Source organism: Meriones unguiculatus, chromosome 14 (assembly GCF_030254825.1).
Source record: "Meriones unguiculatus strain TT.TT164.6M chromosome 14, Bangor_MerUng_6.1, whole genome shotgun sequence".
Classification (NCBI taxonomy): domain Eukaryota; kingdom Metazoa; phylum Chordata; class Mammalia; order Rodentia; family Muridae; genus Meriones; species Meriones unguiculatus.
In genome coordinates, this window is record NC_083361.1 from 88,879,322 (window position 1) to 89,020,946 (window position 141,625).

The following is a 141,625-nucleotide window of genomic DNA, read 5'->3' on the forward strand; positions in this document are numbered from 1 at the left end:
ACTCCCACTTTTTGGCATTTATTAATTTTAATTACAGTCATTTAAAATTTTTCTTCCACAAATATTTATATTTCTGTTTTTTTTCTTTTTAATTATTATTATTATTATTTTTATTAATTACAATTTATTCACCTTGTATCCCACCAGTAGCTTCCTTCCTCCTCCTCTCCCAATCCTACCTTCCTCTCTCTTCTCCACCCATGCCCCTTCCCCAGTCCACTGATAGGGGAGGCCCTCCTCCCCTTCCCTCTGATCCTAGTCTATCAGATCTCATCAGGAGTGGCTGCATTGTCTTCCTCTGTGGCCTGGTAAGGCTACTCCCGCCCTCAGAGGGAGATGATCAATGAGCAGGCCAATCAGTCCATGTCAGAGACAGTCTCTGTTGCCACCACTATGGAACCCATTTGGACACTGAACTGCCATGGGCTACATCTGTGCAGGGGTTTTAGGTTATCTCCATGCATGGTCCTTGGTTGGAGTATCAGCCTCTTTGCCTTTCTGAATGAGGATTGAGCATCTTACCCAGAGTCCTCTTTCTTGATTAGTTTCTTTAGGTGTACAGATTTAGAATTCTCAATAGAGGAATTTCAAATGGCAGAGAAACACTTAAAGAAATGCTCAATGTCCTTAATCATCAGGGAAATGCAAATCAAAACGACCCTGAGATTTTATCTTACACCCATCAGAATGGTTAAGATCAAAAACATGACAACACATGCTAGAGAGGATCTGAAGAAAGGAGAACTCACCTCCATTGCTGATGGGAATGTAAACTTGTACAACCACTCTGGAAATCAATCTGGCGCTTTCTCAGACAACTAGGAATAGCGCTTCCTCAAGATCCAGCTATACCACTCCTAGGCATATATTCAAAAGATGCTCAAGTACACAACAAGGACATTTGCTCAACCATGTTTGTAGCAGCTTTATCTGTAATAGCCAGAAGCTGGAAAACACTCAGATGCCCCTCAGTTGAGGAATAGATACAAAAATTGTGGTACATTTACACAATGGAATACTACTCAGGAATTAAAAACAAGGAAATCATGAAATTTGTAGGCAAATGGTGAGAACTGGAAAGGATCATCCTGAGTGAGGTAACCCAGAAGCAGAAAGACACACAGGGTATATACTCACTCATAAGTGGATATTAGACATTATATAGGCTAAACTTACTGACTCTCACTTTTGTCTCTTTATGTACTTTCCATGCTACAGACAGACTGTGCTGTCTAGAGAGAGAGAGATCTGACTCTGCCATAACCTAACTGAAATCTCTCTTTTACTCCCATCTCAGAGTCCAGCTATCTGCTATCTATCTTCCTTTAAACATTACATCCACACCCTTATATCATTGCCATATTTTCACTGTGCATTCATTTAGTCATTCATTCATTACTCATTTATATTGAAGAGGCTCTTATTGGCCAATTCTAATGGCCATGTTAAGTTCTTTAAGTGTGGTGAACCTAGTTCCAATAGCTATGTTATGTCTGAAAATATATTCAACATAACTGCAAATTTGTTTTCCTTCAGTACTTTCTCTTTGTTTTACGTGTGCAGTTGTGCGTGCCTGTTTCCATGCGTGTGGCACATGACTGTGGAAGCCTAAGGTGATGTCAGGAATCATCCGCCATTACTCTTCCATTTTATTTGTTGGCAAGAGCTCTCACATTCAAACACAGAACTCACAGATACGGTTAGTATCACTAGCCAGCTTTTTCTGAAGATCCTGTCTCTACCTCACGAAGCTGGAACTGCAAGCAAGCCACGCACGCACGCACACACACACACGCATGCACACACACGCACACACACACCAACATTTACATTGGTTGCGGGATCCAAAGTCAGGTCATCACACCTGTGCACCAAAACCCTTAGCCACTGAACCATCTCCTGGGCACACTTTTTTTTTAACTTTAGTTGGGTCTCCTTCTGGCTAGAATACACAGAATATTACCAATAATTACATATTAAAGGGTGTTTTTCAGTATCCAACATTGTAAGACTAATTATTTAAATGTCAGTTTAATATACAGTAATACTCTTTAAAAATACACTACAGCCAATTTTCCCTGGGTCATTATTTTGTATGACTAGTAAGGTTGGCTTAAGACTCAGACATATGTAATTCTTCTCTTTGACTTCTCTATGCCTTCATAAAATAGCCAACATTCTTTCCTCCCCTCTTTTACTCCTGGTTACATCCGGGACACACAGAAGTCAGAGCCCAATTTTGTCATTAGAACCTGAGCCAGTATAAACAAGGTCCTGGCATATCTAAGCGGTTTTCACTGGACTAAAATAGGCTAACCCTGCTCTATGTATTTGTAATTCACATCTTCAAAATGCGCCATCTGATATTTCCTAATCAAGGAGCATTAGGAAGCTATTCTTTTCCAGCTGACGGTCATTCCCTTAGCAGGATCAAGGAACGGCACACCAGCAGGAAGCTGGCCCTGCTCTTTCTTTGCCTTGGAGAAATTCAAAAGAAGTAAAATAACTTAAGACAAAAGGCTCCACAATACAGTTCCATGTATTGTATTAAGCAATTTGTTTACTTTGAAACCTTGTCACTATTTCTGATGTCTAGGCACCTAAAGGACTAAAATGGCAATTTCCTTATGTCTGATTTAATCCTCATGTTTTAATTACAGTCCTCAGCCAACTACTTGAGCTCTAATTTAGTTTCGCTTTGTTTTTACCATATGGAAGTAAACTCCCTTGGTTCCATGGTCCTACGGAACGGTATTCTAATCTTTTATTCCTTTATCTTTTTCTTTTCTTTCTTTAAAGGTTTTTTTTTTTAATGTTTATGAGAGTTTTATGTGAATGCACCATGTGCATGCCTGGTGCACTCAAGAGCCTGAAGGGGATGTCAGATGCCGCAGAACTGATGTTCCAGACAGCTGTGAGCTGGCCCGTGTGTGCTAAGAATCAAACCCAGGTCCTCTAGAAGAGAAGCCAGCATTCCTAACTGCTGCGCCATCTCGCCAGCATCTTTTCTTTTCTTTTTCCTTTTTTTAAATTTGACATTGCCCTATTCCTATCCTAAAAAATAACATGTACAATACTGATTTAATAATTCCTCTAAGATTTTCTGCTCATTTATCTGGTAAATGCTGCCCGTGCACCTGGTAGATGACAAGACACATAACTGATGTTAGCTAGAAATCAATAACACACCGTGTTCAGCAAGTAGAGGTGCTCCCACGTCAGAAACCGCATTTCCTCCCAGAATCTACAGAGTGGAAAGGGAGGACTACTTCCCAACAACTTCAATTCTGGCCACGAGAAAGCTGTGGCATGCATGTGCCCATAAACACACACATACACACGCATGCATGTGCACACACAAATAAACTGAATTTTCTAAATCTAGTAACATACAGAATGAGCAGTAGATCCCTACCTTACTGTAATGTATGAATACACAGTTAAGGTAAAATAACTACAATCCCTCAGAAAAAAAATTTAACTAAGTGCTGAATTGTATCTTTTTTTTTTTTTTGATACAGTGTTTCTCTGTGTAGCCTTGGCTGGCTTGGAACCTACTCTGATGACCAAGCTGGCCTTGAACTCACAGAGATCCCCCTGCCTCTGCCTCCTGAGTGTTAGGATTAAAGACTTGTGCAACCACTGACTGGCTCCCTCAGAAATATTTTAAGTGAAAGTAGGATAGCAATCATTTTATTGTTTTAAATAAATATTTATTACCTTAGCACAACCAAAAAGAATTGCAGCATAATTATTTAAGATAAGTTATTTATTTTCAGAAGTGAAAGAAATATCTTTTATCTTATAAACTTTTTATCTTTTATCTTCTAAACTGAGCTTCTTTTCTTAAAATTAAAATGGATGAGCAGACTTCTGCATAAAATAACTAAGAAAGCAAACCCCCCACTTCTGGTTAGGAAGAAATAGTTCCATGTGTCCACTCTTGGAGGTCAGTGGTTGCAGATTCAGCCTTTTGCCTACTGTACTTTATGAACTGGCCTCCAGACATGAGACCTCAGACATCTGTCATTGGGACCGTTGGGGAAAGAGCAGAAGAATGGCTTTGTCCCGTATCTGTTTGGTCTTCACTCCATAGACAATAGGGTTGAGCGCAGGTGGGATAATTACATACAGATTGGCGAACATTATGTGAAAGGTACGAGGAACGTTGTGCCCAAAGCGGTGAGCGAGAATGGAAAAGAATGCTGGTATGTAGAACATGAGGATGACACAGACATGAGAACCGCAGGTGCTCAGGGCCTTCTGGCGTGCGTCTCGGGAGGGAAGGCGGAACACGGCACGTAGGATGAGAGTGTAGGAGATGGCTATGAGGACCACATCTGTAATCACTGTCATGATGGGGACACAAAATCCATACCAGATGTTGATGGAGATATCCGCGCAGGCCAGCCGGGCCACACCAATGTGTTCACAGTAGGTGTGGGTGATGATGCGTGTCCTGCAGAAGGGCAGGCGGTTCACAAGAAAAACACATGGGACGAAAACACAGAAGCTTCGGAAAGAGATTCCCACAGCAACTTTGACAATGGCTTTGGGTGTCAGAACAGTGGCGTATCTCAAGGGGGAGCAGATAGCCACATAGCGGTCAAACGCCATGGCCAGCAGGATCGCCGAGTCCAGGACGAAGCTGTAGTGCAGAAAGAATAACTGCGTCAGACAGCCAGGAAAACTGATCTCCTGAGGACCAAACCAGAAGATGCTGAGGGTCTTGGGGACACAGGTTGTGGACAGTATCAGGTCAGTCACGGCCAACATGGAAAGGAAGAAGAACATGGGGGAATGGAGACTGTGCTCCACCGCAATGAGGTAGAGAAGGGTGCCGTTGCCCACAACGGCCACCAGATAGATAAAGCAGAACGGGATACTGATCCAGACGTGGAACTGCTCAAGTCCAGGGATGCCTGACAGGGTGAAGGCGCCGGTGTTGTAGCCACTCATGTTGTGCATGACCACTGCGATCCGAAGGGTAGTTCTGTCCTAAAGCAAGTGAGTGCGGCGAGCACAAGGAACTGCGTGGTAACCAGTTCTCCTGGCCACCAGTTCTCTTTCCTATGTTTGAAAAAAGAAAATCAGATTGCTATTAAAAGCGATACTCATGAGCAGGAGAGAGGGCTCAGGGGTTAAGAGCACAGGCTGCTCTTCCAGAAGACCCAAGTTCAATTTCTGACACCCATTGTCATGGGTGTGGTAACCCACTGCCCTGTGCCAAATCCAGTTCTTCTGACCAATGTGGGCACCACACATACACATAAATCACATGTACGCATGCAATCAAAACACTCACAAAAATTAATGAAGTAAACACCTCCCTCCCCAAGAGATTGCTCACGACTTTGAGAAAGAACATCAGACGCCTGGTGCTAATTCCCAAGTATCTCTAGAAACCGAATCAGTTTATAAAACGCTAATACTATTTAAGTGGCCGAGTTTTCCCTGACTCTATGTAATTCATTACTGCATGGGTGTGTAGTGAAAAATAGGGGAAAGTATTCTAACTGCATCCAGAAAGAGGAATACACTAAAGAGAATGTCTCACTATTGGGAGCATGAGGTAATTGGATGCCTATTACACTCCAGCAGCTCTTATGTGTTATGTCATTTAGAAGCTTCTCATTAAAAATGAATTTTGTCTCCAGGTGGTGGTGGTACAAGCCCTCAGTCCCAGCACTTTGGAGGCAGAGGTAGGTAGATCTCTGATATTTTGAGGACAGCGTGGTCTACAGAGTGAGTTCCAGAACAGCCAAGGAAGGATACACAGTAAAGCCCCGTCTCAGAGAGAGAGAGAGAGAGAGAGAGAGAGAGAGAGAGAGAGAGAGAGAGAGTTTTGCTTTTGTTTGGGGAAACTGAAGTCATGTATCTGGCCAAGAACGATTTCAGCTTTAGTAACTGGCAGAGCCAAATCGTTAGATTCTGTGACCAGCACTCTTTCACAGTGCCACCCTTTACCAGGTGGTGCCCACAGATGTTGTGAAATGCCAAGGATCTTAAGATAGTGAAAAGCAGAATAGTAAAAAAAGAATAGTAATAAGCAGAAATAAGCAAGACCAAATGTGTCCAAACACCAACCCCAGCCCAGTTTCAGCCACTGTCCCCTGAACTTGCAGACCCGAGCGCTCTCTGAGACAGGCATACCTGATGCCTCCTCACGAAGAACAAAACCTGAAGCTGGGCCTCCAGTCTGCTTTAAAGATGCAGGAGGAAAATCTCCTGTAAGTAGTGGAGACTGAGTCAACTGTACTTCTTAAAAATAATGCTGGGCCGACCTCTAGTGGAAGAATGCAGAATTTATTGATTCTAAATGAGTTAAAAGTAATAACAAAGAAACAAAACTTAGATTTGTTTGAGCAACAGAACCAGAAAATTTGAACACAGGAAACTTCCCAGAGACTCATACTCCAACCAAGGACTATTCATGGAGATAACCTCGAACCCCTGCACAGATGTAGCCCAAGACAGTTCAGTATCCAAGTGGGTTCCATAGTAATGGGAACAGGGACTGTCTCTGATATAATCTGATTGGCCTGCTCTTTGATCACCTCCCCCTGAGGGGGGAGCAGCCTTACCAGGCCACAGAAGATGACAATGCAGCCACTCCTGATGAGATCAGTCTGATAGACTAAGATCATAAGGAAGGAGGACCTTCCCTATCAGTGGACTTGGGGAGGGGCATGCATGAGGAAGGGGAAGGGAGGGTGGGATCGTGAGGGGAGGAGACAGGGGCTTATGGGGGAATACAAAATGAATAAAGTGTAATTAATAGTAAAAAAAATTTTAAAAAACTTTAAAAAAATTTGTTTGGAGAATTTTCAGTGTTTGACAGCAACTGAATGATCTTAGCATGGAACCACCTTCATAGCTTTCCTAAACATCCTCTCAGAAAGGAGCTGAAGTCGGGTGGGACAGCGCTCGTCCTGCCTGCAGGAAGCCGTGGGTTTCATCCCCAGCTCTGCATGCACACTGGGTGCCATCGCATGCCTGTAACCCAGCGCAGGGAGAATCAGAAGTTAAGGTCATCCTGGGCTAAATGACAAGTTTAAGAACAGCCTGGGACCTGAGACCCACTCTTAAAAAAACTATGAGATAACAGAACATTATCCCTGCTTTTCAAATGAAGAAACTGAAGCAGAGAGGAACAACGTTCCAAAAGCTAAACAATAAAGAAATATAACTCTAAGATTCAAATACCAAACACCAAGGGTTTCCCAAAACTCCTATGTTCATTCACTATGGAGCTAAGAAGGTCTGTGGAAGCTAGAAAACACATGATTTAAGCACAGCAACAGACAGAGCATGACACAGAGAACACACAGCAAACTGGAAGCTCGGAACAGGTCCACAGTGACACCAAACACATCACTGTGGCTGCAAACGTACATTGTTTGAATGCTTCTATTATGAAATTATAAAATCCGAGTTTTCAGTAGAGCTTTTCTTAAATAAAATCCAATTATAGGTTGCTGATATGTGAAACACTTTTACACAAAGGATAAAATAAGGGGATAAATAAATGGATTTCGGACAAATTTAAATGTCACTAAATAAAAAGCTGAGCAGCATGAAAAACAGAAAAAGCAAATTTGAGGGTCAGTGAGATGGATCGGCAGGTAAAGGCACTTACCTCATGACCAGCAATTGAGTTTGATGCATGGACCCACATAGCAGAAGGAGAAATTGATTCTTGCAAACTCCACACAACACACACACACACACACACACACACACACACACCACAAGCACACTAACTAAATAAAGCTACTTAAAAGTATCTTAAGGAAATTAGTATGTAATCATTAAATAGAAGTTAGAGAACTGTGTACTGTTTAAGGAAACACTCCATAATGAAAATGTAAGCCATGTCACTCACAGGCGTGTCCTAGAATTTAATTGTGCTTGTTCATTGTGTGTGGGCAAGCTACTGCACTCACGTGGAGGTCAGAGGGCGACTGTGTGGAACTGGTCTGTCCTTCCACCTTTCTGCGGGTTTTCGGATCCAATTCAGGTCACTGGCTTGTTCAGCAAGCACTTGTACCCTCTCAGCCATCTTGCCAGCCTTTCTGGATCTTTGTTTTTCATGTAATTATCTGAACTTACTGTCCTCTTGTGACACACTATTCGGGCAGCCATTTTTCCTGGGTTGTTTGTTTGTTTGTTTGTTTGTTTGTTTGTTTTATCATCCAAGCAAGTCTTCCCAATTCTTTGGTATCTATTTATTAACTGCAGATGTTTGCACTCGTGTGACCCTCTAAAATCCTTTTTCTTAAAGTCTTTCCTCATGCTGGAAAGTATGCGGCACACGCCTTTAATCCCAGCACTCAGGAGACAGAGGCCAGCCTCATCTACAGAGTGAGTTCCAGAACAACCAAGGCTAACAGAGGAAATCCAACCTCGAAAAAACAAAACAAAAGAACAACAAAAAAAAGTCTTTCTTCACAGATTCTAGGAACCAAAGGGACAGAGGGTCAAGGACACCATGAGCACACAACCTACAGAATCAACCAAGCAGGGCTCACAGCACTACAGAGACTAAACTGTAATCACTGACCCTGTATGGGTCTGAGCTAGGTCTTCCACATATATGTTTTGGTTGCGTGGCTTGCCGTTCTTGGGGGACCCCCAACAGTGAAGGTGGAGGGGCTGTCTTTCACTCTTTAGCCTGTGACTGAGACCCTTTTCTTCCTACTGGGATGCCTTGTCCAGCCTTGACATGAGGGTTTGTGATTTGTTATGCCCTGTTCAGTTGGCATTCCTGGGAGGCCTACTGTTTTTTTTCCAAGGACACAAAGAAGAAATGGCTCAGGGGACAGGAGAGATGGGGGTAGCTGGGAGGGGAGAAGCGGAGGTAGGGAAAATTGCTATCAGAATGCAACATATGTAAAGAATAAAAATTTTAAAGTAAAAAAAAAAAAAAAAAAAGACTTTTTAAAATGCCTTTCTTCATCCCGTGGCTGGAGTGGCGCACTGTGAGCCGCTCCAGAGCCACAGTCTGACGCACGGTAGCTCAGGCCTGAGCGGCGCATGAAGAGAAGCGCTGGGCACAGATGACCGCTGGGCCCACGCCGCCGGGCACACTTCCCGCCATGCCCACGCCCAGCGGGTCTGAACGCACAGGTCTCCCTGGCTTCACGCACTCCTCCAGGTCCTCCTACCTCCAGCAAAGTCATGCTCGGTTCATCACTGCTGCCTCAGACAAGCCCAGTCCGCTCCGTGCGCTTAAGTAAGACGTCCGTGGAAACAGCGTCCAGATTTCCCTGTATCGGAAAATTATATTTCTCCTACTACGAGAGTCAAAAACATATACTACTTATTGAAAATTCCTCTTCCTTACTAGACAAGCTATGTAACGACAAAATCGTGTAAATTTTGCTCATTTTTCATAATGTCCTCATTCCTACACAATGGTGCCACTCAAGGACACTTATAAACTGATTATCAATAAATAAGCCCAATAAAAATGAATATTCTCACAGTCTCAGTGTCTCTGGCTACAAATTATAATATATAATTATATATAACTTATATAATTATATGCTTATATATAATACAATAATTTACATATTAATATATTAGTTAAGTATGTTAACATGTTAATTATTAATGCATAATTATAAAATAATCCATTTTATTTTTGTTGATTTTCTTTCTATAGAAATAACATAATTAATTAATATAATTATTAATGTATTTAACAGATAAATTTAATATTTGATGTATATTTATTGTATTTAATAATATATATTTTATATAAAATACTTTCTATGTAAAGCAAGATAAGTCTATGCAAATTGGAAGCCAGCATGTCCCAAGCCACATAAAAACACTAAAATTATGTTTATTGAGGATATAAGCAAGGTCACACTGCCATTTTTAATCGACCCTTCCCAAGCAGTTCTCACCAACAGCATAACACACTTCAGGACAGACTGGCCTGGCCCACTCCCTTCATTTTGGCTTGGCTGAAAGTCTTTCCGAAACGTTTCAGTGGCCGAGACTGGGCGAAGGGTCCCACCATGTGTGGTGGCACTCAGCGCGGCTTGGCTCACTGATTTCAGTCTTCCACCTTGCCTAAGGTTGAGATACTCCACAGTCACAGCCTGACTGCCTCACTTAACGTTCAGTTGCTATAAAATACTAATTACTACACTGATCATATACGTAAAGCACTGACCTTTGCCGACAGGGAACACACCCACCTCCTCACACCAGTTTCCACGCCACCTCCACTCTATGCTCCACTGTAACTAACGCACGCCTAAAACGAGGGGGAGAACACAGAACGGAGTGGAATACACAGTATAAGGTCACATACGCCCGGGTACACGCAGACTCGCAAATTCCACAGTCACAGTACAGTCCTGAGAACAGCTTAAGAACCAACACGACTGGATGACACGATGACTAACTCCCATAACCTGAGTACGTGGAAAGTCTCCATGGGTTAACGGTCAGACTAGATCAAACAGTGAGTTCCAGACCAGCCTCGAGTGTGGAGTGAGGCACTGTCTCACAAACCAAATAAAGTAAAATAAGTGAAAATCTAAGCAAAAAATATCCTTTAGAGCTAAGTCGTATACGAGTTTTATCTGTGTCCTACTTGTGCAATAGGGAACACATACTTTTATATCCCCAAAATGCTTTTTTATTGACAGAAGTAGAGAGCTTACAAGCTCTTCATAAGTGGCAGAGCTTGGGTCCAGTGAATGTCTCAGTGGGTGGAGCTACCCAGCCCCTGAGTGCAGTCCCAGCATCCCCACAGAAGGTGGAAAAGAACTGACTCCACAAGCTGCCTCCATACGCATGCTGTGACACACAACACCCACCACCTCTCTCCGTCTCTGTCTCTCTCTCACATACATACATACACAGGTACACACACAGAATAAATAATTTTTTTAATTTTAATAAGAAGCAAACTCATTGTAATATTTTCATCATCCCAGACATATCCTACTGTGGATGGATGTTAGAAACCCTTAAAATAGGTAAAATCCTCAGAGCCAAACTCTGTCCTGTCTCACTGTTCCTTTTTCCCACTTATCCACAGTCATTCCATTCTCTAACCCCAGTCTTGAAGACTTACTTACAGAAACTAGTCTAAGCCCATCCCGTGTCTCTGGCACCAATTCCACTCACAGCTTAGCCTGCAGGACTTCACTCCAGTCTTGGCTTGCCAATCTTGCCTGCCTTGTCCAAACCCAACACTTCCCAAACCCCAGGCCCTTGATGGGGAGTGAAGAACAGAGAGAAACAGCACTGTTTAGAGGAAATCCTCATATTCTTCTTCCTAGACCTTCACAGAGGCCCGCCCTGAGCATGCAGGTCCCCGAGGGACCATGCACACAACCGCATCAGTGAATTGGGGATTGAGCAGACACCCATCCCAAGGGTTTAGCTGGTGAGGACCCGGGGTCCCAAAGGCTGAGGTGCACTGAGGCCCCACGGCAGCTTCAGCTCTTCCAGGACAGCTGGTATCCTGAGAGAAGAAAGCCCCAGGAGGATGTCAAAACCAGCAAGTGCCCTCTCCACCGCCACTGCAACAGCCTCCATGGCCTCTGTGTGTGCCACAGACTTTGGGTTTGAGACTGTGCTTCTGTGCCTACCTTTTCATACATGACGTGGCTGTCGTTCTGTGGAGTTATAAAATAAGACAGAAAAGGGAAAAAAAGAAAATTTTGGTCCTCTGATTCTTTTTTGTTTTGGTTTGGGTTTTATGTTGTTTCATTTTTTGTTGTTTTGTTTGTTTGAGAAAAGGTTTTTGTGGGTAGCCTAAGCTGTCCTGGATGCTCTTTGTAGACCAGGCTGGCCTCAAACTCACAGAGCTTCCCCTGCCTCTGTCTCCTTGGGTGCTGGGATTACGGGCGTGCATCACCATGCCCAGCTAGTTTTCTGATTCTTCAACACTTAACTTTTGGTGACATCAAAAGCTCAGAGTAAGACAGAATAAACAGATCAAAATTTATCCTAGTTAAAACTCTTTCTAGTTGAAACAGGAGACATGGCTCAGTGGATCAGAGCACTGGCTGCTCTTCCAGAGGTCCTGAGTTCAAATCCCAGGAACCACATGGTGGCTCACAACCATCTATACTGGAATCGGGTGCCCTCCTTCTGGTATGCAGGCGTACATACAGATAGAGCACTCATAGACATAAAATAAGTAAATAAAAATCTTAAAAATAAAAAGCAAAAACCAAAAACCTCTTTCTTGCCTGGTGGTGGTGGCACAAGCCTTTAATCCCAGCACTCAGGAAGGCAGCATAGACCGGAGGATCTCTGTAAGTTTGAGGCCAGCCTGGTCTACAGAGTGAGTTCCACGACAGCCAAGGCTACCCAGAGAAACTTAGTCTTGAAAAAGCCAAAACAAAGAAAAAAGTAGTAGTTCTTTAATAAAATATTCAAAACTGACTTCTAAATAAAATCTTTGATTAACTACCAAAATTAGATAAAAATCAACATCAATGAAAAAAAAACTTTTTTTCAGTCAAGTCATCATCATGTGTGCAGCTTCAAATCAGAGGAGTAGGAATGTGTCCACCCTGGGACTTAGAAACCCTACAGACCAACCCGAAAGCTGAAGACAAACATGTACCAGCCTGGCCTTTGCCTCATCCTCTTGAAACCTGACTCAGTCTGAGCTTCACATATGCAACCAGCTCTGTTCTGGGCTGTTTTTTCATGTCCCTTGGTCACATATTTTACCACCAACACTCAAATTTCTACCGTGCCAGTGCCGCTGGAGTATGATGGCTGCAGGGACTAAAGAAGGAAGGGCTGACATGTAAGATGGGCATGGGTGCAGCTAGTAAGAAGCACAGGGTTGAGGGCGTATTTGCTCCATAAACCTGAGTTGCAGAGTTCAGCATCCACACACCAAGCCAAGCAGCCTGCACAGGCTGATAACCCCAGCTCCATGGGGAACAGCGGCAGGAGGACTATTGCAATTTGTTGGCTCCTAGCCTAGCTGAGAAAATGCAAGTCTCAGATCCAGGGGGAGACCCAGCCTCAAAGAAATAGGGAAAAGGGGATTGACTAAGACATTCAACCAAGTCTCTGTGTACATAAACACGCTCACATACACTCACACACGGACACATCTGCACATAAGCATCTTTAAGAATAAAGGAAAATTATAGAGTTGAATTTTATGGAAATAGAACCAATACACTGATAATTTAGGTTGGGCTGCTCTGGGTTTTAAATATTCACCTGACCAATTTTCCCATAAGTGTGCCCTAGACAAAAGAAACATTTTCATTGTTGAATTTAAAAGTAAATAAAATTGCATGGTGCTAGTTGGGGTATTGTCTTTCCCATTATGGTGGCTCCATTTAATTTCTTTTATATATGTATACATTTTAGAAGGCTTCTAGAGCATTAGGTTTTTATATCATTTTTTAAAAGGCCTTGAGTGTTAGCTGTCTCTCCTCATTCCCTCTCTACCCCACACTCCCTTCTCCCTCTTAATCCCACTCTTTGAATTTCTCCATTGTCCCTTTATAACACTATATTGTACATATATCCTTGGAACATCCTTGCCCCCTTCTGTGGCTATTCTAAACGAACACACACATGTAAAGCATGAAAACTAGCATCTGTGAATAAGAGAAAATATGTTTGTCCTCTGGGTTTAAGTTGTTTCTGTCACTCTGGGTTTAAGTTGTTTCTAGCTCCATCCATTACCTGCAAATTTCCTGAGCCCATTTCTTTTAACAGCTGAATAATATTCTGTTGTGTAAATGTGTCACATTTTCATTATCTATTCTTCAGTTGATAGACATTGACTGCTTACAAATTCTATTATGAACAGAGCAGCAATGCACATGGATGAGCAAGTTTCTTTTTGTTAAGATGTAGAGCCCTGCTGGAAAGATGGCTCAGGGGTTAAGAGCACTGGCTGCTTTTCCAGAGGTCCTGAGTTCAATTCCCAGCAACCACATGGTGGCTCACAACCATCTATAATGAGATCTGTTGCCCTCTTCTGGAGTGGAGGCATGCATGCAGACAGAACATTTATATATAATAAATAAATCTTTTTAAAAAATTGTAGAGCCCATTGGGTGTATGCCTAAAAGTGGTATGGCTTGATTTTGTTGGAAAAAAAGTAATAATCAACCTCACCCAGCTACAAATCCTGCAAGCAAGAATAATAAATTACCTGCAAGATATTCCCGCCCGGGCAATAGTGGCACAAGTGTTATGACTAAGCAACTATTTTATGTGAAGCCTACCCCGCGAGATGAAAGCCATACCTGATATTGCTAATAAGGCTAAGATCTGAGAATAGGCCTGGAAGAAAACCTACTACTATTATTCTACTAAGTGAACATAACCATGAAATGACTCCTGATGATGAACTGCTAGACTCCCAGGTGAGGTCATCACCCAGCCCTCAGCACGGAAGCCTCTGCTCGACTCACAACTGGGCAAACGAAAGACCCTGAAACAGCCTGAAAGTGGAGCAAAACCACAATGGGACATTTATCTAGCAGAATATATATATGTATAAATATATGTGTATATACACATGTCTATATAGACACATATTCATATATGTTCTAATCGATATATATACACATATATATTCTGCTAGATAAATGTCTCATTGTGGGTTGATTTATTTTTCCCTCTGGAAATTTTTAATTATCATTATCATTTATTACAATTTATTCCATTTGTATCCCGTCTCTGGCTCCCTCCCTTGTCTCCTCCCAATCCCACCCTCCCTCCCTCTTCTCCCTCTATGCCGCTCCTCTCGTACTCTGATCCTACCACAGACTGCCTCTGAAAGATTCTGCTGATCTAAGTATCGAGGCAGAGGCTGAGACTCACAGCCAAACTTAGGGCAGAGTGCAGGGAATCTTATGAATAAAGGGGAAGATAGATAGAGCTCGAGGTGACAGGAGCTCCAAAAGGAGACAACAGAGCCATAAAACTGAGGCCTGCAGACTCTGAAGAGAATGATAACCCAACCAAGGACAATGCATGGAGAGGACCTAAAACCCCCGCTCAGAGGTAGCCCACAGACTCAACTCCAAGTGGGGTTCCTTGTTAGAGGAACAGGGACTGTCTCTGACATGAACTCAGTGGCCTGCTCTTTGACCACCTCCCGCTGAGTGGAGAGCAGCCTTACCAGGCCACAGAGGAAGACAATGCAGCTACTCCTGATGAGACCTGATAGGCTCGGGTCAGATGGAAGGGGAGGAGGTCCTCCCCTATCAGAAAGTGGATGTTTCAACAGCAGGAGCTGATGCACACAAGACCTGCCCAAGCTCAAGCTAGACAAAAATTCCAAAACAAAGGAGGCAATGTGAGCACGAAATCCCTCCCTAGTCCAGAAACTATAAACGTTAGGCCTGGGAGAGAAAAATCGGTGTTCTTCCGAGAAGTGAGAGTGTTTATACCAACTGCTCCCGGGTAGGCAGTGCTCAGGAGCGGATGTCCAACACAGATAGCCTCCGGGCTTCAGTGACTTTCCTTTTCCTTTTTCTTTTCTAAGGGAAAGAAGGTGACCTTTGGGATGGGGACCCGGGAGAAGGTGGCGAACAGGAAAGAATCTGCAAACGAGTCTAAAATATTTAAAGTAAATAAATAACATGCACAGTTCCCCACATCTGAGTGTAAATCCTGGACAAAATGCACAGAAGGCCAAACAAGTCGATGCCCTCCTTGCACCTTTTCTTTCATAGACGTTGGGGAAAAAAGAGAGAGAGGGAAGGAGGCTTCATCTTCTTCCTCTGTATATTTCCCTTCCTGAGAAATTTTCCTTGGAAGCTTGCCCTTAGAGGATTGCGAGCATCTTTTTGTTTTTTGTTTTTTAAGTTTTCAAGACAGGATTTCTTGGCTGTCCTGGACTTGCTTGGTAGACCAGGCTGGCCTTGAATTCACAATAATCCTCCTGCCTCTGCCTCCCTGAGCGCTGGGATTAGAGCCGTGTGCCACCATGCTAGGCTGATTGTGAGCATCTTTACATGTCAGTTATACCTCCATACTTCTAACACCTGGTAAATCTCTCTGGAATTCTCTCAATATCCATATAATTATAAATCCTCAAGCTTTTCTCATAGTCCAGTATCCCCAACTTCTGGTGAAATAAAAATTACTCCAGGCCAGGACAACTGTAAAAACACTTTCTTTGCATCACACACTGTGCCAGGAACCTAAGCCTTCATCTGGGAAGAAGCAGTGTCCATGATTAGGGATCAAGGAAAGATTGCCACCACGATCACACAGGACTTCCGAAGGCTGGGAGCAGCCCAGCAGCGACTGACAGGTGACAGGTGCGCCCAGTCGGTGCTGCCAATGTCCACCCAAAGCAGTGGTGCACACCTGAGAAGCAATGTCTTGGACAGGCCCTTCACTGTAGCCTGGTGGAGGCAGGAAAAAGGAGAGAGGTCGACTCCCGCTGCAGGTAAGGGAGAACTCACTTTGCTTCGCTTTGACTGCTGACCACAAGGAAAGAAAAACTCATACCAGAAAACATGGTGACATTAAAAGAAACAACATTGACTAGGAATGTATCTCAGTTGGTAGAACCCCTGCCTGGCATACACAAGGCCCCAGGTTCAACCCCCAATACCGCATTAACTAGGGATGGTGTCATACCCCTGTAACTTCCTCTTGGAAGGTGGAGGCAGGGGGATGGATGAAAATTTTAAGGTAATCTTCAACTATATAGATGATTTCAAAGGCAGCCTGGGTTAAATGAGACCCTGTTTCCAACAAGGAAACAAACAAACAAAACTGCCAAATACTTGAATGACCAGAACATCAGTCCTTATGCATTCATACAGTATTTGTCTAAAACACTGTATTAGTTGCCTCGCTAATGCAACAAAGTACCAAAGCAACTTAAAAAGAGTGGGTTTATTCTGGCTCTGGCAGGAGCTCAAGGCAGCTGCTCACAATATATCTATGGTCAAGAAGCAGAGGGAGATGAACATTGTGCTCAGCTCACTTTCTTGCCTCTTTATCTGATCTGTCAGGAAGGTCCTTGTCTAGCAAACCCTCACAAACAAGCCCAGAGATCTGTCCCCAAGATCCCAAGATCATGGTGTAGAGAATCAGTGCACACCATGTAAAAGTAAGGGACTCTTTGGGTCAGGGAGGGGCGAAGAGAGCAGTAACTTGGGGAGTCGTTGGCAGAGGGGCAGGGGTCCCCACTCAGGTGAAGACGGATTCTTGACTTCACCACAGAAAAGGATGTCAGGACCAATCAGTAAGAAGCAGAGTTTATTAGTAAGGCATTTTAACATAGATTTGGGCACAAGGGTTAACAGAGAGGCACTCAGCAAGCATCAGTATGGGCTTCCTTTAAAAACAAAGAAGTGCAAGTGTGTGAGCGTGTGTGCAAGTGTGTGCACAGGTGACTTCTGGTCCTTTGGAGCTGGAGTTACAGGTGTCTGAGAGCCACCCAGTGTGGGTGCTGGAATTTCTTTCACTCTCAACTGCTGAGCCACCATGGGCTTCTGCTTTTAAAGTGTGTGTGTGTGTGTGTGTGTGTGTGTGTGTGTGTGTACATACATACATAGACACACGTGCACATACATGTTCTTCTTAAAGATTTATTTATTATGTATACAGTGTTCTGCCTGCATGTGCACCAGCACGCCAGAAGAGGGCACCAGATCACATTATAGATGGTCCTGAGCCACCATGAACTCAGAACTCAGGACCTCTGGAAGAGCAGCCAGTACTCTTTAACTCTGAGCCATCTCTTCAGCCCCTCCCCCTTAAGATTTAGTATTTATTATTTATACAATAGTCTGTCTGCATGTGTGCCTGCACACCAAAAGGGGGCACCAGATAGTGGTTTCTGGGAATCAAACTCAGGAACTTTGGAAGAACAGCCAGGGCTCTTAACCTCTAAGCCATCTTTCCCATCCTATCCAGGACTCTTAAGAGTCATCTTTAGTTGTTTCCACAACAGCTGTGTGTGTGTGTGTGTGTGTGTGTGTGTATGAGAGAGAGAGAGACAGAGACAGAGACAGAGACAGAGACAGAGAGATTTGGGTGGGTTCTGAAGCTGTACCTTCAAAAGGTGGCTAAAAGATTTAAGTGAGATCCTAAAGTACCTCCTGGGGTGAGCTGAACAAGGTCATAGTTGTTAAGGTAATTATCTCTAGGGTAGATCACCTTCATGGGAAATTTTGTTAATTGTACTGGAATTCTTGACTCTTCAACTTGACCTTGGAATTAGGGGTTCCTTTTTCTCCCCATGGCACTCTTAACTTTTCCTGGCTTCCTATCCTGCCTCAAAAGATGAACTTGGGCTTGCTAAGCCACAAGGAAAGTGACTGAGAAAAGCTCTGGAAGAAAATGCTTCAGGACGGACAATTGAGAGGAAGAACGAAGAAAGTGGCGGTCAGTCAAAGACTGAAGTCAGGAAAGAGTAACGTTGAAACAGGAAGAGCAAGCAAAGCTTTACAAAACAAACAAGAACACTGGGGCCAAGAGCCTGAGTTCTGACCAGGTCTCCTTCCACTCAGCATGTTTGGCATGTCCATCAAAAACCTTCTGTTCCATTAGGCTCTATGCTAAAGCTATACTTGTGGGTGTTTGTTAGATACCCGTGTTGAGGGGTGTGGCCCCAATTGTCCCAAGTGATTGGAGAGGCGGATAAAGCTGAGGAAGGGAGGCATATACAAACTCAGGAAAATTACTTCTCCCACAGGTCATGAGAGGATAAACACTGTGTGAGGTAAGCCTGAGCTGCAGATGAAGTGTGGGACTGAGAAACTGAATACAGTGGGAGGTAACTCTTGAAGAGGTTTCTGGGGTGGAGGGGAGCGTTAAGATAGAGGAAAGGGTAAAAAGAACACTGCATAAATGCCCAGGTCTGTGGTGCTCTTCAGTGAGAGTTGTTTGGGGAGTCACATTCCAAGTGAGGATTGGTCGGTGTGCAGCTGATCCTTAGCACCTGTGAAAAACCGTAACTGTCATACAGGATTACCATTAGCCATGGAGGAAGAGCAGAGGGAATGGGGAAGGTGCTGTTCAGAAGAGACACAGTTAGGAGGGACGCCTGGTCAGGTACAGGACAGAAGAGTAGAAGGGGATTTTTTCCAGCTGAAAGAAGAGAAATCCAGGATGGAGAAGGGAGCAGTGAGATGGGGTAAGGGTGATTGCGGTTAGCCCTGAAGAACCGAACTAATCATGAGGACCCACATGGTAGAGGGAGAGACGCAACTCCTGCCTGCTGTCCTCTGACTCCACATGTGCATTTGTGCCTTCACATTCATATGCAAAAAATCATATTTTTTGTTCAGGATGGAGGAGGAGACCCAATAGAGAAAACAAATCAGGCTATGCCCATTCATCTGAATTTCTACAAGGAGGAGCCCAGGGGCCGTACTGCAGCTTAGAAAAGAGGAGAGAGGAAAGCTTTACTTGCATTGGTTAAGAAATCAATAAGGAATAAAAGTATGACAGAGAGGTTCCAGGAACTGCTGACATTTGTAATAGATGAGACATATACAGTTATCAAATGGAACTCTACAGCCTACAAGAGGAAAAGAGATAAGAAGCCAGCATGAGGATTCGCTGGGGTCTGGAAACGTGTGAGATCAGGAGCATGCACATCACGTACACCGGGTAAGTGTGAGTGGCAGAGCAGAACCCCGGAGCTAAGAGAATATAATCTGTTGTCTGAAGAGTTTCTCATTCTACTCTGAGCGAAATGTTTAGGGAGAGGAGACACACGGCAAGGGAGGGGTGGTTCCGATGTTACAGAAGGAGGGATCAGAACACAGAAGGGTTGGGCATATGAAGAGAGGGGCCTGGAAGAAAGGATGGCTTGATGGACATTTAAAGTGGGGGTGCTGGATTTGCTGGGCAGTTGTGAGGTGTGGTCAGTGGGTGCCTGAGCTGGAATGCAGAAATCACTAGACTAGAGAGGGAGATGCAGGGAGCTCAGGGTGTTCAGCAGGAAGAGCCAGCACCACGGTGGAGAACAAGATTGGCACAGGCACTGATGTCACCCTCAAGGTGGGCGCCAGCAGTGGAGGGAAGGACCTGTGCCCTGTGGGAAGAGCAAGTCAAGTCAGATGACGTCAGACTAGAACAGAACGGACTGTGAACACAAACCCCCAGTCCTATGGTGGCCATGGGCATCCTCCTCACCGTGGACGTGGGCGGGTGAGGCGGAGGCGCCAGTCCTCTTGTGCTCTCAGTATATAGAAATTCTAAGGCGGGCATCAGTGACGATGACATGGCTCTGACTTGGGAGCATACCATACAGGAGAGCTGAAAACTTACCAATGTGTTAAGAGGAGAGAAAAGAAGGGAGGAGGGGTGGCAGACGGTTGGGAGGGAAGATGAATGCAGAAGTATCAGGGACTACCTAATTCAGTAAATCTGGGGATGAGGAAAATATTTCTGCATGAGAAGTCTAGACTTTCCTAAATAAGACAATGAAAGTAGAGGGAACAGGAGACACGGGTGCTACCCAGGAGGACCACAGCAGATTCACAGAGAGAAATTAGCATGAGTGTGTGTGTGCACCAACTAGTACATACTACATGTAAAAGATTGTAGAGGAGGGCTGGAGAAAAGGCTCAGCAATTAAGAGTGCATGCTGCTCTCTCAGAGGGCCTGAGTTCATTTTTTTTTTCCTAGACAACACTGTCCTGGAACTCACTCTGTGCGTGGCCTCCAACCCACAGAGATCCTGACTCTGCCTCCAGTGTGCTGGGATTAAAGGCGCCACCATCGCCAAGCAGAACTTTTCTTTTTACAAATAACATCCAATTATAAAGGAAAAATTATTGGAAACAAAACAGGCACAAAACAGGCACAAGTTAGACAATGTTGTTTTTTTTTCATAACACATATTTTCAAAATAATGAAGCTTCTCAGTCAATATAAGAATTAGAAATATACTATTTTTTGTACGTATGAATGCTTCATTGCACGTATGTTTAAAGTACACCATGTGTGTGCCAGTGCCAGCACAGGCCACGAGAGCAAGGAGTGTGCTAAGCCACTGAGCTATCTCTCAGGCCTGTTCAGTGGTTTTGGTTTTTTGCCATTTATGTAGAAGTTGATGTTCTATGTCTACCTCAACTACTGTGCAGCTCTGGAGGCCGCTCTCGGCGTTCTAGGTGTTGGTGGCCTCAGAACCCACTCGACCTCTCTTAACTCGGTGGTCTCCTGCATTTCTGACAGCTGGACAGAGCTTCTGAATAAGCACGCAGAGCTCCTCTGTGAGAAAGGCCTGCTGCCATGGTGCGCTCCGGGCAGAACCTGCGTGCTTTTCTGTGTGGAGCATGTGCTTACATGCTGAGCCCTTCATTGTTGGAGGGACGTGAGCGTGAGCAGGTCTGTATCTGTTTACAGGCCTGCCTACACGACGTGTGGTCAAACTGATTATGTTTCCTCCCATGACACAGGCTCTGCGGAAGGTCATGGCTGTGAGTGCTAGCAGTGCGGCTGCTGTGAACAGCTCTGACACGCGCCTGCTCACTGGCATCCCGGGGCTGCAGCACCTCCAGTGTGGCTGTCCATCCCCTTCTGTACTGTGTACTAACTGCCCTGGTGGGCAATGGCATTGCGGTCTGCGTCACCCTCGCCCAGCCAGGCCTCCGTGAGCCCATGTACCTATTCCCATCTATGTGGGCCAGTGCTGATGTCCTCCTGTCTGCCTCCACCATGCCCAAGACCCCGGCCAACTTCTGGCCAGGTTCTAGCCACATCTCCTTTGATGGCTGCTGACTCAGATGTTCTTCATCCACTTCCTCTTCGTGGCTGGCTCTGCTGTCCTACTGGCGATGGCTTTTGACCGCTGTGTGGCAATATGCTCTCCTCTACGCTACGCCGCCATCCTGACGAGGCAGGTCACGGCAAAGATGGCCGCTGCTACCCTGACCCGCAGTGTCGTGATCATGTTCCCGTCCATCTTCCTCCTCAAGCGGTTGCACTACTGCCGGGTCAACATCCTCGAACACACGTTTTGTGAGCACATGGGTATCGCCCGTTTGGCCTGTTCCGACATTTCCATCAATGTCTGGTATGGGCTGGCAGCTGCTCTTCTCTCCACAGGCCTGGACACCATTCTCATTGCTACTTCCCACATCCACATCCTTCAGGCCGTATTCCTTCCGCCTCTCTTCCCAAGAAGCCCGGTCCAAGGCCCTGAGCACCTGCGGGTCCCATGTCTGTGTCATCCTGCTGTTCTATATCCCGGCCCTCTTCTCTGTCTCTGCCTACAGGTTTGGGGGGAGACAGATCCCATGCTATGTCCACATCCTGCTGGCCAACCTCTGTGTGGTCATCCCACCATGCTCAACCCTGTGATTTATGGAGTGAGGACAAGGCAGATATTGGAAGGTGCTAAGCAGATGTTTGCAAATATCACCAAGGAACTCCTTCCCTGTACTTATCAAATGCTTTGTGTTCACTGCATCCTTGCTCATACACTTTCTAGTTATCCCTGTATCCAAAACTGTCATCTAGTCACACCAACCTCTGACTGAACCCAGATGCACTACTTAGTTAATGGAACTGTAAGTTTGTCAATGGACTTAATTTTCTATCATCTGTAAAGAAAATGAGAATGATGCAGACACACTACACTATAGCATAACAAACAGTGAATATATGTTGCCCACCAGCTCAGGAGGACAGGAGGGGGAGAAGGCGAAGCACAGGGCTCGAAGGCTGAGAGCAGAGCAGAAAAGAGCTCTGGGAGCCACTTCAGGGAGATAAATCCAAGAGCGAAAGCTGTATACCCCTTGGGGACTGGGTGGGGGCTCTTCCTGAGCAGAAACCTGATGCCCAACCCTGCAAATATGGCCTTATCAGACTCAGCAAACTTAACAATAAATTCCTTTCTGTATGTATATATGTTACTGTCTAGGTGGCTCAATCAAGTTTGGTTTCTCTGCCACTTAATGAGTTAACTGCAACAGGTATCAGTGAAGAAATCAAGAATACAGCAAACAGCAGAGGCAGAATCAGAGCTAAAGAGAGGCTTTTATTAGAGGTGAGAAACCACACAGAAGATAAAGACCCTCCACAAAGCAGAGGGCAGGAAGCTAAAAACCCATCTTCCTGAGAGCTAGTTTTTAAAGTGTCTAAAGGGTTTTCCTCTCCTCATTTGGATTTGGTCAATTTGAAGAGAGACAGGGTGGCTGACTGGCCCACATCTTGACTTCAGTGAGCCAGCACGTCATCGGCGGCCATCTTGGAAGTTCACCATCTTTATCACCTATTCATGGCCTCTCCCCTTGTCTGCCTATCAGGAAGTCTAACTATTGACTATTATATGCACATTCATTCTCTGAAGATCTTTAATTAACAAAATCACATCAGAAAAAGTCCCACCTTGATCTTTTGGCTAAGATCAATAGTGAAAGTCCCAACTTCACACATTAATGTTTCTTGTGCTTTCATTTGCATGTCAGCTCTACTTAGTTAACACAAGCTTTGTGATACTGTAGAGATGCAGACCCCTGAAAACACAGTCAAGGTCAAAAAGTTAGGGAAGGACTGAGAATGTATGTGCTCAGGTGGTAAAGGAAGGGAGGGAAGAAGGTTGAAGAGGAGGAAAGGAGAAAAAGAGAAATGGAGGAAGGAAGGAAGGAAGGAAGGAAGGAAGGAAGGAAGGAAGGAAGGAAAAATGCTAACAACAACAAAATTCTTTTTAAAGTTTTTTCTTTAAAGTTTGGATTAAACTTCTATGTTAAAATTTATCATAATTCAATAATTAACTTGTCCATATTTTAATTGATAAAATATTCTAGTAACTAAATCTTGTCTATCTTTCTGCTTTTTTGTTTTGTACATTCAGTGCTCAATACAAGGAATATCCCCATCTACCCCCTCTCCCCTCTTAATTCATAGACGCGCATACACTGCCCTATTTTCAAGGTTTAATATTTCAAATCCAACTAGATCTTCAGCTGCACCTCCATGGATATACTTCATAAATAGGCACTCATTTTTAAAATTACTTCTGATTTTTTCCAGATTTCTGTGACTGTAGCAGATTCAGTTTTCAAAGCTTAAATCTAAAGTTTGATTTCATTAAACATTCCTCCAATGATTTCCCATTCTTAAATGTCAAGGTAACACTATTAAGACCTCTTTGATACCACATGGATGGTCTATTTCTGATATATCATGCACTAACCCTTTCCAAATGCCCTGCATTTCAGGTAGAGCCATCCCATCTCAGACAAAGAAAAGACTTGTTTCTACTCCAGCCAAACGTAGCCGGCAGACTCTTCCCAGGCCTTAGGTGAAGCCAGAATTCTCACCACACAGAAAAGTTCAGGACAGATCATGGTGAAGCTATTTTATTACAGATATAAGAACAGGTGCACACACACACACACACACACACACACACACACACACACACACGAGAGGGAGAGAGGGGAAGGAAGAGAGAGATCTCATTTAAATATCTTAACAGTAGCTGCATATAAAATCTGTTTGGTTGTTGGAGCTACACTGATTTAGTGATCTGAAGGGGCAGTAAAATGCTTCAGCCAGGGCAACAACAGGATATTTGAGGGAGAAGTCCTGAGATGATCCAGTATTGAGAGGTAGCAGAGCCCAGAGGCCTCGAGACAGACCACTGACTCACTGCAGCGAGCATCTGCCAGTGCAGGGTGTGGACAAAGGGGCACTATGGGACACACTAACAGCTTCCACAATGAAGTTTTTCTTTTGACAGGGGGTGAGGGAGCAGAGGTAGGAGATGAGTGAGATTGGGGTGCATGATATCAAATTCACGAAGAGATTTATATAGATTTATATAAAACAAGACAAAAAATACTAACAATAGCTGGTTGTGCTAAAATCCTTTAATCTCAACACCAAAGCAGTCAGGTTCAGCCTGGGATGCATCGTGAGACTGTCTCAAACAAACAACGAAACCCACGGAGACCTTGGGTCTAGACAGGTGGTTCCGTGAGAAAAAAGGATCTTTTCATTGCAAGCTGGCTTGGGCTCACACAGCCTCCCCAACAGAGCGAAGACAGCAAAGAGCCTCGTGCTCGGGTTAGGTGGTTGATTTATGTCGGGGGGCCTTCTGGCGTCTTGCTGACCCCTGAGTTTTGGCGTCTTGCTGACCCCTGAGTTTTGGCGTCTGGCTTGACCCGCCTACTGCCCGGATACAACAGTGCATTCCTGGCTGACCTGGGGCTTTCGATAAGATCATCTTCCGGAAATACCTTAAATCCTTCTCTCCCTCAGGGCTTCCTAAGTAACTCTTCGGAGGAACTTTCCAAAAAAACCATTATTAGCACATCTTGGTGGGTCATCCTGTGATTTCTAGTCACTTAGTAACCCTGCCAAAGGCAATTACATTCCTTTCGCCCTGACTATATAAAGTATATACTAAAAATAATAAACGGAGACTTTGATCAGAGATACTGTCTTGGTCTTCATTTCTCATGCCTTTGTCCCCTTTTTTATTCCCACTCCCCCATTCAGGATCTCCAGTGACAGACCTGCAGGACGGGTCAGATTTAAAGATTCCAGGCCCTCTCCATACCCAAAGCAGGGGGATTCCTGACTGGCAAGCATCTATTGGTTGATACACAAAAGGAGATGTTACATTTGAATTGATTGGCTATAGGAAGGCCCTCCAAATCATTAATGGTCTGATGTCCCTTGTTTGGCTGCCCTAGGGGAGAGGGGCCGGTTTCCTTGCAACTGTATCTCTAGTGGGTAGGAAAAGATTGCGATTGCAAAGAGAGCAACAGAATCAAAATATCTGGGCACAGGGGTCTTTTCTGAGACTGATACTCCTATCAAGGACCATGCATGGAGATAACCTAGAACCCAGATATACAGATGTAGCCCATGGCAGTTCAGTGTCCAAGTGGGTTCCATAGTAATGGGAACAGGGACTGTCTCTGACATGAACTCAGTGGCTGGCTCTCTGATCACCTTCCCCTGAGGATGGAGCAGCCTTGCCAGGCCACAGAGGAAGACAATGCAGCCAGTCCTGATGAGACCTGATAGACTAGGATCAGAAGGAAGGGGAGGAGGCCCTCCCCTATCAGTGGACTGGAGGAGGGGCATGGGTGGAGAAGGGGGAGGAAGGGTGGGATTGGGAGGGGAGGTGGGGTTGGGAGGGGAGGATGGCAGGAGCTACAGAGGAGATACAAAGTGAATAAACTATAATTAATAAAAATTTAAAAAAAAAGATTGCAGTAAGGCTAGTTCTTCCCCTCAGGTGGCTGGACATGTCTCCACCTGTCTGACCTTTGTTCAGTCTGTGCTTTAAACTTTGAACCAATACCTCAAAAAACTTGAGTTTGGATCCCCAATACCTATGTTTTAAAAAGCAAAGTGTGTGTGGACAGGTGTGTACTTGTAATTCTAGATCTGAGAAGGGAGGACAGTTGGGACTCACTAGCCAGCCAATCTAGTCACTGAGCTCAGGTTCAGTAAGAAACATTCTATCAAAAAATAAGGCAGAGATAGCCGAGAGGTGGTAGACACGCCTTTAATTCCAGCACTCAGAAGACAGAGGCAGATGGATCTCTAAGTTGAAGGCCAGCCTGGTCTACGGAACTTGTCCCAGGACAGGCAGGGCTATACAGAGAAACACTGTCTGAAAAACCAAAATAATAATAACAATAACAATATAGAGAAGAAACTGAAGATGATACCTAATATCAACCTATGGCTTACACAACACACACACACACAAATATTAACATAAAAAATAATTGTAGATTTCTTAGAGTATAAGAAGTTGAAATTGTAACATATCACACCATACATAAAAAAGTAGTTCAAAGACAGACTATGGCACATATGTGTTGTACTTGAAAGTTTGGAGTATAATTTTTAGTACTCTTACTGTATATATATATGTTCCTGTGTGTGCAGGTGTGTGATACTGTGTGTTCCTGTGTGTGTGTGTGTGTGTGTGTGTGTGTGTGTGGTCAGAGGACAATCTCAGCTATCATTCAAAAACCATTCCCCTTATGTTTAGGACAGGACCTCTCACTGGTCTCAAGAATGTCCATTAGTTTAGACTGGCTAGCCAGCAAGCCCCAAGGAAGCTCCCGTCTCCACCTACCCAGCACTGGAATTAAACTGCGCCCCACCACGCTTGGCTTTGTTACATGGACTCAGTTTCCCGAGCGAAGGGTACACCTATTCGATCAATTGGTTGTCTCATGGTTAAGAACACAACGTGATAAACCGGTGAATGTTGAAGCTGTAAGACAGTTCCTTCCAAAGGTGGAGAGCTGGCCTAGGCTTTACTGCTCCTTTAGAGGACCACGGTCGATTTCCGGTGCGCACTCACAGCTCACATCACAGCTGCCTTTAACTCCAGCTCCAGGAGATCTAAGGTCCTCTTCCAGATTCCTGGAATACCTGCACACACAGGACACACATTCGCTTTCTCTCTCTCTCGCTCTCTCTCTTACACACACACACACACACACACACACACACACACACACAGCCAAGACTACACAGAGAAACCCTATCTTGAAAAATCAAAAAGAATAAAAAAGAGCTTGTCAAAAATAAAAATTAAAAAGTTTGTCTTCCTATTATCTCAGGGATAGTGGAGTCAATGGTGAATACTTTATGCTCTACAAGAAAGGGTAAACACTCTTTCCAAAATTAAAGATAAAATTAAATTAAAAGTCCAACCCTAAACCTACCCTATTCACACCATTCTGGATAATGTGTGAGCAATGGAACTAGCTCCTTGCAGGAAAAGCTTCAGGAAGCTTTGGGACAGAAAATGTCAAAAAGATAAAACTTGGTGCCATAAAGACATTCTGGGGCTGGAGGGTTGGTTCAGCGGTTAAGAGCACTGACTGCTCTTCCAGAGGACCCAGCAACCACATGGCAGCTCACAACTGTCTATAACTCCAATTCCAGGGCATCTAACACCGTCACACAGGCACACATGCAAGCAAAACACTAATGCATATTACAAATAAAAATAAATGAATTCTTTAAAAAAAAAAAAAAAAAAGACATTCTGAAAGGCAGAAGTTGGTTCCAGAAAAATAAGTTTTATTTCTTTGTCTGTCTACCCGGTTTTTGTTGTTTCTTTGTTTTTTGAGATAAGATCTCAGCTGGGAGTGGTGCATGCCTTTGATCTCAGCACTGTGGAGGCAGAGGCAGGTGGATCACTGTGAGTTCGAGATTAGCCTGATCTACGAAGGGAGGTCCGGGACAGAAAGGGCTACACAGAGAAACCCTGTCTCAAAAGCAACAATGACAAGAACTACCTCAAAACCAAACAGAGATAGGGTCTCACTCTGAAAGCCCATGCTGTCTCACATCCACAGCAGTCCTCCTGCCTCAGCCACACAAGTGCTAGAATTACAGGCAAAAAGAACCATATGTGGATCCTTAGAGTAGTTTCAACGAAGTAGCTGCAGAAGCCAGGTCTGTTGGATGCCAGAACATATAAGAAAAAGATTAATCGATATGCTGATGTCCGTGGAACAAGGTTGCCAAAATACTGCCACGCAGTTATAGTTAAATCTTCTGCTTTCTTTACCTTAAAAACTATTGCTTATGGAAAACAAACAAAAACACAACCCAGCCACAGCAATTGAATTAAATGTTTCATTGGTTCACATTCGGGTAGAAGCTCCTTAATTAACCATGCAGCTGTTACTATACAGATGTGTTAGTTTCCTGACTAGCAGGCTGGTCTGCAAACCACTTTGAGTACCTTGCCTCACTTTGAGTTCCTGCTTTCCATGTCCCCGTAGCAAGAACTCACATTTAGGATGGGGACAGGGTACAACAGGCAAAACCAGGGGTTCCACGGGACTCACAATAAAAGACACAATATGGAGAATATGCCACCAGGACTTGGGATAGAAATGGCTTCTGTGGTGGTTCTAGGGTGTTCTTCCAGCCTTGTCTCTGCACTGAACGTGAGAGAGGGGCTAGAGAGGGAGCTCTGGGGACACTTGGTACAAAAAAGACATAGTTGAAGGCGGGCAGATTACTCACAGGGGCTTCTTTGCTTACTCCTCCAGCACCCAAACCCTCTTCCCTCTCCACAGTGGCTAAGGAGAGCGCCATTCTCCTTGGAGAACATGACCTTGCAGAGCCCATAGACAGCAGCTTCCTTGAGCGTGTTAAGCCAGCCAGGAAGTTTGAGTAGGAAGAAGTAGAGGTAGCAGCTGTAGGAACAGAGGAAGTTGAGAAGTCTAGAACCCGCTGAGACCCAGTTAGCACAACAGCACCAGGCAGTAGAGGACTAGACTGGAAGTCAATTCATGGCCCTGCTGGGAGACTTGTAAAGCCCTGGCCCCCTTGTCCCCCCGTGCTATGAAACGGCAACATATGGCTTATAATCTATGGGGGAGGTGGGCGAACTATTCCAGTCCTGCAGCGCACACAGTCAGCAAGGCTGAAGGTCCTACGCATGGCCCAAGAGCAAAGGCCCAGGTCTTCCTTCGGCGAAAACAGCGCACAAGAGTAAGAGAGCTACAGTTCTGAGAACTGTTACTGAATTTGAAGAGATAAACAAGTCAGAGACCTCCCAATGGTAATGCCAGCGGACAAAGTTTTCATGTTAACCCACCAACCAAGTCTGGAGTAATCGAAGGGAGTGTATAAGAACACAGGAATCCAGAAGAACCACAAATCCTGAGATCCTTTCATTCCACATCCCCTGACTTTGAGACCTTGCCAAATTCTTCTTCCACAAGACAACACCTATTTGTGCTGATCATAAATCTCTTCTATCGGCAGAGTGCTCGCCCAGATCCACTGCATACGCTGGGCAAGGTGATGCAAGCTTGCAATCGCAGCACTACAGAGGTGGAAGCTGGTTGATTTGGAATTCAAGACCATCCTCAGCTGCATGACAAGTTCGAAGCCTGCCTGGGATATATATATCATATATATATATAATCTCACATCACCCTATCTTAAAAACAAATAAGCATGGATCCACTCTTGTTACACACTTCAGTCTTCTCTGCTCTATTTTTCTACGATTCATAAAAGTGCTTGGACCACGCTTTCCCACTCCCCACACCAAACACTTATTCCTGGCTTGGTTTTCATTTTGTTTTTTAAGCTTTTGGAGGCAAAGTCACTCTGTGACTCAGGCTAGTTTAAAACTTACAGTGATCTTCCTGCCTCAGTCTCCCTAGAGCTGAATTACAAGTGTGAGCCGGCCCAATTTACAGACTCAGGCTTGCTAGGTAAACATTCCAGCAACTGAGCCGCAAAGCAAACTCCTTCCCAAGTCTTCCCCCTTCCCCCACCTCCTAAGATCAGGTGACACTCGGATAGTCAGTCTCCCGGGCCAGGAAGTTTGGCATTCTTTTGCTTTTCAGAGTTGCTCAGTACACTTTGCATATGTAAATATATGATAAATATCTCTATGAGAAGGCATATGGTCTTTTGGTTCCTTACGTTAAAACTGGAGATGCACACACGTCATTTAAAGTTTTTAGGTTTTGGTGATCCATCAAGACATTTCAATATACAGGTTGCATTAAACCCAGGACGGTCGAAAGCTGAAGCCTCAAACGACGGCGCTCTCAGAGGCACCAACACTCGCTGGTCCCTAGGCGTGTCCAGGGATGTCTTTGCATTTCTGTTCTGGCGCTCGGTCCCTGGCTTTCCGGACGTCCCCACCGGCCCAGAGGCTGTACCGCCTCCTCCGCCAGCCCCTCCCCTTTTGCGTGGAGTCGGCTTTGGTACGGAGGGAGCATGCTGCCGGCTGCACGTCCTCGGCACTAGTCCTGGCCGCGGATTCCAGGTTGGTGAGCAAACGTCCCGCTGGACAGGCTGTGTTGGGGTTCGCACGTGGAGGAATGCGGGGCCGCAGCCGTGTGTTCTCTTGAAGAGGCACGTGCACGTGGTGTGGCATTGAACCTGCGGACCCAGAGGTCAGCATCCCCTCCCCCAGCCCCAGCCGGCTGCTCCAGGAAGTCGGCTCCTTCCCTCCGCAGCAGGCGTCCGGACTTCTCCCACCGGCCTGCCCCGCCCGGGTGTGCACCGGCCGCGTCCAGTCCTGGCCGGGAGCCGCCGGCCCTCGCCTGCGGAGGCTGGCGGGCGGAGGTGGGAGAAGTCCCCAGCGGGGCCCGCGGAGGTGGGCGTGCGCTGCGGGATGCTGGTCTTCTGCGGACCTTCCCCGCCGACCCTCCCGCATCCCTGCTGGCGGGGGCGGCCGGCGGCAGTGGGGCGATCGTTTGCGTTTTGTCGTGACTGAGTTCGCTGAGGTCGGGGCGTTGTGTCACTGTATTCCATAGGCGTGCCTGCGAGATCCGCCTGCTTCTTTTGCGGTGTCTCCTCCTGCTTCACAACCCCTTTCCGGGTGCTGCGATTACATCCCCGAGCTACCAGCGCAGCAACGGGGCATTTATTTCACCAGTCAGTTGAGGCAAATGCACGCTTAAGAGAGAAGGTGTTACAGCTGTTCGGCGGGTGTTTCAGTCCAGGACGCGACACCAGGACCCTGTGTGCCCTGAGCCTGTTCCTTACCTTGGACTTGAACGTTTTTAGTAGATAGCATGGGCAGCGCAATGCAATTTATGGATCCTGCAGTTCTGGTGAGAGCTAACGGGGACACAGTCCTACACACACCGCTTGGTAAACTTGTCAGCTTCACAGAGCTGTTGACAAATCCCGTGCCTAACGTTTAAAAAGTGTACAATCAAAATAACTTTGGGAATGATACGCTAAGAAGTTGGGGTGCTTGCCTGCCATACTCAAAGCCCTGGGGTGGATCCCCAGCACCAAAGAAAAGTAGGAGAGCAGGGCTGTGCCCCGGGATATTTGCAGAGTGGGTGGGGGGGGGGGTGTGGGGGGGGAGACGGACCTATAATACCAGCATGTTGGATGTGGAGGCAGGGGGATCCAAAGTTCAAGGTCGTCCTCAATTACCCAGTGAGTTGCTGGCCAGCCTGGGATACATAAGATCGTGTCTCCGAAAGAAAATAAGAAAAAAGGTAATAAATGTTAAATATGCTTTATGATACGTTAAAAAATGATGTGACGTCTGTTTGTTATGTCTAAATAAGTTAAGATATAACAGATATTAACATTAGGATTTAGAAATGACATAGCACAAATTTAATAATTATAGCAAAGATTATATTCCACCCTTAAGACGAATTAAATTATTTAGCACTAACTAGAAGAGAAAAATCTGCGTGTGGTGGTGTTTTAGGAATTCCTGGTGTTAACAAATGTTTAAATGCTTAGTGAATGACTCTTTGGAGATACACTCAGAAATGCTTAAACCTAATTATTTTCCGGTTTTTTGTCCATTGAGTGCTGTGAGATCAATTCCTAATAATAGATTAAGTAGGAATGTAGGCCTGGATAGAGAATAAAAGAATGATATTAGCCAAGCAAGGTGGTTCGGGCCTTTAATCCCAGCACTCGGGAAGCAGAGGCAGAACTCTCTGAGTTCAAGGCCAGCCTGGTCCACAACAAGTTCTTGCCCTGGCCTCTGTTGTCCTGAGCCCCTTGACCCTAGTGTTCCCTGGTTATCACTGGTTTTCATCCTGCAGGCCATTCTGGTATCCGCACCTGCTTCTGCTCCAGCGGGTACTTAAAATCAAAATACCAGGCTGTGCTTTGGCCCTCCTTTCCCCTTTCTGGCTTTTCTGCAAAGAAGGTCGCTGCTTCTAAAGCATCCTGAGGACTCTGCAGATCTTTCACATTGTGGAGGTCCTGCACAAAGAGCTCCCGTAGAGGCCAGTGCCTCCAACTCCGGCCTCCAGTGTGGTCCTCCGGTCCTTTGGGTTTTTTCTGTGTATGTATTTGTGTGTGATCATATGTGAGTATACATGTACCACCTGCTTGCTAGCGCCCTTGGAGGCCAGAGGAAGGCATTTAGTCCACTGGAGCCAGAGCTACAGGCAGTTCTGAGCTGTCAACGTGGTGCTGAGAACCAAACCCAGGTCCTCTTCAGGAGCGGCCAGTGCTCTCACCACTGAGCCATCTGTCCAGCACCTGGTCTTCTGGTTTAACTGGAGTGCCTAACCCCAGATTCTTCTCTTTTTCATATGCTCCTAATATGATCTTCTTGCTCAGACTCTCCTAATCCATCTTCTTCATAGAAGAAACACCAATTCCAGTACCATCATTTCCGTTCAAGAATCTTTATCTAGTGTGTCTCATTAGAATAGGAAATGACAGAGATTTCTGATGAAATGGAAAATGGGGCCACTGTGTAATTTTAAGTATTCTACTAGAACCGTTACATAGGAGGAAAATTCTGGGATGGTTCACCTACAACTGTAATTCCAGTACATAGGAGGCCAGAGAAAGAAAATAAGGTATTTAAGTCATAGGGAAGCCAGGGCCCCATAGTGGGACATTGTCTCCAGAAAGCGAAACAAACTGAGGAGACGAAATGGGTAGATATATTTTCAGTTTATTTGATTGAACTCAATAACTGAAAAAATTAGGACAGGCAATCAATTAAGAAAAACAAGATGCTTCTTTTTTCTACAAAAAAAAAAAAAAATCAGTGTGAGGGGCTGGAGATATGGTTCATCAGTTAAGAGCACTGGCTGTTCTTCCAGAGGAGCCGGGTTCAATCCCCAGCACCCACATGGCTGTAACTCCAGTTCCAGGGCACCTGACACCCTCGCACAGACATACTGCAGGCAAAACACCAAGGCATATAAAATAATGAAAGGCAGTGTGTATTTCCTACTTGAATAATTATTTCTGACAAGACACACTGTAGGTCTCAGTAGCCATGAAAAGCTGTTGCATTTGGTAGTACAATCGTAAGTTAGGCTTAGATGGTCAGGCACAAACCGTCTTTCTCAGAAGTGATCCCCACTCACCGCCTGCCACTTTTTGAATTGTTATTGTCAGCATTATTCAGTTATAATCCATAAAGAGTAAATTAGAAATCACAAGTGTACTTTTTTTTTCAGTGTGTTTATTTGCTGACAGGGTCTATGTGTCCTTAGCTATCCCACAACTCTAGACCAGGCTGGTCTGGAACTCACAGAGATCCATCTGCCCCTGCCTCCTAAGTGCTGGGCTTAAGGGCGTGCACCACCTTTAACTTTTTCAATTCTTTAGTTTTTTTGGTTTTTCATTTTGTTTGATTATGAAGGGTCTTGCCGTGTGGCTGGCGGAGCACGCCCTGCTTTTCCCCGGCTAACTCCCTGCCTTGGCCTCCCAGATGCTGGCGTTTCAGGCGCGAGCTACCACACCCAGCACAGTTTTGCTTGGCCTGGGCATTTCCTGTACACTGCCCACTTCTTCGTTCTGGTGTGCAGTTCCCCCATTGGAACCACGGTCTGCTTTCCCTGACGCGCCTTCAAATGCTGTTCTGTTTATCGGCAGTTTCATCCGCTCGGCACTGTTGAGGTTGTCCTAAGCTGCCATCCTTAGGTTTAAGTTTGACTTAAAAGTTTCATGTTACGTAGTGAAGTGTAATCTAACAGGTTGTCTGTTGCAGCAAAGAGCCAAGTCCCTGTCACTCAGAACTATGGAAGTAGTGGCCAAATGTCAGAACCAGTTTGGCTGTCTCTTCCTCCCTTCCTGTGGCACTTCCTTTGCCCTGAATGTAAACAGTTTGCCTTAGGTAACAGAACTGTGAGCCATTTTTGGTCCAACATTTTTGGTTGGATTGTAGGACTGCAGGTAAACTCATCTTGGATTTGCCAAACTGGGTATGGGTGTGGCTGAGCGCTAGAACCCATGCCAGCAAGTCTAAGCTCTGGGGTCCCCAGCCAAAGCAGGGGTAGGGGAGTATGTACACAACTAAATTTGTCTTTGTTTTGTGTTTTTGTTTGTTTGGTTGGTTGGTTGGTTTGGTTTGGTTTGGTTTTTAAGACAGGGTTCCTTTATGTAGCCTTGGCTCACGCTTTGTAGACCAGTCTGCCTCCCAGAGTGCTGGGATTACAGGCGTGTGCCACCACGCCCGGCCTCTTTTTAAATTAGTTTTATGTGTATGAGTATTTTGCCTTTGTGAATGTCTGTGCACCACTCATGTGTCTGGTTCCCTCGGAGGCCAGATCAGGGTGTCAGATCCCCTGAACTGAAGTTACAGACCACTGTGAGTAGTCATTAAGTGCTGGGAATTGAACCCCGGTTCTCTGCAAGAGCAGCCATTGCTCTTAATCACTGAGCCATCTCTCCAGCCCCTGTAATTTTGTTTTTTGATAGTAACATACCATTGTATGGGTATACTACAATTTGTTTGTTGGCCGGTTAATATTCTCAGAGATTCTTTCCTGGGGTGGTGTATAGAGATAATAGTGTATTGCAGGAATGGTTTTGCCGGAAGTGAAAGTAGCATTTCTCTTAATGACGACCCAGATTTGGTTCGCATCACTCCATATGGCAGCTCACAACTGAGATCCAATGCCCTCTTCTGGCCGCTGTGGGCATCAGCCATACATTCAGGCAAACCATCCATGTCTATTAAAGGGGTAAGGGGGGTTGGTACAACCTGTTGCTTCCCTTTGTTGTGGTTTCTCCTGTCTGTTTTGGTTTTCCTGGGAAGACGCATGAGTTAAGGGCAAACATGTCCACAAGCTTTAATATCCTGGAGATCAGGCATAAGGGATGAGTGATAACCAAGAAGTGAAAAGGCTCATGAGAAAGGATCAATCATGCACTAAAGGAGAGCTCTGGCTTTTCATTCACCCGGGTCCTATGTTAGCAGCTGTGGGCACAACCAGCAGTAGAAAGCAAAAGGCTCTGATCTGGAGCTTGACATTTCTGTGGGAGCTTTCAGAGCATCAAAGGTAACCAGGTAAGAGAAACAAAACTAGTGAGTGTTTGCTGGAGTGGGTGCTTTCTGATGAGGCAGCATGGAAGAAGTCGCTGGTGCAGATGCCGGAATGGAGGCTGCCCCGAGCAGCAGGAGCAGCAAACCCAAAAGTCCTGGCACAGTCAGCGTGTTTAACACTGAAAGCATGATTGGGTGGGCTGAAGAAAAGCCAGTCAGATACAGCTCACACAAGGCTGTCCAAAGGAGGTCAAGGAAATAAGCGTTGTAGTAAGAGGGGAAGTTGGTGTTGGACACGAGCTGAGGCAAAGTGTTAGAACTGGCGTCAGAGGCTTTTGTTACCTCATGTATCTAACCTCTGTTTTCAGCGTGCACAGTGTCTGTTCCTCTTTCTCCTTCCTTAGCCTGTGCTTTATTTTTTAATTTTTGCTTTCTACCTAGGATTCTATAAGCAAGAACTGGGAGGGTAGGAGACAGGAGAGCGGATATAATGACGTCAGCCATCCTGGTGGACATCCGAGATGAAGTCACCTGCCCTATCTGCTTGGAGCTCCTGACAGAACCCCTGAGCATAGACTGTGGTCACAGCTTCTGCCAGGCCTGCATCATGGGAAATAGTGACAAGTCAGTGCGCAGCCAACAAGGGAAGAGCAGCTGTCCGGTGTGCCGAACCACCTACCAGCCTGGGACCCTCCGGCCTAATCGACACCTGGCCGTCATAGTGAAGAGGCTTAAGGAGGTCATGCTGGGCCCCGGAAAGCAGCTCGAGGTCATTGTTTGTGCGCTTCATGGAGAAAAACTCCAGCTCTTTTGCAAGGAGGATGGGAACCTAATTTGCTGGCTTTGTGAGCGGTCTCAGGAGCACCGTGGTCATCACACATTCCTCATGGAGGAGGTGGCCCAGGAGTACCAGGTGGGAGCAGGGCCTGGGCTCAGCCCTGTTTCACGTTCTCATCCAGTTGCTTTGTAGGTTTGGTTTGGTTTGTTGCTGTTGTCCTCCTCTTCCTCCTTCTTCCCTTCCTTTTTTGTAGGGGTGTCAAGAAAGGGTTTCTCTGTGTAGTCCTAGTTGTCCTGGAACTCACTCTAAACCAGTCTGGCCTAAAGTCAGAGATCCACCTGCCTCTACCTCCCAAGTGCCAGGATCAAAGTGCACCACCACCACCACTGGCCTTTGTTTTCTTCATTTTTGAGATAAGGTCCCGTGTGGTCCAGTGTGAGCCTCACACTGGCTGTGTAGCTGAAGATAACCCTGCACTTCTGATCCTGCTGTCTTCTTTTCCAGAGTTTTGTGATTAGAGTGTCCAGCGTTTCTTCCATGCTAGGCAAAAACTCTACCAACTGTACCTGAAGAACAAATTCCTTTGTGCAACTCACATTTACTTAGGAGTTGAACCTAGAAGGTGGCTCCCTGGTTGATAATAAAGATTTTCTTACCCTGCTTGCCTGATGCACAAGACTGACTAATCCTTTGTTAGCATTCCCTGTGTGAAAAGGCACATGGGAGCCGAGGTGGGCTTCCCTCGGTTATGAGGTCGGCATAATCTCGTCCTAGTGTGTGCTTGTGTGTGTATTCAGACAGTTTGATGTGGACCCTCTTTAACGTGATGTCGCTTCCAGGAAATGTTCCAGGAGTCTCTGAAGAAGCTGAGGAAAGAGCAGCAGGAAACTGAGAGGCTGAAAGCTCTTATCCGAGAGAAGAGGGAGTCCTGGAAGGCAAGTAGGATTCTCCTGGGGGGGCAGGGCACAAAGGTGACCATGGGAACTGAGACTCAGGACTTCCTGCCCGAGAGCCTCCTCCTTCTGGATAGAAGGGCTTCCCCTGCTCTGGTCCTTTTCCTTGTGCAGGGGAATTGAGGTGGAAGTTAGGTATCAAATATGCCAAAAAAAACCAACCCAATTTTCTTTTGGGGCTTTTGTTTGTTTTTGCTTTGTTTCTTAATTTAAATTTTATTATTTTTATGTTTATGGGTGTTTTGCCTACATGTATTATTGTGTGCCACAAGTGTGCCTGAGGAGGGGACTAGATTTACAGATTGTTATGAGCTACCATTGGATGTTGTTAATCAAACCCAGGTCCCTGGAAGAGCAACAGGTGCTCTTAACATCTGAGCCTTCTCTCCAGGCCCTCCTAGATTTTTAAGGCAATTATATGAGAAAGGAGGGCTTCCTCTTCCCAGGCATGGTGGTACTTACCTTTAATTCTAGCACTTGGAAGGCAAGGACAAGCAGATCTGTGCAAGTTCAAGGCCAGCCTTGTCTACATAGTGAATTCCAAGCCAGCTGGAGTTATACAGAGAAGCCCTGTCTCAAAAAAGGAAAAAGAAAGGAGAAAATAAAAGAAGGCAGCCAGGCCAGTCAGTCTGATGTGATCCATAATTGGCAATTCTGACTCTTACTCTATTTCTAAGCTGACCACCTAGAAATTGTAGGTTAGTTGTGAGCCAGTAATTCCTCTCAGGCCTCGAGATTAGAAGCAGAGGCTGACCTAGAAGCCTAAGAGGCTGGGTGAGCTTCCTGGGTCTAAACTCTCCAGGGCGCACACTATACCTCCAAACCCTAAAGATAGCCTGAGGCTGAGGGTATGAAAACGGGTCCTGTCAGCCTCTGTCCCTCCACTGCAGGCCCAGGAAAGCGGTGTGCAGGCTGTTTCCTGTCCTGTGTCCCGGGAGTCCTGTCCCATCCCGTCCCGTGCCTCCCCCCCACCCCGTGCCTCCCTCCCCTTCCCCCCAGGAGAACCCTTGAGCCTGCATCCAGCAGCCTGTTTTTCTTCTCTGGTTTTGAAGAATCAGGTGGAGCCTGAGAGACGCCGGATCCAGACAGAGTTCAAGCAGCTTCGAAGCATCCTGGACAGGGAGGAGCAGCGGGAACTGAAAAAGCTGGAAGTGGAAGAGAAGAAGGGGCTGAGCATCATAGACAAGGCCGAGGGTGACCTGACTCATCAGAGCCAGTCACTGAAAGAGCTCATCTCAGACCTGGAGCACCGGTGCCAGGGCTCCACGCTGGAGCTGCTGCAGGTGAGACCCCCACATTCGGGAATCACAGAAAAGAGAAACCATTTCCCATCCGTCACGTACTCTTTATTGAACCTCAGGAGTCCAGGGCCAAACTCTAAAACAGTTCAGATGCAAATCCTAAAGGAAGCCCCGTTGTTCTTTTATTACTATCCAAGGGTAGCCCAGAAACTTGTCTGGAATTGTGAATATCGGTGGTATGCAGCAGTGTTCTCCCGGAGGCTTTATCAGTCTCAGGACAACTGAAGTGCTGACACAGACAAAGCTTTGCTCCTCAGGGACTCTTCTGTTTCTTGTAGGGGATCTCCCAGCACTCCTGATCCCTTCCCACTAGAAGTCAACAGTACCACCCCCAGATACGGCATTCCAAAGCCCTTTAACCTTGCCCTATGTCCCCAGGGGAAATATGTCCAACCCCAGCTGAAATCCTGTGCTGCTGTGATGGGGATTTTAAGTTTCATCCTGAGAAAAACGGGAGTTGGAGTCAGCACTTACCAGCCTTGCTCTGCTTTTACTCTCTTAAGTAGAATCCCCTCAAGGATGCAGCAGTCGATACTGTGTCTGTTTTGTGCATATGCATCATCTAACAGATGAAGTTTGATAGAGAACCATGTTTAAAACCTGTTACTGCCCCAAAGCCGGGTGGTGGTGGTGCACATCTTCAATCCCAGCACCCTGGCAAGTGGGTGAACCCGAGTTGGAGGCCAACCTGTGTACAGAGTTCTAGGACCACCAGGACTACACAGGAACACTGTCTCAAAAATAAGATGAAATAAAACCTGTGACTGTCTCAAAGGTAGATGTCATCACTCTGCAGGGCCAGGTGCTGTGTGGTAAATTACAGCCGATAGTTCAAACACAGGGATGAGGAGATAGCTTGGTGATGGGGCCCTTGTCTAACGTTCGTGAAGCCCTGGTTTCAACTCTAAGCATTGCCAAAAAGCAAAGCCCCCAGAGTTATCAAAAGGGGCTTCTCCAGATTTGCATGTGGGTCACTAGGACCACTGCTGAGAGAGTCGTTCTTGTTTTTTGTGTTTCGTTCATTTGAGATGAACTCTTGTTTATGAGCCAGGCTGGGACCACAAGTGTGCACCATGCAGGCCGCTTGCTCTGAGTTCTCAGCTCTTTGTAGCGTTTGGACGTTCGTTTGTTTTCTCCTAGTCGTTACATGGGGTGGTAAAGTGGGAAGGAGCCATAATCCTTCACTTAATCTCTTTCTCCTCCCTAGGATGTGAGCGATGTCACAAAAAGGTATGTGAGAATATAAGTTAATTTTCTTGGGTTTCACAGAAGGTTCTTGGTCCCTAGAGAGTTCTCCCATGAGAAAGGGAGAGAGTCACGGGCAAGGTAGGTTTGAGACTGGTATATTGAGTTGCATGTGCATTTAGGGGAGTAGGCATCTGTGGTAGTGGAATTGGTATGGTAAGAGGACACTGACGGGAGACAGGATCCTTTTCACCAGCCTCTCCACCAGCCTTTGACACTGGTGTTCCTAGTTACTGCTACCCTGCACATTGTGTGTTGTTGGCTGTGCATCTTAGAGGCCCGTCACCATCCAGGTATTGCCCAAGGCTTCAGAACTGGCCTACTGGGCCAGGGCAGAGCCCTTTGCAGAATGCTGGCTCCTCAGGAAAGAATGTTGGAAGTTTATCAGTGAGTCTGATGGATGGGGAGACAGAGCCAGCATCCTGAAGCTCTTACAAGGTCTGTCCTCACTAGGAGTGAGTTCTGGACCCTGAGGAAGCCCCAACCTCTCCCCACCAAGCTGAAAAGTTTGTTTCGAGCCCCGGATCTAAAGAAGATGCTGCGAGTCTTTCGAGGTGACTTTGGGGAGAGTTTGGATTACTATAGTGGGGAGAAAGCAGGCAAAAAGTACAGTGATGAGGAGAATAGTAGTTCTGAGTGAAGTCGCAGAGGGACAGATGTGGTGTGCTGAAGACAGTGCCTGTTTCAGGGTGGGGCATGGAGTGACCAGTTCATGCTTTCTCTGAATTCCCCACCATTCTCGAACTGCCTTCGATGTCACATCTGAGACCACCTGTTCCATTTAACATGTCTATTCTCTCATTACAGAGCTGACAGGCGTCCAAAGCTACTGGGGTGAGTAGAACCCACGGCCTCGCTGAACTGAAAAGTGTGAACCCCTTTCACATGCTTCTCCCCAACAAACCTGCATGTGCTCTCGGGTCTTAGGTGTCCATACCTCTGCTACCTCCATCACCTAACTCCCGGTCCTCCACCAACTCATTCTAGCTTCCCCACCCCATTTCCTCTGCCCCTTCCTCTCAGAGTCATGGGCCCAGGTGCCCAGTCTCACCTGCTGCTGTTGTACCTTCTCCTGCAGTGGACGTGACTCTGAATCCGCAGACGGCTAACTTAAATCTTGTCCTGTCTAAAAACCGGAGACAGGTGAGGTTTGTGGGTGCCGAGCCGTCCGGGCCCTCCTGTCCGGAAGAACATTATGACTGTGGCGTCCTGGGCTCTCAGCACTTCTCCTCAGGAAAGTACTACTGGGAGGTGGACGTGAGCAAGAAGACAGCTTGGATCCTGGGCGTATGCAGGGCCCCGGTGGAGCCCGTGTCCTCATTTAGCCCCAGCAAGCCGCGGGCCAGCCCCAGGTACCGGCCCCAGAGCGGGTACTGGGTGATAGGGCTGCGGCATAAGCGCGAGTACAGAGCCCACGAGGACCCCTCCCCCTCCCTGCTCCTGTCCCTGAGCGTGCCGCCTCGCCGCGTAGGGGTCTTCTTAGACTACGAGGCGGGCACGGTCTCCTTCTATAACGTCACAAACCACGGCTTACCCATCTACACCTTCTCCAAGTATTACTTCCCTGCTGCCCTTTGTCCGTACTTTAATCCCTGCAGCTGTGTGGTCCCGATGACCCTGCGGCGCCCCAGCGCGTGAGGGTCCGCCGCCCGTGCCGCCACTGAGCAGAGTTCCTTCCAGCACATGAGTTTGCTCTCTGCGCTCTGTTCTCTGTGTTCCCCCGGTAGGATACCCCACTGCTGAGAGTGGGCGCTCTTGACACTTCTTACGGGAAAGGTTTTCACATCTCTCTGTTAACCGTTGTCTTTTGATTTGTCACTTTTTGTTTGTTTTGAAACGGGCTGGCCTTGAACTCTGTGTAAAGACAGTGTCATGGAGAACTGATCCTCCTGCTTGTGCCTCTGGAGTCCTAATTACAAGCACATGCCTGGCTGTGGTTTTGCTTTAATGTTTTATGGTCTCCATAAATAGCTCAGGCTGGCCACAGACTTAGTCCTTCTGCCTCAGCCCCCACATTCTGATCATAGATAGGTCTATCTCACAACACCTGGCTAAACAGGTATTTGATGGGTTTGTTGCTGTTGTTTTATTTTTAACTGATGTCCTTGAACAAATTTTAAAAATTCTCTACAAATTAGGTGGGAGGTTTTTACCAAACATTGAATTCAATAGATATATTTTTTCTAGCTATTGAGATAATTGTGTACCCTTTTATTCTGCTGCTGGGCCAGCTACACTGAGTTGTCTCCGTTGTTAAGTTCACTACTGACTCCCAAAGTAAACAGTTACTACGCGTTACATTCAGTACTTGATCTATTTTTGCTGACTCGTTGCTTAGGTTTGGTTTCATCTATAAACAAAACTACCTCTATCTTTGCGTTCTTATAGTATCTGTCACGTTATAGAACATGTAATAATGGGCAAGAGAGTTATATATGTATACATAGGATTGAGTGCCTTAAAAAAACACCACTGATAAATAACAATAAAAAACTCAAACTGACCATTGATAACAACAATAATAATCTACTGACCACTATAGTTTTGATGGCTTCAAGAAGAGATTGTAGCTTCGGTTTTTACAGTAAATGCTGGCACAACCTTCATCATATAATTTTAAGAGTGGTAATAAAAACAGAAAATGTGCTTGAAAGGGACCTAAGGTAAGATAAAGAAGAGAAGACAGAAATGAGGAAGAAATGCAGTTAACCACTTTCAGAGGGTAATTTATTCTGGCCTCCCCCGGCCGCTACCTTCTGTTGTAGAGGATGAACTCAGTCAGGGCTTTTTAGGCCGGGCAGGCATTCTCACACCAGGCTTGACAACCCAGTGACACAGAGTCTTACCAAGTCGCCCAGGCAGGCCTTGAGCTTGCAGTGAAGTCCAGGCCTCAGCATCCCGAGTAACTAGGTTTACAGGCTTAAACTACCTCTTCATCTCACCCTAGAACTTCTCTTTGTGCTCAAGTGCAAATTCCAAATGGCTGAGCTGCTATAACTTTGCCGGAGAGCCTGCAAGCTTTCATGTTCAACTGTGAAAAAAGTTCTGGTAGGCATGAGGGTGGGAACGAACGTCAGGGGAGACAGAACAAGCGATCTCGAGGGATCTCACTAAGCATTGTCTCACAATGATGATATGTTGGATAGATTGTTTTAAATAAAACTTAGTACTCATTTCAGTTGTTTGTTTTATTTTGAGACGGCATCTCGCTCTGTCGCCCAGGCTAGCCAGACAGTAACCCTGTGGCCCTGACTAGCCTTCAAACAATAGTGGTGGCCTCCTGCCTTAACCTTCCAACTGCCAGCATTACAGGCAGGAGCCATCACACCCAGCTTTCATCGACCTTTTTTAATGTGGGTACTGGGAACATTTCAGTTACACATCGGCTCCTGTTACAGTTCTACTGGACAAATCTGTTGTCTTTTCATTTTGTCTTGTTTTTTTGAGTGAACATGAGAATCCTTTATTTTAATATTCTCCCCCCCACTCCTGTTTGTTTATTTAATCACTATACAGGCCAATTCTAGCCTCCTTCCATTCCCCTCTCCCTTCCAGAGAAAGGGGGCCTCAATAGTACTAATCCACCCTGACATTCTAGATGAACTTTCTGTCCTTGAGGGAACCCTAGAATAACACAGCCTTGGACCAGAATACCAAGGGAAACTTGGTACTCTGTTTATTAAAGGACCCATGTACACACCCCTGAACCCTGAGTTGTTTTTTTTCTGGAGGTTGGGGTGGAGCGGTTAAACGTGTATGTACCTGTTTGTGTATGTGAGTGAGGAGGCCAGAGGCCTCAGACCCTATGGAGCTGAAGTTCCAGGCAGGTGTAAGCTGCCTGACATGAGTGCTGGGCATGGAACTCAGGGTCTCTGGCAGAGTAAAGCAGAAAGCATACCCTTAACTAACGCCTCATCTCTCCGGAACCCCCAAGGATGTAGCAAGAAAGACCATGATTGAATCCAGCCGGTCCGGAGGATGGTTGGAGAGGTATTGAGACTGGAGAACATTTCTGCCTTTGAGGGCCCTGGCCTCTGGTAAAAGCCTAGTGCGGGTTTGTTCTGGGACGTAACACATTTATTGTAAAGGCATTTTTATTTCGAACACGGCAGTTCTGGCAGGAGATCACGTCAAAAGATATTCTATGGTCTGCGATCCAGCTGGAATATAAACACCTTTAATCCAGGAGACAGGCAAGCAGATCTGAGTTCAAGGCCAGCCTGGTTTGCTATTGTGTTCCAGGGCAACCAGGGCCACACATAGAGAAAACCTGTGTCCAAAAAAAAAAGTATTCAGCTGGTGTTGTTATGCTTTGTGGACCTATGTTTTGGTGTCAGGTCATGCTGGTGAAAGTACAGTCTCTGCTTGTCATTTATACTAGGCAGCACTGCCAACAGGTTCATTAGTTTTCACTCCTGTTAGCTCTTTTTTCCTAGACCCCCCCGTCTCTCTGCCTACATTCCACAATTGTTCTTTTACACCGTTTACATGCTAGCTTTGACAGTAGTCATTGACAACAGAAGTTAGAAAGAAGCTACACTTCCAGGTGAACCTTTGCAAGTCTGGTAGATGGCCATGGCGGGTGAGTGTGGCAAATTTGGTGAAGCAGCTGGTGGGGTTTTCCAGAGGCCAAAGAGCGCTGAGACCTGTCTGTGGGGTCTAGCCGACATGTGTACCCGGAGCCTTGGCAAGCAGCCCTCTTCTCACATCCTCAGTCCCATGCCCTGATAATTTAGAATACCCAATCAGATCGTTTCCATATGCGGGAGACACAGAAGCCAAATGTATAGAAAAAAGCCCCATTGCATTTAGAGCTTGACCTCCACGCAGGCACAATAAACTGTTTTCTAGAGGAAAAGACAAAAACATCTGTGTCCCTTTCCCCCCACCAGAAGCTGTTCAACATAGGAATGCTACAAAGTTCACTGTCAGAGTATTTTGGGGCGTCTTTAATGCTGTGCAGCCCTGCATCATCGGCCTGCGCAGCACCTGTCATTGTACTCAAGCGCAAACTGAAGCACTGGTTTCTAACCGAGCAAAAGCGTCATCAGGTAGCACCTGAGGCCGAGATTTCCCCTGTTCAATGAATCTGCCCACCTGTCTCCACCAATGTACTTGAAAGCCCATGCTCCTACAGTTCCTGTTCACAAGCACCCTTTGTACATTTCAAAGCCCTTGTGCTAGCCTTGCTGGCTCTCGTCATCCCCCCAGGCCTCCCCCTCTCAGACAGCAGTTCTCTAAGTAAGCACAAGGTGCCCCACCCCCACTGCCACTATCCTGCCATATCCATTATTCTACTGCCCCTTCTCTCCAAGATAGACCTGGCCATCTCCAGTCCGTTTCTGCTCTGGGCTCTTCCAGATGCCTCTGGGTGTTCTCTATTAGATATAATAAAAACCTTCCTGTTAACCAAGGAGCGGCCATTTTGGTTTCCTTACTGCAGCCCCCACATCCAGGGAGGACTACGCTTACCTGCGGGCACACGGACAGATTGTTGGGATTGTTGTAGGGCTTACGTTGCTTCAGTAAAATCATGGTTGTAGGTTCTCCTTCAAGATCTGTGACTTCACTAGCACCGAGCATCTGGGTAGTCTCCAGACATGGTTTCTCTCCTGTTGAGTGGGCTGACCTGGTGCTTTCTTTGTGTAGCTGTCCCTGCGTTTGGCAGCTTCCCTAGACTGGAGGTTAGAGATGGAGAGGGAGGGAAATGTATATAATGCTACGGTAGCTTAAGAGAAACTCGGGTAGGCCAAGAGTCCTGCCTGTTGGTTAAAAGCCAATTGGAGGGGTGGGGGTGGGTGCCCTTGGGAGGGAGTGTCACAGTGGGCAAGGGGCACGCTGCAGATTAAATTCAAAAACGCCTGTGCGTTTTCATGGCTGCAAACCACGTGTTCCTGCAAGCCTGCCTAACTAACCTCAGAGACCACCGTTGGACACGCTGCTGCTGCCTGGCCTCAAAAAGACTTGAGAAACTGTAACGCTCTCGGCGCCATTTGTCTGGTTTTTCAGCTCACACTTAAGAAAGGCTTTTCTCCTGCCTCTCCCGAGTTCGTGGCTGCCTTCTGGCTGAGTGGAATCTTCCCTTCACCTGGCCGCTACCCACCTGACGTCAGTGACTGCTCCTCTTGACCCCTGAAAATTTCACCTCTAGGTCAAGTCTGCAGTTCTCTCCCGGATCAGCAGGGTCGCTCGGCGCCCTCTGCCTGTGGCTTACAGTTCTGCCAGCCCTTGGGGCCCAGAAGTTTCTTCCTCTTTCCTGCTGGTCTGGAGTTTCAGTTTCTTTTCTCTGCAGCCGGTGAGGGAGGGGCTGCTGGGAGGCTGAGCCGAGCCTGGCTTTTCCTCCCCGCGTCACCCTCCGGGCCGGGAGGTGAGGACCCAGAGGTGTGCGTGAAAGCGCTGAGGAAGGGCGACGGCTCCTAGGAGGCGAGAACTCAGTGAGGCATGTGGGAGGTCAGTTCGGGCACGGATGAGTTTGGAGGGCGACCGCCTTAAAGTGCAGCGGGGAGGTTTGGTTTTCTAGAGGAGGCCGCGATCGCTAGGCGAGCCCCTCCCGCTTCCCTGCCTTGCCAACAGGTCTGGGCCCTCAAGAGCTCCCTGCACCCCTTCTCTCTCCCATCCTGTTCCCTCTCCCCTCTACCCACCAGAAAGTGTAGAGGTTCAGGGGCTCGGGCTGAGGGGCGCCTCTGCTGCCCTCCTAGCAACCACCGGGGGTCTGTCAGTGACTCCCTAACACCCTGAGCCCTTGACCTGCGTGAAAACGCGCGGGTTGCATAACCCCGTCTCACTTTTTAACCCTCTGTATCTCTGGAGCTGAATTTTAAGACTCTTTGTTTTTACCGAAAAAGAGATTTTCTGAGATTGATCTCACCATATCGTCGAGGCCGGCCTTGGCCTTCTGGGCTCAAATATCATTCTGCCTGAGCCTCTTCAGTAGCCGGGACTGCAAGCCTGTGCCTCCCCCATGCCCGTCTTGCTCGCTTCAGCTTCACCAGCCATAACTGACCCTGGGCTTGTTGGTCGTTCTTCCTTCTTGCGACTTTGCCCTGAAGGTTATGTTGTTCGCTTGCTCAGAGCTAGATTAACAAGAGTTAGCTCTTGCTGGGGAGAGCCCTATGTGTTGTTCTTGCTAAGTTCTTGACCCTGAGTATTTCCCTGTTAGTATGAGCATTTTGCGCCTTGATGGGCAGGTTTAACACCTGCCATTGTCCAATACCCTCACTTTTCAGAGTTCACTTGACCTCCCTTGTTCTGAGTCTGCACTTGAAGGCTAGAGATAATGGTTGTTGTGACAGTAGTCATGGCCAAACACAGAATATAATCGGTTTTGTTTGTTTGTTTGTTTATTTCTTTATTTTATGAAAAATATCAGTGGAAATAAAGTATGTTTCTGGTATGAAAAAAAGTATCATAAGCATCCATACAATATTTGCTATGAAGTAAATCTACAAGCTTGCACTAGCTAGGACTGACAATAAAAAATTAAGTAACTTCCAGACTGTACAGGAGGGTAATGCTGTGGTTCACAGTTGTGAAAGATTAAAGCTTTTCAGCTCTTGTTTTAGGAGTAAACTTTGAAGTAGAATCTCTGTTTGGTTTGGGGTTTTGGGTTCTGGAGACAGGGTTTTTCCGTGTAGCCCTGGCTGCTTTGGCCTCAGACTCAGAGATCCTGTCCCCTCCAGGACCTTCTGTCCTTACCCCCACTTCTCCACAAGACTCGCTATGTATGCTTCCCCCAATCTTTGGCTGTGAGTGTCCGCATCTGCTCTATCCACTGCTGGGTGGAGCCTCTCAGAGGACAGGTGTGCCAGGGCTCTTGTCTGTGAGCTTAGAATAGTGTCAGGGGTGGTTCTCTCCCATGGGGGTGGGTCTCAGGTTGGCCCAGGCAATGGGTTAGACATTTCCTCCGTCTCTGCTGTATCTTTATCCTTGCACATCTTGTAGGCAGGGTAAATTTGTGGGTCCACTAGTAAGAGGAGCCGGGGCTGTCTCTGCCATGGACTTTGTTACCTGCTTTCTGGCCACTCCCCCTCTGGCAGAGCTGGCAGAGCGGCCTTGCCAGGCTCGGAGAAGAGGACAAGCTCGGTCCTGATGCAACCTGATGAACTGGGGTGGGCAGGTGAATAGGGGCCTCTCCTTTTCAGAGGAATAGGAGGGATGGGCAATGAGGGAGGGAGGAGGCTACCATCGAGATGTAAAGTGAATTGATTAATTAATTAAGTAATTAAAAAAGAAAACACAGATCCACCCTCTCTGCCTCCCTAGTGCTGGGATCAATGGGGAGTGACACTATTGCCAGGTTGATTTTTGTTTGGTTTTGGTTTTAGTTTTTAAATGATGGAAGCAGGAAAACACTCCCAAACCTACCGGGGCCCAGAGTGACTGTCCAACACTGTACTGTAGGGGCAAATACTAGGAAGGAAAGAGAGACCTTGTCCTCTGCCCTGTGCTATGCAGACAGGTCTTCTGCATTAGACTGTGCTCTGTACAACTCGAAGGCCTGTGTTACCTGTTTTCTGAGTTTCTCGCTCTTCCTCCACCTTTCTGTGCCACCACGACAGTCTTCATCTGGAGTGTTTCTGTCCCATTCAGCAAATTATTATTGGTTTGTCCTTTGTTTCAGGTTCTATCTGTTCAGAGCTGAAAACTTAAGTGCTTTCTGCCATCATATCATCCAGCTTGAAGGACACAGAGAGACTGTGCTGTTTTTAGTTGCCTTTGTAGACTGATCCACCAGTGTTTGATAATCTGCCTACCATCCAGCATTCCTGAAGAAAGAAGAGCCCCAGAAGTTAGGACAGGAAAAAAATAGGGGAGGAGTATAATGTCTTCAGCAGTTCTGGTGAAGGTACAGAAGGATGCCGCTTGCCCTGTCTGCCGAGAGCTTTTGACAGAACCCCTGAGTCTAGGCTGTGGCCACCATGTGTGCCAAGCCTGCATCACCAGGAACAAGACCAAAGTAATCAACCCCAGAGAGAAAAGCAGCTGTCCTGTGTGTGGTACCAGATTCTCATCTAATCAGCCTCTGGCAGATGCAGTAGAGAGACTCAGGGAAGTCAAATTGAACCCTGATGTTGGGGAAAAGGGAGATCTCTGTGCACAGCATGGAGAGAAACTCCTTCTTTTCTGTAAGGAAGACAAAAAAGTCATTTGCTGGGTTTGTGAGCGTTCCCGGGAGCACCGTGGTCACCACACCTTCCTCCGGGAGGATGCAGTCAAGGAATGTCAGGTGAGGCCATGATGGAGGAAGACAGGGCAGAAAGCGATCCTTAGTAACAAGTCTTACCTTGCCATCCATTCTCCATTTATCCATTCTCTCTCTCTCTCTCTCTCTCTCTCTCTCTCTCTCTCTCTCTCTCTGGGTTTCAACACAGGGTTTCTCTTGTGTAGCCTTGGCTGTTCTGGACTTTGTAGACCAGGCTGGCCTCAAACTCACAGAGATCCACCTACCTCTGCCTCCCTGAGTGCTGGGATTACAGGCGTGTGCCACCGAGTCCGGCTCCCAACCATTCTTGATTCACATTGCCACCATCGTATCGTATTGAGCCCTTAACGTATGTTTGGTTCCTAATACCTAAAAATATCGTTTCTTTCCGTTTGTATAAGGGTTGGCCTGCAGAACACACAACCTCTTGACCAAGAACAGAAGGTTTTGGGCCTCTTTCCCTTGCATTGCTTGGGTGGGGATTGCTCTCTGAGAGTTCCTTTCACGGCTCCTCTCAGCAGCATAGCTGCTGGGGAGCCCTGAATTGGGAAGATCGTCCTGCGAGGAAAGGATTGCCTTGCTACATGGTCTGTACTGACTCTGAGGAAAGACAGTGTGCAGATGGCGATGTTCTCCTCTAGGGATAGAGAACACGTCTACCTCCTGAGGTTTGCTTCTATGTCGTAAACACTAAGCACCACCTCACAGCTTTTATAAGCTGGTCCTTTCTGGGAACAACCTAGCCTCTTTTGCTAGTTCTTTGTCCTGGTGGAAAGCATAATACATACAGTTCCTTCCTCACAGGAGAATCTCCAGAACACTCTCAAGAGGCTGAGGAAGGAGAAGGGGAAGGTGGAGAAATTGGAAGCTGACATCAAAGAAGACAGAATTTCCTGGAAGGCAAGAGATTGTTCTTGAGTGATAGATACTGAGAGGAGCCTTAGCCAGACTTTCCTTGGTCCTAAACCAATTGGGCCCTTTGTCATTTGTTTTTTTCCAGTCGATAAGTCTAAAACTATTTGATAAGTTACTTTTTAGGGATGAGAGATGGGAGCAGATTGTTGTAAATACACACACATATTTGAAACTGAACAAAAAGATAAATAGTATAATGTCAAAGGCTGGCAACGTCTGTGTTCTCTTTTCTACCAAGGCTCCCGCAGTTCTGGAAGACACCAGGTAAAAACAAACAAACAAAAGACAGTTTCTCAAACCAGGAGTGCTCATTCAGGGAGGCATGAGTGTCCAAGACATCTGTCCACAATGTGAGCCTCATTCCAATCTTACGTTATTTTTGGAGGTGGCTTAGATAAGACAAGGAGAGGGCTGTTTGTCTTTGGTTCTTGTTTGGGTTTGTTTGTACTGAGGGGAAATCGGAAGATAAAAATATAGCATCCCCCCATATTGCTGTTCTGTTCCTACATCCCTGTAGTTTGAAGTCTTATTATCTTACACTGACATCTTACTCCTGTCCATTCCTCAGTGCCAGATCCAGACCGAAAAACAAAGGATACAAACGGGCTTTAACCAGCTTAGAAGAGTCCTGGACAAGGAGGAACAGAGAGAGCTGAGCAGACTGTGCGAAGAGGAGCACATGATACTGGACAACCTGGCAGAGGCGGAGGCTGAGCTGGCTCAGCAGAGCCAGTTGGTGGAGGATCTTATCTCTGATCTAGAGAATCGGTGCCGGTGGTCAGAGACAGATCTGCTGCGGGTAGGAAGATGTGGCTCGCGGCTGAGTGCAGGCACACTGCCTCTTTCCTCCCTGTACTTACAACAGTGTTGGACAGAACTAGTGGAACAGAATATTCTCATCTCCTTTCCAATCTTGAGGGAAAACTGAATGTTTTCCCCCATTAAGTATGGTATTATGGGAAGGTTGGGGTAGGAAGGTATTACGCATCTTTCACAGGTTGCAGAAACTGCTTTCTCATCCTGCCTGCTTTCCTTTTTTCTATGTAGAAGTTTGTCAAATGCTTTGGTTGTTTGTTTTTCCATCATTGAGATTGTGTGATTTTTATTCTTTAGTCTGTTAATACAGTCTGTCACATTGACTTAAACTAAACCTGCATTTATCGGATAAATATTTTGCCATAACTATAATGGCCATGTGACATGATTTTTGTTTTGGGATTAAAAATTTTTAACTACACACAGTAAATTTTTTACTGTGTATGTGTGCACATGTATGCATGCCCAAGCACCACAGCTCACACGTAGCAATCAAAGACAGCTTGTGGGAGTCTGTCCTCTCCTTTCACCATATGGGTCCCAGGGTTGAACTTAGGTCATCAGGTTTGGCAGCGGGCACCCACTGACAGCCTTGACTGCTCTGTTCTTTTTTGTATCCAAGCACTTTACTAACAAGCCATATTCTAGCCCTGGGATGCGTTTGTTTGTTTGTTTCTTTCTTTCTTTCTTTCTTTCTTTCTTTCTTTCAACTTTTAGTAAAATTCAACAGTGAGCTGGGCATGGTGGTGCAGGCCTTTAATCCAATCTCTCAGGGAGGCAAAGGCAGATGGGTTGCTGTGAGTTCGAGGCCAGCCTGATCGACAAAGCAAGTCCAGGAAAGCCAAGCCAAGGCTACACAGAGAAACCCTGTCTCGAAAAACAAACAAATAAATAAACAAAATTCAACAGTGAAGCCACGGTTGGCTTTTCTGTGCCTGAAGCTTGACTTGCAATCTAATCTTTTTACATGTTTTAATTCTTCTGTCTTCTTGAATCAGTATTGGTTTGTTCTGTACTTCTGGGAATTTGTTCAGCTCCTCTACTTGTTTATACCACAACAAACGGGGATGGGAATCCAGGGCCTCACACTTCCTAGGTAAGCTTTCTATTACCAAGCCAAATTAGACCAGCTGGCCTTGAACTCATGGAGATCCACCTGCCTCTGCCTCCACAGAGGCACTCCACGGAGGAGTGCTGGCATTGGGGTGGTGTACCACCACACCCAGCTTCTTCCTAGTGTGAAAAATTCACCTCTTCACTTTTTTTCCTGGTGTGTCTAGACAAAGAGTTACCAGTTCTGTTGATATTTTGATGTAACTTTAACAAAAGAAGAAGGGAAGAAACTGTATTTTTAGCCAGTCTTCCTGGTAATGTCAGCACCTCAGAGGCTGAAGCAGGACGATCAACGGTTGAGTGTCACCCTGGACCACATTTGGAGAGGCGATCTGAAAAAATAAAAACAAAATGGAATAGCTCGCTTTCGATCCTCTGACTCGGTTTCTTCTTCTTTCTCCTTCTTTGCTCTTTTTCACTAACCCTGCTCTAATTCTCAACCTTTGTGTTTTTTCCTTCTTTCTAGGATATGAGCGGTATCTTGAAATGGTGCGTCTGGGTGACCCCAGTGGTGCTTCTGTGAAATAAAGATAAGTTGGTGACTGTCCCGATTCGTCTCTGTCAGTTTGACCCAAGCTGGACTCATCTGAGAAAGAACCTCAGTTGAGCAAATGAACCCATTAGATGGGCCTGGAGGCAAGCCTCTGAGGCGTTTTCTTGATGCGTGGTTGATGTAGGGAGGTCCAGTGCCACCCTGGGCCCATGGTCCTGGATTATATAAGAAAGCAGGCCGAGTAGACCACGAGGAGGAAGCCAGGGAGCAGCACTCCTCCATGGCCTCTGCTTCAATTCCTGTCTCTGGGTTTCTGCCTTGAGTTCCTGCCCTGACTTCTCCTCATGATGGATTGTGATCCAGACATGTAAGATGAAATAAATCCTTTCCTTCCCAAGTTGCATTTGGTCATAGTGATTTTTATACCAGTGGCAAAAGTATCTCCCAGACGAGGGACATGTGGACGACACTATCCGGAACTGCTGGTCCTGGGTGGAGACTTGATTGTTTCATCCCACTGAGACTGTGGCAGCTTAAAGTCAGAGTTAGGGCCACAAAGGGCATTAGAGATATCAGAGTCATTTTCCTGTGATTTCACGATTTCACACTCCCTTCCTGCTGCCAGTCTCGGATTATTTCATAGGTGTTTCTTATGTCGAAAGCCTTTCCAGAGCCTCAGATAGGACAAGGGGCATTGCTCATTCTACTTACTTTGCTCACTGAGACTAGAAGGTTTCTACGGAGTTTTAAAGACAGACACACCTTGGGATTTGTGGTTCTGATCCAAGTTTCCAATAAGTAATCTCTTGTTTGGCATGCTTTAGAAGCTCTTGTGTTAAAGTGTAATCCTTGAATCTGTAGTTGCCAATTTGATAGCATCAACTTTCTTTAAAAACACATGAAATTAGAAATAGGTTCATTTGAGGGTTTTATTGGTTTTGTTTTTTTTTTGAGACAGGGTTCCATGCAGCCATGGCTGGTCTTGAACTTGCTAAGTAGGTGAGGCTGGCCTTGAGCTCCTGAGCCTCCTGCCTCTGCCTCCAGAGTGCTGAGATTGCAGGCAGGAGCCCCTAAGTCTGGCTGACCATGCTCATTTTAAGCCATAACTTTCCTTTTGTAAACCTTTTCCCCACAATCACCCATTATCCTGCTGTGGCCATCCCTGGAGCTCAGTCTTTCTGCTCGCCACAACCATCTGCTATCTTTAATGGATGGTGGATACCACTAGGCTCCAGGCTTTGGACTAGTCACTAACTCACAGCCTGTCTGTGCAGAGTGCTACATCACAGGACCCTCAGCTTTGCTCTTCATTTCCTCGAGAACTCATGTCCTCAGCCCAACCCTCAGGGCTGTAGCAAAGTCTTCCCTATGCTTTTTATCCAAATTTGTATTATTTCCTTGAGATTTCAAAAGAGGTGAATGTTATCCCATGTTTAGAAGACTGTGATTTCAAGTGGTGTAGACCCTTCCAATGTCACATAGCAGGTAAGTGGGAACATATTTCACAGAAGCCTATGGCTTCTGGTTCAGAGTCAGGGCTTTCCCATAGGCCTCTCAGGTACCAAGTACATCAGTGATGTGGAAGGAGATAAAGGCAGTTGTGTTAACCGGAGAACAGCGTGACAGATGTGATTGTTAATCCATTTCTTCACCCCTAGGAGTCAGATCTGGACACTGAAGAAGCCGAAAGCCATTTCCAAGAAACTGAAGACGGTATTCCAAGCTCCCGATCTGAGCGACATGCTACAGAAGTTTAGAGGTGAGTGAGGAGAGTGTGCATACAGCATTCTTGTGTCTTCGGGTAAGTTTAAAAGTAAAGTTGAAGAGAGTAGGGAAGTCAGGGAAGACGGATTCTGTGAGGAAGAAGATGTAGTTGCGTCTGAGAGAGCACTGTAAAGTGTCTGCTTTGTCCTCTCATTTACCAGTTCGTAGCTCCATAGTACAACCCTTTCTTACCTGTAGAGCAAAGTATTACCTTTTCTAAATTTTTGCTTCTAATAAAACTCACCACCTCTTTTATCGTTTCAGAGCTGACAGCTGTCCGGAGTTACTGGGGTAAGAATTTGCAGATCGTCAAATCTGTGCTCTTGTGACCTTTCAGAAGTGTGTGCTTCAATGAGGTCTCGTCGCCTTTGTCTCCTGTGTTGCCACATACATATCATGTGCTCCTCCAAGGCTCCGTGTGGTTGGTGGTGCATGCTTATTATCCCAGCACTAGGGAGATGAGTTGCATGTCTAAGGTTTAGCCTGGGCTACTTAGCAAGACCCTGTACTAAACAACAACTATATAACATTTTTGTATTGTTTTATCATCTCCCACAATCAATCAATGTTATTGTCCCCCAACCTCTCCACTGCTCACTTGTCACAGTGTCAGTAAGCAGGCTACCTCTGTATCTGCCACCTGATCTTTTCTTTCTTTTTTCCCCTTGCAGCGGACTTCACATTCAATCCAGAAAACCTCAATTTGAATCTTACTCTTTCAGAAGATCACAGACAGTTGACTTCTGTGCCCATTTGGCCATTTAAGTGTTATAATAATGGTATCTTGGGCTCCAAATGTTTCTCCTCAGGAAAACATTACTGGGAAGTGGATGTGTCTCAGAAGAATGCCTGGATCCTGGGAGTGTATGCTCGGAAGCGAAATTTAAAGTTTGATGTTAGAAGAGGCAAAAGTCAGCCAAGTGTTCACCACAGATACAAACCTCAGAATGGATACTGGGTTGTAGGGTTACAGGATGGATCGAAGTATAGTATCTTTGAGGATTCTTGCAACGGTGACCCTACAGTTCTGACCCCCTTCGTGGCTGTCCCCCTCCATCGGGTCGGGGTTTTCCTCGACTGTGAAGAGGGCATAGTGTCCTTCTTCAATGTCACAAACCATGGGTCACTCATCTACCAGTTCTCTCAATGCTGCTTTTCCCAACCTGCATATCCATACTTCAATCCTTGGGACTGTCCAGCCCCCATGACGCTGTGTCTTCTCAGCTCCTGAGTTTTCTTTCTCATCAGTTTCTGTCTTCTTGCCTTAATGCTCATCTGCATCTGGTCTCTCTTCTATCATGCTTAGATGTGGTTCACCTGGCATCATTCAGGAGAGGTACTTACCCATTTACTCTTACTCATATCCTCAAAGACATCTACTCAAGCCTGCAGCTAGGTCATTTAGTATAACATCCGTGTCCTCCAACTTCTGTGTTTCACTTTGTCTTGAAGAATGGCGAAGAAGCCTGCTAGCCGCTCACTCATCCCTGCTGTTTAAAGAGTCCATAAAGACTGGCCCCTGCCCACCACTAATGAGTTTTTAAGAATATGTTGGTTTGGTCAGGATACCTCACGTTCAGAAGGAAGTCAAGAAATACAAAACATAAACAGCAGTGGTAGCCTAGAGTTGGAGATACACAAATTCAGGTGCATCCTACAAAGTATAATAAGTTCAGAGGTAAATACACTGAAAATTCAAGTGCACCTAACTTAATATCCTTGTATGAAACTAAATATCTGTAAATATAAAATGCTCACTTGACTTGTATATAATAAATATATTTGTGATTTCTGAAAATTGTGGTTTCCGAAATTGCTTAACTGTTCTATGCAATAATTTTGTGCCCTTCTGAGTAATAACAGAGATTTCAGTTTCTAAGTTCTGAAATTCTGTTCTCAACTGTCCTGATCTTAAGTTCTATCTTTTTTATTATTTTTTTAACAACCTTTTCATTTGTCTGTTTATTACTCGTATGTGCAAACCACATCCCTTGTGTGAAGGTCAGAGGACAACATCCTGGAGTCAGGTTTCTTCTTTCACTATGTGAATCTGAGGATTGAACTCAGGCAGGCTTGATGGCAAGTGCCTTACCATCTGAGCCATCTCCCCCCGCTCTCTGATTTCATTTTATAAAGCTTTTAATATGGATGTTAGTACATTTAGCCTTTTAGGAAGGTTTGAAAACTACAAAAGCGTGGGCTCCATATTTGTTTGAATACATAGCACCACACCCAGGAGCAGCTGTTGCCAGGGACAGCCCTTCACGTTCAGGGCTCTAGCTTGTGGTAAAGCACTCGCTCTCTTGTTACCATCCTAAGCACTTGTCTTTCTGTTTAAGTTAATTTAAACCCTAAATGAGCACTAATAGACTCTCTCAAGATAAGAAAGGCACCGACATCTCTAGTGAGTTACACTTTATTATAAAGTAGGGACAGTTATTAGAGCCACAGAGTTGAGAGTTTTCAATTTATAGATCACATGTGTTCTTCTCCATAAACAAAGACGTTTCCCTAAGATACAAATCTTTTTTTTTAAATATAATATATGGTTAAGTTTATTCCTAAGTGTTCAATTTATTTTATGGATATCATAAGTAACATTATTTTCTTAGTTTCCTTTTTTTGGATTTTTGTTTGTTATTTCTGTATAATAGTTTTTGCCTGTTTCAACTTTATCGAAAACAGTTCAAATCTTAGTTTCATTTCCTGTTGGTCTGATAAAACACCCTGAGGAAGGCGACTCAAGGGAGAAAGGGGTTTCATTTGGATTCCAATTCCAGGTTGCAGTCCACCATTGTGGGAAAGTCGAAGGGGCTGAGGCTAGATGCATTACACCGGTAGTTGTGAGCAGAGTCATGCGTTAATGCATGCCTGTTCTCAGGTTGCTCTGTTCATCTCATCGTATATATTATATAATACATATTATGTATAATAAATATATGTTGTTATAGACAAAAATGAAAATCTCAACTGTTCTATTTTATCAGTAAAGACTCTGGAGCCAGATGCTAGGATGAAAACCTGCCAGCTCAGAGAGGCAGAGAAAGTGTCCAGCTGACCTTCCTTCTCAGCTCAGGTCTGGTTGAAAAAAAAAAAAAAACAAAAGGCTCACTAGCTCACTAACTGACAGCCCAGGAGGAAAAGGCCAAAAAGACAGGGAGCTGAGGAGCTGAAGCCCATGCTAAAGCCAGAGCTTGGGCTAAAAGCCCCTTCTTCTCCATGCTGTCTAAAATACCCCTCAACTCAAAGTCCCTCTGACTCCTTAATCCCTGTCAGCTGGTTTCTTGCTTGTCTCTTGTCCTAGTGTTAACTTTATTAAATCCTGTGTACGGAAAGCTCTTGGATTAAAGGTGTGTGCTAGGGCTGGGTGAACCACACCACAATCACCTGTTTACAATAAAAAGTTCTTGGGTTAAGGGAGTGTGACAGGGATCAACCACACCAAACAAGAAACAGGGTTTTACAGTTCACGATTTTGTGGTTCACAATGGGGATCAAAGATACTGCAACATAGATATATTTGCTCATTTTTTGTTTGTGTTTGTAAACTGAGTAGAGCCCAGTGTGGAGTCAGCAGCTGGGGGCCAGTGCTGAGTGTAACTAGTGACTGGCAGCTGGTTCTGATTGTAGCTGGCTGCTGATAGCTGGTACTGATGGTAGCCAGTGAAGGAAAAAAAGAATACAGATCCTGCACACAAACACACTTGTGTAGTACAATAAGGTAAAGGTGTTGGACTATAGTGTATATTTATTATTTGCTCTAAGATTGCCACAGCGGTATTATCTTACCCGACATCACAAATAATAAGGCACAGACACCTGTTAGATTTATCATGGCCTTACTAACCTTGGACTGGGCAGATATTTCACTTACACTGTCTCAATATCCTCACCATCCATCTCCCAGCCCCCATCCAATGCCATCCACCTTAATCCTCCTCAATTGGACCACCTTTCATCCATAATCCCATGGTGCTTGCTTTTATTCTTTATCTGGGCCTTTCCTCCATGCTGGCATTGGAGTCCTTTCTTCAGTCACACGTGTTTTTTTCTCCAAGATAACCAATGGTAGTGCCCTTCTTCCTCTATTTCCGTCCATCTCCAAAGCCTAGGAACTTTAGCCACGCCTACCCCATTCTGCCCCGCCCAGGTTTAGGCCATTTAATGAACCAATCAGGTATAATGTTTTAGGCAGGTTTACACAAACAAGGAAGTTGTGTGTTTGGTGGGCAGTAGCCAGATCTTGAGTGCCAGTAATTAGCATTAGACCAACCTCCGACATTCCAAAAACCTCATTCATACACATACACACACACACACACACACACACATATTCTCACTCACACATTGGGTAAATAGAGCAAACTCCAAGGGGCAAGCTCCAACCATTGTACATACGTGTTGGGTGGATGGAGTAAGCTTGAATGAGCCATCTCCTGCCACTTTACATATATACATATAGATATGTACATATAAACACATCTGCTGCATGGAGCAAACTCAAATGGCTCCAACAACTTCATTTTTTCTCCCACAGCTTATATATTTCAACAAAATCTTTAAAGCAATACAAAAATCACAATGTGGTTACATTCTGCTTTTCTTTAAGTAAATGATTACAATGAGCATACATAGGAAACATATCTGTACCATTTTGCCTTTGGTACAAATGCTGCCTACGTCAGCACAGTCAGCTACTTGCAGTGTGTATAATTTGTGAAATTTTCTCCTTAATTCTTTGATGAAGAAGCATTATGGTGAACCTGGCCTACAGCTAAGGTCCCTTTTTTTTGTTGTTTTGTTCTTTTGAGAAAGGGTTTCTCTGTGTAGCCTTGGATATCCTGGATTCACTTTGTAGTTCAGGCTGGCCTCAAACTCTCAGAGATCCACCTGCCTCTGCTTCCTGTAGTGCTGGGATTACAGGTGTGTGCCACTGTGCCCAGCAAGGGTGTACTTCTTAACTAGAGACTCATACATATAACTTTCAAAACTAATAGACCAAGTTGAAGAATTTTCTTTAATCTTTCATTGATGAGTAGAATGTAGTTACAGAGATGTGACAAAAGTCAATGATGAAGTACCCCCCCAGCATGCACAAGGCCTTGGCTTCCATCCCTGCCATGAAGAATAAAAGAAGAACTTGGCAGCAGTGTTATTTTGCATAGTGAGCCCTCAGACATTTGTCCTTGACTATATGGGAAAAAATTTACTATTCTCATCTTACAAGAAAAAAAAAAAAAAAAAAAAAAAAAAAAAAAAAAAAAACCTGAGAAAAATATGGCCCAGAGAAATGAATATATCCTATTTATCAATGAAAGACTTTCACACAGAAAGACTAGAGACAGGGAAAAAAAGCGAGGTGAGGGGAGATAAAATGGTGTCCATGAGCTCAAGCCCATGAGGCATGCAGGAGAGCCAAAGGCTCTGCACAGTAACACATGAGGGCTAAGAGTCTGGCCAGCATACTGTCATTGGCTCTGAACACCTCATAGGATTAAAATATGGAAAAACCCTGTCAGGAAAGGAAACTGAACAGAATCTGTAGATGAGAGTCCCATGGTGGGAAATATTGTAAAACGAGAGCGTGCCAGCTGCATAGTCAAGGAAAACGCCAACACGACAGGGAGGAACCATGAGAGAGAGTGTCAAGGTGCTGGGCTTGCCTGTGAGGGAACACTCCTCAAAAACATTATACACGTACTTTTTCTGCAGCCCTATAACCCAGAACCCATATTTAGGTTGATAGTGTAAATCATTACTAAGACCCAAACGAAATAATGGACTTGGGTGTGAGAGAAATATGGGATTGAAGAGGTAACTTCCATCACATAATCCCAGGACCCAGGCACTTTTTCCAGACACATCTACTTCCCAGTAATGCTTTCCTGATTGGAGAGCTGGGTGTCCCATGACGCCTTCATGACAGCTTTCATCCCTAGCTTTTGAATTTCTTGTTTGATGGTCTTCATATCGTATTTGTTTCTTGTCCACAGTAATGGCAATTTTTGGATGGTTGTTTTCAACCAGTGTCACTCGAACTGCACAAAAATGACAGGGCTGAGTGTCACAAGAAGGAGAAGGAACAGTCTTATTTGTGTTGTTACGAATATAAGGCTAAGGAGAAAGTGTGCAAGAACTGGAAAGAACTTTGTGTTGAGGTTGCAGGAGAGACAGAACAGTGCAGAAGCACTACAGATCTCGGGAGATGCAACATGAGGCCTAAGAGACACACAAGCTCTGCAAGTGAGGAGTGGCTAGCTTAGGAGGCTGTGATTTCTCCTTACCCCAGTAGCGCTGGGCCTCTGTGACCTCTGAAATGATAAAAGTTCACAATATTAAATGAAAGCAAAAGTATTCTAAAGTCCATTTCTTCCAGATGAGGGGAAGAGATGGAAGCCCTAACAGGGTCAAAGATGAATGCTCCTTCCCCATCAGAGATGGTGAAATCATCAGTAACAGTGTCTTCCTTGTTCGTATCTAGAAACCACTAGAATCCCACAACAAAACTCTTGTAACATAACTCTCCTCACCTTGCAACACTTGCAGCATGCCTTGCAGATCGGGGGCTCGGAACACTCTTCTTTGTTCCTTGGGGATGGTTTTGGGCTTTGTCAGCGAGAAAGTATGACTCCTAGGGATAAAAACAATTAATCCGAGTACTACCTAACGACCCCCATGACCCCTAATGACCACTGACTTCAATCCACAGATGCGCTTGAGCTCTTTTGACAATACTGAAGAGGTACAGAAAGAGTAGCTAGCCATCTGGGGACATGAAAAATAGTCATATTCCCTTCAATTTGCTTTCAGTGCAGTGTTGGGAAGGCCCTACTCCCTCACATTAACAGTTCTTGCCTTCTAAAATTAAACAATTGTTTTCTCCCCCTCTGCCTCCTTGAACTCTCAAGGGATGATGAAATAATAAATCTTAAAACAAATGGAAACTAAGGTGCCTGAAAACAATGTGTGGAAAATACTTCCATGAATGCAAGGGTGGGAAATAGGTCTTGAAAAGTCCAGTGTCTTTAAAACCTTCAGCCAATATGGAGACTCGCAGATAACATCTGAGTTTTCAGATTCTCTTGAAGAAATTACAAGCACTTGGAAAAGATGAAGACAACAAACTAATACTAATATGATCCCAGCGTCTTAAGACAAGCCTTGGTGTGTCTGGCTGGGCATGCTCTCTGCACACAGGGATACCCTCCTCCCGCACTCGCCTAGAGTACGGGAAGGAAGAGCATCAGTGGCAAAGCAAAGATTCAAGGCTATTTCTGTAAATCTAAACACAACAATAGAGAAAGATTGGGTGTCTTCTAGTCTCAAGGGAAAATAATGAGAACACATAGGAATTTCCCCAGTGGACAATTCCCATCTACCATAAACCAAGCACCTGTTAAATCCAGAGCCAGAGCCACATCCAGGTACACAGGGTGAACAAAATGCTGAGTTAAGAGTGTTTTAATCGGGGCTGGAAAGATGGCTCAGTGGTTAAGGGCACTGTCTGCTCTTCCTAACTGGACCTGGCTTCAATTCCCAGTTCCAAGGGATCGGACACGTTCACACTGATGCACATAAAATAAAATACGGAAAAAAGGAGTACCCTAATCTTTTTGTCTCCAACCCCACTACTGAGCCACACTCTCCAATTCCCCACAACTCACTTTTCTTTCACAGAACCTAATCTGTTCACAGTAGCTGCAATATCGCCTTTTGACGGGAAACTCAGCACTGCATCTAAATTGCCCCAACCTGGGAGAAATCATGCTTACCACACAGAAAGAATGGCAGCCATACATACCGGTTTATGATGCTGTCTACTCCCTAGATAGGAACAAAGAAAACAGGAGTTAAGACTTCTCATTAAGATGGCGGGTGGGAATCTTCACAACGTAAAGTCTGTGAAAGAGAAGTCAGGATGACACATAGGGAGCCTTTTCCTGCAAGTGATGTTGTGTGAATGAGTTTGTTAAGGCAGCAGAGATGACTGTAGGGGAGCAGGCAGGTTGTCCTCAAACGGACTCCCACTGCCAAGTCCTCTGGAGTACACACCATGCTGGAAAAAAGAAGCTGCCTGTGGGCAAAGCAGGAAACACTAGCAGGAAGTGCTGATCCTCCCATACCCTAAGCCAGAAGACATCACGGCAGAGTTCAGGGGTCTGAGAAAACCACTGAGAAAGGACTTAGAACCTACCCTTTCTCACACACCGGAACATAGGCAACACGGGGGCTCCAAGAGCCACACAGCCCTCTAGCTTCCCTCACAACACCAAGTAGGTCCTTCTAGAGTCAAAGGGACCTGTGAAGTCCATCTTTCAACTCAGAGCAACTGTGTCAGAAATTCACTGCAACAGTATTCTTTCCACTTACTTTCTCTTACTATATACTCTATTCTTTGGAAAGGAATTTTAATCCAGTAACATGGCTGTTCTGATTACATCCAAAGACCTTCTACTTCTGGGTTATCTGGCTGCAAGGCAGACACTCCACACACCTTTAATCCTTCTGGCTGGAATACAAACACACCCTTAGTACACACCTTTAATGCCAAACCATGAAGTTGAAGAGTGGACAAAAATGACAAATCATAGAAACATGTGACAGAATGAGTCAGAGATAGGCTATACTCAACTCTCAGGAGAACAGAACATGGCTGCTATTTAAGAACAGTGCAGGAAGAGAGTCAGCTGGAAGTCAGTGCAGCGAGGGAAATTCCTGCCTATCTCTCACTAGAATTCTGCTTTTGCCTGTAACTTGCTCACTTAGGCTTTGCAATGGTTGTCTCTCCACATAGGCTACTCAGACACACTCTTTATAAAACTTTTCACCCACATCTAACGGACTTCCTATTCCTACATTTTCTCTTTCTTTCATTATTTTAAACTTCTTTTTAAATTCCTTTCTTAGATTTATTTTATATTTAATTTCATTTTACGTATGTTTTGCTTGCATGTGTGTCTGTGCCCCACCTGTGTGTCTGGTGCCAAAGGATGTCTGAGGATGTCCTATCTCATGAACTGGTGATGGTTGGGAGCCACATTTTAGGTTCTGGGAACTGAACACAGGTCTCTGCAATAGCATCAAGAGTACTTAATGGACCATCACGCTAACCCTTCTATTTTACTTCTTCATTGCAGCCTTTCATAGCTTTAATATTTATGTCTAAAATCTGTGGACCCTTACAACATCCCAACATTCACCTTAGAGCTAATTTTTTCTGCCTTGGCATTGTTTTTCTTTAAAAACTCACACTTGGGCTGCAGTGATGGCTCAGTAATTAAGAACTTTTGTTGTTGCTGTTTTACATAGTGGCTCATAGTCATCTGTACCTATGGTTCCAGGGTCTCCAATGACCCTTTCTGGCCTCCATAGGCACCAGGCATATACGTGGTATACATATATACATGGTGAAGGCAAAGCACTAATGCAATAAAATAAATAAAAACGTGTATAAAAAATAATATGCTGAGCATGATGTACACAACTTAATCCCAGCACTCAGGAGGCAGAGTCAGGTGAGGAGTTCAAGGCCAGCCTGAACTACATAGTGAGTTCCAGGACAGCCAGAACTCCAACACATACACCACAGACTACTAGACGGCTTTAAAAATGAGGAAGAACTGCCGTTTGTGGCAACACGGCTGAGCCCGCAGAATCTGTGTCACCTGAAACAAGCCAGCTTCAACCAAATAAATATGGCACTATCGTATGACTGTGTGGATGGTATGAAAACTGATCGCACGGGAGACTAGAATGGACTAGTCAGGACCTGGGCAGGGAAAAGTGAAATAGATGATACTCCAAAGTACATTTCTAGTATTGTTCAGTTCAGTAGCTATAATACATAGCGTGTTCTTGAAATTACAAAAAGACTTGAGTTGTTGCCATCACACACACACACACACACACACACGCGTGTAGTGATGTGACCCACAGGTGACAAAAAAATCACGATATATTCATTTTTAAAAAAATTAAAATTAAGGCTGGAGAGATGGCTCAGAGGTTAAGATCACTGGCTGCTCTTCTAGAGGTCCTGAGTTCAATTCCCAGCAACCACATGGTGGCCCACAACCATCTATAATGAGATCTGGTGCCTTCTTCTGGCCTGCAGGCATACATGCAGGAAGAATAAATAAATAAACCTTTAAAAACAAAATTGTTTGAAACAAAACAAAAAATTAAATTAAATTAAATTAAATTAACCCAATAGGAAAGAAAGAAATTTGAAAGCTGGAGGCTGGAGAGATGGCTCAGCAGTTAAGAGCACTTGAACTGGCAGCTCTTCCAGAGTGCCTGGGTTCAATTCTCAGCACTCACACAGCAGCTTACAACTCTCTGTAACTCCCAACACTCTCACAGGCAAAACACCAATGTAAATAAAATAATAAATGTAAGTAATTAAAAATAAAAGAAATTTGGAAGATGCTGAGGACTTCCTAGAACCAACCTGGCCGACAAATTTTACAACTTAGACAAAAGGAGCACATTCCCATGGAGACACACAAAACACAAAACGATGCAAGACCTAACTCTGGGCTGTCAAGATGGCTCAACAGGTAAAGAAACTCGCCGTAAAAGCATGTGTACCTAAATTCAACCTCTGGAAGCCACATACAGGTGGAAGGAGAAAAATCATCTTTCCAAAGTTGTCTTCTGACCTACACATTGACACATCAATAATACACACACCCCCACACAAATACACACAAACACACACACACCCACACACAAATACACACAAACACACACACACACACAAACACACACACACACACACACAAACACACACACACACATAAATACACACGCACAAACACACACACACATTGGTTTCATTGAGAAAAGGTCTCTCTCTTTAGCCCTGTCTATCCTGGAACTCACTTTATAGACCAGGCTAGCCTCAAACTCAAAGAGATCTATCTGCCTCTGCCTCAATTAAAAGTGTGTGCAGCCACCATTTGCCACATAAAAGGAGTGTAAATGACCTAAATAAATGTAACAAAAAATAAAATTTTACATTTCTCTAAATGGAAAAAAGGGACCCATAATATGCAGTAGGTTAATTAGTCAAAATACTTTTCAAAAAACAATGCCATACGTTAAAAGGCTATGAATGATTTCCTAAGAGTCCTTTCTTTTTCCCTATTTCCCCTCCCATACAAGTCAGGGAGGTGATGGTGCATGACTTTAATCCCTTTAAATTATTTTTAATTTTTATTATTGTATGTATGAACATTTGTATGTATATTTGTGCACCACTAGCCTGGTACTTGTGGGTGTCAGAGGAAAGTGCTGGATTTCCTAGAATTACAGATGGTTTTGAGCTGCCCTGTGGGAGCTGGGAATTGAACCCAGGCACTCCAGAAGAGCCACTTATTTATTGAGCCACTGCAGATAGGGAAAGCCTTAACTCATGCTATGCTGGACAACATAAGCATCTCTCACGGCTAGAAGTTCCTTTGTTTGCCAGTGACTGAGTGGAATTAGGAAAACGTATTAGAACCACACATATCAGTACAGAGAGCCGGTGTCATAAAGACCCATTCATCCAACAGATCTCCTCCCCAAGATCTGACTTCGTCTGCTGCACTAGATAAACTGATGAACTCGGAACTCCACCCCTTGCCGTTTGTGCATGCAGTGATTCCCCCGGCTTCTGAAACTGACTCAGGAAAGAGGTCAGGAAGAGCCCCACTGTGAGCACCGGGAAGATCACAGCAGCAGGGAAGGAGGTCAAGGGCTTCCATGTTTCCTGACTCTGGGACCTCCTGCAGTCTTACCTGCAGCATTTCCATGGCTGAGCACCCCAACTGATGCTCCACATCTGAGATGAGGTCTCCTAGCAACTTGCTCTGCTGGGCATGCTCATTTTCAGACTCTGCCAGGCTGTTCATAATGTCTTCCTTTTCTTGCATCAGCTTCTGCAATTCATTCTTCTTCTCAGAGTCCAGGATGTCTTCCATTCGTTTAAACTCTGTCTGAACGTTTTCTACATCTTTCTGTATTTTACTCTTCAGTGATAAGAAAAGGGAGAACTATTCAGTTTGTTGAAATGTGCTGTCGTTGATTTTGTTTGGTTTGGATTGGTTTTTCAAGACAGGGTTTCTCTGTGTAGCCCTGACTGTCCTGGAACTCACTCTGTAGATCCACCTGCTTCTGTCTCCAGGGATTAAAAGCATGTGCCACTACCCCCTGGCCTTGTGTGGTAAGAGAGATAGGGAAAAATAAGGGACTCTTAGGGGACCATGTGTAACCTTTTAGTGTCTATTAATGACATCCCAACACAGAGACCTCTGGCCAGCTTTACCAAGATTACCTAATCCAAACTAGAACACTAAGCTATGATTCCTCTTTCAAGCAGTTACACAAGACACTTGTTTTTGTCTGTAATATTCCCTCATTCCACTTTTTGAAAAGATAGCTCGGAAGTTATGTGCACTGGCTGCTCTTCCGGAGGACCTGAGTTCAATTCCCAGCACCCTCCTGCAATTCTAGGTCTAGGAGATCTGATGCCCTTTTCTGACTTCCATGGGAACCAGACACACATATGATGGCAAATCCTCGCACACATAAAATAAAAATGAAAAAAATTTAAAAAATATTTTTGATAAAAAGAACTTTAAAAACGTATGTATTAAAAATGTATTTAATCTTTGTGAGTGTGTGTTTGTGTATGCTTGTTTTGCCTGTCTGTATCATGTGTGTGCCAGGTGCCTACCGAGGTCAGAAGAGGGTACTGGGCAATCCAGAACTGGAGTTACGCATGGTTACAACCCACCACGTGGAGGTAGATTGCAGTCCTTAGGAATAGCAAGAAATAATTTTAACCATTGAACCATCTTTCTACCCCTCCCTTGACGTTATTGATTTTGTTGTTGTTGTTATATATGTATGGAAACTAAGTCTCACCTGGTAGTCGTAGTTGGCTTAGAACTTGTCATGTACACTAGACCTCTAAACTCACAGAGATCTCTGCCTCTCAAGTGCTTCGGTTAAAGGCATATGACACCATACCCGGCACCTCATTCTGCCTTTTCACCCCCCCGGCAGAAGTAAAATGCTGAGTGTATATCCATGATCCACCCATTCCCAAGTATCTTTCCCAGTAGAGTCACAGTTTCAGAAGGCACCAAGGGGTCAGACCTGGAGCCATTCTCACCAAGCCCCCATGGCGTCAGCTCCTCACATAGCCTGGCTCAGCTGTGATGCACTCACTCTGCAGCTCCTGCTCCAAGGGAACCCAGAGGGAGGACCAGTCAAGGCCTCTTGGCTCCCCAGATACCAGGGAACAAAGAGCCAGGGGCTTCTTGCCCAGGTCCTTCCCAGGCATCAGGCTAACTTCCTTAGGGAGAGTCCCCACTTGCCTCCCAATAAGTTCTCTCCTGTTGGAGGTCATCTTTCCAGTTCTCAGATTCTTTCTTGTCTGCCATCAGCTTCTGCAGAGCTGCCTGCAGCTTCTCCTGTGAGAAAGGAATTGCAGCAGAGTCAAGCTGGGTGCTTAGTAGTGTGCTTTGCTGTTCCTAAGCAAAGGCCGAGAAGCCCTTCTGGAAAGACAGGAAACCTAAGGTTACTACCTTTCTTTAAAAGGACATAATATAAATTACGTATATAACATACACACACATACAGTTTTAATATCTTATGAATAAATAGATGATAAACTTTTTAGAAGAAGGCCAGCAGGGACAAAGCCAAGCTGCTCTCAGCAGAGTTTATAGACGCCGAGGGAGCAGCAGCTGGAGTCTAGGAGCGGGAAGAACATGACGCAGCACTGTTATCCCAGCAGTTAGTCCTAGTCTCAGCAGGCCGTGGTGGAGCACATACCAGGATTCCCAGCACTAAGGGCGCAAAAGCAGTGGATCGCTGTGAGTTCAAGCCCAGCCTGGTCTACAAAGTCCAGGAGAGCCAAGGCTACATAGACAAATCGTGTCTCTAAAGAAAAATATCCCAGCACTCAGGAGGAAGAAACAGACTGATCCCTGAGGTCAAGACCAGCCTGATTTACAGATTGAGTTCCAGGACACCCAGAGATACACAGAGAACTCCTGTCTTGAAAAACAAGAACTCAAACAAATGAAAAAACAAAGTGATCTAGTTATATAGAGAATTCTTGTTCCCTTTGCCTCACAAATGTTGGAGTTACACGCATCTGCCACCATACTCAGATAAACATTTTTTCCCATTAATAAAGGAAGTTGATATCAAGGAAACTCACCTCATTTAGTGTTTTTTAATTAACCAATTAATTGATTTTGTATGTGACTTGTGTGTACTCACACCCATGCCACCCAGGTATGTAGATGTCAGAGAATTACTGACAACTTGCAGGAATCAGTTCTCTCCTTCAATCCTGTGGTTTCTGGGTTCAAACTCAGGCCATTATCTTGGCAGCAAACCATTCAGCCATCTCTTCAATCCTCATCTCATTTACTGTTACACCTACAGAGTAATTGGAGCTTTCCTTGGACCTAAAATCCCCACAGTATATGACAAGCTGTAAAAACATTTGCTCTTCTTCTAGAGGTTGCAGCCCTGGTAGATTCTCTATGCTTAAGCTCAGTGGACAGCCACACTCTTTCAGGCCTCGGAAAGTACCAGGATGGAACGAAATCCCAGGCCAGGATGCCATGATGATCAGTTAACTGAATGACCATGAGAAGTAGAGATTTTCCAGCAGGTACTGTTTCCTGCTGTGTTTTCCATACCCTCCACTCTTACCTTGTACTCACAGGCCACCTCCTCAATGAGAGCTGTTTGGTGACCACGGTGCTCCTGAGATCGCTCACAAATCCAGCAGATGGCCACCTTGTCCTTCTCACAGAAGAGCTGGAGTTTCTCTCCGTGCCTTGCACAGTGAAACACCTTCTGCTCTTCTGGGCTGGACTTGAAGCCCTTGAGCCTCTCCACTATGTTGGCCACATGTCGATTAGGCCTCAGATTCCCAAACAGGTAACTAACTCGGCACACAGGACAGATGAACTCTTCCTCTTTGCTTTTGCTGGACTCATAGTTCAGTGTGATGCAGGCTCGGCAGAAGCTGTGACCACAATCTGCACTCACGGGTTCCACCATCAGGTCCAGACAGATGGGACAGGTCACCTCCTCCTTTAAATTTACCATGAATTCTGAAGCCATAGTTGCTGTGATCCTGCGTCTGCCTGACCTGATTCCTGCTATTTTCGCTCAGGTGCCTGTGTGATTGGGAAGTTGAAAAGGGGCCAAGTAAAAAAAAAGAGGATCAAAACGAACTCTGTGCAAGGATCAAGGATGGGCCTTGAGCACAACAGTCCACAGCCAAAAGCCAAGGGAGAGAAACAAGGTGAGCAACTAAGATAAAAACGCAAAAGTAAGATACATCTAAACATTTAATTGGACAGTTATTCTAAATGAACAAGGACCTGGGAAAGAGTGCCAATATATAGTGCACTGGCCTAGAATGCAGAGCCCAAGGTTTGGTCACCAGCACAGCACAAACAAAAATCAAAATAACAAATGAGTAAGTATCAGAAAGAACAGACAAGATAAACCAGACTAGAGATATGTACAATCTACACATAAAGATAAACAATGCTAGAGATGGGAGTGGACGAAGATTTCCAAATAGAAATCACAGGGTTTAAATGAAGATTAACTACTAACAAGGAATTACATGAAGAAATCTGCCGCAGGTATAAGAAATGGTAAAATGAATGCCCTGCCGCAGAGGCTCAGGCAGGCATCCATCGTCTCTGGTTCTCAACTGCCAATGTGGCTGGCATGCGGAGAGCTATAGGCTGTCAGGTGTCACACAAACCTCCAGGAATGCGAATACGTGACATTTTTCAAATGACTGATTAGACCTTTCATTCTGACACAGATAACTAACGCTCTATGCATGCCCGGCTGGCCTAGAACTCACTAAGTTCCTCTTGTCTCAGCCTTCTGAGTATGGAGTTAAGGCATGTGACATGTGCCAAGCTGCTCTGAGTTCTTGTTTTCAAAACAACACATAAAGAAGTAAAGAAAAACAACAGATTCATGGCCACCCTAACTTCTAAAATGAAAGAAATAAGATGGGCCCATGCTTGTAATCTCAGCACTGGGGAGGCAGAGGCAGGCAGATCTCTGTGAGCTTGAGGCCAGCCTGGTCCACAAAGCAAGTCCAGGACAGTCAAGGCTACACAGAGAAGCCCTGTCTCAAGGAAAAAAAAAAAAAAAAAAAAAAAAAAAAAGGAAACAGTCATTAGAGACTATTATGAACAACTATAACCAACTCATTATATAACTTAGAGGAAATATAAATGTCATGCTAATGCAATTTAGCAAAAACAACCTAGGATTAAATCAAAAGCTAGAACAGATCAGTGAAAATAAAGAGGATTCAAAATAATAATACTAACGGCCCAACACAGAATCTACCACACTTTCAATACCTTAGTTTCAATCCTTCTTAAACTCTTCCAGAAATATTACAGGAAAAAATGTTCAAGGCACACTTTCTTAGTTCAGGACCATCGCCTACCACTGACTTACGAACAGGAGCAAGAGGAAATAGACGGGAAGGTGAGAACCCACAAAAATCAACATTGACACAGGAAGGTTTGTTGATGTTTTTGGGTGCTTACACTAGCTTGGGTAAAGCCGTGATAATCTTGATCACACTGGTTTCTCCCATGGTTCTCCCAGCTCTTTTATCATGAGATGTTTTCACACCAATCAGGAATCTAACTTTATTTAAAGGTAGAAGAGAGCAGCAACAGTGGTTGAACCTGCCACTCTAGTGTGGGGGGAGGGAGCTGGGGACCAGCCTGGGCAACACAAAAGGTATAACAGGTTCAAGAAACCTTAGGAAGGGTCTGGAGAGATAGCTCAAAGGTTAAGAGCAATGTCTGTTCTACCCAAAGGTCCTGAGTTCAATTCTAAGCAACCACATGGTGGCTCATAACCACCTATAGTGGGATCTGGTGCCCTCTTCTGGTGTATAGGCACACATGCAGGCATAATACCATATCAATAATGAATAAATGTTTTTTTAAATTAAAGAAACCTTAGAAAAGTTGTCACTTCTCGGATTTTGTTCTGATGTGTGACTCTGGCGTTCTCACGCTTTCCCTCGCACCTTAGAATTGAACCCAAGGCTTGAAGACCCTGCTACTGAGCTAAATCATTAACATGATAAAAAATGCTTTATGACTGAGTTTTATTGAGTTACTCATAATGATCCTCCTGCCTCCTGTGTAGCTGGAATCTCAAGCTGGGCTGAGCTCCACTTTAGTTTTGAGGTAACTGGTGAAGGAGAAGGAAATGACTGTCATTTCTTTGCTTGTAGCTATCAAACAGGGTTAGGGACAAACAGGCTCACAGAACCTGTAGTTCTAAACACCAAGAGAAGCTGCAAGAGTCCATAGAGCAGTGATTCTCAACCTTTCTAATGACCTCCAACCATAAAATTATTTTCATTGCTGCTGTTATGAATCATAATGTAAATAACTGATATGCAGAATATCTGATTTGCCACCCTTATGAAAGGGTCATTCAAATCCCAAAGGGATCACAACCCACAGGTTGAGAAACACTGCCCTAGATATGCAGAAACGCCATAGTGTCACACAAACCGCAATAAAGAGCAGACGCTCTGACTTAGCTAACAGAGTTCAGGATCTCTTTGACGAGCTACATTTCAAATTTACAGATTATGAAATGGCAGGAGGGGACTGGATCTGGATGAAAGCCACCTCCAAACCAGCCCTTTCTCCAGGCAGCCCCTCCCTTATTCTCCTCCATCTGCATTTTTAGCTAGAGGTCGCCAGCCCTTCCCCCTCGGTTCCCTTTGAAGACAAGGAACTCATACAAATAAAATCAGTCTTTTCCTTCCAAAGTCCTCCATACTCTTCCCCCTAAAATTGCTCAACCCACGGTCAGACACCGGAAAGTTGTAAATCACGGAGAATTAACTCACCAAACCAGAACTTCAAGGTATTTTCGACTCCTAGCTAGAGAAAGGAAAGTCTGAGCACTGGAAATGAAAGAGAAACTACAGCTCTACAGACCAATGAGGTACCTCCGCATAAGCAAGCAGGACTCCACTAGGGGAGGGAGTTACCCTCTGATCAGTGCTGGCTGGCTCTGGAGACCAAGTATAAATCACATCTCTGTCCTAACTGGATTTTCTTTCTTTTCTTTTCTTTCTTTCTTTCTTTCTTTCTTTCTTTCTTTCTTTCTTTCTTTCTTTCTTTCTTTCTTTCCTTCCTTCCTTCCTTCCTTCCTTCCTTCCTTCTTTCTTTCTTTCTTTTCTTTTCTTTCTTCCTTTTTAAGGGTATCTGGAGCTTCCTAAACCAGTTGTTCAGGGTCAGGTCAGATTCACCAAACAAGATCCTCACCTTCTGGAAAGCTGCCCCTGATGGAAAGAAAGCACCAGAGCTCCTGCCTGGCTTTGCCTTGGGGGCAGGTTTGGCCCAAAAGGAAGGAAACACAAGGTGAGGGACAGAAAACGGCAGCGTTCCTCTCAAGTTGGAGCTGGACTCTCCCAGGCTGACAACAGAAAGGAAGCTGCAGCTCAGGGCAGCTGCACACAAGCAGGACTCCCCACTCACAGGGACAGGAAGTGGGAGGAGTCATGAGCAGAGCCAAGCAGGACCCTTCACCACCCTCAGAGTGGTCACACTAGTAAGCTGCACTGGCTCCAGCTGCCCTGTTGTCTCCTCCAGGTGATCTGTTCTGTTGCTGAGTGGACATAGTCCTTTCCCAGTGCTGATCTGGTCCATCCATTGCCTCCCTGCCAGGAGTCCCTCACTAGAATGTTTCAGGAGGTCCCCTTTAGATCTAGGAGTTGTGTTAAAGATCTCTGATACCAACAGTTCCCTCTGGGTGAAAATCTGCAGGGCTGGGAACAGGCTTCAGCAGGCATGGTGTTTGCCTGGCAATCTTAGGGTGGACCCCCAGCACTGTACAAAACCACGTAGACTGTCTTAGTTACTTCCCTATTGCTGTGCTGAACACTATGACCAGGTCAACTAATAAGGAAAGTGTTTGATTTGGGGCTTACAGTTTTAACAGGTCAGAGTTCATGACCACCAGAGCAGGGAGCATGACATCAGGCAGGGAGGTGCTGGAGCAGGAAGTGACAAGTCACAGCTTGAGACACAAGCATAAGGCACAGGAGAAGGCAGGAGTGTGGGGGGGAGGGGGGTCGCAGGGGACTTGGCCAGAATCTATTGCACCCTCAAATCTTGCCCCCATGCCATAAATTCTCCAACAATGCCACACCTCCTAATCCACCCTTAACAGTCCCACGAGCAAAGAACCAGATATTCAGAGATATGGGGCCCATATGGGGGCCATACTTATTCAAAGGAGCACAGCAGGCACTCCACTGCTTTGTGGCTGGCAGCAGGAGGATCAGGAGCTGAAAGGCCATCCTCAGCAAATGTTCACTTTGATGTCAGGACAACCTGGGAATCACACACCTGAGAGAAAGAAAGACAGACAGAAAGGAAGGGAGAGAGAGAGAGAGAGAGAGAGAGAGAGAGAGAGAGAGAGAGAGAGAGAGAGAGAAAATAAAGGAAAGGAGGAAGGAAGGAAGAGAAAGAAAGAAGGGAAGAAAGGAAAGAAAGTTGTTTGAGGGAAGACTGCAGTCACCATTACTAATCTCTTCCCCCCACTTCTGTACTCCTACCTCATTAGTTCCTTACGTTCTCAGACCTACTAAATATGGCATAATGACTGACAGCAGATATACATTGTAGTTTGAATTTATTTCACATACTTGCTGTCTTTCCTTCCCCTCTTCTTCTGAGACAGGTTCTCACAATGTAACTGACTTCTAATTGAGGTCAGGCTCCCCAGTGCTAGGATCATGAATGTCAGGCTGGTGTTCCATCCCTGAGCTACACACTTAGCCCACATGTCACATCTTTTTTGTTGTTGTTGGTTTTGTTTGTTTGTTTTTATTTTTTGCTTTTCAAGACAGTGTTTCTCTGTTTCTCTGTGTAACAGATTCCTGGAAATCACTTTGTAGACCATACTGTCCTCAAACTCACAGATATCACCTGCCTCTGCCTCCCCAGTGCTGGGATTAAAAGCATGTGCCACCATGCCCTGCTTCACACCTCACGACTTGATGAGGTCATGAGCCTCTACTGTTGTTCTTGCTGTGGATACAATTGATGCCAACGTTATGATGTTTCTATTCTTTTTAAAAATGTAGATATATTAGTTTTTAATTAAATTTTTATTTTTTATATTTATTACAGTTTATTCACTTTGTATCCCAACTGTAATCCCCTCCCTTGTCCCCTCCCAATCACAACCTTCCTTCCTCATTTCCTCCCATGTCCCCCTCCAAGTCCACTGATAGGGGAAGTCTTCCTCCCCTTCCCTCTGACCCTAGCCTGTCAGGTCTCGTCAGGACTGGCTGCATTGTCTTTCTCTGCGGCTTAGTAAGGCTGCTCCCTCCCTCAGGGGAGGTGATCAAAGACCCAGGCACTGAGTTCATATCAGAGACAGTCCCTGTTCCCAATTCTAGGGACTCTTCAGCCCTAAGTTTGATTATTTCCAGCCGTCTACTCCTCTTGGGTGTGTCTGCTTCTTTTTCTTCCAGGGCTTTCATGTGAGTCATTAAGTCGCTTGAATGCGCTGTCTCGAATTTCTTCTTGAAGGCACTTAGTGCTATGACCTTTCCTCTTAGCACTGCTTTCATTGTGTCCCATAAGTTTAGGTATTTTGTGCCTTCATTTTCATTAAATTCAAGAAAGTCTTTCATTTCTTTCTTTCTTTATTCCTTAACCCAGCTGTCATTGAGTAGCAAGTTGTTCAGTTTCCATGTGTGTGTAGGCTTTTTGATATTTCTGTTTTTGTTGAGGTCCAGCTTTATTCCATGGTAATCAGATAGGATACAAGGGGTTATTTCAATCTTCTTGTATCTATTGAGGCTTGCTTTGTGCCCAACTGTCTGGTCTATTTTGGAGAAGGTTCCATGAGGTGCTGAGAAGAAGATATATTCTTTTGAATTTGAATGAAAGGTTCTGTAGACATCTATTAGGTCCATTTGATTTAGGACCTCTGTAAGTGCCTTTATTTCCCTATTATGCGTCTGTCTAGATGATCTGTCCCTTTATGAGAGTGGAGTGTTGAAGTCTCCCACTATTAAGGTGTTGGGATCAATGTGTGATTTCAGCTTTAATTGTGATTCATTTACAAATGTAGGTGTCTTGTATTTGGGGCATAGATGTTCAGAATTGTGATGTCCTCCTGGTGGATTTTTCCTTTGATGAGAATGAAGTGTCCTTCCTCATCTTTTTTGATTAATTTTGGTTGAAAGTCTATTTTATTAGATATTAGGCTAGCTACCCCAGCTTGTTTTCCGGTTCCATTTGCTTGAAAAACATTTTTCCAGGCCTTTATTCTGAGGTAGTGTTTATCTTTGTTGCAGAGGTATGTTTCTTGGATGCCGCAGAATGTTGGATCCTGTTTCTGCAACCATTTCTATTAGTCTGTGTCTTTTTATTGGAGAGTTGAGTCCATTGATGTTGATAGATAATAGTGACCAATGAATGTTAGTTCCTTTTATTGTGGAGTTGGTGGTGTTACTGTGTTTCTATGCTTGTTTTCTTTTAATTTTTTGTTGTGAAGTTATCTATATTCCATGTTTCTTGGGTGTCGGTGTTTTCGTTGGATTGGAGTTTTCCTCCTAGTATCTTCTGTAGGGCTGTTTTGCTATGTAGATATTGCTTAAATTTGGTTTTATCATGGAATATTTTGCTTTCTCCATCTATGTTGCATGAAAGCTTTGCAGGGTATATATTAGTCTTAGTTGGCATCTGTGATCCCTTAAAGTCTGCATGACATCTGCCCAGGCCCTTCTGGCTTTCATAGTTTCTGATGAGAAGTCCGGTGTGATTCTGATAGGTCTACCTTTATATGTTACTTGGCCTTTTTCTCTTGCTGCTTTTAATATTTTTTCTTTGTTCTGTAGATTTAGTGTTTTGACTATGATGTGATATGAGGAGTTTCTTTTCTGGTCTATTCTATTTGTTGTTCTATAGGCCTCTTTTATATTTATGGACATCACTTTAAGTTGGGAAATTTTTTTCTATGATTTTCTTGAAAATATTTACTGGACCTTGGAGACTGAAATGTTTTTTATCTATTCCTATTATTCTTAGATTTTGTCTTTTCATGGCGTCCTTGATTTCTTGGATGTTTTGTGTTTGGAACTTTTCCGATCTTACTTTTTCTTTGAAAGAAATATCAATTTCTGCAAGTGTATACACTTCTGCAAGTGTATCTTCAGCACCTGAGATTCTGTCTTCCATCTCTTGTATTCTATTGGTGATGCTTACCTTTGTGGTTCCTGATCTTTTCTCTAAGTTCTCCAGCTTCAGGGTTCTCTGTTTGTGTTTTCTTTATTGATTCTAATTCTGTTTTCATTTGCACCATTTCCTTCATCTGTTAGAATGTGGATTCCTGTCTTTCTTTGATGGCTTTTATTTTTTTGTTCATTTCCTCTGTATTTGCCACTAATTTTACCTCTACTTGTGCCTCTATTTGTTTGGCTGTATTTGCCTGTATTTCTTTAAGAGTTTTGTTCATCTCCTCTTTATTTGTCTCTATTTGTGTGGCTATTTCTTTGACAGATTTGTTCATTTCCTCTTTATGTGCCTTTAATAACTGAATAAGCACAGCTTTGAGATCATTTTCCCGTGTTCCTGATGAATTGAACTATCCGTTGATTTTGGGGGTTGCTGGTGAAGTCATAATGTCCTGATTTTTGTTGGGTGTGTTCTTATGCCAACCTTTGGCCATCTGCTTATCTGTAACCTTCACTGTTTGTTCCCAGAGTCTGTACTTCAGACTGGGTTTTTTGTTCTCCCGTGTCTGAGTATTCTTCAGGAAGATGAGAGAGGTCCACTCGTTTGAGAGCGCATTGGTGTTTCAGCTATACCTAAGGGAGGTAGATCCGCAGGAGTAGATGCACAATTGTGGGGAGCAAGCATGTGTGTGTGCGTGCGTGTTAAGTGTGCCTTGAAGGACAGGGTGCTAGAGAATGTAGATGCCTGGAATGTGGGGCGGGGGGTGTGCAGGCACAGGAGAGGGTGTGGATGCTGGTGCTGTTTGCAGGCTCAATGTGCATGCACAAATTCCCTGAATGCCTCAGTGGCCTACAGGCCTGTCATACCATCCTTCTGGTATTCAGGTCTGTCTGGGCTCCAGGAGTTGCTTGCCTGGACTCTACTGATAGACCTGCAGAACAGGGGCTTCAATGTTGAGAACCCTCTCTCAGGAATCCCTATGTTGCCCACAGTGTGGGTGTGGGTGTGAGGGATGTGATATCTGGCTTCTAGCATAGGGGGACCCTGGATCTGGGGCTCTGCACGCACCCACTTGAAGGCACACTCACTCTCTGGCAGGTCTAATTGGAAAGGGAAGGGGTTCCCTCTGTTCTCTATTCTCAGATTTGGGCCTGCCAGGGCAAATGTGAGTGTATCAGACCTGTCAGCTCAGCGGTGCTGCGGCCACAGAACTTGGAGGCTTGTATAGAGGCCTGCAGGGAGTCCAGCCACAGCAGCAGAACTGGGAAGCCAGTACAGATTCCTTTTGGGAGGCCCTGGGGAGCCGCAGACCTGGTTGGCCTGGCGGACCTGAGTGGCCCAGCGGATCTGGGTGGCTTGGTGGATCTGAGTGGCCCATAAAACCGGCAGCCCGCCACTGAGGACTGGGAGGGCTGCCTTCTCTGAGATACGGAGCATGGAGTTATGTGCTAGGAGCCTCAGGCTGTGGGCACTTCCCTGAGGAGGGAGGAGGGAAAGGGAAGTACAGAGGGATTGAATGTACACCGCTCTCAGATCCCAGAGAAGTCCATGGGTGACCTGGGTCCAAAGGGTCTCAGCTCACTGGTTGTCCCTCTCTCCAGGAAACCTCAATGTCGATGTTCTGGCTTCAGCTGCCATTCCAGCCACCAACTTTGGAGTTTCAGATCCTCTTCCCCTCAGATACAGTGTTCTCTGGTCACCACCATCTTGGATCTCTCAGATTTATTTTCTTACAATGACTGACTACAGTTTAGGTGCACTATTTATACCAAAAGGATAAAGAATAATTCAAACAAACAAGCAAACAAGCACCGGCTCTAGAGGATGTTACTCAGGGTTACAGTGCAATGAGGAGAGGCGGGATTGGAACCTAGGTCCTGTGAACACACAGCCTTAGTGGGTACCATTGGAGATATTTCCTCCTTAACACTGTGGTGAAGTACAAGCCTTGTGGTTAAATGACCGGCTGCTGAAGTCCCATGCCTCAGCTAGAGACTCCTACATGTAAATTTCAAACTCCCCGACAAGCTGGAGAAGAACTTTCTTTCATATTTGTCAGTGACAGAAAGAACGGGGCTGACCTGGTAGAGCTGTGGCAAGTAGCTCTGTCGGGGAGGACCTGCTGCCATCCCTGAGGCCCTGGCTTCCATCTCTGACACCACAGATAGGAAGGTACCTGGGCCTTCATCGAGCTGGGCAGATCTGTCTGCAGGACCTGGGATTTGAAGACCTTGAAGAATGATGCAGACTACAGTTTAGGGCGCAGACAACTTTACTTCAGTTTCAGTGTACTTTTACACATGAATGTAAAAAACACACAGCAACAATTCAAGGACGGTTATCTGAGTTCAGAGAAATGTAAATACATGCCAGTAAGCACACACTAAATGTTTACAGAGCATCCTTTTCCCAGAACTTTCTGAAGACAGAACAATTTAAACAAAATTGCCTGGCATGTACTATAGATTATATTGGGCAGAGCAGGAAAATAAGGCAGTAGGCCATTTCTTGAATCAGGGTACAATGAGGCCACCATTGTATCAGCGTATCCTTTCACCGACATGGATTCTGTGGCTATGTGGGAAATGAATTTCTATCTCCTCATGAACAGACAAGGAACTGGAACATGCAAATGCATCCAAACTGGTTTGTATTTAGAAGTGAAATTCGCAGAAGGATTGAAGACAGAAAAGTTGAAATGAGGCCAGGATGCTCAGGCACATGAGATGCAGCAGGAATGGGGCACTGCACAGATGTAGGGGAGGGTTACGAGGGTGGCTCACATATGGTCACTGGCTTTGAACATCCCATAGAATTAAAATATGGATAAAGTGTGTGAGGGAAGGAACGGTCATAGAATCTGTAGATGAGAGCTCCACAGTTAGAAACGTTATAGAACAAGAGAGTGGAAGCCTTGTAGTCCAGAAACACTCCAACACGACTGAGAGGGCCTCGCTGAGAGAGGGCCAAGACACTGGGATTTTTGGTCTCATAACACTGATCAAAGGCATATAAAGAACTATCCTTTACCCCTATAACCCAGTAGCCATATTTAGGCTGATAATTTACACGTTGTTTATCAACAGAATTATATTGGGATGTGAAGATCCCTGGCTGCCCTGGATGAAGCTGAAGTGGAGCACGTTGTCCATTATTTAATCCAAGGAGCCAGGCTTTACATCCAGACACGTCTACTTCCCAGTAATATTTCCCTGACTGGAGGGGTGGACCTCCCAGGACACCCAAGTAATAACTCTCAGAAAATTGCAAAACACCTTTATAATCATTGTACTCATCGTAACCATCGTAATCATTGAAGTATTTTTGTCTTTCCTTTTTTCTTTTTTGTCTTTCCTTTTCATAAAGGACATTTGCACTGTTGTTTGGAGACAGAGTCACACGAACTGCAGAAAAATAGACACATAAGTTAAGAGTCACATGAAAGACAAGGGATGACCTTATTTGTGATGGAAGGAGCAGAAGCCTAAGGAGAAAGAGAGAGGAAACTTGGAGGAGCCTTGTTTAAAGTCAAGGAGAGGCAGAGAAGCAACATGAAACACGAGGCTTAACAGAGAAACAAGCTCTGAAAGACAGTGAGAAGAGAGTGGTTTATGGTAATGTGATTTCTCCTTACCCCAGTATTGCTGGACATCCATAATCCCTGAAATGATGAAAATTTATAACAGTAAATGCAAGCAAAGGAAAAAAAAAGTCCATCTCTTCTCCAGATTAGGGCAAGGTTTGGAAATTGTGACATAGGACGTGATGAATGATGATTTCCCACTAAATACGACATCACTGGGGCACACACTATCTGCTCTTGTGAGTCCCTCTCGCCACATTCAGAAAGATTCTCTCTTCCTTACACAGCCTCAGCCACACCTAGAATCCCACTGTTAAATCACAGAATTTAGCTTCCCTCACCTTGAAAAGCTTTCAGCATGCCTTTCAGATCTGGCACATGGAATATTCTTCTTTTTTTCTGGATCATTTCAGGCGGTTGCAGTTTCAAAGCTTTACTCCTAGGGATAAAAAATTGCTCTCCACATCTCAAACCATTTGACCTTTGGCCACCACTGCCTCCCTATCATTGTAGCCAGAGATGTTGCTGAAGTTTACTGAGAATTCTGAGAGGGAAGAGAGAAGGTACACTACTAACTCTGGAGATACGAGAGACACGGCAGGACCTTATCCACAAACTTGCTGTGCCATGTTGGGAAGGCCTTGATCATCAGAAGCATAGTACCTCACCTTTATAGACCTTTCTTCAACTTTCCGTTCTTTTCTCTAAGTCTTATGAAATGATGAATGTTTTTAAAAAATCAAACTAAATAGTGAAAAAGGAATGTGTGGGCCAGGAACGGTGGCACATGTACTTAGGAGGCAGAGGCAGAGGCAGAGGATTTCTGAGTTCAAGTCTAGCCTGGTCTACAGAGTAAGTTTCAGGAGAGCCAGGGCTACACAGAGAATCCACACACACACATATATAAAATAACTAAACAAACAGAAAGAATGAAAAATAAATAAATAAATAGATAAAGGTGGGTTTTCAAGGACAGGTGTAGTGGAGCCACAGAGTATGGGAAAGCCACCTGAAGAGAGCCAAGACTTCAAACCCCTTTTCAGTATGGACAATGTCAGCTAGTGCCGGATTCTTCAAGTTCTCTTATTAAGATGACACAGTTTAAAAAAGAAAAGAGGAACACCAAGCTAATGCTGATATAAGCTCCATACATTAGGAATGAGCCTGACGCTGACAGCTTGGGGGGACACTTTATACACATGGGTGAGGCTTTCCACAATCTTCTGAACTATATGATCCACCTGAAGTAGTTGGTTCACCTGTGACAAAATATTGTGCTCAAGGTTCAAGTCTCTGTTCTAAAAATCTAAGCCTAACCACAAAGGAACTCTGGACCTCTTCTAGGTCAATGAGAAATCTATAAACACACAGGAATATTTCCCAATGTTTGCAGTTACGCAAATACTGCAGACACAGAGGACAGACACTACCTATGAGGAATCGATGAATGAAGCACAGGGTAACTGCTGACACAGAGCTAGATTCAAGCATACAACGTGGACAGAATGATGGAGCCACAAGGGGTCTGAAAGCTTCTTAGCTCCATTTGCCTCATCCCACCATTGAGCCTAGCTCTGTAACTCCCCATAACCCAGTCCCCTAAAGGAGAATTTCATCTGTTCTCAAGAGTTACAGAGTGTCTTTCCCATTCCCCCCTCTTACCAGAACTTCAGAATTGCATGATGTCTGAGTTCCCTCAAACTGCAGAGATATTTTAGCTGAAAAACAATAATCCCTACCAAACAATAGGGCGGTCCTTCCCCATCAGCCCAGACATACCTTTTTAGGACACAATTCACATTCTAGGGAGAAGAGAGAAAACACAGTTAATGACATGTTCTTTCAAATCCTGATCACATTCTTACTGGCCACAGAGACAAAGTTAAAAGAGAATCACGTCAATCACTCTCAGTCCTCTGAGACATGATATAAAGATGCATGACTCTTTATTTGACCCCTAAATAAGTTAACAGACTATTTTTTTCTGACCCACCCTACCAGTCATTGGAGACCAATGATGAAGAAACTGTAGTTTGAAAGCCGACGTGAGTGTTACTGTGTACACAGTTACAGACATAAACACACGACTGTTCTCATGCTATATGTTACTTTTCCCATTAGCTTATTTCTACTCACAAGTATGAGAAGATGATTTCCAAATCATTTTAGTCATTTAAACACTATTTAATACATTAGTAATGAGGAAGCCGAAAGGACCAAGAAGGTTAGGATGTCTGACATTAAAACCAACTAACCAGATCTCTCCCACCCCAGCCCTTCATCATTCCTTCTTCTTTCTCTCTCTCTCTCTCTCTCTCTCTCTCTCTCTGTAATTGACCTGGCAAGAAAGAAGTTAATGTAAAGAGATATGTGAGACTCTCAATTTGACTATCAAACTGTCAAAAGAATGACCCAAAAGATATGATAATTTCTCCATGATCTCAGAGCGGAGAAGAAAAACAGCTCTAGCCAGAGGAAGAGCTGGTCCCCGCAAAGGATTTCCCACAGTTTTAATTACTTGTCAGAACCTTAGAGCATGACATTGTAACCCAGATCATGATGGAGAATGAAGGACAGGCCACACCTTGGGCTGGACTACTCATATGTGCATATCCTTGGCTCTAGGTCTAAACTTTGGTCTAACTTTGGGAACCTGAAGAGGGACAGAAAAAGGTTTTTATTTTATTTATTTTTTTAATTGCTTTATCATTCTTTCAGTTGTGGCCACATTTAAGAGATCTATTTTTTCTGCTTTGCAATATTAATTTGTCTCTTTTATATGGGCTTATTGAGGACAGATATCAAGACTGGACCCACCAGGAACACTTTGATATGCTAAATAGAAACCTCAGTTAGGCATTTTTCTTGACTTGGAGACCTAAGGCTGTGCAAGAATTCTTCAATGTTTGGGTTTTGTTGAATCATTATCATAGTAGAAAAAAATAGAGAATCAGCCAGAGAAATCAATACAGGAATGGATAAAAATTATATAATACATATATATATTAAAATATTAAGCATCTAAATGCTCTGGACACAGTGGTGCCCACCTGTAATCCCAGCGCTTTGGGAGGCAGAGGCTGGTGGATCTCTGTGAGTTTGGGGCCACCGGGACAGCCAAAGTTATAAAGAGAAACCTTGTCTCAAAAAAACCAAACCAAACCAAACAGAAATAAAACAAAGCAAAACAAACAAACAAACAAAAAAAAAAAAAACAGTTAAAAGCACAATACATTGTCATTTGTGGTAACTTGCCTGATCTTAGAGAATTTTTGTTATACTAAACTAACTGGGCCCAGAAAAGAAAAACCACTAAATGATATTATTTAAGTAAAGATATGTTGTTGTATATTTGACCACACTGTGAACCTTGAGACTGTTTACTGGAAAAACCTGTTTCTAGTTGTGGTTTGGCTCAGTCCTAGGACACACATTTAATCCAAGAGGTTTCTGCTTAAATTAAATAAATCGACCATACCTCAGAAGTCAGAGCAAACAACCAGTTGACAGGGAGTGAACATAGGAAAACACCATAAAGAGTAAGAGGAAGTCAGGAGATAAAGAGAAGTAACAGGATCTAGAAGGGAGGGACATTCAACCTGAGGTGTTTTGTGAGCTGGTGTGAGGACACTTCCTCCTCTGGGGATGTCAGCTGAAAAGGAGTGGGCTGGGTGTTTTTCTGCATCTCTGAGCTAGCAGGGTTTCACCCCCCATTTGTTTCCTGAGTCTTTACTGGTAAAATCAAATCTCTGATAGTTTGTTAAAAGCAACAAAGATTAGAACTGTAATTATCAGGGGCTGGACGAAGAGAAAAATAGGTAGATTTATTAGTCAAGACATAAAATTTCAGAATTGTAAAGTGGTGGCTGTAATTAGTATCTTGTGAACTATCTCATTTTAGATAGATGCATAATTCTAAATGAATATTTTCAATTACAATTAAATTAACTCAATGGAAATGTCAAAATTAAAGTAGTATGGAGAAATCCTAGAAACACCAAGGCCTACAAGATTGACAATTCAGCTAAAAGAAAAAAATCCCTACAGAGATTTTTCATCACCAGGAGATGACTGTGGTATACATTATTTTAGAATGTGACAGAGATAAATTATACTACCAGCTTTACACCCCTATAGATAAGGAAGTCACCTTCCATATCAGCCACTGGGAGGCAGAGGCAGGGAAAACTCTGGAAGTTCCTGGATGGTAACTGGACCCCCAGCCTTCACCGCCAACTCAGTGGAGTTAGGGGCAGTGGAGGTCAAAGTCTCCAATCATCAGAGAGAGAAATGATCTCTACTCATTTCAGTCCTGGAGAAGTGGCTAACCTGACAGCTGAAATGCACTTCACACATGCTCAGCATTACAGCTCATGATCCAAGCTCTGTTGATCTCCTTCCAAGGTTCAGCTTCTGCACTGTACTTGGTAAGCTAATAAAATGCAATTTCCCTTAGATATTTATGCATGCAGTGATTCCCCTGTAACTGATTCAGGAAAAGCCCCACTATCATCACCAGGAAGGTCACAGCTGCACAGAGGGAGGTCAACGGCTTCCATGTCTCCTGACTCTCAGACACTGTGACCTCCTGCAGTCTTACCTGCAGCATTTCCATGGTTGAGCTCTCCAAATGATGTTCCACATCTGAGATGCAGTCTCTCACTGACTCCCTCTGCCTGGAGAGCTCATTTTCAGACTTCTCCAGCCTTTGTACAATATCTTCCTTCTCTTCCATCAGCTTCCGCAGCTCTTCATTCTCCTTGGAGGCCAGGACGTCTCTTAGTCCTTCAAATTCCTTCTGAACATTGTCTACATCACTCTGTATTTGATCCTTCAGGGTTAAGAAAAGGGAGAGGGATTCAGTTCAAATGGGACTGTGAGAAGGAAAAAAACCCACTTTTCTAGTTGTGGAGTTTTCACAGGGAATTGAGCTTGGGAAAGAAAGGTAATCTTATAGGAGTGTTTGTATCCTCTTACTGTCTATTTAGGACATTCCAAAACAAAAATCTTAGGTCACCTTCACCAAGGTCACCTGAGCCAAAGCGGGATGCCTGGGTGTGGCTCAGTTTTTCCACAGATGCCCGAGACACTTGTTCCTGCCTTCAATACTCCGCATTCCACCAATGAACCCCTCGAGAGAAGCAAAACCCCAAGAATAGAACTGTGCCCTGTTCTCTAGCATCTTCCCCAACACACAGTTTCAGAAGGCGCCAAGGGGTCAGACCTGGAGCCATTCTCACCAAGCCCCCATGGTGTCAGCTCTTCACATAGCCTGGCTCAGCTGTGATGCACTCACTCTGCAGCTCCTGCTCCAAGGGAACCCAGAGGGATGACCAGTCAAGGCCTCTTGGCTCCCCAGATACCAGGGAACAAAGAGCCAGGGGCTTCTTGCCCAGGTCCTTCCCAGGCATCAGGCTAACTTCCTTAGGGACGGTCCCCACTTGCCTCCCAGTAAGTTCTCTCCTGTTGGAGGTCATCTTGCCATTCATCACATGTTTTTTCATTCGCCATCAGTGTCTGCAGAGCTGCCTGCAGCTTCCCCTGTGAGAAAGGAATTGCAGTAGAGTCAAGCTATGTGTTTAGTAGGACTGCTGTTCCTAAGCAAAGGCCAAGGAGCCCTTTTGGAAAGACAGGAAGCCTGAGAGTGCTCTCTTTAAAAGATTGGCACCAATATTTCTGTACATAAGGTATGTAAATCCTAAGTCTATGGTTTAATCAATTGTGTTTATACACATACAACTTCCACACAGACAAAGACACAGAAATCTCTCTCCTTTTTTTATATAAGAAGCTATCTATTTTTTAAACATTTATTTATTATTTACACAGTGTTCTACCCGAATGTGTGCATGCCCACCAGAAGAGGGCACCAGATCTCACTATGGATGGTTATGAGCCATCCATATGAGTTTACTGGGAATTAAACTCAGGACCTTTGGAAGAACAGCCAGTGCTCTTAAGCTCTGAGCCATCTCTTCAGCCCCAGAAATCTCTCTTAGTCAATCATGCCCACAAGTACAAACGTGTTACTGATTTCAGCGTCAGAGAACTGGAACAGTTTGGTTAGTTTTCTGATATTTCATGTTAAGTATATACAGGCATCCCATGTCCCCACAATGTCCTATTTTCTTTTCTTTTTTTTTTTTTTTTTACCATAGTCTTGCTTGAAGCCCTGGCTACCCTGGAATGTTGTGCAGACAAGTATAAACCTCACACTCAGAAATCCACTAGAAATGACTGCCAGAGTTCTGGGACTGAAACAGGCACCCAACACTGGCCACATGATCATTATCTTTTCCTTCTTTACTTCCTTCCTTCCTTCCTTCCTTCCTTCCTTCCTTCCTTCCTTCCTTCTTTTTTCTTTCTTTCTTGTATATTTTTATTGTAGCTAAGATTTTAAAAATTAATTTATTCATTTTACATCCTAATCTTAGCTCCATCCCTTGTCTCTTCCCAGTCCCACCCTCTCTCCCTCTTACCCCCTCTTCCCACCCCCTAGTCCTCAGAAAGAGAGGGCCCTCCTTCCTTACCAGCTGACCCCAGACTATAAAGACTCATCAGGACTGCCTACACCCTCTTCCTCTGTGGTCTGGGATGGCCACCTCACCTGGGGGAAGTGATCAAAGAGCAGGCAACAGAGTCTATGTCAGAGACATGGAGGCTGAGCTGCCTATCACTATCAGCTACACCTGAGCAAGGGGCCTGGGTCCTGGGTCCTCTCCATGCACGATCCTTGGTTGGTGCATCAGTCTTCACAGGGTCACCTGGATCCAAAATGTTTGGTTCTGTTGGTCTTCTTGTGGAGCTCCTGTCCTCTCTGGGTACTTCTATCCCCAACTCTTCCATAAAACTCCCTATTTTGATCCCAAAGTTTGGCTGTGAGTCTCAGCATCTCTTTGATCCTCTGTTAGGTGGAGTTTTTTTTTGTTTTTTTTTTAGAGAACATCTATGGAGGGCTCCCATCCTGTCTCTCTTTTCAACCACGGTGTCTATTCTATTTGCCCTTAGGAATGAGAGTAAGTATCCTCCCTAGGGTCCTCCTTGTTACTTAGCTTCTTTGCGTCTAAGGATTGTAGTATGGTTATCCTGTATTGTATGGCTAATATCCACTTATGAGTATATAACATGCATGTTTTTCTGGGTCTGGGTTAAAAATATTCACTCAGGGTGATCTTTTCCAGATCCATCCATTTGCCTGCAAATGTCGTGCTATCCTTGTATTTAATGGCTGAATAGCATTCCATTGTGTAGCTGTACCACAGTTTCTTTATACATTCTTTGGTTGAGGGACATCTGGGTTGTTTTCAGTTTCTGGCTAGTAGGAATAAAGAGGCTAATTACATAGTTGAGAAAATGTCCATGTTGTAGGGTGAAGCATCTTTGGGTATATGGCAAGGAGTGGTATAGCTAGGTCTTGAGGTAGAAATGTTCCCAATTTTCCGAGAAAGCACTAGATTGATTTCCAAAGAGGTTGCACAAGTTTGCACTCCCCCCAACATTAAAGTACTGTTCCCCTTTCTCCACATCCTCAATAGCATGTGCTGTCACTTGAGTGTTTAATCTTAGCCATTCTGACGGTATAAGATGGAATTTCAGAGTTGTTTTGATTTGCATTTTTCTGTTGACTAAGGACAATGTTTTAGTGGGCTGGAGAGGTGGCTTAGCAGTTAAGAGCACTGATTGTTCTTCCATAGGACCTGGGTTCAGTTCACATCATCCACATGGCAGCTTACTATTGTCCCTAACTCCAGGATCTGACACCCTCACACAGACATACATTCAGGATAAACACCAATGCACATAAAATAAAAACAAAGTAATTATTTAAAAAAAGGAATTCTCGGTGTAGCTCTGGACACCATTTTTAAATTGAATTATTTAGTTTGTTGGTGTTGAAGTTTTCGAGTTATTTCTATATTTTGGATATATATAACCTTCTGTTGGATGTAGGGTTGGTGAAGATCCTTTCCTACTCTGAAGTCTGCCGTTTAGTTCTATTGACAGTGTCCTATGCTTTGCAGAAGCTTTTCAGTTTCATGAAGTCCCATTAATTAATTGTTGATCTTAGAGCCAGAGCCTTTGGTGTTCGGTTTAGGAAGCTCAAGGCTGTTCCCCACTTTCTCTTCTATTAGATTTATTGTATCTGGTTTAATGTTGAGGTCGTTGATCCACTTGGACTTGAGTTTTGTGCAGGGTAATAAATATGGATCTATTTGCATTTTTCTACATGTTAGACTAACACCATTTGTTGTAGATGTTTTCTTTTTTTCATTGTATACTTTTTTCTTCTTCATCAAAATCAAGTGTCCAAAAGTGTGTGGGTTTATTTCTGGGTCTTTGATTCTATTCCACTGATCAACCAGTCTATTTCTATGCTAATACCATTGAGTTTTTATTACTCTTGCTCTGTAGTACAACTTGAAATTAGGAATGGAGATAACTCCACAGATTCTTTTATTTTAACTATTCTGGGTTTTTTGTTTTTCCACATCAAACTGAGAAGTGTTCTTTTGAAGTGTGTAAAGAATTGTGTTGGCCAAAATGATCCCACATAACAACAGATCATCTGGAGGTATCACCATCCCTGATCTCAAGCTGTACTACAGAGCAATAGTAATAAAAACTGCATGATTCTGATTTAGAAACAGAATGGCGAATCAATAGAATTGAATAGAAGACCTAGAAATAAACCAACATACCTACAGATACTTGATTTTTGACAAAGAAGCCAAAATGGCAAAAAGTCAGCATCTTCAACAAGTGGTGCTGGTCTAACTGGATGTCGACATGTAGAAAAATGCAAATAGATCCATACTTATCACCCTGCACAAAACTAAAGTCTAAGTGGATCAAACATAAAAAAAAAAGGCCTCAACATAAAACAAGATAACACTAAATCTGTTAGAAGAAAAAGTGGGGAAGAACCTAGAACTCATTGGCACAGAAGACAACTTCCTGGGTAGAATACCAACAGCACAGGCTTAAGATCAACAATCAATAAATGGGACCTCATGCGACTGAAAAGCTTCTGTAAAGCAAAGGACACTGTTATCAGAACAGAACAACTGCCTACAGACTGGAATGGATCTTCACCAACCCTATCTCTGACAGAGGGCTGATATCCAGAATATATAAAGAACTAAAGAAGTTAAAAAGCAATAAATCAAGTACCCAGTTTAAAAATGAGGTACAGAGTTAAACAGAGAATTCTCTGTAGAGGAATATAGAATGGCAGAAAACACTTAAAAGAAATGTTCAACATCCTTAGTCATCAGGGAGATGCAAATCAAAACGACCCTGAGATTTCACCTTACAGCCACCAGAATGGCTAAGATCAAAACCTCAAATGACAACACATGCTGGAGAGGATGTGGAGAAAGGGGAACCCTCCTCCAAGGCTGGTGGGAATGTAAACTTGTACAACCACTTTGGAAATCAATTTGGCGCTTTCTCAGACAAATAGGAATAGTGCTACCTCAAGACCCAGCTATACCACTACTAGGCATATATCCAAAAGATGCTGAAGTACACAACAGGGACATTTGCTCAACCATGTTTGTACCAGCTTTATTTGTAATAGCCAGAACCTGGAAACAACCCAGATGTTGCTCAGCTGAGGAATGGATACAGAATTGTGTTATTTTTACACAGTGGAATACTACTCAGCAGTTAAAAACAAGGAAATCATGAAATTTGTAGGCAAATGGTGGGGCCTAGAAAAGATCATCCTGAGTGAGGTATCCCAGAAGCAGAAAAACACACATGGTTTATACTCATTTATAAGTGGATATTAGACATATAATATAGGATAAACATACTAAAAGCTGTACACCTAAAGAAGCTAATCAAGAAGAAGGATCCTGGGTAAGATGATCAAGCCTCACTCAGAAAGGCAAATGTGATGGATATTGGAAGAAAGAGAAAACAGGGAACAGGACAGGAGCCTACCACAGAGGGACTCTGAAAGACTCTACCTAGCAGTGTATCAAAGCAGATGCTGAGACTCAAAGCCAAACTTTGGGCAGTGTGCAGGGGATCTTAGGAAAGAAGGGGGCAAGAGAAAGACCTGGAGGGGTCAGGAGCTCCATAAAGACAGTAACAGAACCAAAAAATCTGGGGTCAGGGGTCCCACAGTGGAAGGCAATGCAGCCAGTCCTGATGAGTTCTGATAAGCTAGGCTCAGAAGGAAGGGGAGGAGGACCTCCCCTATCAGTGGACTTGGAGAGGGGCATTGGAGGAGAAAAGGGAGGGAGGGTAAGATTGGAGGGGAAATAGGGAGGGGGCTACAGCTTGAATACAAAGTGAAGAAACTGTAATTAATATAAAAATTAAAATAAATAATTGTGTTGGTATGTTGATGAGAATTGCATTGAATCTGTAGATTGCTTTTGGTATTATGTCCATTTTTACTATGTTAATTCTACCTATCCATGAGCACGGGAGATCTTTCTTGTCTTTTGATAATTTCTTTTTTTCAAGACTTGAAAGTTCTTGTTATCCAGGCCTTTCATTTGCTTGGTTAGAGTTACACCAAGATATTTTATGTTATTTGTGGCTACTGTTTCCCTAATTTCTTTCTAAGCCCATTTATCATTTGTATGCAGGAAGGCTATGATCATTTTGAATTAATTTTGTATCCAGCCACTTTGCTGAAGATGTTTATCAGGTGTAGGAGTTCTTGGGTAGAATTTTTGGGTTCACTTATGTATTCTATCATATAATCTGTCAATAGCGATACTTTGACTTCTTTCTTTCCAGTTTGAATCCCCTTGATCTCCTTTAGTCTTCTTATTGCTCAAGCTAGGAATTCAAGCACTGCATATTGAAGAGATAGGGAGAGAGTGGGCAACACGGTCTTATCCCTGATTCTAACTGGATTGCTTTAAGTCTCCCCATTTAACTTGATGTCGGCTATAGGTTTGCTGTACATTACCTTTATTGTGTTTAGGTGTGCACCTTGGATCCCTGACCTCTCCAGGACTTTTAACATGAAGGAGTGTGTGATTTTGTTAAAGGCTGTTTCAGCATCTAAGGTGATGATCATGTGCTTTTTTTTTCTTTCCGTTTGTTTATATGGTGGATTCATTGATGGATTTTTGTATATTGAACTACCTCTGCATCTCTGGGATGAAGCCTGCCTGATCACATTAGATGATGTTTTTGATATGTTCTTGGATTCAGTTTGAAAGTATTTTTTAAACCATTCTTTTTAAAAATGTTTATTTGATTTGTTATTAATTTTTATCAATATGAGTCATATCTATCTGCACATACATCTCCATGTCAGAAGAGGGCATCAGATAACATTATAGATGGTTAAAGCCACCATGTGGTTGCTGGGAATTGAACTCAGGACCTCTGGAGGAGCAGCCAGTGCTCTTAACCTCTAAGCCATCTCCCCAGCCCCAGTTTGTAAGTATTTTACTGAGTATTTTTTGTATCAATGTTCATAAGGGACACTGGCCTGAGATTCTTTTTCTTGGTTGGGACTTTTTGCAGTTTAGGTATCATGGTGACTGTGGCTTCATTGAATGAGTTTGGTAATCTTCCTTCTGTTTCAATTTTGTGGGATAGTTTGAGGAGTATTGGTAATAGCTCTTCTTGGAATGTCTGGTAGAATTTTGCTGCAAAACTGTCTGGCCCTGGGCTTTTTTCCATTGGGGGACTTTTAATGACTTTTTTTTTTTCCTTAGGGGTATACACGATTTACACTGTTTACCTCATCTTGATTTAACTTTGGTAAGTGGAATCTATCATGAAAACTGTCCATTTCAATTAGATTTCCAATTTTGTGGAATACAGGCTCTTGAAGTACAACTTAATGATTCTTTGGATTTCCTCAGTGTTGTTGTAATGTTCCCATTTTTGTTTAAGATTTCGTCGATTTGGATAGTGCCTCTCTGCCTTTTAGTTAGTTTGGCTAAGGGTTGTCTATCCTGTTGATTTTTCTCAAAGATACAGCTTTTGGTTTCTCTCTCTTTCTTTTCTCTTTCTCTCTCTCTCTCTCTCTCTCTCTTTCTTTCTTCTTCTTCTCTCTCTCTTTGTATTGTTCAGTTTTTTCCAATTTATTAGTTCCAGCCCTGAGTTTGATTACTTTCTGCTACCCATTCCTCTTAGGTTTTTTTTCTTCTTCTTAGCAATGCCTTCATTGTATCCATTAAGTTTAGGTATAGTGTTCATTGAATTTGAGGAAGTGTTTAATTTCTTTATTTCTTCCCTAACCCAGTGGTCACTGAGTAGAGAGTTGTTCTGTTTCCCCGAGTTTGTAGGCTTTTTGTTGTTTCTGTTGTTGTTGAGGTCCAGCTTTAATCTGTAGTGATCTGACAAAATACAAGGTGTTATTTCAGTTTTCTTGTATTGGTTGAGGCTTGCTTTGTGACTGACTATATGGTCAATTTTTAAAGAAGGTTCTGTGAGGTGCTAAGAAGAAGGAATGTTCTTTTGTATTTGGGCCAATAGTTCCGTAGATACCTGTTAGATCCATCTGATTCATGACATCTGTTAGTTTCATTATTTCTCTGTTTAGTCTCTGTCTCGATGATCTGTCTGTTGCTGAGAGTGGAGTGTTGATGTCTCCATTACTAATGTTGGGGCTCAATGTGTGATTTAAGCATTAATAATGTTTCTTTTACAAATGTGGGTGCCCTTGTATTTGAGGCACAGAAGTTCAGAATTGTGATGGGATCTTGGTGGATTATTCCTTTAATGAGCATGAGGTGTTCCCATCTCTCTTGATTAATTTTGGTTGAAAGTCTATTATACTATATATTAGAGTGTCTACCCCAGCATGCTCCTTGGGTCTATTTGCTTGGAAAACCTTTTCCCAGCCCATTTCATTACTTTGAGGTCATGCCTCTCTTTGCTGCTGTGTTGAGTTTCTTGTATGTGGCAGAATAATGGATCCCATTTTCACATCCATTCTGTTAGCCTGTGTCATTTTATTGAAGAATTGAGTCCACTGATGTTGAGAGCTGTTAGTGACCAATGATTGTTAGTTCCTGTTATTTTGATGTTGCTGGTGGTAGAGTATTTGTGTGCTTGTGGTATTTTAGTTCCGCTGAGGTAGAATTAAGTTTTTCCTGTGTTTTCTTGGGTGCAGTTAATCTCCTTGGGTTGAAGTTTTCCCTGAAGTATCTTCTGTACAGCTGAGTTTGTGCATTGATTTCATTTAAATTTGGTTTTATTATGGAAAACCTTGTTTTCTTTTGCTGAGTATAGCAGTCTAGGCTGACATCTGTTGTCTCTTAGAGTCTGCAGGCTCTCTGGCTTTTAGCATCTCTGATGAGAAGTCAGGTATAATTCAGATAAGTCTGCCTTTGTATGTGACTTGGCCTTTTCCCCTTGAAGCTTTAATATTCTTTCCTTGTTCTGTAGATTTAGTGTTCTGAATATTATGTGGCAGGAGGATTTTCTTTCTGGTTTAATCCATTTGGTGTTATGTAAACCTCTTGTAGTTTATAAGTATCTCTTTCTTTAAGTTGGGAAAATTTTCTTGTATGATTTTGTTGAAAATATTTTTTGGCCCTTGGAGCTGAGAATATTCCTTTTCTTCTATTCCTATTATTCTTAGGGTTCATCTTTTCATGGTGTCTCTGATTTCTTGGATGTTTTGTGCCAGGAAATTTTTAGATTTAACATTTTCATTGATCGATGTATCAATTTCTTCAATTGTATCTTCTATGCCTGAGAGTGTCTCCTCTATCTCTTGTATTCTGTTAGTGATGCTTATGTTTGTATTTCCTGTTCTCTTCTCTAAGTTTTCCCTCTATGGGATTCCCTTAGTTTGTGTTTTCTTTATTTTTCTATTTTCATTTTCAGGTCTTGGCCCATTTTATTCATTTCTTTCACCTGTTTGATTGATTTTCCTGCATTTCTATAAGGGATTTATTTGTTTCTTCTTTAAAGCCCTCTATCTGTTTGGTTTTATTTTCCTTGATTTTTTCTTAAGTGATTTAATCATTTCGTTTTTAAGGATCTCTATCATCTTCATAAGCATATATATCATGTCATTTTCTTGTGTTTCAGTGTGTTAGGGCTTGTGGTAGTAGGACAGCTGTTTTCTGGTGGTGCCATTTTACCCTGGATCGTCGTGGTTGTGTTCTTACACTGACCTTTGGCCATCTGGTTACCCCTGGTGTTGGCTAGTTGTTCCTGGCGCCTGATGGACTTCCCCAGAAGGTGAGAAGAGCCCTGGGCCAGAGGCTACACATTCCTGGGGACCAGCAGCCCTCCTCAGGATGAAGGGTAGGGCTGTGGGCTGGAGGCTGGATCTCAGGGTTAGCCCACAGCTCTCCTCTGCTGCCTGTGTTCCAGTTGCAGCCACAGGCCCGAGAATGTGGTGAGTGTGAGGGTCTAACCTGGATGATCCTGAGATATGGCAGGTCCTCAGGAAGTCGGGTAAAGGGGGGGAGGGTGGAAGCCGGAGGCTGGGTGATCCCGGAAACCAGGAGCCCTCCTCAGGAAGGATAGCAAAGCTGGGGGCCTGGAGGCTGCGGAATCCTGGAGCCCAGAAGCCCTCCTCAGGAAGGTGAATAGCTTTCTCTGGGGAAACATGGATGCAGGCGTTTTACAGCAACAGGACCTCACAGTTAACCTTCTGCTACCCAGAAACATGTGCTGCAGGCACCAGCATCCCGAGACTCCCTTATCGCGTCTTTTTAGCACTCAAAAAGTAAAAAGGTGTGAAATGACATATAAAGTTTCATGTCGATGATGTCCAGGTAACTAACCTGTCACACAAAGTGGAAATTTCCCATCTGTTGCTTTTTCCTGCTTTGTCTTGTAAGACCTGGGGTCTCACAGCTCAGGAGTTTAAGATCGCGCCCTTCCCAGAAACTCCCCCAGACCAAGACTCATTGCAAAAGCAAGAGGTTTATTAACCATTGCACAATGGGGTCACTGCTGCTGGTCAGCAAAGAGTGGCACTGGGAGACAGAGGCCTTTAGGTTTTTAAAAGAAAAATTGCGGGAGATTTGAAGTTGTAGTCTTGGCAATTTAGGATTGGATGAGGAAGCTATAAAGTAAGATAATTGGTTAGTCTTAGGTGCTCAGGCTTGGCCAGTCCTGCCAAGTGTGGATGCAGCTGCAATTGAAGGTGGGGGTGGTTAGCTCATTTTTGAAGATTAGGGGCTACATTGGCTGGAGGTCAAAAGCTACTCAGAAGAAGTCTAGGTTCGTTGCTAAGAAACGCTATCTCAAGGACAAGGGTCTGGTCCTTCTTTTGCTGAGTGAAGGTCATTGCTTGCTTGCCCTTTTTTTATATCTGTCCTCACAGATAGGGTCACATTCCTCCATTCTCTGGAAAGGTACTAAGAGGCTTTAGCTTAACCTGGACCTAAAACTCAAAACTATAGGCTTTAGAAGACATATAGGTTACAAAGTTAGCCTAACCCTTTCAGTCTGCCATATCCTCCCACTCCTTACCTTGTACTTTTCAGCAGCCTCTTCAATGAGAGCTGTGTGGTGACCACGATGATCCTGAGATCGCTCACAAAGCCAGCAGATGGCTGTCATGTCATTCTCACAGAAGAGCTGGAGCTTCTCTCCATGTTGTTCACAGACATTTACCTTCTGCTCCTCCTCAGGAATGGACTTAAACCCTTTGAGACTCTCCACTATATTGGCTGCATGTCGATTGGGCCTCAGATTTCCAAACAGGTAACTAACTCGGCACACAGGGCAGCTGCCCTCCCCTTCTTTGCCTGTGCTGGACTCATAGTTCAGTGTGATGCAGGCTCGGCAGAAGCTGTGACCACAGTCTGCACTCACAGGTTCCTTCAGGAGCTCCAGACAGATGGGACAGGTCACCTCCTCCTTTATCTTCGCCAGGATTGATGAGGCCATAGTTGCCATGATCCTGCTTCTGCCTGTCCTGACTTCTCACACTTCTGCACGTCTGCCTGCGTGATTGAGAAGATAAAATGGGGCCAAGTAAGGAAATGGAGGATCAGAATGAACACTGTGCAGAGATCAAGGAAGAAACACAATGATACAATAAAAGAACAAAGGAAGAAATATGGAAAGAGAGAGGTTTAGTGACAGCAAAATAGCACTTTGTCTTTCCTTCAAGTACTCTACTCTTAGTTCATTCCAAATGACAAATTTCAGACACAAGATAGCTCTTCTCCTTTTATGGAAGAGCAGAAATAAAGTGTTTCCTTTCAACAGCCTTGAAACAGGCTTGTGTAAACCATCCTTACCTTTCTTTCCCAGGCCACCATCGTCACCAAACTACTCATGCCTCTGGCACTCTACTTCTGTTTTATCAGCAGTAGTCAGTGTGACGCGCTCTGATCCTCCCCTTACAACTTCCTTACCAGAAAGAGCTGGTGCTGACGTGGGGTGTCAACAGTCCCTTCTGATGCACACGTGCAGCGATTTTTCTGACTGACATCTAATAAATGACTCCATATGTGTTTGTTCACATGGCCAAGTTGGTTCTGCACTGACAGTATAGAGACGGTCACTTTGGAGGGTATTTGTCTCCAAAAAACTGAAGGGAATGAAAATCGTCCCTCCGGAGTGTTTTTCATATGTGCCTGCTCTAACCTAGAGAGGTCACTCAATAAGAGGTGGCCGCCAGGACACAACTGAGAGGCAGAACGATGGGAGTGTGGAATTATGTCCTCAGCCACTTGGGGTTCTGAGGAATCTTGTGTTTGTAAAGGCTGAGGGTTTTTTTTTCTTGGTCTAGAAGTTTGGCCAGAGCATTATAATGTGAGACTCCAGGAATGTAGGCCAGCAAGATAAAAGAAGTGACAAATGGAAGCACACATCTCACGACATTCCATTCAGTACTCCAGAGACTTTATGAGGGAAACCTATTGAGACTATGAGACTATATTACATAAAGAAACACTGTCTCAAGTAAAGAACTTATTAGTTGGCCTCAGGAAAGTAGGAAAAGAACAATGAACTAAAACAAAACTTTCAGAAGTGAAGAGAATGTAGATGAGAACACAAAAACATCAAGTAGAACAGAAAGACCCTAGAAAAATTTAATGAACCAACTGAGTTCTCTCGCTCTTCCTGTTTTTCATTTTTGGGAACAGGGTCTCACTATATAGCCTTGGCTGTTGTTGAAGTCTCTATGTAGTCCAGGCTGGCCTAGAACTTGTCTTGTCTCTGTCTTCTAAGTATTGGAATTAAAGGCATGTGCCCAGCTGTCTTCAAAACAATATGTAAGAAAATAAACAAAACCAACAGATTCATACCCACACTATCTCCAAAAAAGAAAAAAAAGGAGAATAACTCTCAAGCAAATTCAAAAATGAGAGTAGAGGCACAATAAAAAGGCACCATTCGAGACTATTATGAGCAACTATTACCAACTCATTATATAGCTTAGAGGAAATACAAATGTTAGCTAATGCAACTTTAGCAAAAACGACCTAGGAAGAAATCACAATCTCAAACAGATCAGAAACAAAAAAGAGGGTCCAAAATAATACTAAAAACATCCCAATACAGAATCTATCACACTTTCAACACATTAATTTCAGTTCTTCTTAAACTTTTCCAAAAATACCACAGGAACACATATTCGAGGCATATTCTATTAGGCCAGGATCATTGCCTACCACTGACTTATGAACAGGAGCACATTGCCAGGAGGGTGAAAACCCACAAAATTAACATGGACACAGGAAGGTTGTTTTCTTCTGAGTGCCTCAATGAGCGGTAAGCCAAGCTATCCCTGATCAATCTGGCTTCTCCTGTGAGTCTCAAGCTCTTTATCATTAGATGTTTGTTTTTTTTTTTTATATCAATCAAGAATCTATAATTCTCATTATTTATAGGTAGAAAAGGGCAGTATCAGTGATGACCATGTCACTCCAGTGACTGGGGGTTCAGGGTGTGTGCTGACTAAGGAGCTGAAGACTAGCCTGGACAACACAAAAGGTATCGTTATCTCCAAGAAACCCGAGAAAAGCTGTCACTTCTGGGAAAATGTTCAGCTATGTGACTCTCAAATTCTCATAGTCCTTACTTTTCCCATCTTCAAATGCCCCATCCCCTGCTCTGTTGCGTTGAACCAATGGCTTGAAAGGTACCCTACCACTGAGCTTAGTCATCAACATTTTAAAAAATGTCTTATGACTGAGTTTTATTGAGTTGCCTATAATGGCCATCAACTTATGGTCCTCCTACCCTCTGTGTAGTTGGAACTTCAATCTGGGTTGAAGTCCACTTTAGTTTGGAAGAAATGTCTCAAGGGAAAGAAAATAACTGCAGTCATTCCCTGGCTTGGAGCTACCAACCAGGGTCAGGGACTAAATAGCAGGCTAACAAACTCTAGTACTAAACAGAAAAAACCTCCAGGACCCCCAGAGCAGTGGCTCGCAACTTTCCTAATGCTGCAACCATTTAATACAGTTCCTTATGTTATGATGACCCCAACCATAAAATTGTGCCTGTTGCTACTTTATAAGTATATACTTTATAAGTATAATTTTGCTACTGTTATTAATCATAACGTAAATAACTGATATGCAGAATATCTGATTTGCCACCCTTGTGAAAGGGTCTTTCAAATCGCAAGGGATCATGACCCATAGGTTGAGAAACACTGCCCTAGATATGAGGAAAAGCTATATTATCACACAAACTGCATTAAAGAGCAGAGGCTCTGACTTAGCTAACAGACCTCTGGATCTCTTTGACAAACTACAACTCAAATTTACAGATTATGAAATGGCAGGAGGGGTCTGGATCTGGATGAATGCCACCTCCAAACCAGCCCTTTCTCCAGGTAGCCCCTCCTTTATTCTCCTCCATCTGCATTTTTAGCCAGAGGTCGCCAGCCCTTCCCCCTCGGTTCCCTTTGAAGACAAGGAACTCATACAAATAAAATCAGTCTTTTCCTTCATACTCATACTTCATACAAAGTCCTCCATACTCTTCCCCCTAAAATTGATCATCCCACGGTCAGACACCGGAAAGTTGTAAATCACGGAGAATTAACTCACCAAACCAGAACTTCAAGGTATTTTCGACTCCTAGCTAGAGAAAGGAAAGTCTGAGCACTGAAAATGAAAGAGAAACTACAGCTCTACAGACCAATGAGGTACCTCCGCATAAGCAAGCAGGACTCCACTAGGGGAGGGAGTTACCCTCTGATCTGTGCTTGCTGGCTCTGGAGAGCGAGTATAAATCACATTGAGAGACCAAAATGATTAAAAATTAGCAGCTATTATTAAGGGCTGAACTATGTGGGTGGAGAAGTCTGTTAATGCCCTTACTGCATTCTTTCCCCACCTACTAGAGATAACAGTTGCTAGGAAACTGGCCCATCCCCCTAGGGAGGGACACCAGGTCATTATGGTCTGGGGACCTTCCTATAGCCAATCAATTCAAAATGTAGCATTTTGACCAATAGATGCTTGCCAGGCGGGAATTGCCCCTGCCTTGGGCATGCTGGGAGGGACCAGAATCTATAAATCACCCAACTAACCTGGGGCAGCACGCTCAGCTTCCACCGCTTCGGCGGTGGGGCTGTGTAGCCCAAGCTGCAGCTTGTAATTTTCAATAAAAAGACCCTCATGTGTTTTGCAACGGAGTCAATTCCTGGAGATCTTTTGGAGGCTTGCGAACTGGGTGTAACAACATCTCTGTCCTAACTAGATTTTCTTTCTTTTCTTTGTTTCTTTCTTTGTTTCCTTCCTTCTTTCTTTCTTTTCTTTTCTTTTCTTACTTTCTTTTGTTACACCCAGTTCGCAAGCCCCCAAAAGACCTACAGGAATCGACTCCATTGCAAAACACACGAGGGTCTTTATTATTACAAGCTCGAGCCGGGTGGCTGCCCTTTACAACAACACCCTTTACAACAACATTTGGGCAAGCGACCCCTGGCTCTGGGAGATCAAGGTTTTTAAAGGAACAAAAACACCAGTGGGGTAGTATAATCCTTGGCATTAAAGGATTGGGTAAGAGGAGCAAAACCCAAGCAGGGTGGTCTCTAGGGAAGCTGATCTTTAAAACCATTGCTCTATTTTTAGGAGCCAAGACTGCTAACGGTCGGGCCTAGCTACCTGGGAGACATCTGACCTCTAGTTCTTAGGGGCCATGTGACTCCAGTCATACCCTGAGATTTATCTGGGTGGGGATTGCTGTTGGCCCATTATCTGAAAGGAATGTGGTCTTGGGATTCTGCCCTAGCCTCTGGGCTAACCCTCTGCTCTGAAAGGGATGTGGGACTCTGCCCTAGCCTCTGGGCTAGCCCTCTGCTCTGAAAGGAATGCGGTCTTTTGATTTTGCCCCAGCCCCAGGAATTAATTCTAACCTTTCTCTCTTTCTTTCTCTCTTTCTTTCTTTCTTTTCTTTCTTTCTTTCTTTCTTTCTTTCTTTCTTTCTTTCTCTCTCTCTCTTTCTTTCTTTCTTTCCCTTTCCCTTCCTTCCTTCCTTCCTTCCTTCCTTCCTTCCTTCCTTCCTTCCTTCCTTTCTTTCTTTCTTTCTTTCTTTCTTTCTTTCTTTCTTTCTTTCTTTCTTTCTTTTTTTGTCTTTCTTTTTAAGGGCATCTGGAACTTCCTAAATCAGTTGTTCAGGTTCAGGTCAGATTCAGCAAACAAGATCCTCACCCTCTGGAAAGATGCCCCTGATGGAAAGAAAGCACCAGAGCTCCTGCCTGGCTTTCCCTTGGGGGCAGGTGGTGAGGAACGCAGCAGCGTTCCTCTGAAGTTGGAGCTGGACTCTCCCAGGCTGACAACAGAGAGGAAGCTGCAGTTCAGGGCAGCTGCCACACAAGCAGGACACCTCACTCACCGGGACAGGAAGTGGGGAGGAGTCATGAGCAGAGCCATGCAGGTGAAAGGGTTAGACTAACTTTGTAACCTGTATGTCTTCTAAAGCCTATAGTTTTGAGTTTTAGGTCCAGGTTAAGCTACAGCCTCTTAGTACCTTTCCAGAGAATGGAGAAATGTGACCTATCTATGAGGACAGGTAGAAAAAAAGCGAGCAAGCAATGACCTTCACTTAGCAAAAAGAAGGACCAGACCCTTATCTTCGAGATAGTGTTTCTTAGCAACCAACCCAGATGGCCTCAATCCTTCTTCTGAGTAGCCCCTGACCTCCAGCCAAAAGCCTGCAGACCAATCTTCAAGGATGAACTAACCACCCCCACCTTCAATTGCAGCTGCATCCACACTTGGCAGGACTGGCCAAGCCTGAGCACCTAAGACTAACCAATTATCTTACTTTATAGCGTCCTCATCCAATCCTAAATTGCCAAAACTGCAACTTCAAATTTCCCGCAATTTTTCTTTTAAAAACCTAAGGTCTTTGTCTCCTGGTGCCACTCTTTCCTGACCGGCAGGGGTGACCCCATTACACAATGGTTAATAAACCTCTTGCTTTTGCAACGAGTTGTGGTCTGTGGGAATTTCTGGGAAGGGCGTGATCTTGAACTCCTGACCCCAGGTTTTACACAGGAACCCTTCATCACCTTCACAGCGGTCACACTAGTAAGCTGCACTGGCTGCAGCTGCCCTGTTGTCTCCTCCAGGTGATTTGTTCTGTTGCTGAGTGGACCTAGTCCTTTCCCAGTGCTGATCTGGTGCATCCATTGCCTCCCTGCCAGGAGTCCCTCACTAGAATATATATTGGAGTTCCCTATTCGAGTTAGGGGTCTATTAAAGACCTCTGAAACAGTCTCAGTGTCCCCTGAATTAAAAGGTGAAAATCTGCAGGGCTGGCAATGAGGCTCAATTGGAACATTACTTGCTTGGTTGGCTGCTGCCACAAGTTCTGTGCCACTGCTTCCCTAGAATATTTTGCAGGCAGGACAGATGGCAGGTAACAGTTTTGAGGCTGGGTTGGTGTTTATGTTTCTCCTTTGGTTTCCTGCAGAGTATTTTTTTTTCCACCAGAGAGACTAGAATTTAGGGGGGAGAAGGCTGCGTGTCAGCACCAGCTTGAATCTCCGTGTTTAATGTGTCCTTCAGGTGTTGTCCTCCAGAGTGGGCCCTACTCTTTGCAGAGAGCAATCCTTTTTCTTAGCAACAGCCTGGCTTGTTTGGGGATTTCCATGGGACCCCACTGGCCACAGCTCAATCAAATGTAACCCAATCCCACTATTGGAAGCCTTGTTTGGTGACAAGAGATTGTTGGTTGAGATTCCTATGCCCCATTATTAGGAGACCTCATTAGCATCACCTCCATCTACTTTAGAGAGTTACCATTGAACTTGGTTTCCATATAGTCCCTCCAATGAACCTCAATTCCAGCAAAACAAATCTTTTTAAAAAGAGACACAAATGATCAATAACTAGGTTTGTTCAACTCAAACAATAGTCTTCAGGCAGAACTTGTTTCTTTTGTCATTGGAGCATGCAATTGCTAAGGACAACTCCATTTTTATGCTAGGCACCCATATGAGATTCCTAAATGATAAGCTTTGGGCAACTCGGACTCTATGCTTCCCTCCCCAAAATTGTCATACTGCTGTGAGATGATTAACTGCTCGCTCTGGCTGTTGTGAACCCACTTACTGCTGAGTGCCAGGGAGTGAGACAGCTTCTCCCAGCTGTCAAGTAGTGTGCACATTCCACACAATTGAGGTGGTTGTGGCTCTCACCTTTCAGTCCCTTTCTCTAGCTTCTTCTGTGATCCAAGCCTTTAATTTTGCTTTAAGGCTACCATGCTACTAGCAATAATTAACAAATTCACTTAGTTATAATTTAAGTCTAGCCTGTGGTCTTTTCCTGGTGTATATGAACTCTGTAATAAGTTTCTTTAAGGATGATGAAACTTTAATGTACTGATGTCATACATGAAACGGGCCTTTTCCAAACAGGCCCTACAAACAAAATATCCCAGGCTTCATTTACTAAATAGTATCTGGAGCAACTTAAGGTGTACTCCCTAGATGTTTGCAAACTTAAAACTGGACAACTATAATATGTGCCTTATAATACCTCATGGTGGTAAAGAGAGTTAATTCCTAAGTTCAGAGGATAGGTGTCCAGGACTGATTAAGAGGTAGAGAGAGCAAAGGTAAAGAGGATGGGCCAGCAACAGTCTTCACAGAGAACCTGGGCACAGGAAGGCGTGTCCTGTGTCTTCTGGTGTCTACATTAACTTGGGTGAAGCTGGAATTCCTTGCTCCAAGTTCCTTCTGTCGTGGTTCTCAGGATCTTTATCACATCAGTAATTCCCTGCAGACTTGGTGCTGTTTTACAGTGGAAGTAAATGGATAAGAGCCTACAGAAAGGAGGGGACTTCTAATCACAGAGACAGAAGCAAAGGGAATGGACCCATAGACTCATGGGTAAATACGTAGGGAAGTATTTTTATTATTATTTTCATAAGTAAAAAAGTACCTATGTAATTTTTTATACCCATGTATAGTCATGGGTAAACATACATGTGTAGTAATACAGAGAAACCTTAAACTTGTTTTCAAACACCACTCTGGCTTTACTCCTACTAGGAGGGAGAACAGTGTCTGTCTTGTAGCAGGAGGTTCTTAGTGTAACTCAAAATTAAAAATTAGGAAAGGAGAGTTACTTCCATCTGGAAAAACAACTGGACCTGATCGTGAAAGCTGTCTGCTTCAAGGCCAGCCCTTCCTTGCTCCTCATCAGCAGAGCTCACAGCAAGGAAGCCAGCAGTCCCCTTTCCCAGCCCCCTTTCAGGTTCAAATGAAACTCACCAGAGCAAAGAGCGTTTTCTTCTAAATTCCTCCAAACTCTGCTCTCAGAATTCCTCTTGCATCTTCAGACCAACCACGAGACCCCTGAATCTGTGGAGATGTGAAAATGCAGGCTGGAGTATATGTCCTGAGAATTCTGTCGATAAGCTGGAGCTCTGGTGAGCCACAGAAGAAATGAAAGTTAAGACTTTGAGGTCTAGAACTGAGAAACAGAAACTGCCGAACAGCAACCAATGGGGTGTCACCACGCCATATCAGTGTTTGGGCTTCTACCACCAGAGGGAATCAGTCACTTTGGGTCAGCTCTGCCTTCCAGGAGCTTGGGACATTTTGCACGTCCTTGTTCCTTCTATAACAGGAACTTGTTACCTTACTTGTTCAGGCTCATATCACAATCACCCAAAAAGATCCTGACTCTGGAAAGCTGCCCCTCATGGAAAGAGAACCTACCCAATGGTCTCCTCCTGCATGAGCTCCTGGCTGGGGTTGGGCAGGTGTGGCCCAAAGGGAAGGAAACACAAGGTGAGGGACAGAAAACGGCAGCGTTCCTCTCAAGTTGGAGCTGGACTCTCCCAGGCTGACAACAGAAAGGAAGCTGCAGTTCAGGGCAGCTGCACACAAGCAGGACTCCCCACTCACAGGGACAGGAAGTGGGAGGAGTCATGAGCAGAGCCAAGCAGGACCCTTCACCACCCTCAGAGTGGTCACACTAGTAAGCTGCACTGGTTCCAGATGCCCTGTTGCCTCCTCCAGGTGATCTGTTCTGTTGCTGAGTGGACCTAGTCCTTTCCCAGTGCTGATCTGGTGCATCCATTGCCTCCCTGCCAGGAGTCCCTCACTAGAATGTTTCAGGAGGTCCCCTTTAGATCTAGGAGTTGTGTTAAAGATCTCTGATACCAACTCAGCATTTCCTGAATTAGAGGGTGAAAATCTGTAGGGCTGGGAATGGGGTTTCAGTTGGCACAGTGCTTGCCTGGCAAGGATGATGCCCTGGAGTGGATCCTCAGCACCCCTACAAAAGCATTGGTGCAGGCACATATATGCAGTCTGTTTTAGTTACTCTTCTATTGCCATGTGTCTTAGTTAAGGTTTCTATGGTTGTGAAGAGACACCATGACCACGGCAACTCATACAGGAAAACATTTAATTAGGAATTGTGCACAGTCCAGAGGTTTAGTCCATCTTCATCATGGCACAAAGCATGGCGACATGAAGGCAGACATGCTGCTGGAGAAGTAGCACGTTGCCCACCAGGCCTCAGAGAGTAACCCACTGCCTGGTTTGAGCTTCTGTAACCCCAAAGCCCACGTCTATTGACACGTCCCTCCAAGGCCACCTACTCAAACATAGTCACACCCCCCATTAGCGCCACTCCCTGTGAACCAATGGGGCTCTTTTCATTCTAACCACCTTGCTGTGTTAAACACCACGACTGCACACCCTCATAGGGAGTGTCTTTGATTTGTGGCTTACAGTTTCCAAGGGTTAGAGCTCAGGACCACCACAGTGAGGAGCAAGGCAATAGGCAGGGAGTCCTGGTGCTTATCATGGCCACTCTTTGTTGTCAACTGAGGTACATCTGGACTTAACTGAAACCCAAATGACCAGGCACACCTGTCATAGATTTTCTTAATTAAATCATTTGAGTAGGAAAATCTACTTCTAATCCAGATCTTTGAGACAGGCTATTACACCTTTAATTTTGATGTTTCCAGGTTGGAAGGTCCATCTTTGATCTGGAACACAGCTTCTACTGGCAGCCTGTATAAAGGCATGGATTAAGGAACCTTGTTCTCTCTTTGCCTGCTTTCTCTCGATTTCACTAGCAAATCCATTCCTTCACTGGCAATTAATTAAAAAAAAAATCATACTGTCAGATGTGAAAGTCTAGGCTTTTAATGCCAAACCTCTGGAGGGTCTTTCAGGAGCATCTTTGTGAGTTCAAAGTCAGACTAGAAACTGAGTTCTGAGCCAGTTTAGGTCATACAGTGAGAGCCTCTTTCCAACAAACAAACAAAAACAAAACAAACAAAACGCCCAAATGAATAAGCAAACACCAAGAAAAGAATAAATCACAATGCTAAGTCTGGGACCATCCAAAGGATGGAGCAGCAGCTAAACCCTCAGAAAAGTTGATGTGGCTGCTCTGCCTTGAAGGGAAAGTTATAAATAAAAGTCTCTCCTTCACTTGACTTTATTCCCTTGCCTTCTTCCTTCTTTGTCTAACCTCCCCTCTCTCTCCCTCTCCATTTTCTGCTCTTTCTATATCAGAGCTGGAGATTCCCTTTGTATTCCAAGCTGATTTCCAGCCCCTTGGCTCAGGCAGCTGTAACATCAGGCATCTGATCCCAGCTATTTCTACTCCAATGGGCTCCAGCTACTTTATGGAAGGTCGCTGGAAGTTTATTAATTGAAATATTAATTTCAGTTTAAACTGTCTATATCCATACTTAAACAGATATTTAGCCAAATACTTGGATTCCATGGTCTGGGCAATTCTGTGTACAATAGAATCAACCATCATTGATTATTACATATTTTTAGTTCTACCTGAGAATACTGGACCTTTAAATGATAAAGGTCATGTAATCTCCATGTTATGGAGAAATCCACCTGTCATAGAAGAACAGAATAGATGACTAAAGTGGAACCTGAGAAAGTCCATGGCCAAACGTCGTGGAGAAAGAGAGACTATGTGACCAAATGTCCAGTTTCCCAGTAGCCCAGAACTGCTGGGGAAGGGCTAGAAATTAAAATGGATGAAATACCGGACAACCATGTAGCTCTGCATGATCATTCTACACAGAGAGAACTCCACTCCCGTCAGATGCAATGGACGAACTCTGTTCTTCGGGTCTGCCCTCAGTCAACCCCTAACCTCAGTGAAAACAATGATAGTGACCAGGTGAGCACACTGGTGTTGAGCCGTGCCACAACTGTGCGTAATTCTACCTGTGAGCAATACACGTTGAGATTTATTTCAAACAGGGGAAAGAATTCCCCATGAAACCAAATTATTGAAGAAATGTTAAACAAAAAAGAACAGTGGAGACCTAGGAAGTTAAATATATATTTATGATTAAACATAAAACAGATTCATACTTTGTTTAAAAAAATCTGTGATTTAAAAATCCAGTTATTTTACTTCTTAAAACAAAGCATGATGCTCACTGCATGAAAATGAGGACAGGACTGCTACAAGATATGGTTGAAGGGAAGGCTTTTATTGCATATATGAAGGAAAATACAGCCAGGGGCATCTGGAAGAATCCAGAGAAGGGAGAGAAAATAGTGGCTGAACATGGCCAGCAGATCGAACAGGGCACGGCAGGAGAGAGAGGTGTGGGCGAAGGAGGAGAGAAGAGAAGGCAGGGAGACCAAGAGAGCCCGTGGCCGCAACGGCAGGGTCCTAGAGCACAGAGAACTGGGAGGAAGGAAGTGAAGGCCTGGGGTGGTGTGGTTTAGGGTGGGGGTGGGGTATGCCAGCCAGGACGGCTCTCACTGGTACTCAGTGAGGGGCGCGAGGCTCGCGTGCACCTTGGTAGGATAAGGCGCAACAGTCAGATATTAATGGAAGAGACACGTTTTGTTTTTGTTTTCCCCAGAGATAAGATTCGTTCCTTTTAGCAAGTAGGATAGGGGCTATCTCCAAGTCCCTTACTGAATGATCGCTTCAGTCCAAATGCCAGACTCTGGATAAAGCAGTTTTTTGGGACCTGATACTCACGCCCTCTTTTTGTCTCAGCCACCAACAACAGAGGCACCCTCTTCCTGGAAACCTGTCGGCCATGCTGGCTTTGGAATCAGGCGGGCCTCCTTCATTTTCCTTTCTGTCCCCCAATTTCCATTTCTCAGTCTTAACCGCCTGCTGGCTGATCTTCTTCTCGGCCCCCATTCATCAGGGGCTCCCCAGATCCTCCAAGGCTTAGCCTTCCTCATCCTGACTTGCTGGGAACCAGCTGCCCAAGCAGACTGGGAATCAGGTCAGCCATCTTCAGTCTTCATCCTGCTCTCCATTTCCAGCTCCCTGGTCTCTCCTGCAGCCCTACAGCAGACCGCAGGCGCGGCACCTCTCTTCCCTCTCCACCCTATTCCCCAGGACTCAGAAGACCCTCGTGGCAAACCCGGCTCTCCTCCCTCTGGGAGACCTTCTTAGGTGTTCGCACCCTCTGCCTCTAGTCCATCCCTAGTCCTTCCTGCCAGCTCCCGGTACCTAGAAACATGGTCTACCTGGGACCCCTAGCGGCCACACCTGGCAGAGACTCAGAAGGTACCCACACCCACCTCTCTCTTCTAGAGAGGGCAGCAGAATCCAAGGAACAAAATACCCGCCCAACAAAAACAAGACCAGATATCAGCACCTAGAATTACAATCATCCAACACCCAGGTATCTATACACTGGTAAAAACAAACCGGTCTCCACCAGAGCACAGCAGGCCCTGAGAAATGCAGTACAGCTGAAGCACAAAGCAAGGACTGCAGGCAGCTGTTATGAGTATGATCAAGGATCCTATTGCACATGCAATCAAAAACATCTGCATGCATAGAAATATAAAATAAATAATGTAAATTTGTATAATGACGGTATCTAACTAATTGTTATCTAACTAAGTTTTGTTGTAGAGTTAATTTCTTATTAGTAAGCTAAAGAAAAGCAATAAAACTTACCTGATGGCCATATTTTGAAATTTTAGACTATTTGTAATATCTCTACTCTTCCCTAGCCCACAAACCACGACACATGTTTATTCCTGTTGAAATACCTGGTGACTCTGCTGGGATGGCTCAGGGACCCCTTATTAGTCATCCAGTAAAGGAGTCTTCCTACTAGTGCTTAGACTGGGATGCCAATGGGCTAGGAAACTAGTTCCTAATTTTAGAGGAAAGGCTTTCAATTTTAGGCTATTGCACACAATGTTTGCCATCACATGTGGCCTTTATTACATTGAGGCATGTTCCTTGTGTTCCTAGTTTCTTCAAGGTTTTTGTTTTTCTTCCAAAAAGGGTTGTTAACATTTATCAGATGCCTTTTCTGCATCAATGGAGGCTCGCATGATTTTTGCTCTCAGTCTATTTATGCGCTAGGTTACATTTATTGATTTGTGTATATTGAGCCACCTTTGTATTTCTGGAATGAAACCAACAGGATCACATTATATGATCCACTAAATTTGTTTCCTAATCTCACTACTTAGGCTGTTTCCTATTGTCTTTACAAATTTGACCCCCCTTGAGACTGTACCCCATCTGCTATATCATTTTAGTCATTTCTGGGAAGATTACTGCCAGAAATGCAACCGCCATGTTGAACATTTGGATCTTAAAATGGAAAGAATCCAACGACACTGTCCCCTGGACAGTGGGAGGTGCTCACCAGCCACACAGCGGGTAGAGGGCTGTCGATGTTCTTGCAGACTGTGCGCAGTGTACCCTCATCCCTCAGAGGCTGATTTCTCCACCCCACTGTCTGGCCTCAACCCGAACACTGCATCTCGATGTTTGTTCTAAACATCTTCTGTCTGAAGTTTGTGCAAACATGCCAGCAGGGGTCAGTCCGGGTCGTCTGGGCACCGGAAGTTTGTCAAGCAGCACCTTCAGGACGCTTTGCCTCACCAGTTCCTCACCACTTTCCCTTTCATCTACCTTATCCCTCCCCTTCCGTGCTTGATCCTCCTGTTCCATGCCCCATCCACCACCCATAACTATCTATTTCCTCGTCGTAGGGAGACGTATCCCTTCCTCCTAGTCTCCACTCCTTACCTAACCTCTGTGGTTAGGTAAAGATCGGAGCTTGCTTATCGTTGACTGAATAGCTAACATCTCTATATAAGTGAATACATACCACGTTTGTCTTTCTGGGATGATATTCTTACTTTTTAGCTCCACCCATTTACCTGTGAATGTCATGATTTCATTCCTTTTAAAGGCTCAGTAAAATGGCATTGTGTAAATGTATCACTTTTTCTTTATCCATTCATCCACTAAAGGATATCAGTGATTTTACTTGTGAACATAGCATCAATGAACACGGTTGAGCAAATATCTCTGTAATAGGATCAAGTGTTTTTTGTATATATACCCAAGAGTGGTATAGCTGGATCTTGTGGCGGAACATCCCATCTTCTGAAGGAACCACCTTGGTGGAAGTTTGCTTGTACTTCTTACTGTTAACGGCCTGTTTCCAGAGGCTACAGCTGGGATAAAGTAACAAAAGCTGGTGTTAATAAAAACAGAGCTAATGAAGCTTCCTGGGAAAAAAGCTGTGCAGAAAGTAGGGTTCTCCATAAATCAATTATTTAGATTATTAATAAGCGACATTGGTAAGCATGAGACACAAGATCTGAGAAAAATTATTAAAGAATAAAAGCAGGGAAATTCTAAAAGCTGACAAGCTGTAATTGAATCATTTTGTTTTCATGTCCCAGTTCTGAAACCAGGAACTAGCATGGACAGGAAAAGATGTTGATCATGCTCTTATTGACAGATGTTGGTACCTTCCTGAAGGCAGTGTAAGCAGTCTTAGGACTCCTGATTTTTTTTTTCCTTTACAGGATTGTAATGAAATTAGAAATCATGTTGAAACAAGAGTTCAGACAAAGGCACGAAAAAAAGTATTTTGAGTCAGTGAACTGCCTGCCTTCCTGAGCAAACTTGTCAGATCAGGACTTTTTTGACATTGTAGAGAAAGAAAGGATGACAGGCCCACCTTTGCTCAAGCAAAAGGCTTCATTATATTTTAAGAATCAAAGAAAAAGATGGTGGTCTTATGTTAAATATTAAAGAAAAACAGAGCAAGGAAAGAAAAGATTAAACAAGGGTCAGAGATACTGGACTACTGTAGAAATTTAAGTTTGATGTAACAGCTAGAAAGAAATAACTTCTGATCTATTAATTCTACACCAAATTGAAAGAAATCAAACTCAATTAGTCTCATCCTGTAGCATTTTTGTATCTGCAAGCCTTTATGATACCAATCTTAAGGAAGAAAACTTTGAGTTTAAAGAACACTCATTTTATCATAATGTTAATTTTTAGTTCTCATGAAATTTGCTGTTTGCTCCCTTTGTTTTGTTTCAATATACTTACGTAATTAGGGGAAAAAAGCTGTGTAATCAATAATTAGTTCTGAGGAAATGGTTTCATATGTAAATGAAGCCTGTAGGAGACACAGGTGGTAACAGCAGGTCAAACCATACTGAGATGAGCTTCCTCTCTGCCTGTCTCTCATAAAAAGAAACTGAATGGTCCTGAGTCTGAGTCTTTCCTCACCACTCTTGCATCCAACCCTTCTTCCAGCCCTTGCCTCACCCGGGGCTGGACCCTGTCAAGGAACAATTAAACTTAATGATTATTTGAGGGGTTATTTGGAACCTCATAGAATAGAAGCTTTCTAAAACATACACATACATGTAAGTGATCTAAATGAAATTGCCAACTCACAGGGAGACAAAGCACTATCTGGACATCTCTTGTTGCCAAATGAAGCTTCCTATACTGGGAAAGGGTTACATTAATTGAGTTGTGGGACAAAAGGATTCCATGAGAAACTCCTCTAAAACTCTGCTTGTTTTCCCGTCAAGGAACAGAAAGGGATGGATGGGAGGGGAAGTGGAGAGGAACTGGGAGGAGTTTCTGAAGGGGAAACCATAATTGGAATATATTGCTTGAAAAAAAATCTATTTTCTTTTTAAAATTTTTTTTTTAATTTTTTAATTCTTTAATTTTTTATATTAATTACAGTTTATTCACTTTGTATCCCAGATATAGCTCCCTAAAAATCTATTTTCAATAAAAGAAGATTCCTAAAGTATAGACTCCATTTTGTAAGGCTTCTTTCAACTAATGGCATGCTTGTTCTTTATCCATATATCACATAATCTAATCTGCACTGCTGAATTGTTTCATTTCATTGTTGGTTAGCCTTCCTTTGTATGGCTGCATACATTGAGTTTACTTGTAGCCTATTGATAGATGAACTAGAGTGATGAGCTAGACAGATAACTAGCTTTTTAGATACTATTAAACAGGGCTGTATTATGGACACACATGTTCAGCTCTTCTTGTAATTTATCTGTTGTTTTTCTTGTGAATTTGTCTAAAGATTGAATTTCTTTGTTATAGAATGTATTGTTTATATACAGTTATAGATTGCTTTACGATGTTTTCCACACGTGTGTATAATGTATTTTGATTGTACAACCCTCCTCGTTTCCCTTTCTAATCCTTGCCTCCTTCCTGTTGATTTCCTTCCTCTTCCCAAGTAGTCTCTTTTTACTTTCACAGGCTAGGGGTTATCAGAGTTTCTTACAGGAGCCTCACCAGCAGCCTCACCACTGAAGAAAAAGTCTTTCTTCCCTAGCAACCCACAGTTCATTGCCTGTAAATTCTCAGTGATTGGCAGGGCCTGTGAGCTCCCCTCACCCATATAACTCAATGTTGGTCTGCTGTAGGCAATCATTGCTGCAAACAGTTCATGAGGGCATGAAAACAAAACAAAATGAACAGAACAAAGAGTTCACAAGCGCTGTGGCCATGTCCTGCTCCAAAGACAGCATTCCTCAACATTCCAACCCTTCCTCCAGCTCTGACATTACTTTCCACCTCCTTCTCTATCACATTTCCTGTTGCTGACATTCTTGGCAAGATTTGAATTTTAATTACATTGAAATTTAATTGTAAGACTTGAATTGCAGTATTGTGTTTTAAAGGTTTATATGGCTTTTAAATTGCAACTTTTGTTTATTTACAGTTGAATTTGTAATAGTAATGACCTTTGCCATGCACAAACTGGTTACTTTATATATTTACTTCATGAACTGTTGTTGAAGATTTTCTCATTTTTTCACTAGGTTGTCTTGTCTAATTTATTTTATTGAATTGAGAATTTCTTTATAGATTTTTGCAGATACTTCCTCCATCAGATACATGGGTAAAAAAGATTTCTATTTTTCATTTGCCTATCATTAATGGTCTGAATTTCAAATATAATTCATATAAACCAATCTAATATGCTGTAAAATGAGGTGACTATCTTGTTTTATTCAAATTTCTTGAATGCAATCACAAGGTTTGTTAAACGTGGAAAGAAAGGCAGAAGAAATCTGACTGTGATAGAAAGACAAGAGTACCTTATGAGAGCCCAGTTCTTGAATGCCTGCTGCTAACTATTGTCCCCAGCCATGACAATTTCAACAATGACGTTTTCTGAGCAAAACCGGCATAATGACAACACCATTTGAAGAACCAGTTTGGGCAAGGAAGAAATCATGAACTTGGGAGTGAGAGGGCCGTGGGAGGAATTGAGGGGAAGAGGGACAGACAACAGTGATAAAGATTCAGTTATATATATGCAGCTGTAAACAAAAATACATTTCAAATGCCAAGAGGAGACAGGAGTAATGTTTCTGACTTTGAAGATATGATGGGAACACTTTGAAAAAGCAAGAGAATTCTCCTTTACAGTTTCCCCAAAGAATCCCAGCTTTTTCAACATTTTACATTTTGCCCTAAAAGCCTGGACTTTTGAAAAGCAAAGCTATATAAGCCAGTTCAGTTTTACTCCATGGGATGTGGCATGGGTTATTTATGTAGTTATTTTTATTTTAGATGTACGAGTTTAGCCTGAATGTGCACCACATGTGTGTGGTGAGGGCAGATGCCAGAAGAGGATGTTAGAACCCCTTTCTGGAGTCCTAGGTGTCTCCATGTGGATGCTGGGATTTGAACCCAAGTCCTCTGTAAGAGCATCCGGTGCTTTTAACGAAATTTCCAGGACTGTGCTGTTTTTTGTTAAGTGGTGGCTATAGAATACTTATATAATCTTTATAGAATAAAGGGTATTTTTATTTTAAGTACATATGGTGTATAACAGATTATAATCTGTTATTGGGAAAATTAAAGAATCCCACCAATGAGGAAATAAATGTCTAATATTTATACTATAAACATTCCATAATAAAGTTGTCAAATATTTTCATATTGGTATATTGTTTCTATGCAATCAATACCTCAATTGTATTGTATGTATTTGAAAACTGAGCAACCGTCAGTGAAAAGTGCTGGAATAAGCAAGCTTGCTTCAGCATCAAGACTCTATTTGATGGTAATGTTAATTACAAAGGGTTGGTTAAAGTTTATATAAACTGACTAAAGGATACGAAAGCTACAGGAACACTCTTAGACATCTAAGAGTTCTGTCTCAACAAGCGGTCTGATTTGTCTCTGGATCAATCTCCCAGGGACACAATGTCTACAGGCTATTAAAACATGCAAGATACGTCCCTCCTCAAGGGAACCGACACATTGGTAGTCACATCCCTCCTGTGAGAATGGGAATGGAGCGGCCATTCCACCCTGCTTACCACTTGGGAATTTAGTCACGCATAAATGTTTTATTCACCTCTCACTTCATCTTTCCCTTCTGAAAGTCTAATCATTTTCTTTCTGTCACTCCTGTGAACCAAGAGAGTCCACTCTGGTGAGCTGACAACTGAAATCAGTAAGTAAGGAATCTCTTCCCTGCCCTGAGTCTGTGATATCCGCTCACACAGGTTCTAGCTCATTCACTGTCTAAGGAATTGTGCTCCAAAGACCTGTCGGGGGAGAAAGGGATCTTTTTGACACCAGTGATTCCTTCTAAAGACACTTAAAATCACATTTATTTTATTTGTGTGTATGTGTGTGTACACATTTGTGCCATAGTGCACATTTGGAGGTCAAAAGACAACTTGTGGGAGTCAGCTCTCTTCTTCCATTGTGTGGATTCTAGGGATCTCATTCAGATCAAAAGGCTTGGAATCAAGTGCCTTTATCTGCTGAGCCATCTCTGTGGTCCAATCCCAATGATTCTGCGCTAAGGTAGTGGACTCTTAATAGGAAACCACTGATTTCAATTTTGGAACAACTAATGTACTCAGAAAAACATCCAGAATTTCAGTAGAGTTTCTCTGGAAAAAAGAAACGAGTTTAGACTGAATTCTGACTAAGGCAAGAATCCTTGGTTCTGATGATTTGACCCTCCCTCCTAGTTTCAAAGATAAGCAGCTATTTCTCTCCTCTTAGATGTTCTCCCTGTGATTCCTCCTTTGGACCTGGGTGGAAATATCTGCTCTAAAAGGCTGAACTTAATTCCTAAGTGCCTGAGATGTTGATATTGTGGGTCTTCCACAGCTTATTTGCTCATCAGCCAAAGGTCATCACATGGCTGTCATGTTAGTGAGAGCGTCATGGAGAGTCTGCAATTGTACATCATTCATGAAGCTCTGTGCTCCTGGCAGTTCATTCTGCGTCCAGCCATATGTTAGGACTTAGGACACATGTTCACAAGGGGCTGTGTTTGCCAGTGGCCATCTGCCTTTCTCTCACGTGGATGCAATGTGCTCACTTTGGCTGGTTAAGGCAAGTGTCACAGACAAATTAAGAAAGAGGAGCCACTCAGAGAAGCACTGACTTGAGTCTGGACCTCAAAGACATGTCATAAAGCCTAGTGGCCCTAGGTTTTCTCAGGCATAAGGCAACAGATGCTGACCGCAAGTCTTACTGCAGAGATGTTATGAATTGCTTGCCAAGTCACTTTCCTGCCTTTTGAATGGCCTTGTAACTCTGTTGTGGTGAATTGCTTAGGTTTCAGGTAAGCACCAACTCTAACACTTAGCTATGGATGGCTCATAGCCTGTAGGTCCTCAGCCATGGGTATCATGTCCTGAGTATCTTTCCCTCACATCTAGAAAGAACTCTCTGAAATAGATCACAGAAACTGTGTTAGAATGCAAAGGGCATTTTCCAACACCGGTGCCATCCCTAAACGTGGGCTCAACTGAGTATAAAGCTAGAGATTCTCAAAGGTAGGGGCTAGACATCAGCTGACTAGAAAAAAAAAATTGAGGCAAAACTCAATGATTATTTTGCTCCAGGAAGTGAGACCCAGCCAGGACTTTACCTGGACAAACTCCTCTGATGGCTTCTTCTGTACTAGCAGGGGTGTTGTCTCCTCTGCTAACAATGGAGAAAAGAGACCATTTCTAACACTTTAGGACTTAAAAAAAGTATCCGTTGGGTTCATATAGGCTTTCTACTATAGTTGAGTCAATATTGCTTCCCTTTTCTCATGTGCCTTCAGAAAGATGCACCCTTATATTTACACCCTCAAAGCCTATCAGCTAAATAAATCACTGAAGCAAAAGCTCCTACATGACCAGAACAAAAATCTGCTTTTTCATCTATTCTTCTTTCTTTAGCTTTCCACCTTGATCACTTTAACTCTTCAGCTTATTTTGTTAAATGTATTTTCTGGATTATTGTATTTACCATATAGAAGTCAGCTGTTCTGTCTTTTTTACAGCTCATATTGATCCAGTACAGCATTAAACAGTAGCAGGATTGATTTTAGATTCTGGGCATTTGTGTGGCTGTAAATGTGGGCATGCACACATGAATGCAGACGCCTGTGGAGGCCAGAAGTCAGAGCCTCTGGGGTTGGAGGTGACTGCGATTCATCCTACGAGGATGCTGAGAGAAGAGCTCAGGTCCTCGGAACCATTTCTCCAGCCCCCCAGTACAGCATTTTTAATACTTGTATTTTTATCTTTTCCATCTCCTTCCTCACTTCACTCCTTTCCTACCTTACACTTGGCATTTTCTCCCTTTAAATTTTTTCCTTACTTTAAAGAGTCTTACTTAAATGCAACTCCTGACTTACATGATTGACCGTTTTATATTGTTTATTAATCGATATGAATACATGCTAAATGAAATGAAGCCATTGGCAAATAGAAGGGCCAATGAGTCTCCTGCAGGGATTTCTTCATTTTGGGAATAGGGGTGCTTCCATGCAGGAACGGTGACTTGTCACCAATATTCTGCACCGGAGTGGAACATTTACCTTTAATGAACGATTCTGAAAGCATCTCTGTCCTCAGGTTCAAGAACCAGCGGGTGCCACAGAGGTTATGTACAACCTAAGCTGTTACAACCCAGCTTCCTTCGTTCTCGTTGGAATACCTGGCTTGGAAAAGTTCCACATCTGGATCGGGATTCCCTTTTGCGTCATCTATGTTGTGGCTATTGTAGGCAACTGCATTCTCCTCTACCTGATTGCGGTGGAGCAGAGCCTCCATGAGCCCATGTTTATATTCCTGTCCATGCTGGCCAGCACAGACCTCATCTTGTCCACGGCCACAGTGCCCAAACTGCTCAGTAACTTTTGGTTTGGGTCCCAAGAAATAACATTCTCTGGTTGTCTCACTCAGATGTTTTTCCTCCACTTCAGCTTTGTAGTGGACTCGGCGATCCTGTTAGCCATGGCCTTTGATCGCTACGTGGCTATCTGCTTGCCCTTGAGGTACACCACCATCCTGACCCCACAAGTGATTGTCAAGATTATGGTGGGCATCATTGTGAGAAGCTTCTCTGTCATTCTTCCAGATGTTTTCCTGCTGAAGCGGTTGCCATTTTGCAAGACGCGTGTCATCCCTCACACATACTGCGAGCACATAGGCGTCGCCAGGCTGTCCTCTGCGGACATCTCCATCAACATCTGGTACGGGTTTTCTGTTCCCCTCATGACCGTCATCTCCGATGTCATCCTGATCGCTGTATCCTACATCTTCATCCTCCGGGCAGTCTTTCTGCTCTCTTCTCAGGGTGCCCGCCAAAAGGCCCTGAGCACATGTGGCTCCCACGTCTGTGTCATCCTCATGTTCTACACACCTGCCTTTTTCTCCATCCTTGCTCATCGCTTCGGGCACAGTGTCCCTCGTAATGTTCTCATCTTATTCGCCAACTTCTATGTGGCCATCCCTCCTGCTCTAAATCCAGTTGTTTATGGAGTAAAGACCAAGCAGATCCAGGACAAATTCCTTCTTTTCTTCTCATTGGGGAAGACACAGTGAGTGGGCGCTGAAAGCTAACGTTAAGCAACATTGATTTGGCGAAACTTTTATTTCCTATTTATTTGAAATGTGGTCATTCTACTCATGGACAAAATATAGTGAAGAGGAAAGCAGAGAGACCTGCCCTTATGGGTGTTTCCAATACCCTGCAAACATCCAGGTTTCTTTCAGTTAGTTGTCAGACTTTGGCTGATAGAGTTGATAGATCTCAGTGCTCATGAGCAGCACCACAACTGAGGTTTGCATTACTTACTGATAGACAGAAGGACTGGCATTCCCTAACGTCCTGTGTCCCATACCTTCTGAATTAGTGACCGTGGCTGTGCTTTCCCTTGTCAAGTACTTACCGATCCTAATGCTTTCTGCTATAATTTCTAAATGCTTACACTTCTTGGCTATTGTTCTTTCTGTTTCCTTTAGTTGTTTAAAAAGGAAAACTAGTGAAAAAAGACAAACATCTCTCTTTAATCCCCACTTATCCTGCCCTTGTTAGATTAAATAGAGTTGTTCATTTTTTGCTTCTGGTTTTCTTAATTGCATACTTGAAGAAAAGAAAAATTTGGTGACCTATTACGGTTTTCATAGCAGTAACAAATTTAATTAAAATAATTTTAAAAGAGTAATATCAGTTAATTTAGTTTATAGATGAGAAGAAGGTTGTAAAAATTATAGAATATATTAATATAATTTATACAATACACAATAAATATATTAATTAATAATGTAGTTAATAACAACAACATACAATATATTAATGAATTAATAGCCAACAATATATAATATGTTAATATATAGAATAAAATAATATATAAAAGAATAACTATATAAGATTATATAGTAAGATATTAATATGATTAATATAGAATATAATAACATAGTATGCACAAAGAGGTTTGTGTAGCTCTGAATGCTGAATAATATATCTAATAATCTTGTGAAATCACACACTAGTGGATTATAAATCCTTCAAAATTAATTTCTTCAAAACCGATTTAGAAACTCAGAACCAGCCTTTATGTAAGTACTACATATAACAGATCAAGCCACCCAACCAAGGACCAGGCGATCCCGCCACAGAGGGGCCTCTCCAGGACACACGGGAAGAGGACACACTCAGCCCTGATGTGACCTGATGAGCTGGGTGGGCAGCTGGGTGAGGCTTCCCTTATGTGAAGAATAGGAGAAGGGGAAGGGAGGGTGGGACCGACCAAAGAGTGGAATATGACCAAGGTGTAAAGTGAGTAAATTAATTAAATTAAAGTACAAAAGTGTATTTCTTCTTGTTTTCCTTCATGGTAACATCACCAAAAACATGGACGTTAAAGTAGAAACTTATGTGTATTCTGTTCTTTCATACTTCCCTAGAGTAAAATCAGTGCAGCATTTGAATCGAATACTTGAGTTTGAAGTGCTCATAAGTCATTCTGGTGGAGGTGCGTCTGTGTGTCTTGCGTTTTCATCTTTGATCTGGCATTAGATTTAGCTATGTTCCAACCTATTATCTATCTCTCCATGAGTATTTCAAGGTCTTTTTGGAATAAGTTACAACCTTGCTCCACAATTGGCTCTGTACAAACAGCAACGTTAGCATTTTACAATTTACAATGAGTGTGTCAGTTTTCAACGTGCTGAAACTCTTCAATGATTCCATTGGCCTAGGATCATGAATACATGTTCTTCTTCATAAAAATCCAAGTCTTGCATCTTATTTACATTTATTCATGCTTAATTGATTTTCAGTTCACCTCTGCTTCCCTGACTCTTGGAGGAAGCAGCTCCAGAAAATATGTTCTACTTTTGTGCCCTCATACAAGACTTAGCATGGTGTTCTGTGTAATATGGACAATGATCTCTGCTAGTCACTCTCTGGGCTTTTAATGAGTGGTTTTATTAAGAATATAACATGCCAAAGCAAAAACAAAACAAATGATAGATAGTCACACAGGCAGATAACATCGTCAAATCGGATGTTCAAAACACCCAGCAGAAACTGACTGAGGAAGCCCAGCTGAACCATCTGGCTGAGTTCCAGATGCAGTGTCCTGGGGATAACACCCCCAGGTGAGGCTTCCAAGTAAAAGGACAAACAGCAGAAGGCAGCATCACCAAGCCTGAGGCCAGCAAACAACCTGTAGAGACTGACTAGGGAAGTGGAGAGTCAATGGAAGTTCTGATTGAGCTTTCTCTCTAAGGGTGAGCTTCTTACGGTTGGTCCTGCTTCTCCTCCACCCCACAGGCACTTCCATACCAAGGGGCAAACAGCAGTAACCTTTCTTGAAAAAGCTTTTAAGCTGTTCTCAAGGTCACACTAATGTTTTAAATTTGTAATGTAATATTGTTATTGATTATTTGGAAGTTTCACTTCCTTGTCCACTCAGGTCCACCCCCACCCTTGTGACCCCGTCTAAAACAAAAGAAGAGAAAGAAAGAAGAAAAAGGGAAGAAAAAAACAAGTCCAATTTGTGTTGCCCATACACTCGCTGGAGCACACTCAAACTCCCAGCCTCTTAAAGAAAGCCGAGCCCTTCCCCTCCTGTACCCCAACCCCTGCTGGAATCCATCACTTCAGCACCTTATCACAATTTTTAAGAGTTCTCTTCAATTTTTTTTGTTTGTTTAGAGAGTTTTTCTTTTCTTTTCTTTTGGAGGGGGGTGTCACAGAAGCCTTCATGTCTCTCACTCTCAAGTGGGAGTCTGTAGTCATTGACACCACTGCAAAAGAAGCTTCCTCGAAGGACACATGATTTTTCTCTTGGGCTACTTTTCTGTGGTCTTTCCTCCCTCTCACAGAGTTAGAGAGGTCTTAGAAGACACGTTGAGGCAAAGACGCTTGTGTGTGAAATGGGGGTGGTGGTGGTGGGAACCCAACCTTACTTCCAAAACAGCTTCTCAGTGAACTCCAACAGCTATATGACAATTTACCAAGAGTGTACAACATAATGGACCAGTACATATTGGATGGAAGCTGTGCATGAACCCATTCTCAACAATATCTTCCCAGTGTGGTGGCCCACACCTTTAATTCCAGCACTCAGGAGGCAGAGGCAGGCAGGTCTCTGTGAATTTGAGGCCAGCTAGGTCTATATAACGAGTTCCTGGACAGCCAGGGCTGTTACATAGAGAAACACCAACCAACCAACCAACCAACCAACCAGCCAACCAACAAAAAGCATCTGAGGATACAACCTGAAATCTGCAGGGGAAATAAAGTCATTCATATTTAGTCATGAACACATCCAGTCCTTTGGGAATCAATGGTAGAGGGTGAATCTTCAATGACATTAGAGCAGGAGTCTATGTGTCGTTTTTCTTGTTTTGTCCAGTACCCTTTAGGCAGCTCACAAGAGACTCTGGTAGTAGCTGCTTTGTTAGAACAGTATTAAAAATTATCAAATTTGGGCCAGAGAGATGGCTCAGCAGTTCTGTTATTGGTACCCAACGCCAAGCCCAACAACCTGATTTCAATCCCTGGGAACCACATGGTGGAGAGAGAGCTGCCCTCTGACCTCTGGGTGCGCTTGTGACGCACCGTCTCTAACTGGAGTGCCTAACATTTTCTGTCTTTTCTCACCTGCTTACAGCCCACAGCGCACTGTTCAATCTATTGTGCTGTGTATGTCCTAAACTCACCTGTGAAAAATATTTCCAGACTTTTAAAGTCCTTTTCACTAGGCTTTTTTGGAAATTACAAAAATAACCCCACAAAGCAGGCTAATGCTGTTATTAATTCATTAAAACAGTAAGTCTCTCCACACTTGCCTTGGTTAGAGCGTTGCATTGGCAGTATTTCCCCTTCCCCTTCCCCCCATGTCTTTTTGCCTGGACATTCCTCCTTAGGCGTCTCCTTTCTCTGATTTTCTATGGCCCCAGATCCTGTGCCCTGGGTCACGGCATCTTTTAAGAATTCTCAGGGTACCTGGAATTCACATTTAGGACTTATTACAACTTCAGTGGGACAACTATGAGTGTATTGAGCTTTAAGATTCTATGCTGTCACTGAGGACAAATTAGTTAAACCTGCTTCTTTATCCTATTCACCCCATCACTGCAGCATTCCTGGTGTGTGGTAAGCAGTCAGTAAATGTTTGCCTTGTAAGCACACCCAAATGCACATTACTTAATGAGCAAAATCCATGTTTTTCATAAAAATAGTCTGCCTGGACTCATTGGTCAGTCTACATAGTCAGAAAACTTGGAGACTCATACAGAAACTATTTCTCCGTAGTAGGTTCATAATTGTTACTGTATATAATACTCAAAACTTCTCCTTATTTTTAATATTTATTTATTTATTTATTATTTGTTTTATTCTTTTATTTATTTAGTGGAATCTTTGAGACAGAGTCTTGCTATGTAGCTCAGATCTGCCTTGAACTTTTTAAAAATTTTATTAAATTTATTCATTTCTTCATTTTACATGAGTCTTGAACTTTTTCAGTAACTCAGGCTAGTCTTGGGCTGACAATCTTCCTGTCTCAAGCTCCCCTGATGGGATTACAGGTATGTGTCACAGTGTCTGCCTCTGGAACTTTTCTTTAAGCATTTCTAGATTACCTTTATATTTTCACATATGTGAAAACTGACGATTGCAGCACATATATTATACATTGACTTGCAGCACTAAGGAAGGATAGAAGAGAGCAAAACCTGAATTTCAGCTCTGGACTTCAAACACAGATTTTTTTTTTTTGGTTGGGTTGATGAGAGATTATGTGAAAGATGTTCCTGCTGGGAGGGCTAAGTGAACACCAGGGCTGGGTATCTTTGGCTTTTGAACCTGAATTTTATCTGGACTGGAGATTTACTCCACAGATTAATGGGCTCAACCAAAGTTAGTGTGGATTCTCCACAAAGGAAAGATGGGAGAATTACCAGGGAGACTGGGTGCTGAAGTCTGGAAACACAAACTACCTTGAAACTGCAAAGATAGCAGCCAATATCAGAAATGTCCCCAGAGTTCTGTTATTTAAGTTTCCAAAAAGACTTATTTCAGTTCACCAGTACTTACTGACAACTCATGATAAAGTTGTTTACATCCATGGATGCTGAAGATAACAAAAACAAGTTTATGGAATTCTGTATTGGAACAGAAGGCTTATTAATTCTTATTCTATGGACGTTCAGCTCAAGCTCTTAGCAATGCCTCTGTTGGTGCTCAGACATGATCCCCCAAAGTACAGCTCCTTGGCATGCAACTACTTTGAACTGAAGAAAATGAGAAAGGCTTCAGGAATTGAAACCTTCCTTCCTTCCTTCCTTCCTTCCTTCCTTCCTTCCTTCCTTCCTTGTCCTTCCACAGATAGTTCCTGTGAATTCCTTCCTTCCTTCCTTCCTTCCTTCCTTCCTTCCTTCCTTCCTTCCTTCCTACCTTCCTTTCTCTCTCCTTTTTGTTTCTTTCTTTTTTTTTTTTTTTGTTTTTGTATGTTTTGTTTTATTTTCAAGACAGGGTTTCTCTCCATATGTGTGTGTAGCCTTGGCTTTCCTGAAGCTTTCTCTGTAAACCACGCTGGCCTCAAACTCACAGAGATCCACCTGCCTCTGTTTCCTAAGTGCTGGGATGAAAGGCATATACCAACAGATAGACTTTTTATTTAAAGAAGATCATAGAAACTAAAATTCTACACCAAAGCAAGAAATAAAACTTAGAGAAGTCATGCTGTACTTTGCCCAAAAGCATACCAGAAAAGCCACATTCTAGAAACATAGAATCTTCTATCTGAGAAAAAAAACAAAAACAAAAAAACTACACAGAGAGGCCAACAAGAATCTGAAGAAAGAAAGAAAGAAAGAAAGAAAGAAAGAAAGAAAGAAAGAAAGAAAGAAAGAAAACAGAAACAGTCCAACAGGCTTTGTTAAGATACCCAATTTAGTACCAGTAATGACTGACTATATCTCAAAAAATAAGCTTAAAGACACACAATAATTACTGGTTCCTTGAGTCTTTCTTTTTAAATTCGCCCACACCGTGTAAACATTAAATCATTATTTAAGGATTTTCTTTGCTTAATTCACCCTTATTATAGGAGTGGTAGGCACAGATCTTGGAAAGGGAAAAGAGAAGGCATTCTACCTTTCAGTGCATGCTACCTTCCTTTCTAAAATCCCCAAATTTCCACTAACATGAGCAGAAGGATAGATTCTTAAGTTATCAAGGTGTTAATTTGACTGTATATTTGTTTGTGTCCTAGGCTAACTTGGGAAATTGGTACCTAAGTCTCCCAGGCTTTGAGACTCTGTTCCTACTAGTTTATGATCCCGGGAGAAAACTAGGAAATGTTTATCAATACTCTACCCACTGGGCTCTGCATTGGCTCCTCCCTGCTGTGAGCATGGTCCCCTGTATGCTACTTTTGTTCCTCTGTCTGTAACTCTGAGTCTGCTTCTCCTGTTCTTTTATCTGCCCTTTCCTTGCTGTATTTTTGCGCTCTCCAGTCTTAACTCCGTTTTTGCAAAAAGACCAGACTCCCAAGGTATAAACTGGGGGGTGGGGGGGTGGGAAACAGGCTAGACCCCCCAGAAGAAATCAAACTAGATCTGGAGAGAAACAGGGCTGGCGGGGTTCAGAGAAGGAGCTGTGGCACAGGTGGGCTCTATGAAATAGAGTCAGAGTAGAACTTTGAATACATTTCCACAGCGTTCCTTCACATAAGACAGCGATGTAAAGGAAGAGTTTCTATCAACTTAAGTCTGAGTGCATCTCAATGCTCTCCTCAAAGCATTTCTAGGCTTTTTGAGAAGGCAAATGTTCCAACCCTAAGAAAGTGTGAATCTTTAATACCAATATGCATTTGTAATATATTTTTGCCTGGTCACACTGAACTGCAGCCAGCCGTCTGCAGGCGGAGTCTGGAAGACTGCCTCGGAGACTTACAGGTTACTCCGTATAAGCAAGCACAGGTTTGTATTTGTGAACACATTCTTTCAGTGGTGTTGGGGGCAACGACTAAGATATCTACCACCCCCTGGAACAGCATACACACTTAATGCAAAGCTGACTGTTGGAAAGGGCCTCAGGATGTTAGCGCTTTGAAGGTGGCTGGAGAAGGCGCTCATTTCCCACATCTAGATGAGTGTCTTCGAAGATCATCATTTTTTGAGGGGGAGTGGCTCTGGTGGGTTCCTCAGTGGGACTCTTCCTCCAGTTCTGGAGTATGTACATGTGTTAGCTAATGTTTGTGTCCTTCCAGAGCTTGCAGTTCCTAGAGGTAGAATGCAGGCGCCTATCTTTTCTATTACGGTGGAATGTTGTGGTAGGTTCACTGGGAGAGATGGGTAAATCTCATGGTTGGGAACAATAATAAACTTTATTCACAACATAAATGATAATTATTGACTGATGAAATGAATTACTGCGTCAAGGGCCCCCTTTGCTGATTCATACTATATATACTTAGTGAGGCTGCATCCAACACTCTCTCAAGGAGATAACAAAGAACACTATTGACTTCTGGCTTCTTAGAGTTACAGCTTCTTAAATGAGAACGCCTCAGGAAAAAAAAAATAAGATAGTGTAATCAGCACTCTGATTTGATAATCATGAATGTCTGGAAATACTTTCCAACCTTCATTTGGTAAAGAAATTTTGTGGGGACAGTGGGTAAGGTCAAGTTTTCAACAAAAGAAAGACATGTGTGCAGATCAAACATGGAGTGTTTTTCAGTTGGGGTGACACAGTAAACTGAAGCTATCTCCTGTGATGTGGAGAAGGGCCATATAAAGTTTTCACCTAGGACTGTTGTTAGTTAATGTAATACTTGTCTGGGGAAGAGGAACCATTGGCAGTCTATAGAGTGCCAGCCAGGAACCACAGATCTACAACCACGTCAATCACAGCAAGGGCCTGGGAATGTACAGGACCAAGAGATTTATTAAAATTCTTTCCTCTGTGCATTGCAGAGGGATGTGCTCACAAGAGTGCTGAGAAGGTGGGAGGGTTCATACACTCAGGAAACGTGTTTTCAAGTTAACATGAACTTGCTGGCCTTGCCAGACAGTACAGAGGTGAGCCTGTTTTTAATAACCCTTGAAATTACTTTTAAAGGTAAAATATAAAGTGGGATCTGGAAACAAGAAGGAAGATAAACTAATAAAAACCTGGTTTGGTGTTCAGGGCAATAAGCTTTCTTGTTTTTAAAACCTCTGATGCTACTCATTTCATCCTCCTCCTAAGGACTGAAAGATCTTATTGTTTTTTTTTAACTTTTATTAATTACACTTTATTCATTTTGTATCCCCCATACACCCCTACCTCCTCCCCTCCCGGTCCCACCCTCCCCCCCTTTCTGCATGCATGCCCCTCCCCAAGTCCACTGATAGGGGAGGTCCTCCTCTCCTTCTTTCTGATCTCAGTCTATCAGTTCTCATCAGAAGTGGCTGCCTTGTCAGGGTTCTAGGTTATCTCCATGAATAGTCCTTGGTTGGAGTAGATCTTATTGTTTATAATCTTTTCTTTTAAAAAAGGATTTATTTATTTATTGTGTATGCAATGTTCTGTCTGCATGTATACCTGCATGCCAGAAGAGGGCACTAGATCTCATTATATGATGGTTGGGAGCCACTGTATGATTTCTGGGACTTGAACTCAGGACCTCTGGAAGAGCAGCCAGTGCTCTTAATCTCTAAACCATCTCTCTAGCTCATTGTTTATATTCTTACATGTTACAAATCAATTTGCTAATCTTGTTACAGTAATTCAGGCTGCCACTTTCTACCTTATTACACTATTTTAAAATATACTGTTTATAGATTATAATTATGGTCTAGTCCATGTGACTCAAGAAACTTTAAAAACGAACAAACAAACTAGACACTGAACCTAGGACCTTGTGTGTGCTAGACAAGCACTCTCCCAACAAGCCATGTCCCCAAGCAACAGAGAACTCTTATTTGAGTGACTGAATGCATGAATGCCCAGGTTCTCATAAAATGCTTATAGTAGCTTTTGAAGTAAGCAAAGAAAAAATTTTAACGCTTCTGTAGGCCCATTAATCACATGAAAATTCCTTGAGCTATTTCTCCTTTAAACATGAAAGACTTGGGAATCTTAATTTGATAAGATGCTTGCAGATTATATGTGAAGCCCTGGGTTCAGTTCCTAGCGCTATGAAAACAAAACAGAGTAAACTGTCTAAATAAGGCTCTACTCAGAAGGAGATAATTTCTGAAAATCTTTTATACATATATTGCATTAGTTATTTAATAAGAAGTTATTTTCACTTCTGAGTACACAGAAACAATCTTTGTCAATTCATATTTTTTCTGAATATAATCAGTTTTGCTTCAGTTGTCAAAACATTTGTTTCTGTAGAATATTATTAGCATTATAAAACCCCTCCTTCCTCCGTTTCTTTCTTTAACTTTTTATTTGTATATTTTTACACTTATGTGTGCATGCGTGTGTGTAACATAGGACGTGTGTGGAGGCCAGAAGACAGCTTGCAGAGTCAGTTCTCCCCTACGGTTGAAGCCACTAGGAAAATGAGTCTATTCCCTTCACTTTTAGGATACATTCAAGTAAATTAATCTTCAGGGATGCTTGACGGTAAATTCTTTACAATAATAGCTACACTGGTTCCTGTGTCACCAGGCCCTTCACAGAACGGGGTATCACCAGCCTTTGAAAGTCTTTGTAAGCTCATAACTAGTGCCACGCGTCTGTTTAATGAAAAGATGGAATTTTCTTTTCATATTTTATATGACTGAATCATTCATATCTATTACCAATTTTCTTTGGCTCAATGGCTTTACTTCTGCAGTCTGTAAGAGCTGATGACTCCTGAAAGGGATGGTATTGGGACACTGTCTGTGGATCTCTCTAACTATCATGCCTTTTTTGTTTTCAGTTTGTGAGAGTCGTTTACCTCATGACCACAATGGCTGCATTCAACCTCAGCAGCTTTAATCCAGGCTTTTTCATCCTTCTGGGAATCCCAGGGCTGGAGCAGTTCCACGTGTGGATTGGGATGTCCTTCTTCATTATCTACCTTGTGGCTGTCGCAGGCAACAGCATCCTTCTCTACCTCATTTTTATGGAGCGCAGCCTGCATGAGCCGATGTTCTTTTTCCTCGCCATGCTGGCTGCTACAGATCTCATCCTGTGTAATACATGTGTTCCCGAAACCTTCAGCATATTCTGGCTGGGTCCTCAGCAGATCACGTTTCCTGGGTGTCTTACGCAGATGTTTTTCCTCCACTTCAGCTTTGCCATGGATTCCGCCATCCTGCTGGCCATGGCATTTGATCGATATGTTGCTATCTGCTTCCCCCTGAGATACGCCACCATCCTCACCCGTCAGACTATTACCAGGACTGTGGTGGCGATTACCAGCAGGAGCTTTTGTATCATCTTCCCATGTGTGTTCCTGCTGAAGCGACTGCCCTTCTGCCGAGCCGTCCTCGTTCCCCACACGTACTGTGAGCACATCGGCGTCGCTCGTCTGGCCTGCGCCGACATCTCCGTCAACATCTGGTATGGCTTTGCAGTACCCGTAATGACTATCGTGTCTGATCTTATCCTGATTGGCGTCTCCTACACTATCATTCTCCGTGCTGTCTTTAACCTTCCCTCCCGGGACGCCCGCCAGAAAGCCCTTAGCACATGTGGTTCCCATGTCTGTGTCATGCTCACATTCTACACACCGGCCATATTCTCTGTGCTCGCTCATCGTTTTGGTCACAGTATCCCTCATTCCTTCCATATACTGTTCGCCAACCTCTACGTAGCCATCCCTCCTGCCATCAACCCAATCGTCTATGGGGTAAGGACTAAGCAGATTCGGGACAAAATCAAGCTCCCGTTTTTTCCCAAACTAAACCACTGACACGGCACTGGGTGCTTGGGAAGGAAAACAGTCAATGGTATCCACTTGGGAGTCTTTCATGTTTTTAAAGCTGGAATACCCATAATGGTGACTTAAGTTTATAGAAAATTATAGAACGTCTACTCTGGATGATAGAAACTGCGGGAGATGAACCCATGTTTAGAGAAGCCAAATAAGAACCGAAGAAGACATCTTTGCATGACAAGATAGAGAAGAGGGAGGTTTAGCTCTCTTTTGTAAGTAAGATCTCAGCCTTTGAGCGAAGATCAAATGTAGTATCAGATAAGACTTTCAAGGTGTATGGGACAGCATGTTGACTACACAGACTATGAAAGGTTATAACTATAAGCAAGTTAAAACAGATTAATAGAAACTACTCAACGTGGTCTATTTCTGGAGGGTACTTTTCAGATAAGAGCTGGAATCAAGCAAATGATTACAAAACTGAATCTTCCGAAACAGTGGTTTTCTTAACTATTCTGGATATAAGGACTTGATAAAATTTAAACTTCAGCTTTACTCATTTCTAATGAACCTCTACAACATGCAATGATTCTTTAAGAGATTCTGATACCTAATAAAATATTTGACACTTCCAGATCACGAAGTTCCGGTGTTCTGACAAATGCCCTAGAGTTGCGATTTTCTGAGGCTACATAAGAGATGATAACCACATAACTGCTACTTGATTAATATTGACCAGTTAGCCTAAAACTTCCCACCTGTAAACCTCATATTCAAATATATTATTAATTACCTCTACTGATTGAGCCTTTTTTTGGAAGATTTTTTTAAACTTTTGTACAATACTATTTTCTACAAAACAAAACAGCAACCACAAATTCATACTGCCTCCATGATTATTGGAGATTTTAGTATCTAGGTAGATGACCCTTTAATTTGTACTTAATGTGGCAGATTTTTTTTCAAAAATAGAATATTTTACAATGCCCATACTTGCTTGTATTATGAGATTCTTGTCATTTCAATGGCAATATTTACAGTCTAATTTCCTGGTTTTTTTTTTTTTGAGACAGGATTTCTCTGTGCAGCCTTGGGCCTTGGCTGTCCTGGACTCGCTTTGTAGATCAGGCTGGCCTTGAATTCAGAGATCTGGCTGCCTCTGCCTCCCAAATGCTGGAATTAAAGGTGTGTGCCACCAACGCCTGGCCTAATTACCTTCCTGAATATAGACTGAACTGTGGCATTCACTGAGAAATAATGTTCAGTAGCAATGACCTTTGAGGGCTTATACATATGGTCATATCATTAAAAAACAAATCTCTGCAGTTTCCGTTCGGTCTCTTAATGAGCCTGATTTTACCAGATTCCCTTTGCTTCCCCCTGCTGTGACTTGTGCATCCCAGGCAGTAGTGAATAAACCCAATTTTGATTCTGATAGGCAATAATAGCTGGAATCGGCAGTAGTGACCCAACTTGGACATCAGTCCGCTGAGATTCTAGACAGCCATATTAGTAATATGGAAGACAGGAATGTACCCAGTTCACTGGTCATTTGGCGAAGGAATGCTGTAGTCCTGAATGTAAGATAAAAATGAAATTAACTTGGTTTCAAGCAGAATAAATAGAAAGGTGGCATGGTTGGCTAGGTTTAAACAGTAATGCTCCCTCCCCCAGTGTTTCCAAACAATGAAAGACTCTACAACAAAATACAGCTGCAGGGTACAGTATTATATACCATCTTACAGCAAAAGGCGGGAAGAATATTCTTTGAACAGAGCAATACTAAGAGTGCATCTAATAAACCTTGTCATCTGGACAAAGAGGCCTCTAAGAATATTAAAAAGATATTTCCCTATAACATTGTAACTTTTTGCCCAAATCAGACATTCTACAATGTAGAAAGTTCTTAGGTATAATGTTTTGTTTAGTGGAGAAAACCCGACAACACACACACCGGACTCGAGAGTCCCTAGAAGTGCTTATGAGCATATCACCCGTGACGACACAAAGGAGCATAGGTAGTCGTTGCTCAATAAACAGAAACCTTTGAGCCTACAGCTTTCTCCAGCACAGGGCAGGCTCAAAAATGTTTTCAGATACAATTATAGGTCATTTATCATTTTTAAAGACATATGTAACTATGTATCAGGTAAATATAGATATGTACTTATTTGTTTTAATCTACGGAGCAAAATTAATTCGGTTCGTGTGAACACTGGTGTGGGGTCATCCACAGGGGCACAGGCAACCTGCCAGTGGCTACTCCTCCGGAAAGTGACTCCTCCCCCACAGCCACCAGCTGCCACAGTTCCTCAGCCAGGGGGAAGGCCTTGGTGGCCTCCTGCCCATCCAGCTGGAAGTTTTATCTGGCTCGATCTTTTGCAAGTTTTGTGAGTTCACATATGCATCGACATCCCCCTCTTTCTCCACACTCCAGTGTCTGGACTACTCTATCTCAGCGTCTATGGGACGTGGGTTTTAACTAGTTCTATAGTGGGAATGGTTATAGGGGGAGATATGTATAATTGCAACTGGAAAACAAATTTGTTTAGTTTTATTTTCCGGGAATGGATAAAATATTTTGCGTGTCATACACTTACCTGCAGTATCACTTGCTCCTGCTTCAAGATGTGCGTCCTGATTTTTTTGTTTTGTCTCTTGGCAGATATTATTGATTTTTTTTTTTCAAAAACAGATGCATCATTTTGTGATACAAGAGGCAATGTTATAAGAAACTTCACAGCTTTCTCTTTAATGCATTTAAGCAATTATATTTTGGATACCGTTTGGTCCATAACCACCATGGCACGAGACTATTAAACCATACACAGATGCTGACAGTCCAAGCAGGGCTTCTGGTTAACAGCCAGCACCTGCTGCACTAATTCTGATCAAGGTTGGTCCCGATTCATTGTATGTGACTGTAGACACCCAAGAGGAAAACCTAAGTAAGACATTCCCAGCTAATGTCGCTGAGGCTACATAAGAGATGATAACAAATTATTTTTAAGCCAGACATTCGCCATTCTATGTACATAGACGATCGTGCAGCTGCGCTCTCCGTGCTCTGCCCTGTCTTTAACAGCTCAAACATATGCATTCCTGAACCTTTACCCTGGAAACGCCTTGGAATTGCAATTTGTATCATTACATGAAAATTAGTCTGAATCTAACTTTCATGCATTTATTTAATGCCTGCTACATCATTTCTTCCTTTCCAGAGTCCATTCTTTTGAGTCCCATTTCAACACTTTTTGTCCTCAATGACATCATTTGATCTCACTGACTTTTCACACTCAATTTCCTCATTTCTTAATTGTCCTTTTTGCCAACATCAATTTTACAGTCAATTATTAGAATTCAAATATAAAATTTTCTCCTTATTTAGCACTCACTTCTTCCTCTTTTTCACCCAAAACATACTTTTCAAAGGCTTGTAAAGCAGCTCAGCAAACACATCAAAGTCTAACTATGCAACCACAAGCCCATTGATCCTGTCTTCAATCTTGATGAACCATTTATTTTTTATTTTTATTTTTTATATTATTATAATTACAGTTCATTCACTCTGTATCCCAGCTGTAGCCTCTTCCCTCATTCCTTCCCAATTCCACCCTCCCTCTCTCATCTCCTCCCTGCCCCTCTCTAAGTCCACTGATAGGGGAGGTTCTCCTCCCCTTCCATCTGTCCATCTGTCCCTATCAGGTCTCATCAAGACTGGCTGCATTGTCTTCCTCTGTGGCCTGATAAGGCTGTCATCAGTGGGAAGTAATCAAAGAGCCAGCCACTGAGTTCATGTCAGAGATAGTCCCTGTTCCCATTACTAGGGTACCCACTTGGAGACTGAGCTGCCATGTGCTACACCTGAGCAGGGGTTCTAAGTTATCTCCATGAATGGTCCTTGGTTGGAGTATCAGTCTCAGAAAAGAACCCTGGGACCAGAGTTTTTGGTTCTGTTGCTCTCCTTGTGGAGCTCCTGTCCCCTACCAGGTATTTCTGTCTCCCCCTTCTTTCCTAAGATTCCCTGCACTCTGCCCAAAGTTTGGCTATGAGTTTCACCATCTGCTTTGATACCCTGCTGGGTAGAGTCTTTCAGAGGCCCTCTGTGATAGCCTCCTGTCCTGTTCCCTGTTTTCTCCCTCTTCCAATGTCTGTCCTGTTTGCCTTTCTGTATGAGGACTGATCATCTTATTCAGGGTCCTCCTTCTTACTTAGCTTCTTTAGGTGTACAGATTTTAATATGTTTATCCTAAATATATATCTAATATCCACTTATAAGTGAGTATATACCACGTGTGTCTTTCTGTTTCTGGGATACCCATTTATTCTTTTCACAGGATTTTTACTCCTTGTCAGTATATACAGTTGATAACATTCCTCTTCCCTGGATAGCCTGTATTTATTGTTCCCTTTTTACCTCAATTTTCTTCCAGATGTTCTGATTCTGTGCTTTCCACCACAGAGCATCTCCTTGAAGCAGTTACCTGTATCCACTGTTTCCCATTCTCACCTCCATTTCTACTTAACTAGCTCTCACCGACATTGCATCTCCTTATTTTTTATTTTTAAAATCATAATGGTTTTTATTGAAACTTTTTGACAATTTATGCTGAGACTTATGGCCAACTGTTGGGCAGTGTGCAGGGAATCTTAGGAAAGAAGTGGGAAATAGTAAAATCTGGAGAGGACAGGAGCTCCACAAGGAGAGCAACAGAACACAGGGAACTTCCCAGAGACTCATACTTCAACCAAGTACCATGCAAGGAAATAACCTAGAACCCTTGCATAGATGTAGCCCATGGCAGTTTAGTGTCCAAGAGGGTTACATAGCGATGGGAAGAGGGACTGCTTCTGACATGAACTGATTGGCCTGCTCTTTGATCACCTCCCCCTGAGGGGGGAGCAGCCTTACCAGGCCACAGAAGATGTCAATGCAGCCATTCCTGATGAGAATCTGATAGACTAAGATCAGAAGGAAGGAGAGGAGGACCTCCCCTATCAGTGGACTTGGGGAGGGGCATGCATGGAGAATGGGGAGGGAGAGCAGGATTGGAAGGGAAGGAGGGAAGGGTTTATGGGGGGATACAAAGTGAATAAAGCGTAATTAATAAATAAAAAACAATTTAATATAGTGTTTTTTGACAATTTTGTGCATGTGTATAATGTATTTTTATAAGAGTAACCTCCATTTTTCTCTCTTTTAACCCTACCTCTCCTGAGACTTCTGTTTCTAACTATTCTGTTTCAGTGAAGGATAATAATCTCTTATCACGTCAGCTGCTCACGACAAGTTCTTCTATTCCTTGATTAAGTTGTGATATTTGACACAATTATGTATTATTTCACTTACACACCCTCATTTTTTGTGTGTACGTGTGGTATATGTGTACCTCAGGTGTGTATATGCAAAGGTTGGAGATCAATATTGATGTCTTCTTCAGGAGCTCTCTGTCTTACTTTTTTGAGGCAAGGTCTTTCACAGGACCTGAACTCTGATTGGCTAGACTCATTGGTTGTACTCTAGTGATCCCCCTGCTCCCTGCTCCCCAGCACAGGGGCCACAGCCATGCACTTCAGCCCTTGCTTTTATGTGGAGTTGGGAATCTGAACTCAAGTTCTTGTGCTTATAAGGGAAGCATTTTACCAGTTGAGCCACCTCCAGAGTTCTGTATCCTCTCAAACTGTCCCCCTCAGTTGGTTTTAGTGACATTATTGTACCCTGTGACTACTCCTTCTGTATTTTCTTCACTGATTCTTCTCTTCCGGTAAATATTAGGGATAATGTTTGGTGCTCGTTATAGTCAGTCACTGCATGCTGATCTCATTTAACAACATAGCTTTAGCTTACTCTCATTATAATAAAGATTGAAAATGCCCATCCTTGTCTATAGCACCCACTTTAGGGCCCTGGGGACAGCACAGAGGAGGAGCAAAAACACAGACCAGAAGAAGAGAGAAGGGCCACAAAAGTTAGTCTTCTTGATACAGCATGGTAATTGTGATCAACAAACAGCAGCTGTGGCCACCTGTGAAAGACCTGGATACATATTCCCGAAGACAGGAGAGTAAGATCACGATTAGCTGCAAAGAAGAGTTAAGCAGGAGTGTGTGTGGGAGATAAAAGGGGGTAAAGGAGGGATAGTGCAATCACAGCACGTCGTGTACATGAATCAAACTGTGAAAAATGATAAAAGTGTCTGTCACCAGTTTGGGCCTTTTCTCTTAAGTCCTTTTTCACTTGTTTATTAATATTTTCTATGGCATCTTCCTCCTAATTACAACATTCTCTCCAAATTAAAACATTTGCTCTAGGAAGGAAGGGGAACTCATGAGTCTTAGGAGAGAACCAAAAGCTCCTATGATGAGAATAACAGGAACTTCTTAGATTTCTGAGGACTCCTTCCGGGCAGAAGAGTACATAAACAGTATCTGGGGGTGGGAACTCTGACGAACAAAATGGTGAAGAGAGACACCAGGACAGCCGGGCTTCCGCAAGCTGTGGAGAGAACTCCAGGCTCGTAGTGTTGAGGGGCTATCACCTGTATTGGAGTGGACTTTCTGGTGATGTGGCTGCTTTTGAGTCATTTCTGCTTCTGGTAAGTAACGCCTCACCCATACTCCTGTTGGTAACCCCAATAAAAAACTCACTGGGCCACCAGATTGAATATTGGTACAATCATTGTTTTGCCTGTTGTAGGCTCCCCTTTGAGAAGAATAGATGCATTCGTGTTGGTGTGTGCATGTGTTACTGTTGCACTTCGGCAGTTAAAGCGTGCCACGCGACACTGTAACTCTCCGATTATAAGTTCCTTTACACATCACTACAAAGGTTTTTCCAGCACAAAGGAATCTTGGCAGTTAGGAGCCAAGACATATCACAATGTCACACCATGCAACAAGCTTACCCAAGGGGTTTATTAAAGAGAAAAACAGGATAGCCGGTGCCTCTGACTGGGGAGAGAGGCAGCGGAGGTCTGGGCAGAGGGACAGGCTCTTTGGAGCATGCACAGTGAGCTAGTGGAAAATCCCAGTAAGACTAGAAGTACTGCTTGGACATTAACTCTGAAACATTATTTGGCTGTTAATGCTGAGTTAGGGGGTGGGGTTTTCCACCCTCTTAGGGTCAAGCAAGGGGGAGGGAGTTTTTCCCTTCTCCCTGGCTCATGCATGGGATAAAGTCAGGGGCAGGGTCTTCATTCCTTGGCCCTTTCCCCTATACTCATACTGAACCATAATAAGTAGCAACTAAATAGTTTATCACCTTGTATACTTAGGTGAAGAATATAAGAAAGAGAATAACCACTGAAAGTACTTTAAAATATTAAATTGGAGTGATCAATATCAACTGGGAGGAATTCAATTTAGGTACATCTCTTATTAAAAATAGCTAATATGTCAGAGACAGCCCCTGTTCCCCTTACTAAGGAGCCCATTTGGAGACAGAGCTACAATGGGGTACATCTATCTGTGCAGAGGTTCTAGGTTATCTCCATGAATGGTCCTTGGTTGGAGTATCAGTTTCAGAAAAGACCCCTGGGCCCAGATTTTTTTGTTCTATTGCTCTCCTTGTGGAGCTCCTGTCCCCTCCAGGTCTTTTTGTCTCCCCCTTCTTTCCTAAGATTCCTGCACTCTTCCCAAAGTTTGGCTATGAGTCTCAGTATCTGCTTTGATACCCTGCTGGGTAGTCTTTCAGAGGCCCTCTGTGGTAGGCTCCTATCTTGCGCAGTGACTGGCTCTTTGATCAAATCCCCCCTGAGGGGGAACAGCTCTACCAGGCCACAGAGGAAGACAATGCAGCCAGTCCTGATGAGACCTGATAGAGTAGGGTCCGATGGAAGGGGAGAAGGACCTCCCCTCCCGTATCAGTAGACTGGGGAGGGGCATGGGAGGAGAAGTGGGAGAGAGGGTGGGATTGGGATGGGATGAGGGAGAAGGCTACAGTTGGGATACAAAGTGAATAAATTGTAATAAATAAATAAACTGAAAAAAGTTAACAGGAAGCAGAAAGCATGTACAAGGAGCAAGATACATTTTTTCTAGGGCATACTAACAGTTATCTATTCCCTACACGGCATTAATCCCTGCATCTTGCCAACTGCTAATAATGTCACCATATTATGATATCATCACAGCATTAAACAGTTGATTAGGTCAGATGACTCAAATGATTAAAAACTCATTTTCGACACCCAAGCCAGTATATGGACTTGGGGTGAATATGTCTTATTCAAATAATAGCTATAGATTGCTTTAGGCATATAACCATAGGACATGCATCAGCTACATGTGCTATATTGAAAGATGTTCTGGAAGCATCTCTGCTTGGAGTGCTGTGTTAGCTACAGCTCTCTACCAATTTAAACATGTACTCATTTTCTAAAATGCTGACAATTGGCCTTCATGTGCGTTCTGGGCATTGTAAGTGGCCTTCATACTTTCTGTCTTATTGCATGTGACTCCAATATTTACCAGACTGACACAGCACATATATTGAACATGATCAGAACCTTAAATGTTAAAGTTTTCTTCTTATACCGTCTATCAGGACACAGCCATACAGCAAATTTCTCTTGTCCCTTAAGAACTTACTGAAGCTTAAAGATGTCTATAGTGAACAACACAAGGCTGAGGCCTGAGACTTATCTTGGTATGCTGAGAAGAAGATTTTTTTCTTCAGTAAATAAAAATCGCAGCAACACTATTAACACTTAAAAAAATAGCTAATATGAGGGTCCAGGTCAGGCAAAACAATAAAACTGCAAATTCAACTTATTATCTATCCATCTATCGCTTTGGATTCTTTACTTGTTGATTCCTTCTATTCTCCTAAATTACTTTTCCCAACAGTCTGGCACTGTTTGGTTACATCATTCTGCCCAAAGTCTGAGAGTCTATTATTCCATTAGGAAATAACTGTTGAATTAGGAAAAAAACTGTTCACACTTTAAAAGCAGATCTTGCCATGGTTAATACGTATCCCCTGAGATCACATCTGAAAATTTACCTCTATTTTTAGCATCTGAGCCCAACAGCACTTTCAGCCAGTTTCAGCCTCTCTGGACTAAGAACACCATCACAAGTGAAGGGTGAAAAGGAGCAGACCTCACGTACCAGGAACTACATTATTCGTGCTGGGTCGAGCTTTCTGTTGACTCCTGAGGCTGGGGTGAGTGTTTGGCGAATATAATGGGCTGTAAATAAAGTAAAAAAAAATACTTCTGTAAAGGCAGGAAGAGAGGTAGGAGAGGGCAGGAGAGATGACAGCTATTTAGAAATACCAAGGGTTTTTGTTTTCACTGCTTTTAGTTCATCTCAGACAGATCTCTATTCTACAGAAACTAGTTCCTTGAACACCTCAGGCATTTGGGTAGTTACAAAGCATAAGGCATACCAACATTACACAAGCAAGCTGTGTGTGTGTGTGTGTGCATGTGTGTCTGCATGAATCTTTCCTGTTGCAGTCTGAGGTTTTAATCTCTGGCTGTTTTCCTTGTGTTCTAAAGATAGGGTAGATGGATCTCTAGGTGCATCTTTAAAACAATGAGGTTAGCAATTCTGGAGTCTTTAAAATATTCATTGTACATATTAAAAGTATAAAACAAGATATTATGAGGAAATTACATTTTGTTCTCTCTCACATCTGACCAACTGGGTGAAAGCAACAGCTATTACATTTACCAATGTGGAGCATGGTTATTGTCTTAAGAACTTATTCAGTATCCCATGAAAGTCCATTTTGTCTACTCAGTGTCTGAGTAGACAAAACACATATGGCACCTTATAAATTTAATTTCCCTCATGTAGATAGTCTTGGAATTTCCTGTGAATTAATTTTAGAAAGCCACAAGCGAATACATCTTTGCTGCAACATTTTCCTGGTGAAAAATGGTGACTGACTAAACATTACCTTTAATAGGTAATGTAATCATTCTTATATCCTTACTCTGCTCTTCATAACACATAAAACACATTTTCTCCTTATATATAGGAGGACCCCAAATATTACAATAGTTCCTTGACCCCCAAGCAAATTAATGAGAAGAATTCAACAACACTGGCAGCTTGGCAGGACTGGGATTGTTGGGAAGTTATCCTGTCGTACAGATTGTGGGCATTTACCTATCCTAGTTGAATGAGGACCAGCCTTGAATGTTTTCAAAGTGAGGTCTTGATTTGAGGAATGGTCAGATCATAGTGCCCTCTTACCAAAGTAAAGTGCACAGCTCAAGGAAGGCTGATACACCTTTCAAATCAACTTTTTCAAGTAAAGTTTTTTTTTTTTTTAATTTTTAGAGCTAAGTACATAGATCAAGGAATCAGATTCCCAAATCATGAGAAGAGTGAACATTTTAAATAATGTGCATTAAGTTATTTAGGCTACATCATAGATTTCACATGCCTTCTCAGTTAGTAATACACACATGAGGTGCTATCATCTATATGTAGGGCAGAAAGGAATTTTTAAAAAAGCACTCAAGTTAGCACAATTAGCAAGTGATATGCAGTAGGGACATATTTCGAACCTGGGTAATCTAAATTTAGGTTCTAGTTCTCATGCTTCAGACTGAACCACAGAAAAGATCTGCAAAAGGGTGATAATACTGGAAGCCAAGCTGCCTGAGAGATGTGTGAAGAGCCTGAAGAGTTGGAGAGTAGTGATCACTTTCTCCAGGGAGACTTCTGTGAGCAGAAACTGGCTTATGTGACATTTCTTCCCAGCACACCCCAATGCAGCCTTCCATCCTGACATTGACATTTCTTGATTTAGTATGTCGTCTTACTGCACCTATGTGTTTAGTGTAGTGTCTGTGAAATATCTGTGGCAGGCCTCCTCAAACTGGCATGCCTTTTGCATGGCATGCTTCCCACATAAGTAAGTCTGCTTTTTATGGTTGCTTGACAGTTGTCTCAGAGTACTCATCGGGGTGATGTCAGGCTGAGTGCTCTGACCTACTGTGCTCCAAAGCTCCGGAGCAGACTAGTCTGGAGATAGTCTATAGGAGAACCCATGCGTGTGTCTGGAAACAGACAGATATGAACTATATAAATTCAATTCAATTAAGTTATGCATTATTAACCTGCTTTTGTTTTTGTTTTTTGAGACAGGGTTTCTCTATGTAGCCTTGGCTGTACTGTACTTGCTTTGTAGACCAGGCTGTCTTCAAAATCACATAGATCCACCTGCCTCTGCTTCCCCAAGTGCTGGGATTACAGGTGTGCACTACTGTACCTGGTTTGTATTATTAATCTTATTAGTTAACTAATATTATCCATGCTATAGTATTTTAAAAGAGAAGTGATAGAGAGCTTTTCCTGGAATACATGTAGTGAAGAGAATGTGGTGGAAACCACGCATCCAGGGACGAAAGGTCTTATGTTGTTCATAAAAAAGGTTCGCAGGAGGAATTTCCCATTTTTCAACAATAGTCACTTATCCAAGTCTGTTAGAAAACTTAACTTCTGAGCATAAGCCTTACTTATTCTTCATTAAACATTGTTTATTGGCCTAATGTCTATAAGACACACATGTTGGACATGAAAAAATTAAGACTCAGGAACTTCACAGTATAATGAGTGTGAGGTTTGTGAGAAACATACATAATTTTTAAGGAATTAAAATTGTTACATTGATTTAGTCTCTCTCTATGTAGTGTGTGTGTGTGTGTGTGTGTGTGTGTTGTACCACTACTTGAGATCAGGTGTCAGAAGAAAATGTATTCAGCTCACATCTGGGTGACAGCAGTGTTTCAGGTGACAAACACAGTCTTTGTGTAGAACAAATGACATATGAATGGCATGTGGTTTGAGAAAGCATGTCCCAGATATCTCACAGCATTCAGTATGATGGAAATATGAAGTATGCAGTAAAACGTGAGGTGAAATATGCTGGGTAGCGAGTCAGAAGAAAACATGAGAAGAGCTTTGTATGTCTTGGTGTTAGCATCCCAAAAGGAAAGAGATCAACTATTCTACGTAGGTAATTTAGGAGAGTGGAATTGAGGGGCTATTTACAAAGTGGTGGACATGTGTAGGGCTGTCACAGATGTGGAGTCACATAGGTGACAGCAGAAACTATGACAGTCTTTGGGCTGAGGAATAAGAGGAAGATATGATCACCAGAGTAAGACAGAGCTAAAATGACAGTTCAGCCAAGGAAGCCAAAGCTTTAATAAGACTTCTAGATTGTAGGAAAAAAATGCTTACCCATCACTTCCTTCCTCTCCAGCAGCAGGCTGCTCCTTTCTATGGGCAAATACTTCTGTCAGTAAGAAGGTGAGGAATGCAATTCATGCCAGTGACCCAGGGCCCAGAACACAATACAAGATGGTGGAGGGCAAGCTAGACCAGCTGGATACACTTTCTTAGTGCACATATTGTGTGCACTAAGACAGGTTAACTTTGAATTGACACTGACTGCATTCATGTTAGAATGCTTGGGACACAACACAGAAGTCTTACTTGAAGATAGAGATCCTGGAAGTGAGATAAACACTGTTACTTAAAGATATTCAATAATGTATACTAGAAACGAAGACCACATGAATTTGAGCAAAACTGGTGTGAATGAAGGACAAGAGATTAAGCGGACATTTAGCAGGCAGAGATATATAACAACCTTTCATTTTCTGTCCACTTTTAGGAAGAAGGCTTGTCCCCTGCATCGCGATGCTCTCTGCCTCCATCCCCAACACCACCGCCTTCCACCCTTCCACATTTGTTCTGCTTGGAATCCCTGGGATGCAGGACCAGCATGTGTGGATGGCCATTCCCTTCTGCTCCATGTATATCCTTGCTCTGGTTGGAAATGGCACCATCCTCTACATCATTGTGACAGACAGAGCTCTCCACGAACCAATGTATCTCTTCTTGTGCCTGCTTTCTGTTACAGATCTGGTCCTCTGTTCAACGACATTGCCTAAGATGCTGGCAATCTTCTGGCTCAGGTCCCATGTCATTTCCTACCGTGGCTGCCTCACCCAAATGTTCTTCGTTCATACGGTCTTTGCCACAGAGTCAGCTGTTCTGCTGGCCATGGCTTTTGACCGCTACGTGGCCATCTGCCGACCACTTCACTACACATCTATCCTCAATGCCATCGTTATTGGGAAGATTGGTCTGGCTTGTGTGATGCGCGGCCTTCTCTTTGTCTTTCCCTT

General features: G+C 43.6%; 9 protein-coding genes and 1 long non-coding RNA gene across 17 annotated transcripts in view; 6 read left to right on the forward strand and 4 right to left on the reverse strand.

The window, feature by feature from the left end:
- Positions 1–4,026: 4,026 nt before the first annotated feature.
- On the reverse strand, positions 4,027–4,968 carry LOC110558332 (olfactory receptor 52H1-like). Its single transcript, XM_021653176.1, has one exon. The coding sequence runs from the start codon at positions 4,966–4,968 to the stop codon at positions 4,027–4,029; it is 942 nt and encodes a 313-aa protein (XP_021508851.1).
- Positions 4,969–16,203: 11,235 nt separating this feature from the next.
- Positions 16,204–22,484, forward strand: LOC110558324 (olfactory receptor 52B6). Its single transcript, XM_021653167.1, is given in 7 exon segments — positions 16,204–16,423; positions 21,349–21,498; positions 21,501–21,533; positions 21,536–21,718; positions 21,721–22,103; positions 22,105–22,288; positions 22,291–22,484. Coding segments are annotated over 7 exon segments (1,347 nt in total).
- Positions 22,485–30,595: 8,111 nt separating this feature from the next.
- Trim6 (tripartite motif containing 6) lies at positions 30,596–43,147 on the forward strand. Of its 3 annotated transcripts, none has more exons than XM_060367761.1 (8): positions 30,596–30,739; positions 36,134–36,605; positions 37,310–37,405; positions 38,476–38,706; positions 39,932–39,954; positions 40,423–40,523; positions 40,777–40,803; positions 41,048–43,147. In XM_060367761.1, exons 2-8 carry the CDS (start codon positions 36,183–36,185, stop codon positions 41,605–41,607), a joined length of 1,461 nt encoding a protein of 486 aa, XP_060223744.1. In that variant the 5' UTR covers positions 30,596–30,739; positions 36,134–36,182; the 3' UTR covers positions 41,608–43,147. The 3 variants fall into 3 exon arrangements, with proteins under 3 accessions (XP_060223744.1, XP_060223745.1, XP_060223746.1); XM_060367762.1 differs by lacking the exon at positions 30,596–30,739 and adding an exon at positions 30,742–30,869; XM_060367763.1 differs by lacking the exon at positions 30,596–30,739 and adding an exon at positions 31,811–31,931.
- An 877-nt stretch (positions 43,148–44,024) lies between these two features.
- Positions 44,025–46,211, reverse strand: LOC132647283 (uncharacterized). Its single transcript, XR_009585649.1, has 3 exons — positions 46,073–46,211; positions 45,442–45,647; positions 44,025–44,239 (listed from the first exon to the last, which is right to left on the reverse strand). It is a non-coding gene; the product is annotated as an uncharacterized LOC132647283 (long non-coding RNA).
- A 1-nt stretch (position 46,212) lies between these two features.
- LOC132647282 (E3 ubiquitin-protein ligase TRIM34A-like) lies at positions 46,213–56,070 on the forward strand. Of its 5 annotated transcripts, none has more exons than XM_060367765.1 (8): positions 46,213–46,336; positions 48,590–49,195; positions 49,976–50,071; positions 50,655–50,885; positions 52,482–52,504; positions 54,167–54,267; positions 54,537–54,563; positions 54,944–56,070. In XM_060367765.1, exons 2-8 carry the CDS (start codon positions 48,791–48,793, stop codon positions 55,501–55,503), a joined length of 1,443 nt encoding a protein of 480 aa, XP_060223748.1. In that variant the 5' UTR covers positions 46,213–46,336; positions 48,590–48,790; the 3' UTR covers positions 55,504–56,070. The 5 variants fall into 5 exon arrangements, with proteins under 5 accessions (XP_060223748.1, XP_060223747.1, XP_060223749.1 ...); XM_060367764.1 differs by having other exon boundaries at positions 46,282–46,419; XM_060367766.1 differs by lacking the exon at positions 49,976–50,071 and having other exon boundaries at positions 46,282–46,419.
- Positions 56,071–59,270: 3,200 nt separating this feature from the next.
- Positions 59,271–72,792, reverse strand: LOC110558330 (tripartite motif-containing protein 12A-like). 2 transcript variants are annotated; one of them, XM_060367769.1, is made up of 8 exons: positions 72,635–72,792; positions 68,994–69,466; positions 67,640–67,735; positions 66,056–66,286; positions 62,074–62,096; positions 60,803–60,903; positions 60,557–60,583; positions 59,271–60,310 (listed from the first exon to the last, which is right to left on the reverse strand). In XM_060367769.1, the coding sequence occupies exons 2-8, from the start codon at positions 69,408–69,410 to the stop codon at positions 59,718–59,720; spliced, it is 1,488 nt and encodes a 495-aa protein (XP_060223752.1). In that variant the 5' UTR covers positions 69,411–69,466; positions 72,635–72,792; the 3' UTR covers positions 59,271–59,717. The 2 variants fall into 2 exon arrangements, with proteins under 2 accessions (XP_060223752.1, XP_060223753.1); XM_060367770.1 differs by lacking the exon at positions 72,635–72,792 and adding an exon at positions 72,214–72,309.
- A 6,026-nt stretch (positions 72,793–78,818) lies between these two features.
- On the reverse strand, positions 78,819–96,025 carry LOC110558329 (tripartite motif-containing protein 30A-like). Its single transcript, XM_021653171.2, has 7 exons — positions 95,571–96,025; positions 85,593–85,688; positions 84,748–84,978; positions 81,927–81,949; positions 80,489–80,586; positions 80,199–80,225; positions 78,819–79,968 (listed from the first exon to the last, which is right to left on the reverse strand). The coding sequence occupies exons 1-7, from the start codon at positions 95,997–95,999 to the stop codon at positions 79,331–79,333; spliced, it is 1,542 nt and encodes a 513-aa protein (XP_021508846.2). The 5' UTR covers positions 96,000–96,025; the 3' UTR covers positions 78,819–79,330.
- A 20,680-nt stretch (positions 96,026–116,705) lies between these two features.
- LOC110558338 (olfactory receptor 52H1-like) lies at positions 116,706–117,775 on the forward strand. The gene has a single exon (XM_021653183.2). It carries the CDS (start codon positions 116,743–116,745, stop codon positions 117,682–117,684), a length of 942 nt encoding a protein of 313 aa, XP_021508858.2. The 5' UTR covers positions 116,706–116,742; the 3' UTR covers positions 117,685–117,775.
- A 9,700-nt stretch (positions 117,776–127,475) lies between these two features.
- Positions 127,476–128,537, forward strand: LOC110558345 (olfactory receptor 52H1-like). The gene has a single exon (XM_021653189.2). The coding sequence runs from the start codon at positions 127,548–127,550 to the stop codon at positions 128,502–128,504; it is 957 nt and encodes a 318-aa protein (XP_021508864.1). The 5' UTR covers positions 127,476–127,547; the 3' UTR covers positions 128,505–128,537.
- A 12,570-nt stretch (positions 128,538–141,107) lies between these two features.
- LOC110558343 (olfactory receptor 52D1-like) overlaps positions 141,108–141,625 on the forward strand; it is a 1,046-nt gene continuing 528 nt past the window's right edge. Inside the window, exon 1 of the mRNA XM_021653188.2 lies at positions 141,108–141,625. This exon is cut by the window's right edge and continues 528 nt beyond it. Within this exon, the coding sequence (XP_021508863.1) occupies positions 141,135–141,625 (491 nt within the window). The 5' untranslated portion in view covers positions 141,108–141,134.

Bases quoted from the DNA above. Each gene is read 5' to 3' on its own strand.
- LOC110558332 (XM_021653176.1), bottom strand. From the start codon at position 4,968: ATGCACAACATGAGTGGCTACAACACCGGCGCCTTCACCCTGTCAGGC.
- Trim6 (XM_060367761.1), top strand. From the start codon at position 36,183: ATGACGTCAGCCATCCTGGTGGACATCCGAGATGAAGTCACCTGCCCT. The intron at 39,955-40,422 runs GTATGTGAGAAT...TGTCCTCACTAG, and splicing joins GTGAGCGATGTCACAAAAAG to GAGTGAGTTCTGGACCCTGA. The intron at 40,804-41,047 runs GTGAGTAGAACC...CTTCTCCTGCAG, and splicing joins AGGCGTCCAAAGCTACTGGG to TGGACGTGACTCTGAATCCG.
- LOC132647282 (XM_060367765.1), top strand. From the start codon at position 48,791: ATGTCTTCAGCAGTTCTGGTGAAGGTACAGAAGGATGCCGCTTGCCCT. The intron at 50,886-52,481 runs GTAGGAAGATGT...CCTTCTTTCTAG, and splicing joins CAGAGACAGATCTGCTGCGG to GATATGAGCGGTATCTTGAA. The intron at 52,505-54,166 runs GTGCGTCTGGGT...CTTCACCCCTAG, and splicing joins ATGAGCGGTATCTTGAAATG to GAGTCAGATCTGGACACTGA.
- LOC110558330 (XM_060367769.1), bottom strand. From the start codon at position 69,410: ATGGCTTCAGAATTCATGGTAAATTTAAAGGAGGAGGTGACCTGTCCC. The intron at 67,736-68,993 runs GTAAGAGTGGAG...CCTTTCTCACAG, and splicing joins AGGTGGCCTGTGAGTACAAG to GAGAAGCTGCAGGCAGCTCT. The intron at 66,287-67,639 runs GCAAGTGGGGAC...TTATCACTGAAG, and splicing joins AGGAGAGAACTTATTGGGAG to AGTAAAATACAGAAAGATGT.
- LOC110558329 (XM_021653171.2), bottom strand. From the start codon at position 95,999: ATGGCAACTATGGCCTCATCAATCCTGGCGAAGATAAAGGAGGAGGTG. The intron at 84,979-85,592 runs GCAAGTGGGGAC...TTAACCCTGAAG, and splicing joins AGGAGAGAACTTACTGGGAG to GATCAAATACAGAGTGATGT. The intron at 81,950-84,747 runs GTAAGACTGCAG...TCTTCTCCCTAG, and splicing joins CAACCATGGAAATGCTGCAG to AATGTGAATTGTGTCCTAAA.
- LOC110558338 (XM_021653183.2), top strand. From the start codon at position 116,743: ATGTACAACCTAAGCTGTTACAACCCAGCTTCCTTCGTTCTCGTTGGA.
- LOC110558345 (XM_021653189.2), top strand. From the start codon at position 127,548: ATGACCACAATGGCTGCATTCAACCTCAGCAGCTTTAATCCAGGCTTT.